This window comes from Anomalospiza imberbis, chromosome 9, assembly GCF_031753505.1.
Source record: "Anomalospiza imberbis isolate Cuckoo-Finch-1a 21T00152 chromosome 9, ASM3175350v1, whole genome shotgun sequence".
In the NCBI taxonomy this organism is placed as follows: domain Eukaryota; kingdom Metazoa; phylum Chordata; class Aves; order Passeriformes; family Viduidae; genus Anomalospiza; species Anomalospiza imberbis.
The window spans coordinates 17699187-17843365 of NC_089689.1; the positions used below are offsets into that span (position 1 = coordinate 17699187).

The 144179-nt window shown below is 36.5% G+C and overlaps 1 long non-coding RNA gene across 2 annotated transcripts; it reads left to right on the forward strand.

Annotated features, from left to right (window-relative positions):
* Positions 1 to 10633: 10633 nt before the first annotated feature.
* On the forward strand, positions 10634 to 84567 carry LOC137479478 (uncharacterized). Of its 2 annotated transcripts, none has more exons than XR_011002278.1 (4): positions 10634 to 10778; positions 34391 to 34484; positions 37869 to 37991; positions 83664 to 84567. It is a non-coding gene; the product is annotated as an uncharacterized lncRNA (long non-coding RNA). The 2 variants fall into 2 exon arrangements; XR_011002277.1 differs by lacking the exon at positions 10634 to 10778 and adding an exon at positions 31333 to 31474.
* The last annotated feature ends 59612 nt before the right edge of the window (positions 84568 to 144179 follow it).

Here is a 144179-nt window from a genome sequence, read left to right on the forward strand (position 1 = left end):
CAGTGAAAGCTACTCTTCCTCTCATGTCTGCATGGCGAGAAGGACTCATAGTCATCCTAGTGGACACTGTGTCCTGCCTGTGCCGGGCTGGTGCCTGGGCTGTGGGCAGAGGCCATACTGCTCCTCCTGGAGCCCAGCCCTGGCTGTTCCTGAGCTGCCTGAGGGACCTGGGCCAGGAGCACCAGGGGCTCTCCGGGGCCTGGCAGCCAGGATCAATCCCACCACCCCATCCAGGGAGCGGGGCAGGCCAGGGACAGCCCAAAGCCCACCCACAAGTTCATGGTGAGGTGGCAGGTCTGGAGGCAAGGTGGGAACCATTCTGCAGGCCAGGGTCAGGACTGAATCTCAGCTGGGCAACCAGGGTTGGGCACAGCCCCATGATTGTGAGGCAGGTCTGCGCAGATGAGACAGCTCCAAGGTCAAGGTGGGAGCCAGTGCACAGGTGAGGGGCCACGGACTCCGTGGACAGGCGGGGCAGCTCTGCAGCTGAGCCAAAACGGGGTCCCTGTCCATGGGCAGCAGTGGTGGGGAGGCCCAGGGCAGCTGGCCAGGGCCACTAAGGGCCCTGAGTGCCAAGGGCAGCTGGACAGAAGCTTGGCACCCACTGGTTCAGGAAGAGGGTCTCTCCTCAGCCTCTATGGGAAGCAGGAGAGTTTTGGTGGCATTGTTCAGGTGGGCTGGAGAAAGAACAGCACCAAATAGAGCAAACAGATTAATTAGTTCCCCTCTGCTTATTCTTAAGTAGATGGGAAACATGCTGGCAAATAAAAATAATGAATGTGATGAAAAGTTGGCACATATGGATGCACAGAGAGGAATGGTTTGGGGAATTTTTTTTTCTGTCTTTGAAAAAAATTAATCATGTCTTTGTTTAGAAAATCAGGCTCTGTGCCCCTCATTCCCACCTCTAATACTCTAGCCTTAATTATTTTCTGTAACAAGTACTATTTTCTGTCCTGCTATGAATTACATGAATTTCTTTTCTAAGCCCGCATATTTACTTAATGTTTGAGGAATGGGAAACTGAAATGGCTTTGATCACATATTGCTCAAATGACAAAAGGATTAAAGAAACCCCTCCAGCTTAAAACTTTTAATGAACATTTATTTTTGAAAGTTTTACTTGTAATTTGTCAGCTTTTGTTCGGAATATATTTAGCTATTTTGTAAATAAAGTGAAGTGGTGCTTTTCCTTAGTACTAGTCTATTGGGGTTTTTATTGTCTTGTTTTTCCTCTTACCTTTATGTTACTGAAGAGGATTTCAAGGCATATCATCTTCTCTCCCACCTTTTCTTTCAAATTATCAGCAGTGAACAGAAAACCCAGGTTATGGTGGTTGGACTTCTGAGAAGATGCATTATGTTATTTCTTTAAAAGTCAATGATGGGTTTCCTCTATTTATCAATTAAACTTCATATTTTGTAGGAAAATTTCCTTTCTTATTACTCTCAGGGCCTTTTTTTTTTCTATGCACATTGCTTTCTCTGAAAGAGAAGTTAATGTTTTGCTAAACTGCTGCTTTACAGGAGGACATTAAAAAAGTATTTTTAAAAAGAGTGGTGAAAATTGATAGCAGTTGAAAAGTTTCTATTGAAAACCTTTCATTTTCTTGGGGTTACCATGTTGATGTTGAATGTACTTTTCTGACTGTTTGGCCTTTGGAAGAGGAGCCTGTTTGCAAGCTGCAAATTGAACAGTCTAATGTTGTTGTGTTTCTCAGGTGCCTTCATGATGTTCTTAATAGTCTCAGAGAAGGTCTCTAAATAGATGGACGTGTAGGTGGATGTACTGCACAGATTGTATTCTAGACTTGGGATAAGTCACGGTATAATGACATCAAAATGAAAGCTGTATTCCCTGTATTTTTCTTCTCCTATTTTTGTCCTGTGTACAAGGTAGTATTTATCTGAAGCTCTTAAATCCAACTAGCCATGAATTTCTCTTGCAGGACAAGGGGAAGTGTTTCAAGAACAGAACTGAGTCAAGTTAGTTTCAGTACTGTACTATGTAAGAAATTCTGGCATTGTCCTTCTGGACAGCTACATGTCATATATCACCTTTTTATTGAGTTATCCTCTGGTTAATTGTAAGTTGTGCAATCAGCTGTACTGTAATGGCACAATGCTAAGGAATGGTGTGATTTTTAAAGGAAAGGATTACTGAGATTTCATGCCTTTTAGCATCTACAATGCTCTGATGACCAGAGCACTGGTGGGAACAGTAAAGGTATGAACAACCTAAATGGGCCAAGAAAACTAAAAATCTGTGTTCTAGGAATATAGGCTTTTTATTTGTTATTTTTATTAAATGTAAGAGATGAAAGACAGGGATCTGGATTACAGAGTTACAGAGGAATAATGTTAACTATGTTTAAAAGCAGTGCTGATCAGTTGGCAAATGAAGTCCTCATTTCTTGGTATGGATCTTATTACATGACTGTTATTACATTGACATGGTACTGAATCCTCAAGAAGAACAAAAGAACTACAGAAACCACCAAAAATCTGGTTTTATTTGTCTTCCTTAACCAGCCCCTCTGACTCTCCAAAAAGACAGCTGAACTGATTTTTCTCTAATTTTTCTCTAATTAAAATCTAAATCCCCTTTGGAAAGGGCTTGTTTGCTTGCTTTTTGCCAAGAAGATATTATTATAATGGAGTTCTAATTGTGTATCTCTGAAAACAGGGCTATATAATAAGGTTGCTGCCAGTATGCTCGCAACAGAGTAGCCAGTGGGATGCTGCGATAGCTGCAGTACCATCCAGTCTGCTTTCCCCTCTCCCAGTTCCCCTCCAAGTCTGGCAGGCAAAAAACAGAAATAGCCCTTCATTGCATTCTGCTTTAGGGCTGACTGTATTAAGGAAACTGCCTTATGCACAGCCCTGAGACTCTGCAGACCTATTGGACTATAGCATGGAATATTGTTTAAAAAAATGGTTATGCTGTGTCTGGATACTAAGTTAATCAATCCAGTGTGGCTGTTTCATGTGCTTAAGCATAACTTGGTTTGACCTCTTTCATCTTTGTTGAGGATATAGGATATATTAATGTTACCAGCTACATTGTTTTCTCCTAATATCAACAACAGAAGGAAAAAAGAGAAAGAAAAAAGTTCTCTTGTTTTCCACTTAGATATCTCTAGTATTGCCAAACAAATGTGAAACAGGCTTTTACAATAATAATATTTTCCCTAATGCCCTGTTAATTTTCGGTAAACCAAACCAGAATGTGCTATTGTTTATTAAGACATTGTAACCCATATGGATTCCAGATGATAAAAATGTCAATAAAATGCTGTAATTAGATACAACTTTTCTTTCAGTTCACGTGTTTATATGTAGCTCAGGACAAGAATGGCTATTTAAGTTGTGTCAGCATTTGAATTTTCTTTAAACTGATGGTAGTTCTTTTCACTTGCATCCTACTTTTAGCTTGAAACTACCCAAAGAATCTTGAGCCATTTGGAAAAAACATTAATGCAAGAGTGTTGTCGGCACATTGTTCTAATTGTATGTTGTAACCTACATATTCTGGCTTTGAATAAGGATTTACAGGCTTTATAGGCTACAACTTCTGGGAGAATTGTATGTATAAGGTGGCCCCTAATGCCCATTTTGTACTGGTCACACCACAATCTGTTGATGATTTTGACCTTAGTAACTGTGTTATTCTGGTAAAGTGTGTATGAAAAATCCATGCAGTATTCTGCTAATCAGCATCTCAATAAATGTCTCCTCTTACTATATTTGCTATGTTACGTCACACTGTTGTAGGTTTGAACTTTTTCCCGAGAATTGTATTTCCCAGAAATGGTGGAAGGGATTCAAGTGTTTATGTCTAGGATGAGGATGTCTCACATCTGTAACTGAACTTTGAATATGGATTTTCATCCAGCAGTATACTGTAATAATAACATAATCTGTATTCTATGATTTGTACTGTCTGAAACAATCAAAGATTCTTAGTATCATGAAAAAGTTGCATCTTAGGGGCAAAACAGGAGCTGAAGAAATATCTTCTTTTTCCCTCACAATATTAAGTTGCTAATATTTGTGATATTTTTGAATTCACATATATTACAGGATGTGTAATATATGTGTGTGTCTGCACAGTAATTGCAAATAAATAGGTAACTTTGAGTGTAACAAATATTTCAGTGTAATAAATAGGTAACTAATGGAAGAGTATGCATTTGAGCTGAACTATATGGTCTCTGGAGTGCAAATCTGCTAGGATGTACATAATCTAATGATCTTTCATTGTAACTGATAAACAACGATGCTCTTTTGGACAGTGCACATCTGAAGATGTTATGCTAAGAAAAATTATTTGTTTTTGCAGTGGCAGTTTGGGCAAATTTAACACCAGATCTTATTATGAGCCACACAAACTTTCAAATATCAGCTAATGTTGTTAAAGACCTCAGCTGCATGCTGGAAGTGCCACATTTCATTAACTGTGTGCTCTGTACAAACCTTTTCTAACAGTTTTGTAATATCTTAGCTTTCTCTTTTTTTTATTTTAGTGCAGTGATAATTTGAGTAATTTTGAAATTGATGACTCAATTGTAAGATCCACACTGCACTCATTCTTTGCTGTTTTCCTCTTTTATGTCACCAAGGCCAGTGACATGAAGGCATTCTAATATCTAATATTATGTTAATTGCAGTCTTACCTATATAGCCAAAGAAGAATTGTATGGTCAAAATCTAGCTTGAATTTATCATGAACTTTGCCATTTATATTGCAGTATTGAATCTTGGGTATTACTTCATGCTGTCTGATATTCATAAATGAGATCTTTCACATTCAATGAATTCCAGAAATTAACTATATTTTCCTCTGCACCTTTCTTTAGCAATGCTTTCCTGTAGTCCTTTAAAACATCTGAGTGAGCTATTTGATGTCACATAACTGAATTTGGTGAAAACATAACTGAACCTCTAAGAGGCAAATGTCTCTTCAAAATAGGTCACCCTTTGGGTAAAAGAAAATTTCCTAAGAAATGAAACCCCTGTAATGAAGAAAATAATTTTTTACTGAATTCTTTGTGTCAAAAAATGATCCAGCATGACTGAGGTGGTGTACATAAGTGACAAGTAACCAGCTGTGCTATGCCACTTATGATCAATGCTGATTTCTTGTAATGCCAATCCACTATTATTTATTAACTAGTAGTTAATAATTTTGCCTTCTAAATTTAAGTAGCTATTTTATCCTTCTCTACCATTGTACCACAGTTTGTTTTAGCTGTGACACAACCTGTGTTGTGATCCTTGTGCTTCTTACTCTATACAGGTAGACTCATAGTCTGCAACAAGGGTATTGTGTAGGCTGCTTACAAAAGAATTAATAAAATTAGCCATGTAAACTTGGGCAAGATATGGTTTGTTCATGTTGACAATGTGATAAAATTAGGCTTGACATGTTTTTTTTTGCATCAGAAACTATTTCATGCTGAATTTCCAAGCTAGACATTTTACAGCAAGATCTGAAATGCACAGGCCTGCCTTTCTTTACACCAGTTTATTCACCATTTGCTGAAGTAATTTTTGCTTCCAGCACAGGCATTAAAAAGGAAAGTAAATGAAGTTTTTCTCAAGGAAGCTAGAGCAGCTGGGGTTCAGAGGGCACCATGTTGGAATTTTTGTATTTTACTTAGGCGTTTGTAGACTCAGACCTGCTGTGATTCTATAGTTGCCCAACACACATGTACTAATTCTCTGCTTTGATCCTCTACTCTATTTCTTTATCCATTTCTGATGCTATTTGGCGAGTCAGTCTCCAGAAACAAGTAGAGTCTGGGGAAGACTGATTTCAAGTTTGATCTTTATGCAGTTCTTACATATTTTATAATTTTATGTCTAAATTTCAATACCTTTTGTGACAACCAGATGTTCTAGATCAGTGAGGGATAGTTTTACTGCAGAAAGGGCACACATCACCTTTGGACCGATGAATGTGTTTTGACTGGTATTTTCTTCAGGGGAGATGTGTTCTTTGAATACTTGCTTATGTCTCATGTTGGGTTTTTTTTTCTCACTTTTTTATTTGAAGAAATTAGTTAATTAGAGTGTGGTATATATTGATTTTCATTATGACCTTTTTTTTTTTTTTGTTTCTTCAACAATGTTGATGCAAAAGTAGCCATGGGCTATTTTGATGGAGGAGACTGGACACTAGTTATTAATTTGTGATACAGATCGGTGAGGGAGTCGACATTTTGGTTCCAGCAGTAGAGATTCTATCCATATATCCTGAGATTGTTTGGGGCAAGCTTTTTTTACTTTTCTTGTGAGACTCAGGGATATAATAGAGTTTTGATGCTTGAGCTTGTTCATAGGGTTTAGAGGAAACACAGGAAGCTGAAAGAGATGTTCTGGATGAAGGTAAAGCATATGGTTTTGATAATGCATTGGGGCTACAAGTCAGTATTGACTTTTTAGGCACTGTAGGTAACATGTGGGATGACACTGCAGAATGGTGACCATGGGGACAGGGACAGTGTTATGCGAAGGTGGATTATTCATATCTTACTTATACAGTTCATTGCTTGGAGGAAATTCTTTATGGTGAAATGTATTTGTTTTTATAAACTCATTCATTTGGAGTTCACAAGGGGGTCTAAATGAAATTAATCTTTCTTGAAATCACCTGCATTTTTGTTATTCAGGAGATACTTTTGCTGTTCTCTTTATAAAGAAGATAATTTTTTCCTTCTCCACAAATACAGTGTCCCAGTAAGCTTTAGGTTACCTATTGACGAGAGACCAGACTGCCAAGGGGTAATCACTCATTTTCTAAGCTAGATGCTCCTACTGCTCCCCTGAATTTGCTGTATTGGTCAAGTTACTGCTGAGTGGGCTACATCACTACCCACTGATCTGTCAGAGAAGTTACTGTGACAAAAAGAAGATAAAATAATTTTCAGATGATTGTACTGATGTCATGGCCATATGCACTGGAGCTTACGTAAGGCAAGGGGCAGGAGGAAAAGGTAGGCGTGGCAGATGGACCCATTGGGAACCCAAACATTGACTAACTTAAACATCTGGTGAAATTGCTCTGTTACTGTGCGGTATTTCTAGCCATTGAACAACATATTTTGGACTAATTTTTATGTTAGCAAACATATTTTGCATAAATAGAAATGGTGTAAACTTCTACATCTCTTTATTTGCTTTTTATTTAAATGAGACTAGAATTTTAAAATTACTCTGGCTTTGACATCCCCCAATATTTCTTTTAGTCTTAACCTAACTTCTTCAGGAAGGAATTTTAAAATTAAGTTATTGTTACAGGTTATTTAATTACATATCATATTTCAGATATTTTGTTTAAATAAACAACTAATCTGCATAAAACGGAAACCCAGGGCATGGACAGAAGTGTTGCTATTTTCTTATATGTGCCTAAAGAAATTTACTGACAAAAACTTCTCTTTCAGTCAAGCAAAACTGCTTTTTCTGCTTTATTTACAAAAGTAGGACACAGAGGAGGAAGTGATTATTATGTGCTCAAAAGAAAATGTGAAACAAATGCATTGTCAAAATGAGCAATGTATACCAGCTACTGAAAACAAGACCTAATGGACTCCCAAATGAAAGAATTTTATTAATGTGACTATGCCCAAGAATCACAAAACCAATAGGTGTTTCTGTTCCTCACCTGGTAATTAAAAATAAAAAAATGAGAGTTCATTGCCGCCTCTACTTTTTCCAGGCTTGATGACTAATTTCACATGGTTTTGCTTTGGTTTAACCAGTAAGACCATCTGACTGTGCTTATGGACAGGTTTTCCTATATTTAAGTTGGGCAGTCAGAATGGTGGAATAAGTTTACAGTGGAACAAATCACAAGCTGTGTTTGCATCTTAGTGCTTCAACTGCTGATGAAATACATGGTGGCTAAAAGACTGACAAACTGGGAAAGCAGCAGGATGAGGACAATCACCTGGAATCTTTTGTATAATTTGCTGTTGCGATACTCTATAACAAATGTGCATTACTCCCAGCTGATGCTGTTTCTGGTTAGGAACAAGGTGAGAGAATGGAGAATGTTGGCCTGAAAATTGGGGCTTCTGGTGGAGGAGGTTGTTACTGCAGGTGAGCACCTGATTGTGAGCCCCCAGATCAGAGTTGTGATAAGGAGGCTTGTGTCATCCATAAAAATACAAGCTGGAAATCCAGAAATTTTTTAATCTCTATAAAATGGCATTAAAAGAGTACTCTATACAGTTTTGAAATTGCTTACTTAAAAGATGCATAGAGGAAAAAGATGATCCAGAACTACCAAGATTATACCAATAGTAAAGAAAATGTCTATGACGAGAGCTGTAGAAAACCTAATGTGTATAATCTTTTCAAAAAAGGAATTTAGAAGGCACTCACTGTGCAGAAAAAGTAGAACATTGTAAAGGTGCAGTTAGAATGATGGACTGGCAGCTGAAATGAGACAAATGTTAAATGGCACTTACTTTACCATGAAACAACTTATTAAGTGGAATGGTATCTCTGTGTGCTTCATGTGTTCAAATCATGATCAGATGCTTTCTTGGGAAAACATTGAAAAAAACATAAATTATTCTGCTCAATATAAAAGTTGCTGGAGAAAATCAAAATGCTTTTTACAATAATACAATTCAAAGTGGTGTAATAGAAAACAGATACTCCTCCTGGATGTTTACACTGTGACTTTCCGATCCTGGATCACACTCCTTTGTTGTGCTCACACAGAGCTATTTTCACCACTGCAAAGTGAAATGAATTCAAATTTCTTATTTCCTCTCTGAGTAATCTGTAGAGTCTTCCTAAAAGTGGCCAGCTGATGCATTAACTGAGGGGCAGAGTTGACATCTTGCTGATGGATCCCAGTCCCAAAGACACATGGAAATTAAATTTAGTTAAATTTCACCTGTTGTCCTATAATGTAGGGTGAGAATGTTTAGAAATAGTAACCTGTAGTGGACAGGAAGAGGGTTTGTGGATGCCAGCCTGGTCAGGGAGAGAGAGATGGCAATTGTTTCTCACAGTGGCTTGTGAGAATTTTTAGGGAGTTGTTGGAATGTGATAACTTGTTAGTCTAAACAATCTGCAGGTGATGTTTTTCCACCTTGCTTTTCTGTTCCTCTCAAGGACGGTGTGTGAGAAAGATGCTTTTATTAGCTAACCAATCAATCAGAATGTACCATATCAGTCTATTTAAGCCAAAGTTTCCTTCCCATTAAAGCCTTCTTTTCTTCCTTTTTATGCTGTGTCTCTCGTCTGTTCTTGTGTCATTCTTGGCACAAGGGTGACAGAGGGTTATCTCCATAGGGAGCATGAAGAGGGATTTCACAGGACATTTGGATCTTTTTCTGTCTGGCAAGGGTAGATGGGTAGTGTTTCCAGAAGAGGACACAAAACTAAAGATTTCCTTTGTATCTGCGTTATTTGGTCAGTTGTGCATGGAACTGTTTCTCAAGATGGGATGACTTTTTATTTGCAGGTCACTTCTATTTGTCACAGTTTATTCTGTATTTCTGAAAGTCATAGATTCCCAAAAGGTGTGTTAATACACCTTAGAAAGGGATATTTATAAAAATATTAATAATAAATACTGATCATATATCATCTATACACAGAAGTGATATGTGGGGAGAAAGAATATTACAGAGAAAATACTTCATTTTGTAATTTCAGCAAATCAACATTGAAAAGTCAGTAGTATTTCCAGTAGAAGTTCCTTGAGTATTTTTAGGAATTTTACCAGTGGTTGAAAAAATCACTTAGAGATTTAGTAAAGGTAATATTTGCAAACAATGCATGAAATGAATAAATTATTTTCTTGTGAATATACACTTTGACTTGTTTACTACTTGTGAGTTTTGAGCATAAAAAACAAAAAATAAAGTTTCCTTTTATCTGCATACTTCCAATGATATGGGAGTTTTACTTTTAAAAATCTGCCATTTGTAAGCTCTTAAATTTGTGACTAATATTTTTATATGAATAATTTTTTTTTATTAGGAGACATCCACAATGTGAGATGGATATTTATTGCTTAAAAGACAATCGTTCTACTGTTGCAGGAGTGTAACTTAGTTTTACATTTTACACATAAGACCATGATCATTTACATAGAAGTAGAAAATTAACAACTAATGTTTCTGAATTTTTTTGCTACACAGATATTTTTAAATTCAGTGGATGTGTTTACAGTTAGCAACTTAATGCTCTATTTATAAAATCTTTAGCTAGATTTTGACAAAACAGATGGAGTCTGAAAAGCCAATTATGTGTTTTAAGATGAATGGGACATAGAAATGTCTGGTTAAGTAGCATGGCTATAAGTGAAGGAGCTATTACTTTTTATTGTATTATTGATTTTAGAGCCTAAGAACTTGTGTAGTAGAGTATGTCTTCGTGGGCTAAATATTTGTGCGAGTCTTCAACAACTACTTTAATTTTATTTCCTAACTGTGGGCCTGACTGCACCACTGTAGTGTTTGGAACTACTTCGGAAAGGATATGTACTTGGAACTCTTTCTAGTCTTTTGTTCAGTTTCAGATTTCAAGTGCCCACAAAATCCTCTGCAAACTCAAGTTCTTTCAACTGGTGGTTTTATTTTGTTTCTTATTGCTTTTCAGAGAATAAAAAAAATGCAGTCCTCAACTACTCATCACAGAGGAATTTTGTGTAAAAGGGGTGAACATATCTAGGAACAATGAATGAACCTCACTCAAGGCAAAATTACCCTTTGGATCAGGGTATCTCCCTGTTGCGTGCAGCTTTGGAGGTAAATTATTATTTGAAAATTTCAACTGAAATTTAGAGTTCTATCTATCCCTCCATTGATCATTACTGGCTACGATATGACATCCTCTTGGATAGTAATTCATGATGTGAAGCCCACATTCTGCTGCCCCTGAATTTTCTGTGTAGTCAAAACTTTAATATGTTAAACTTTCAGCAAGTTTACCATGAAAGAAAATATTTTGCAAGTTTAAAAGTATTCCCCAATTATGGAAATGGAGTGTGTGTAACTGCTTACACTACACATAGCAGTTGATTTGCTTGTTTTAGTTGTACTAATTCAATGTCAAAGGTTTGCTATTTTCTATTTAAACAATTTCAATAAGTTTTTGTTGTTATTCCATGTCATTAAGTTAGTGTAAAATAGTAGACAAGATGGCATCAGCAAGATACTTTGGATATTCAATGCCTACATTGTTGCACTTGCTATCAGTTTCCTTTCCCAAACTGTGATGCTAATTACTGAGAATGTGATTATAAATTTCGGCTTTATATTAGATTTCAATGTAGGGACTAAGAGCTTTGTGGAAGTATTTTTTATGATCTACACAATGTTTTCCATTGTATATTGAATGAAAATTTGTAATCTTTGTTCTTGTCAATATAATACTTTTTTGGCTTTTTGTTGAGTGAGCCACCTTAAAACAGTACAATTTTTTTGAATTTGATACAGCAATCGAGTCATCACTGAAAATTGTTTCTCGCACAAGCCTTTTTATTTATTCTTTTCCTCTTTGTTCATAGATTTAACATAGTCACTGTGTCCATCTTAAAGAGTATGAGGATGTGAAAGTGATTACATAACATTGTATTTTCAATTCAACTATAATTTTTTTGAGACTACATAACCCTAGTTGACTTTTTCTCAATGACGAGGCAATGAAAAATAGCATGCACTATGAGCAGTTAAACTATTCTCCCAATTCTTACATCTGGCTTATTGGTTTGCCTTGTTGGGCAGTGGAAGTTCCACTGGAGTGTGGTTGGAGAGTGCTCCAAGTTAGTCACATGGATTAGAGACTGCCATGACTTCAGGAGAATATGTTGTCTGACTGTAATGTACTTTTCTATATTGGTTTGTAGATATTTGTTTGCCATGAATTTTCAGGTTAAAAACGTACATGTGTGCCGAAGAAAAAGGGTGGCTAGGAGAACAGTATAGTGTTATGAAAGGATACATTCAGAGTTACTTTATTTTAAAGGGAGGCTTGTCAGGTTGCAAGCTTGGTTTGCTCCTTTGGTATCTCCTTATTCTGCAGTGCTTAGGCTCAGGTATGTGCTGAGCAACCACAGACATGCCTGTGAAATGCTTGTAGCTGCCAGACTTTGTTTTTTTTACAATTATCTATCTCCTTCATATTTTGAATTTCTTGGTTTCTTTCCTGTGGCATAACTTTACAAAGTAAATGACACCTGGACAGATTTGAAATCCAGTTATCTGGTGTTCATTCAAGTTAATTATGGCTGTCTGTGGAGGAGCCTTTAGTTGTTGTCATGAGCAATGATAGTCAGAAGTGACTTGTGTGCTTAGAACTTCACAGTTAACCATTTACCAAAGTTATTTGAAAGCTCTAATGGAAGATAGAGGTTTTGAGAATAAAGCTGCAGGTTCCTTGGGAAATAATTATCTGATCACTTCTGTACAGAAACAGAATTCCATAACAATTACTGAAGGGGTTAGTGATTGTTACACTGTGGTTCATGAATGTTGGTAGTCTCTCAGAAGCTTAATGTTGATGGGATTTTGCAATGTTCTAAGTGCTAATTCAAAGAAAAAGAAAATAATTTGTGGTTGTGATATTGCATTTGTTCACATGAATTTCATTTAAAAATATCATGGAAAAAGAGTAAAATTGAGGGGGAAGCAGGGGAGCACAAAAAAGTCCTTTGTAAAGGGTAAATAGTATGCCAAAATTTGAGAATACTTTTGAACTTAAGGATTGAAACAGTCAATAATTTAATGCACTGCTAATACTGGATGAGTTTTCTGTATTCATCTTGCAAATTGACAATGTCTGGGAAGCTTTTGTTCTCCACATTATCTGATTCTTCCAAGAGTCGTTGTGAAGTATTCCTTCAAGAAAAGTGGCCTCCCTTATTGGATTAATTAAGAGATCCTCTAAAATGGGCCATTTTGGACTTCTGACAAATGATTATGGAAAAAAGAGGAAGTATTAGAATTTGTTAGAGAAAAGCCTGTTTTCATAAATTCTGGATAGGGAAATTTTGGCCCAGCTCAGTTGTTTATTGTTGTCTTTGTTAATGATGCAGATAATTTATTTTCATTCAATTTTTTGTTCCAGTAGAACTCATTATAAAAGAATAACACAAATATCTATGGCTAATCGAAGACATCTGTTCTAGCGCAACAGACTGTGTGTCCTCATGCACATGCATGTGCACACATACTCATGCCCTGTGTAGGTAAAGGTGTGGTTGAGAGATATTTGGCCCTCAAGCAGGGGTTTCTACCTGTGGATGCAGACAAATATCTGGCAAAAAAACTTTGTGTAGAAGTACAACATGCAGTGGGTCTCCTGGCCTTTTGTTGTTTCTTTTCATCCTGTTCTAAAGCTGCAGATATATTGTTTCCTGACTTCCTGCCAGAACCCAGCAAAAAGTCTCTGGCTACAAAGTGTGAGAGATTAAAAAGAGAATGACTTTTGAAGGAGGAGGCTGCTTTAAATTATTCAGAGATCCTCCCTCTTCCTCTGTTCCTTTTCTTGATGTTTTGGATCAGCAGTGCATTTCTAGCTGTAAATGTCTTTAGAAAATATGTTTTCAAGGAACAAGTTCAGTGTGTAAGAATCTTTGAAACTAAAGCATAGAGAAGTAATTTTTGCTTCATTGAATGCAGTATAATAGAAAAGTGTCACTTTCATTTGGAAATATGAGGCTTCACTAAATATACAAGTTCTGCATAATCTTTTAAAATCCTTGTAAAGAAAAAAAGCCTTTCTGAAGAACAAACATGGGATTGGGATTTGCCACAGTAAATGGTTTAACTTCCAACTTTTGCATCAGGGTTCATTTGGTGATCCTTTTGGCAGTGAAAAAATATAGTTTTCCAAGAGCTCTCTAGGAAGAGAATACTCCCTGAGGGTGCTCAGGCATTTTGAAGAAAATAAAAACTGAGTTAAATCTTCACCAAAAACTTGAACTGGACCCAAACTTAACATTTCTTGAAGCTTGAAAAATTTGGAATGCTTCCTTCCCCCCCACCCCCACCTTATTACTTTTCATTTTTTTGCTCTTCTGTGTTTCTAGGATCTGCCCAAGATGTGAGCTATGTGTTGCTGGAGTTCTGTACCAAAGAGGGGCAATATTAGTGTGGTATATTTTGGCCTGCTTACAAGAGCAAAATTCTCAAAAATCTTAGGAGGGAACTTTTCCTTGTCAAAACAGCACAACTCTTTGCAAAAATCAAAATCTTCAAGTATTATTTCAGCAATAATAGCAATTGTTTATAATTTAAGAAAATTATTTACAACCATTTCCCTTCCTTTCCTGTGCCAATTCTAAAGTAGTTAACATAATTACCTTATAGTAAGATTATTTGTATATTTAGCATTTATGTATAGAACTGCAGTGGACTATAACAAGAAATGGAGATTTAAAGCAAAACAGGATGAGAAAAAAGCCCATACTTAAAAAGAAAAAAAATATTTTCTTAAGCTTTTTACATTTGTTCATTCCTAATATTTGCCTGAATTGAAAGTTAAGAATTCTGCATAGTTGACTGAGATGTCAAAGTGCTGTTCTTGTAGATTTAAATGAACTAAGAATCTGCCAGCACACTCTCCACTTGCCTCTTGCACATTTTTCTCAGTATGTACTCTGCCAGTTTCTGAATGCAATAAAATCTTCAACATGCCAGACCCTGAGTGTAAACCTAAATAGCTCTGGCTTGCAGATATCAAACCAGTGAACTAAGCTCTTGAGAAATTCACCCTGTAAAACTTTTCTTGCTACTGGAGGTTTTTTCCTTCTGAGATTCAGTAAAATGAATCACTAAGGACTTGTACAGTTGTGTTGCGATGATAAATTGCTGTTTTAATGAAAGATAATAATAAAAAAGGATTTCTTTCTCAAATATAAATAATTTTGGAATCATGGCTTCCTCAGGGACGAGCAATTTTCACAGCCAGAATGTACATTTACTTTCTGACAGCCTGTCTGAATCTTCTTGATGGCAGCTACCCTGAAATTGCTGTAGGCCTTTGGAAAAATTAACTGGTTTTGTTTATTTAAAAATATTATTTCAAAGATTTAGCTAATTTTCTTTCCATTATGATTGGAGATGTTTAATAACATCTCTGTTACTTATCTGTAATATGCCTCCTGAAATTGTTGTTCCTTTGGTATGGAGATATACTTCCCAAAGGCATGAATTTAACTTAAGAAAAAAAGAAGGAAATTAGGGGTGGGAAATAACCTTCTAGGTGACTTAGTTGGATTTGATGCCATTGCATAGTTGCAGAGAGCAGATGAGGATTTGGGAGAGGGGAGTAAGTGCATTGTGTTCCCTCGTTATACCTGACTAATTGATTTTACTTCTACAGATTTTTTCCTTCTCTCATGAAGCTCGCTTGGGTCATCCTGTACAGACAATTTGTATCTTTGCATTTTGATGTATAGTGCTTACGCCAGACCTGCAAAAATTAAGGCATGGATGTATCCCCATTTTGCTTATTTACACGCTCTGATGCTTTTCTTTGGGTGCTTTTCTTTGAGCCTATGAAAGTTTTTCTTTTGCAGCATTGCTTGCTTACGCGTAGATATAGAATGGTGGCCCATGAAATCCATCAGGCAAAAGCCATTCTTATGGATGAGCTTGCACTTTGAATGTGTCTAGAAAAGTGATGTGGAAGGACAGCCCCAAAACCACTGCCTGGTCCTCAGTGCTAAGAATGTTGAACTCATTTATCTTAAAGAGGAACAATTTAGAATTTACCTAAAGTGGATCTACCTTCTCTACAGGCACTTCTTCCAGATAACTATCTTCCCAGATTAGCTGTTAATCACAGTTTTTCCTGGCTGTGTATACAGCCAGAATCGGGGCTTTCACAAGTCTGCAAGGCTCTCTGAAAGAGTAAGTGCAATGTTGCTTTAGATGAGCTGACAATTTTGCCTGCAGCATCAAAATCACTTTTCCCAAGTCGTTGCCATTAACCATTTTTCTCGCCTTCTGCCTGATTAAAAAAAAAAAAAAAAATAGGCAGCTGCTCTTTAAATTAAAATCTATAAATTTTTATATGTAAAGGGAAAATTCACACAACCAGTGTGATCCACCTAATTCAGCAGGCTAACCTGTGTCCCAGGTTCCTTTTACTGCCAGCTGAGAGAAAAGGACAGTCTCCAAGGGAACTACCAGTGTCTTTATATTGCCTGCACAGAAACTAAGGAGTCTTCTTCTGCTAAAGCAGGTCCCTAATTATTAATGATGTGCAGTAACCCTGATTATCATCCTTCCAGATTATCACTTGATGCTTCTGTTGTTTGCATTTACCAAATGTCACTTGATTTGAGAGTTTACACTGAATCATCTCAGAGCCTTTGCACAAAGCCTCAAAGTTACTTGTCTATCAGTTTGACTAGAGAACCCTTGAAGAGGAGTCCTGATATACTTTTTACATGAAAAACAACTTGTACTTGCTGGATTATGTGTAGGGTTTTCTTATTTGTTATTTTTTCCATTGTAATGTAGGATACAGCTTTTTGTTTTAATACCCTTTTGTCACATGGATCTTTACCACACCAAGGTTCAATATTCTTGGCCAGGTTCTTTCCTGTGAAAGGTGATGAGCTCAGGAGAAGATAAGTGACACAGAGCAGAGCTGGTGGAGAATTGTAGTGCATATCATGCAATCTTTGCTTGAAATATTGAAGTATTGAAATATTTTAGAACTGGAAATCAAAATTATTATATTTCCTGGTTTAAAATTTAATAAGGAATTAAGATTGTAGGATACACTTTATTTTGAACAATTCACAGCTGTGGGTCACTCTAATGATTGTTATACCAGTGCCATTTGGCAAAGCAGAGCACACAGAATGCTTGATCGCTGTATATATGAACAAGGCTGGATATTTGTTCTATATCATTTAATAAACACTAAAAAAGTATTTATAAATAGAAGAACAATAAAAAATGCTACCATATGCTCAAAGTAATGATCAGGAGTTTACCCTCACTCATGAGAAAATGTTTTGGATCCAATCTTGTCATACCATATGGACAGGGATGAGGAAAGAAAAAAATTGTGTGCATTTCATGGGAATGTAGAATTTTCACTCCATTATGAAAAAGAGAAAAGGAAAAAATAATCAAGTAATCAAGTTTAAAAAACTATTTCTCAAACCAAAAAGCCCTGCTGCATTTATTGCAATATGCATTTTTTACCTCAATACCTTGCCAGTAATGTATCTCAGATGCAGTAACAGGCAAAAACATATAATTTATCACATTATTTTAAAATTGTTTGCATAGAAAGCTTTTTCTTTCTTTGGGATTTCGTTATTTAGGGAGAGAGAATTTGAAATTTATTTCTTTCTAATTTTCTGGTGTAACTTTCAAGTCCAAACTGTCAGCCAATGTAGAAATTGGCAGAACTCCATAGGGTTCAGAAGAGTTCTGTTGGTTCACACCATCTGAAATGTCACCACTTATTTTATTTTTGCTAATGATATTGTATAAAAAAATCACAATTGAATACAGATAAATTATTTGTAATATAATTCCAAAGTTTTGTGGAGAAAATGTTTCTTTTATGTCACAAAAGTCTGTCCTAAATTGTTTAAGTTAAGCTCAAAATGAAGAAACATGAAATGGAAAACCCTAGAAATAGAATTATTCAGTTTTATTATCTGAGTACTTAGCACTTTGCTTGAATGATAATGTTTTTCTTAATATGTAAGGCATAGTTTCTGCATGATTTCAGTTGTCTTTTCCTTCTTAAAAGAGAAATGAGTATTTGGATAAGGTAGTGAACCGATAAGGGGAACAAAAGAGGTATTTTTTTTCTCTTCAGAGATAATGAGAGAAAGCAAGTGCCCAGAACCAAGTGTCTCTGTCAAGAAGTCACACTTTTAGGGTCCTAGGAACTAATAAAGTGGAAGAACAAACAAAAAAACTCAATGAAACAGAACCAACCCCCAAACCTTACCTGCCTAAAATAATAAAATAATCTTAAATCCCAGACAGTACTATAGTGTTCCCAACTTTCCTATTAGAGCAAGATATCAAGTTTTACATTGCTATACTGATTTAAATGTATGATTTTAGAAAATGTACAGAAGCAGCATGGCCTAAGTAGAAAATTCTGTTTGCTATTACGCAATGTCATTCTTTTTCCATAGACTAATTAATGGAATTTTTAGGGAATTTCTCCATGCCTGTTATTTGTCTCCCTGATAAAGACTGATTTCACATCCTAAGCAAGAGCTGTAAACCAGAAGTACTTAGAGCATTAGCAGTGGTCCCACAGAACATAAATATAAGGTTATGATTCCTTCTTTACAATAAATGAGTTGGTAGGATTGGAAGGAGTATCTTTGCAGTAGAGTTTTAATTTGAAGTTAAAATTTAACCAAACCTTACAGCAACTGCAGATTTTTTTATGGATTTAATAGATACCACAATTGCCACTCTTTAGCTGAAATTGCTTAGTACTGTGAATACATGTATTTTTTATACATGCAGGCATACATTCTTCACACTTTGCCATGTGTTGACACATCATATATATTTCTCTGCACTAAACAGTGCAGCTACCACTCATTTCCCCTCACACCTGTCTGAAAATTCCATGTTTTTTCCATCTGTATTTTTATTCTGTCGAGAAAAAAAATAGCCTCACCTTTATACATTAAGGTTTTGCCTTTACTGGTAGGTGTGGTGTATCCTTAGTTTAGCTACACTGTGCTAATTAGCAAAAGAGAGAAATCCAGCCCAGAAGAAGCAGTTATCTGGTCAAATCACTGTTAGAGCAGTTAACCACTTCATGGATGTGCAGCAGAATAAATTGCATCCAGGAAAATGGTAGTTAACTGCATGGTCAGCTAGTGGCACCATAGCTATATTGCTTAGCAATTCCTGAGCTGGGTAGTTTAAATCAAATACAAATACACTTAGACCATGCTATGGAGTCATGATGCCAAGATGTGACTTATTTTCTTTAAGCATAACAGCAGAAAAGACAGTCCTGTTGTAAAGAAATTTCCCAGTCAATTTACATGTCTGTGCAGCCTGGGTTACCAGCACAGCTGGAAAGCCAAGGCTTCCAGGACTGGTGCACAAAATGTGAAAGCTCTGACAGCAATGAATTCAGCTGAGGCTCCTGGGGCCTCACTCTGCATCACTTCAGGTGCAGGAAGAGTGTTGGTGTTGGGGCTGCCATATCTTACTGTCCGCGCTCTGACTCCAAAATGTTCTGTCTGGAGTCTCTGATGCTTCAGCTTAGCTTCCATTCAGGCTTTTGGCACTTTCCTGTAGGGCTCTGAGGACTTTCAGGCCCCTGATTCTTAGGAAGCCTCACTTAGTATGGTTGGAGAGGGCTGCAGAAGCCTGGGTCCCAGCCAGGAACCACCTGGCCCTGGTGGGTACTCTGCCAGTGCACTGATGGAAGTGTGTTGAATTTCTGAATACACTTTAATTTTGACACAGTTTCCCTTTCAGTTTAGTTAGAAAATTCTTTAACATTTCTATTTATCAATGTCTTGTGAGTATGTTTAAGTTTTAGGTTTCTTTTGGTATACAATTTAAATGAACTTTTCTGAATAATTTTCCTCATTGAAAGATGATGCAAATGCCTTTGAATTTTGCTTCATTACCACAGTCCTGAATTTGCACATCAACTGAAGGAATGCCTAACATTGAATTGCCAATCCTTAATAACACCAGCTTGGATCAATTGGTGACTTAAGAGGTTTGCTTAATACACTGGAAAAAAATCTAACTTCTAATTCTGATTGAAATAATCTTATTTTTTTTTCTTTTATCCTTGGTTTAGAGACTCACTAAAAGAAAGAATATATACAAAAAAGAAACAGTAGGAAGAGTAGGAACACTAGGGATGTTTTTAACTCAGAGATATCAAGCTTATAACCTTTGATTGCTCAGAAATGCACAGAAAGAAATCCAGATAAGATTAGTGAAAACTCAGAGGAAGTGACAGAATATTGTCTGCTCTAGCATGTTGGCTGAGTAATGAATAGCTTAGCGTTGAATAACAATAAGCATATTTTAAAATTTATATCTAAAATCTTAGTTTCTATAAACTCTCTTTTAGTGTGTGCTCTGTAAACACATTATTAAGAGTAGCTCACTGTGAGTGTGTGTGATTTGTAAGCACTCCAAAGTACCCTCTGTGCAAGTGGGTTCTCTTTTATCTTAGTTTCTAAATGGAAGCACTTTACATTATTTGAACATTCATATCTGAGTACAGATTTTAAAGTCTCAGTTACTTTTACATTCTTTAGTCTGATGTCTCTAACATATGTCAAGATGATTAGATTTAATTGTATCTACATTTTACTCTTAACAGTAATTTCTCAGTGTTTGGTGCACCTAATTAGTACTTCCCAAAGTTTTTGAAGTTACCCAGATTCTGTTTAGTGGTCACTGTTTTAGCTTTCTAATGTGGTTTATTCTTAACAGCTCTCTTCAGGATAAAGTATCATTTGGCAGACAAAGTTCCTAAAATTCAGGTATTGTAAGTTCAGCTGAAAGCTGGTGTGGATGGTTTTTGTCTGATGATCAGTGACCCATGTTAATCTCTGTTTGATGAGGTGAATTTGTCCCTTTAGCTTTATAATGACCTTCTATTCCCTTCATATCCTGTTTTCAAATATGTTCAGGTATTGCAGTCATTGGGGATCCAAAAGCACAATGAGCTCAGGGTTACCTTGCTGTGTGTGTATGCTGCCTTCATCTTGTCCATATGTCTTGGGTTTATATCTGTTTCTGGAAAGCAGACATGACATAGATCAGCTTCTTTACAGAAAGATCCATTGGGGAAGAAAAAGGTACCTGCATCTGTCCTTCCTGCGGCTTCAGGGAGCTCTGTTGTTTCAGAGAAATACTATTTCATTGAAGTAGTCACTGCTGTCTTTTCCCATTGTAAATTACTGTGACAAAATTAATGTTCATATGGTTTTATCCCACTGATGTTTCTTCTGTTAGGTTAGAATTTGGTTTCATATCTTAATCTTTCTGGGCTGTATCTGTGCATTTCTTATTCTGTGTTCTTGTGTAAAGAGGCTTTTTTCTGCAGAAAGAATTTGTGGTGACTTATTCCCTCAGAATATTTTAATTTATAGAAAAGCCTAATGCTAGTTACTCTTGCAGTACCTCAATTGTAATTATTGTGAAAGGAAATGTAGTGCAATTTTGTTTCAGTTTGCTAATTTCCATGCTGTTTTTTTTGGCTCAAAATCTTCAGTGTACCCTCCCAAAACAGAGGAAGAATCCAGATTTCTATTTCATTTAAAGAATCTCTGAATAGATGAGATTTTAATTTTTGAAAAGTATTTTTAGTCTCTGTATACTTTTGTCATAAGCATTGCTTTTTAAGGCTAGCATAAGAGCATGCTGTGCAAATACAGGCAGAGATATGCATATGACATGGTAAAGGATTTGTGCTAGATACTGTGCCACAAAGGTTTGTTGCAGGTCCTTCACAGTGCATACTGCATACTTGTTTCCATGGAATTTATGAAAGCTATATTTTATTAAATTTTTCTTTCTATATTTAGTTGAAAAAGAATCCTCACAGCTTTTATTTTTGCCCACAGTTATGCTTCTTTCAATAGCAGCACTCTTTGCATGTACATGCTACGGTTCAAAGGTGTATGGCCTCATAACCTGTTACAGGAGTCATCAAAGGACTTGGAGTTCCCATGGGAAAACTTAGAACTTCCCTGAAAGAAAAAAAAATACCCTAACTTCCTCAGTTTCTCCACTTGTACCTGTTTGGTCAGTGTATACAGGCTTGAAAAACAGCACTGTTGTTAAAACTTTCCTAGTCTTTATAGATAAACTTTTTTTGTGTCTCTAAGCTTCTGTTTCTTCTCCTGTCTTTCCTGTGTCATCCTTTCCACTCACATGTATTTTAATGGAACGGTGGTAGATAACAAGCAATTAGATCTTCATCTGTTAAGATTTACTTGTACAAAACCAGCTTGGTGATCATCCCCACTATGTATGTCCTTGAAAACAGCATTCAAGATCCATGATTTGAAATCATTCTTTACTGGTTAAGAAATTGTGATAGATTGGCAAATCGTCTGCTGGAAAGAGTTCATGGTATGGTAGATCTTGCATAGCTTAGGGTTTTTGGAAGTCTTAATTTTGAAGGGGCCTGCATATTAATTTAATTTGAAATAGACTAATTTCATGTAAAGCAGTTTTAAGGTCTACATGATAATCACTTAAATGCCTCTTTTAGAGGCTTGTATTCATTTGTTTCTTGCTTTATGATATTAAATGTTCTTAGAAGTCTATTTCATATTTAGTCATTAGCAAAGTGCTGAGCTTTTCTGGGACCTTCTCAGTTCTTCTAAGGTCACAGAACATCCCTTCAAGGTCTTAATGTGCCTGAAAATATCTGCTTACTAGTTTCAGACTGTCTGTGGTCAAGAGCCTTTGTACTGGATATATTCCATTGGCATAAGATAATTTGTCTTTGTTCAGAAACTATATCTGGCTCAGAGAGAGGAATCACACGCTCTAGAAGTATTCAAGGCTGTATTGCTAATCACTTAGCTTCCCCCTCTTTCCTTGTGTCGTCGAGTCTTAGCAGAATAATTTGGCCTGCCTTGGCCAAAATGAGTGGCACCATGTGTCCACTGTGTTAGCATCTTGCTGGAAGGCTTTTCCAGCTTAATCTGCCAGAATAAAACTAATGTTATCTACTGAACTGATTAGTTCCCGAGGATACCTTATTTAGTTAAGCTTAGCTCTGGTTCCTGTGGAGACTTTATTTAGTTAAGCTTAGCTCTGATTCTTTCAGACAAGTCTTCACTAAAGTAGCCAAGGTTTGCTGGTTTTCTTCTTGTGGAGTCCTCAGACTCCTGAGCCCTTTGCATTGTGAAGGAACTGCTTCTTCCTATTGTATGTTCCAGTTTGAGAACACTAGGAATCACAAGACAAATGTCTTAAAAAGGAGTCTTACTGAAAATAAACTGGCTTTATGTGTGTCTGAAGGTACATCTGGATTTACAGTACAAGTTATAGTGAACACTGAAAAAATTTCAGACTTTAGATAATAACATCACTTTGGATTATTTTGCTGGTTTTTAGTTTTATTTTGGTTGGATGGGTTTCTTTTTAATGAATGATGTCTTAAAAACAGATAATGAACACTGAAGAGTGAATTTTGTCTTAGAAATGGACTAGTACCATTTTGAAGAAATTACATCTACTTTAAAAACAGAGGTGTAGTAAAATGTTATTAATTTTGTGGCTATCCTGTTTGAAAATATGTACTTACATTTCCATACTGATGAATGATTCTAGTGACTGCTTGCCTGAGAGAGGTAATATTTTGTTTGTGTGTGAGTAATGAGCTGTTGTAACCAAGTTCTGGGAGTGATAGACGTACTGTAAATATAACACAGGTTTTAGGATTTTGTTTGAAGTCTCAAAATATGCTTTAGGGCCATGATAACAACAGAATTGTTACGACAGTGCATGCATGGAAATACATGTAGGAAGGTGTAGTATATATTTTTCAGAGAAAGCCAAGCCATCATACCAGCAATAATTACTATAATGAAAGGTATGCAGAAGCCAAGAGTCAGTATTGGTACAGAGAATTAAACCATTTCCTGATTTAGACATCTCAAAATTTTTGGGTACAGAGTTCTTAGGAATTGACATGAAAACAGTGTTATGTTTGTGTTTTCCAGAAGATATATTGTGGATAAGATTTGTCAAATTACAGAACAGACAATTTTTACTTAGTTTTGAGTACTTCATAATGCTCTCACAATTTCTCTTAGCATCGTTTTAGCATGGAACCTATAATAACAAGAGATATTGCCATTTTACTTGTAAGGAAATCTTATTTCCTTTCTGTTTGTCTGTGTGGATGTCAAAGAGTGAATTCCGTGGGTGTTGATAGTTGTGAAAAGATTATTACTATGATTCTGAAAATCCTTCCTTATGCCAGATATGTTATACTGGCAACTGGAGCTGTCAGATCTGCTAGCAGATGTAGAAAGGGTCACTCCTAGCACAGAGACAATTTGGACTGTTTTGCAGAGATTTTGTCCTCTTTTTAAAATTGCAATTCGTTTGTATCCTTCTTGACATGTATTTATGGAATGCATTTCAGCATGTTTCTTTTCTGCTATAGATTGCTTGTCACCATTAGTTTTTTGTTATGACAGCAGAGGTTATACATGTTCTGACCAAGCTCTCTTGGTTTCCAGTTCTGATAGAAACATCTCTTTTTGTCTTACTTTATTTATTTTAAATTCAAAGTCTGTGAGCTTTATGCTGTTTTTGTCTTAAAAATAAATGGAACAATGAGATTAAGTTTAGTATCTCTTAATATCATTGTGGGTTTGTAATTTTCAGTCTCTATTTGGTAACACCATGCATCCACAGTAGTGCCATATGCACAGTGTATCAAAGTAGAAAGGAATTTATGATACTGAAAATCTTTCATGTTTCTCATATTTTAAATACAGCATTCAAACATCCTTCTTCATAATCCTTATTTTACTGTACTATAAATAGCAGTCCCATAGGTGTGTTTGCTGATCTTTTAAAGACATCAACACCACTGAGGTCACAATAAAGGTGTCTTGTATTTCCTATTCATTATATGAAACTTAGATTTCAGTTTCCTCTTTTATTACAGATAATAAGCACCCAGGAGGCAGGGCTGTCTGCTGGGCCAGAGCTGGTGCTGGGTGTCCTGCTTGGAGCATGGTCTGCAAAGGCAGGCATTAGTTATTTATTTACAGTCCCAGCCTGCAGAGCTGCAGCTTCTCAGTCAAGCTTAGAGTTGACTGTTTTAGCACTCTACAAGCCTCTTTCTAGGTCCTAGATGTCTCTCTAAAGTTGCAGTGTTTACTAACTTCCTGATTTGCCAGTTCATGAGACCTTTACCATAGAAAACAGAGAGCACACAGAGCTCAGAGACTTAACATAGTTGTTAGAAGTAATTTTCATATTAGCGCAATGTCATCAGCATGGACACTTCCTTTTGTAACAGATTTCTTGAAACTGCTGCTGTCAAAACCTGCTATGTTATTTAAGTGACGGTAGAGCCATTCTCTTGAGAACTATTAGAATCCAAAAGACTGAAGATGCCATTTCGCATACGTCATTCTCAAAGCTCAAAGAGAAAGTATTTTTCTGACATTCATGGTTGTTAACACATTTAAGAAAAACAGTTTTATTGAGGTTTAGAAAACTTTTATTAAGTAACAAAGACTGATCAACATGGAAATGTTAAAGGTTTCATATGTTGTAGGTGATCATTCTTCTAATGTACATTAGAAGAGATATCTGTCAGTGTTATTATCCAAATGGATTTATAAACATTAAATACATCTCCCCATAAAGCATAAATAATGTAGCTCCATTTTGACTTTTCTGAAAGCCCCTATAAAAGTGAAGAATGTTGATTTATAGTATTTTTGGCTGGCTTCCACATGTAGGTTGAAGGATTTTAAACAAGATTAGTCTCTCTTTGCAAGATCATGGTTTCTCACCAAACACTGATGCTTTGCCATTGCTTGAATTTCTAAATTTATAAAATCTGATAAGGCCTGTCTGTCAAATGAGAGCTACTCACAAGTTGGGATGTGGTGCTCAGTGTGCAGCATGAAAGCCCAGGAGGATGGTGATCTGGAGAGACTCCCTGAGTAGCTGTGTAAATCTGGCGGGACATAGGGTGAAAGTTTACTTCCCAAACAATTTAAAAAGATAATTTGGTGGACAGATTGTAGAACTATCCTATGAAAAAGGTGATCTGTTCAAAGCCATTTCTAGTTTCTCAGAAAATGCTTTGAGCTTTGTGTATGCTAATGGCACAGAGGAAAAAAATGAGATGGAAAAAACCCTGTCATTTTTGAAAGATTGTTCCACTTATGAAAATGAGTATAAAAGGAATATTCTACATGCACTCTTCTTTGTAGAGCAGAAAATATAAAGGCAATATAAAATGTTCAGCAAAGAATGAAATAGTGGGGTGGTATTGTGATGGTTGCGTTAGGGACGGGAAGAAACCTGGGGGCAGCTGCTAAATGTAACAACCCCCTCTTATTCAAGCTGTATAAGGGAACAGTTAAATGCATCTGTTTTTAGAGATAGTTGAAAATATTGAAACAATTCCTAAAAATTCAGTTTGTGTATAGTGCTGTTCATTATTCTGCTGGAGCAGAATAGTGGGCTGAAAGATAGAGTTAAATACAGTTAAATACAGAATTTGAGAAAGGATTTTGGTTTTAACTGTGTGTCAGGACATGTGAGGAGAAGGGCAGACATGCTCTAGGAGTGCATGGGAAAGGAGCAAGAAAGCTCCAGGTGCAAACACAGAAGCAGTTATACTGAAAGCAAAGAGTTTTGCGTAAACTACTTGCTAAAAAGCAAAGCTGTGAGCAAGGAAGCTATCTCCTGCTGCTTGATCCCTGTTGTGTTCAAGAAAATTGGGCTTTAACATGCAATTTACTGCAGATTGTACTGAAGAAATTCTGGACTCCATCATCATTTCCTCCTCTTGAGAGAATCAAGGAGTCAGTGCCTGAATTTTGCATAGACGCTTAGGTCAAAAAGGTGATGGCATTTTGTTTCAATACTGATGTTTGCTTATTGGCTCTTGATAAAGGAATAGGCAGGCCACAAACTTTTATTAGGTACTCTGTCAAGAGATGGGCCCTATTCCAAAACAGTGTTTTATGTGGGCAAGACAAACAGAAGGCATAAGGAGGTATATGGTGTACAAAAAGTGTGAGCACTGAAGCTTTTACAGCATTTCTGACCCTCCAGGATCTCTGACACCATTCTTTTTCTTTGCAACCTCTCCTTCTTCCACTCTCTTTTAGTTTCCTCAAAGACCATTTGTTGACTGAGGTTCCACTAACTGGCTCCTGATGTCCACAAAGCAATCATCAACTGTTTGCTGTGTTTCAAGTTTGAATTTATCAAAATACTGGAGCTGATGGCAGTATTATAATGTTGTCTCTTTCCAGTGATACCGTACTTTTACTTATGTAACATATTGCAAACTAATTTATTAGCTACTCTCAATATAATTAAAAATGAAACATACCCCCTTTTTAATAGCAATATGATTTAGATGCTGGGAAACTTGTAAGCCTCAAGGTGGAAGTGGCTTAGTCTATCCTTATAGATAATTTAAAATGCATAAAAACTAAATTCCCAATTTTACCAGTGTGGGAAGTGAACATAATTATGACTTTCCAGCTGCTTCTCCTAAAGAAAACAAACAGTAAGACTCACACTTTTTATTGCAACTAAAAAGGAATATGCTCAAAGGGAGCATATTTATGCCAGAAAGAAGAAGCCATAACCAGGGTAATGCTGTCCTACCAGACATTCAAGCACATTCAAACTAGGGTATAAAACTGTGAGGAAAAAAACCTCAGCATCTATTGCCAATATTAAAAACAAACAAACAAACAAAACAAACAAACAAACAAACAAACCCCAAAAAACCCCAAAAAACCCAAAACAACATTGGAAAGAGTTTTGGCTATGACAAGTCTGTGTAGGTATTATGGATCTGGGTACATGTAATAGTGACTTTTTTAGTACCCTAGGCCAGAAGTAGAACACTTGCCTCAAAACAGTCCAACACCAAAACAACTAACCCCCAAATTCCCAAATAATTCCCACTCATTCAAAAGAGTTCAGCCTTTTTGGTTTTGTTTCAGCTTTTAGTTAGTTTTGTTTTTCTAAATGCTCAACACTTTATCATTTGTCCTCTCTTGTTCTTTACCATTGTTTGTTTTTATTGTGTAATCTCTAGAGCATTAAGAACATGTGTTCTTTTATAATTTCTGAAATAAAATCTTGGAGTGGAGATTAATACCTTGCTGAAGCAAAACTGTCAGCATATCATTTTTTTATGTACCTATGTGATGCACAGCAGAATAATATTAATAAAATAGGTCAAATTGGTTGGGACAAATAGTAAGCCATGACATGGTTTTTGCTAAATTTTATGGAGAAGGCTTATCTAGTGAATAAATTCTTGCCCCATTGATTTCAAATTACCCGGGCTGATCTGCAGACCAGAATAACCCACTATTTTGAATTGAAAAATGCAATGTAGATGAAATCCTTATTCTTACTTCTTTATATGCTGTTTGTTCAGCATAAATGCAGTCAAAATATCTGGCCAGCCTGTATATAATTTGATGCTCAAAGGGATATAGGAGCCAGGAAAAGTAATGAAGAATTTTAATTTGCATGAATCATTCATAAAATATATATTTTGTTACACTTTTAATGAAGCACTTACCAGAGAAGTAGTAGGATCAAATATTTATGTCTCCTGATGAAGATCTTTTTTCCACTTATTATAGTCACCTGTAGTTCATGCACTGTTATCATTAAGTGCCCAGAAACAAAACATGCACTGTACAACAACAATGCATTCTTTATTTGTAAAATGAGTCATATTGCTTCTATCCTGCTTCCCACAGATCAGAGCTTTAATAGGGATATAAATAAGAAACTTAACATATGTGACCTTCTGACCGCAGAGTGTTAAATTCCAGGGACTATATTGCTGCACCACTTTTTTATTTTATTTGAATGTGTATTCATCATAGTTCTGTTGGAAACTGCATGATTTACAATTTATATTAGGTTATGATATGAATTACATTCAGATACAGGGAGAGGAAAATTTTTGAGGAGCAATTCTTGCTAAAGATGCTGAAAACAGTCTGCACTTAACCTTCAAATATCATGGAAATGACACAATTGTATTTAGGTGTAGTTTTATCCTTGGAAAACATCTGCTTCTGTACAAAAACTTCATTTTTTCTGTCTAATGCAATAGTTAGTGTTAACATTTGGATCTTGAAATATACAATTCCACAAAGGAATGTACATTGTCACTTGACTAACGAAGTCTGCCAATACAAATATTGTTTAGTCTGTGCAAAAAGACTTGAAATGAATCCACAGAATGCTACTGTGCAGATCCAAATAAGATTTTGCAGCTTTAAAATGTTCTGACATTTGTTAGAAAATTTTGTTATTATCTTGATAATAACAAAATTTGATAATTTGAAACAAAGGCAAGCCCTACCATGAGTATAATTTGTTCTTCATTACTTGTAAAATAGTGATTTTATCTAATTTTTATTTAAAAAATTAATATAAAATGAAAATATAGTATAAATTTCTATTTCAAACTATATTCAAACAAAAAAAAAACAAAAAGAAAAAAACCAGTCAAGATATACTAAGTATTCTTTAGGAGAAATAATCATTGGAGACCTCCAGTTCAATTCGAATGTGCTGTGAGTGCCAGCTGCTCTGAGAGAAGTTTATTTTGTTTTATGAGCTACTTCTTCAGTGTATAGATTATTGGTATTTCATCCAGAGTTTCTCCGTACACAAAAACACTTTCAAATTTTACAGGTTTTTTTCTGTTTTTATGCAATTGCTCTGATCCTCACAAAACATGTCAGCTATAAAACCTTTCAGAATATAGTTCAATATCCCTATTCAATAATTACTACTAAAGAAGCCTAGGACTAGCAGAAACACTGATTTGGTGCAGGAAATATCTTTCAGTAAATTCACTTTCTACTCTTATATAGTAAGGAAATCATATTTGTCATGTACTTTTTTGCACAGTTTAGAATGCATTTTCTTTTGAGAACAGCCCTGGTGTTTTCTGAGGTCCATTCAGGACAGTGTGTTAGGCAGTGCTTCAAAAACCACCAAAGATGTGAATCAGATGCAGGAAGCTTATGACTGTGTGCTCTGTGTGTGGGAAAGAAGACTTAAGGAAAGTTAAAACTTTGAATTGGCTGAAAAGGCAGCATAAGGTCTAGCTCTCAGCTAGGACAGATTTTGAGTGCAGAGGATGAAGGATTTGCTATATTATGTTTGCCTGCAAGATGAAAGTGTGCAATAGGGCCTGTGTTTTGGAATCAAAATCATGACACTCAAAGTGTGCTCTCTGGATGACTTTGAGTTCTTCTAAAAGTTGTGCCTGAGGTATATAAAACGTATGCAGAAAGACTGAACTACAAGAACAGTTAGCATTAAGAAAATGGCTTACATTACTTTTTAGTGTTTGCAGAAAGGGGTGTTGTGGTATTTTGTTGTTTGTTTGTTTGGTTTTTTTTTTTTTTTTTTTTACTTTCTGGAAAACCTTCTGGATAAACTCTGTGTATGCTCTGTGAAAAAATATAGCAAGAGAGCAATTTTTATAACATTGAATGTGGTGTTGGGAAGAAATCCCTGCTGGGAGTAAGTCAACCTAGAGAAGCTGGAAATGAATCTTTGTAAATTCATATTTACTAGTTAAATTTTGTGTATCTCTATTATTGTGTCAGAAAGTATCCTTTTATTCTGTATGAAAAAAGGATAAAATTTTTGGTTATTAAGGGTTTTTTTTAACATCTAATTGTTGGTATGACTGAATTTTGTAGTGAAAATACAGCATTCTATATATTATGCCTGGAGAAATCTATAGCCTTTTTAAACATACTGAAATACTGAAAGGGGCTGAAACACTCAGAGGATTATTCTTTGTGCTAAAGTTTACTTTTGGGTGAAACTAAACTGAGTGTTCTGCTGCTGCATAGTAAAGTGCATAGGAACAAAGAAGTGGAATCAAGTTGTGCTGGTCTCCAGTCTCCCATAAAGCAGAATGATGGGGAGAGTCTCTGTGAAATACCATGGTCATTAGAAAGCAGTATCTGTGGAGAGAGGAAAAAATATGTATTTGTCAATGCACTCTGGGCTTCAAAGTTGAAGTCACAGGGACTAGCTAAGTCTTATTCAGTCTCTTTTCTTCACATATCCATAATTTTTCCATCCTGTAAGAATCCCAAAGGTTTATTGGCTATTCTGTGGTTCAATCCATAATCTTAAAGCTGCCTTTTGCTCCTCACCTATCCTGACATCAATTGGAAGAGCCAAGAAGTAGGTGCAATGATACTGCTTAAAGCAATCTAATAACGCTTTTTAAACAGAGGCATTTTAGGAGTAGCTTTCTCTGGAATATTTTGCAGGCATATCTTTCCATGCAGTAGCAATGTTTTTTTAATGGCCATTGTCTAAATATCTAGATTAATAGCTGAAATGGGTCACAGTGAATTTGTGTTTCTCAAAGACCAAGAACTTGTCCTTCAAGGTTGCCATATTTGTAATATTTGCATATACTCTTTCTATTCCTTGCAGGTTGGTTGTGTATTAGTTTTGCATGAGTTGCCATTGCTAATCTGGCATTCCTGCCTTTTTTTTTTGGTGGGGGGGAAGGGTGAGGGGGAGAAATGCATTCTGTCCAGTTAAGGGTCAATTCCCTCTCCACTTCCCACCTTAAGACAGCAAACTCAGTTCTCCTCATGTGGGCCAAACCCTCATGTTGCAGCAGTGTATTCTTCAGTCTTTTTTAGGATATCTCACTAACCCAGCACCAAGATGATGTCCTGGTACAAGCTCTTCTTTAGGTATTGGCTTTGCTCTGGCACTTAAATCATGACTTTTCAGCATTTATATCTAGCTGAGATTGACTGTTCCTAATGAAATTTCACTGCTATTTGTCCTTCTGAGTTTGTCCTGTCATGTAAATGGTCTGTGGGCATAGGAGTTGCTTTCCCTTGCTCAATGATTATTTTCTCAGAGGGGGAGAAAATGGGAGGAGTGACTAAAATTCACATTGAATTTTACCTTAGTTAGAAGGAAAAAGAAATAGGTGGAAAATGTGGTATTTAAAAATTGGTAAAATGCTGAATTTTTAATAAGAAACTTTCACATTACCTAGTATTGCTAAAGTCAACAGATGAAAAAATTAGATGTTTGATTTTGTTACTTTCTCTGAAATATCTTTTTCTTGAGATTCCCTTGCCTGTCACCAGTTTTTGTCTTTAGTTAATACTGCCCACACCATACTTGAAAATACATAGTTTATCTAAACTCTAAAGTAATGTATTTCCAGACTTGCTGTGGAACTCAACATGGAAGACAGGAAAAAGCTGAGTATTCAGAAATGATGGAGGCTTTGCCAGGTTAGAGTGAGGGAAAATCCTAATTAGGTATTAAATATTGTTCAAAAATTGCAGTAAAAAACTGAAAACTGGCAGAACTGTAAAAAAAGTCAGTGATTTAAATGATAGTGGACCAATACCCTTAGAAATTTAAAACCAGCAAACTTGTTTTTGAAAAAGAGGCACGATAAATATAAATGGCATCTAGCTCAGAACTGAGGAGGAGCAAAGTCATGCATCAAAGATAATTGAAGGCACCCTTTGAAATGGGCTGAGGAAAGACGACTCTTGACATTGGATTGTTTGGAACTTGCAGCAATGCACAGGGACTCCTCCATCATGACAAATGATTTGAGTTTCCATTAAGTGAGTATCTGAGCATCGTTTATGCTGACTCCCTGATATTTCACTGCCAAGAGGTCAACTGCTGTATTTGAGCAAAGATGAGAGTCACTTGAAGATGAATCCAGGTCTGGACACCTTGCAGAGAGCAGCACTTAAGGACTGTGTTAGTAGCAGAACTGGGTTTTTTTCTGTTGGATATTAGATGGATAGCTGTGATTGAAACTGCCACAGAATTGGACATCGTTGATGTCTGAGTAGAACCAATCCTGCCTGAAAATCAGAGCATGAATCAGTGATTTCTTGCCTCTTGACAAAGGATGTGATAATGACCAGACTGGAAAGCAAGATCAGCTTCTTACTTGTTAGGATTCCAATCCACAAATGTTACCCAGGGACTGATGACTGAATAAAGTAGATACTTTTAAGTCTGAGAGAGACTGAAATTCAGCAGTGCCTATTGCTGTGAAGTCACAGTGTCCTGAAAACCCAGAAACTATTTGATTTGCAGAGAATAAAATCATATACTTTTGGAATGCAGAGGGTATTCTAATTGAGTATAAAGAACATAGATATCTAACACTGGGGATTGCTGCAACAAATTAATGGCCCACAAAGATTGTTTGTGAGAGCACAGGAAACCCGGCCCTTTTCTCAGCTGCTGCTTAACCCAGTAACACAGGATTCTGTAAAGTATATGAATGTCACGGGTTCCCAGAATCTGTGAACATCTCGTTTTAAACAGTTGACACTTGATTGTTCATTGACACTAGAGATTAAACCAAACCCCTGTGTTTCATTGGAAACTCAGATCTTTTCCCCTGTAATTCAGGCCATGTATACAAGAGTGGGCCAAACTGAAATGTGAGAGGTGGGATTTAGGGTTCAGCTCTTTTTCTGCACATTTGCATTGCTACTGATATCCCCCAAACTTTCTGCCCCAGTTTCCCAACTGTAAAATGGATGCAATAATGATTCTTTCTTCTCACAATCTTTTGTTTTTGCCTTTTTTTAGTTTGTTTTGATTTTTTGAAGGGTATATTTATTTTGCTCAAAACACATTTAAGTAACCTAAGGCAGTAAATAGTAAAATGCTTGCTGTCAAGAACTTAAAAGCTTTCACGATCTGTGAATGGAAAATTTTCTTTTGACTTTTCCTTTTTGTTTCTATCACAAGGGATTTCTTAGGGAGGTATCAGTTTCCTACACATGATAATTAAGATTCATATGACTAACTTGACTTAAAATTCAGTAGAAGGCTCATATAACCCTCTAGCGGTCCCCAAATCCTAGCTTATTAGTCTGAAATTGGCAAGTGGAAAATAGTAGAGAGAAAACTGGGACAGTTATGTTTAATATTAATGCAAAAAGATACAGAAGAACTATAGTGATAAAATAAAAATAAACTTTCTTTTCCTATGCAGTGGAAGAACCTCAGGCAAAAAAAGTTATCATAATACACATTGAACTTAACTGAAATACAGACATAAACATTTAAAAATATTCCCCTGTTTTTAATGCTATAAAATATTTACTATAGTAATTAAATTAGGCATTGATTGAAGAAATAGTTGGTTGTGAAATCTGTTTTTTAGTATTTCTAGATAACTACAGAAAAAGAGTTCTCTCTCTTTTTATCTCTTTGACTAGATTAAAATATTTAATAAATGTCCACCAGGAATAATTTTACTTAAAATTGAAAGATAAGACAGACACCTTCAACAAATTAACTTTTGATATAAATAAGACTAGTATTTTAATTATCTCTTTCTTTTGTGTGTGTTTTCTGAATAGAAAAATATAAGAAAAAATCAGTTAAAACTTTGAGCATATATCTATCTTAATTCATTGCTTACAAATATTGTATAGCAATGATAATAAATAAAAACAATATGAAATAATATATTTTTCTGCATTTAAATGCAATTGTTGACATAACAAAAATTGATGTCCTTTTCACCTGTTATTTTGCTTCCAACTTGAAGACCTTTGTGAGCATTTTTGTTGTTAATAATCATTCCATTCATTTATGGACAGTGGTAAAGTCACTTCCTGAATCTTTCAGAACAGAAAAATCCTTGTCAGAAAAAGAATTTCAGTGCTTTTACCAGTGAATTTAGGTGGTTGGTTGGTTGGTTTTACTAGTTTCTTTTTTAGATGTCCTGTTTTTTGATTATTTTTCCAGTTAGTTTATGGTCCTTGTAATAACCACAGAATTTATGGTTTTAAAATTTATGCTACATTATTATCATAAAAAATCACTCAAAATCCAAAATATTTCTAAAGAAGAAGCAGAAATGTTTAGTGAACGCCATATAGTATTTCCATGTTTAGTTGGAATTAGTCTTTCAATTCAGTTTCGGATTTTCAAGTTTATGAATTGCAATATGAACTACTTTGAGGAATTCTGAAAAAAAATGACCCTTGCTTTAGCTTTTAATGCTGGCACAGGAATCAGCGTGCTTTAATATTACCTCCAGAAATTTTCCTCATTGCATTTCTAAATTCTGCCTTGGTAATATTCTGTGTTTTCTGTTCTGTCCCCTCATCCATGTTCTGAGCTGCACACAGATCAAAGATGGTTGGAAAATTATGTTAAGCATTTCATGTGTATTTTGATGACCAAGACTCTGAATCTTTTGGAAAAAGCTGGGTACAGTGTGTTTGGTGCTGAATAGATGCATATGGCAAATGCTTTGAATCAAGTCAGAACTAAGAGGAAATGATCTGCAGCCCTCTGCTTGAGCACATGTTTAGGTGAGATTAAAAAAAAATGGGAAAGCAAATTGAAAGGCTTTATTAGGCCTGAAAGTGGGAAGCAGATGTAGTTTAAGGTAGTAAGGCTTAAATTCTCATGTAACTCTTCAGAAACAGACATGTAATAAGACAAACAGGCATCTTTGAAATTAAAAGCCATTGTGATTTCAGTGTTGCCAAAAAAATCAATATCCTAGCCTAATTCACCAAAGCCACAGTAAGGAAAATGAAAAAAAATAGCTAAATTCTCTTCATGAGGTCAACCTGTCAAAGAAACTTATACTACAATACAATTTTACTTTGTTCAGTGGCTTGCTGAACAATAGGTTATTTTTATCTTTTGAAGCCTACAGTAGGTCCCAAGAGAAATGAAACACTGCAAGCATCAAGCCCCTGTCACCAAAGAGAAGCACATATCACCAAAGAAAAGTAAAATGAACTCCTAACAATGGATTAAATTTTTTCTTGACTAAATTCTCTCTTAATTTAAGGAGATGAAGCTATGGTAGCCTCTTAAACTCTGTTCTGTCCCTTTTTGAAGGTGGAAAAAGTTTGATTTCCAGTGCATCAATGTCTTGTCTCCTTTTAGAAGAAAGACATTTTGATAAGGAGCCATCTTTGTCATCTCCTACACATCATGGGGAGAAAAATAGTATTCTTTAGGAAAGATGGAATTATGAGCATAAGCCCATCCTGTCTGAGGCATTTGTGAGAGAGTCATTGTGGTATGGCTACGAAAGACGGTCCTTCATTCCATTAGAAAGATGAAGATTTTATTTAGAGGGATGATGGTCAGCCTGGGTCAATGCACATGTGCTGGATTGCAGAAAATCCTTAATGGTCTCTATAGGGCTTTAAATAGTCTCCTCAGTAAAAATAGTTTTATAGTAGTTATTTCAGGAGATATCTGTATTGTAATTTTAGGACTAATTTAGCTATCACTTAATTACTTAGTGGCTCAACATGGGCTCCCAGAGATGTAGGTACAGTATTGGTATTGTATGAGATTTGATCACTAAATTCTCCTGTTGGTTGCACTGGAGAAATATTATGAGTAAAAATTCTGAAACTAAAAAAACCAACTTATTAGCTCAGCACTTCATTTTTCACTCTCAGCACATCAGAAATGATCCCTCACAATATGTCTACACTGAGCAATGCGATGTTACAATTGCAACTATTGCCTCTTTTTGCTTGCTTAAATCAGCTTCAGTGGAACACCACACTGATCTAGCTGTACTACTGGGGAAAAAGCTTGTCTGAGCATCTTACATGGAAATGCATTGTGCTTACAGTCACGTGTTGTCAGGGTTTCAGTTTGTCAAACATGTAATGCTGCTTTTACTTCTTGTTAATTCTGCTGGATATGGAGCTTGATAATGAAAGCTGATAAATACATCTCTAGTAATCTTGTGAAAATGCTGTCAGCAATTGCCTAGAAGTGCAACAGCGACAGTCCTGGCTATGGTTGATTAGAAGGTGTAGGACATTTTCTTCTATTGCACATTCATAAATAAAAAGGAAATTTACAGCCCTTTTTATTTAAAGACCTCACCTAGTTCCTGCTAAGATCAGCAAAAAATTCTTCTGTTGATTTCAGTGGTAGGTGAGTAATTGGTTTGTAACTGGCCAGGTAGATTTGGCTGAAGAAAAGCATTTGCAAGGTTTAGCAAGTATTGGAAAAATGTAATCTGATTAGAAGCCAGACCTTCCTAACCAGTAGTACAGGATATAAAAATGAAAATTTAGCTTTCAGATAATTATGAAGAAAACTTTCCCAAATCCAGATAGGGAACACTGTGATTTGTGCCATCCAGTGAAGTAGAACAATAAATGGTTGAATAGAAAAGAAATCTACTTCAGTAAAAGAATAGGAATTCTTATGTGCTACCAGTTCTTGGAAACACCTATTTTCTGAATAAATCTAAGGTAAGGAGGAGGAGTATATTTTGTATTATTTATTTCTGATTGTGAGGATGTCTCAGGGTGAAGGAGTAGTTTGTATTGGCTGGCATACATGATAAACTGACTAAGACACAGATACTCCATTGTTTTCTCCTCGTGTAGCAAATGAACAGCAGATGTTTGCAGGCACCTGGATGTTACAGGAGCAGTTTCACATAATCCCTGACAAAAGTGAACACCATACCTAACCACTCTTTAAGATCTAAGAGGGAATAGAAAGAACTTTAAAAATGCAATGGTACTGGAGAGGTGATTTGACAAGTCACAGTCAGAACCACAAAGATCATTCCTCTAACATTTGAGAAAACCTACTTGGTACTCCTTCATCACCATGCATGTACCCTCAATTAAAGCAGTGCCCCTGATAGCAGGCAGTATAATCTGAATTTTATTTCACTCATGAGCAAAATAACAAGTTACTCAGGCCTGCGGCACTCGTGAGTGATATGGGCCGTGTAATATCCTCTCCATTGAGTTTCCTATTATTAAGTTTGAAATAAAGAGTTCAAAATTAACTGTGACAATGATTTTATCTAGTGTTGGCATCACCATTAGCTTCTGCAGTTTACTGCTAATAAAACTTTAAATTTGCTATTACTTGTAATAACCTTTTTGCCACCTTAGCTGTAGAAATTAGACAAAGAACCCGGCCAAAACATGGCTAATGACATTTTCTGTTTGCACGGAGGAACTGACTAGAAATAATGGCTGTTATTTATAAAGTGTTAATACTATAAAGTACAATATTTCAGATTTCAGCTGATTAATTTGAAGCACTTGCTTCTTTTAACAGGCATCAGTGTTTCATGGTTCACATATTTAGCTGACCAACTTAATATGCCGTGTGTCAAATGGATCAGCATTCTCTCTGCAGCTGTCAGGCTGTTTTGAAAAACAGACACACAAACCAGTACAGGTAATTTCCTCTTTATGACGTACTGCCAAGATCTTCTGTTTAGAATGGAGGTTAAGGAGGTAAAATCCTGAAATGCTTTCAGGTCCTAAAAGTATTGCCCCAAAAGATCTTTATAAGATGATATCTTGTCTTTCCTACACTGTTATAAACCAAGAAAAACTTCACTCAAGTCATAGTATTAAATTGTGGAACTAAAATCTGCATCTCAAATTTAAGTTTATTTTCCTTATGATCTCTGTTTATCTTTTTGACATATTTTCTCAGCTATTGTTTCAAGCTTCCTAAGTGGAATTTGCAATCATTTCATTGAGGCGAGGACTTCAGCATCTTTCATCTGACATAGTGACATCCAGAAATGCAGATTGTAAAATACCAATAGAACCACAAAATAATTAAGTATAGGCAGGCCAATGATGAGACAGCAGCAAAACACTCAAGCTGAAAAGCAATAAACCATTTAGATCCCCTTAGCTAGAGTCTTCTAAGTATGCAAATTCTGTATTACTGCAGAGTCAGACACGTCCTAAAAGGGTTGCAGAGGGAACAAGAACTCATGCAAAGTAACCAAAAAGGGAATTTATTAATGCTGGATATGTATCAAGCACTTCTTTTTCCATAGTTTTCACAGCTTGGAATACTGGCTTTAAGATATATGACTATGCTTTTCTTTCAAGACGTATTTTCCTTTTTAGGATGGTCACTTTTTCCCTTTTAAATAATGTATCACTGGTTAATGTACATATGCAGAGTGTGAATCTGACTCTTTACATACCTGTAACTTGACGCTTTTAGACTGCACACTATTCCAGAGACAGCTATCTAGTAAGGCTGTTGCAGTAAGTAAAAAACCCCAAACCCTGAAACAACCCAACAAAAACACAATAAAAGGGTTAAAAGACTGAATAAAATGGAGCCTACGAGATTATAGCACTGTTACCTAGGGATTTGGATGTTGCCAGGAAGAGAGTAATGTCTTGGTTTCAGTCCCTGCTCCACAGCCCTCACAGCACTATGTGACACTTGTTAAATATGTGCAATTTCCAGAGCATGGACTGCTAGGTAGTGTCCCAGCTCCTAGAATAGAGAGTGTTAAATGAATACTATAAATGGAGGGAGGTCATGCTCCTTCTTGTTGCCTTGCTCTGGCATAAGTAATCTTTAATTCTTCATTATGTTGTGGAACAACTTTAGAAGAGAGAGAGGTTGTTTTTTCTCTTTTCTGCCTTCATCACAATGGGATGGTTGGGAAAATGTGCAGGGAAATGGGTGAAATAAATATGAATCCTGTGAAGGACTGAAATGAATGGAATCAGGGATCTTCAGGACTACAGTGGCCTGAGTGCTAACTAAATATATGTTGTCTTGATCATTCAGTGAAATTAGAACATGAGAAAATAACAGAGTTGTCAGGAGAGTGAAAGGAAGAAGTGAGCTCTTAATGATGCTCATCATGTGCCTGCAGTTCTAATTTTGATTGCTTATTTCCTCTTTCCCTACTGACTCATCATTACTTCACAGGAACAAGGCAGAATGTAATGGAGCATGGGAATAGCAAAAAGAAGTTAGTTTAATGAAAACTGACTAACACATGATCATATGAGTCAGGAAAAAGGATTCAGGTGACTGTGAAAGCTGGTAGAGAGGGGAATGAAAGAACTGAGGGAGGAAGAGACAGTACAGGGCTGAGTTATTCTTTTTCTGCTAGTTTGTGTTATTGTCCTTTAATTTATAGTTTTATTACCAGGACAGTTCAAAAGACAAAAATTACACTTATATGATCAAATCAGGTTTATTTTGAAGAAAAAAAATTGTAGTGTTCTCTTTGTCTCTGTTTGCTTCTTCTTTCCATTTCAGGATCCCATCTTGGATTTTGTGTATCATATAAAGCTTCTTTCATTAATAACAGCTTGAATTATGCCATTTATAGCACCATCTATTCAGAGTGCTCGGGCAGCAAGGAAATTATTTAAATAATGAAGCACTACACTCCATGCAAATATGCACATTCAGTGCTATGAGCAGTACTTGTCCTTCTTGGTCTCTTTCTTTCTCCTAAATTTAAAATTCATTTGTTATTTTGAATAATTTAACTAACTTGCTTGAAAACATGGATGTTTGGGGACACCAACTCATTATTTTGATGCCTCATCTGAGAGAAATCCCAGGAGTGAGGATGATGATGAAGGGTGTAATACATTATCTTACAAAAGATCGTTTGGGTGCTGCTCTTCTCAGCATTGCTGTCAAGAATTCAGTGCTCCCAGTAATATTCTCAGAGTATGTTGGGTGTAGATGTTGATAGCTATGCTTGGATACTTCTTGAGGCTTCTAGAGCAGTAAACAAATATTTTTTAGAGCAGTAAAGAAATATTTTTAAATGGAGCGGCACCAAGTCTAGCCTTAAACTCTGTTAATGCTAAATCTCATAGTGACAATAAATTGACTATATTGTGAATAATTTCTAACTGGTCTTAGGCAATGCACTTCCCAGACTTAAAAGCTGAAAAAACTGTTCCTAATTTCCATTTTAAAATGCTGTAGGTATACTTGCGTGTGATGTCTGAGAAAGCAGTGAACAGAGGATAAAATGCTCTGTCCCTAAGTAGCTTTAACATGCAAAATGTTTTGTTCTGTGGCCTCTGCTTCCTCCCTAGAGGAGAAGAATGCTGAGAAAGAGAGACATTAATAATCTTTTATCACCAAAAGGTTGGATTTCCAATAGCATGCTTTTTTGCATATCTTGCTGCCTTAGTATTCTTTTTTTTTGTAGGTGTATCATAATTAAAAAAAAAAAACAACAACCTTTTAGGCCCAGTTCTTGAAAAGCTTGTTCTTATCTCTGTTGATGTGCTGAACTCATAAGTCAGTGGTACCTCTCTCATGAATAAAATGCTAAAAATTAATGCTTGTGTAATTATTCATAGAAGTGGAGATAGGCAACAAGAACTTGTTTCCTTAGTTGTTCTGCAGTCACAGTGATACAAGTATATATATCAGTCAGATATTTTCTTTTAATGAAGAGATTTTTTTTTGACCTGGTAAGAAAAGCAATTACAATTAAATTCATGCCACTTGTGCTATGTGTTTAAAAAAAGAATGAATGTGGCACTCAGTGCCATAGTTTAGTTGAGGTCGTGTTACAACTTGGGTTGGACTCAATGATCTTAGAGGTCTCATGCAACCTAGTGATTTTGTGTGTGATGCTGTGTATGGTCTTTAAGGGTTTATTAGAAGTTTTCTAGCATGTTTTTTGCAAAATACATCTTGACCTTTGACAGATTTATCTGAATGTTAAGGTAGTGATAACCACCTATGTGATTAGACACAGATTTTGCCAATATATTATGATTTGATATGCTTTGGACATGATTTCATCACCTTTAGGGCTATGCCTTCAGAAATTATACTTTCATCCAATCCCCTTTTAATTAGAAAAAACTAATTCAAATTTTGTTTTTCCTTGCACAACTGAAATTCTTCTCTTAAAATTACACTCCCCTCCCTTGTTCCTTCTGCCCCCTTTTAAATTTTTTTTGTATGTTTCAACCATGTATGTGCTACCTTACACACTTTACACAATCCTTTCACAATATATCTGTTAAAAAAAGGGTTCTGGGTTTTACCTGGAAGGACCATGGCCAGCTTAGCTTGGTGGCAAACATATTGGAGAATTAATGTCATAATCAGGACAATTCTTTGATTGAGAGTCACTTAGAGAAATAATTGGATATAGAACAGCTTGAAATTCAAATTGAGGAGATATGAAAAATAAACTTTCATTGAAATTGATGAAAGTGTGTCATTTAGAGAGAAGGAATTACTTCAAATATTCAGGTCTGTGAAACAATCCTTCTCAGTGGGAACTTGTGTCATTTGTTTCTGAGCCAGGGCAGTGGAGAAAGCCTTTGAGGAGGGAGGTGTGGGTTGTGATGTCCTCAGCATTCCAAGTGCAGTGGGAGGCCTGCAGTGCTGCTGTGGTCGCTGCTTTGCCTGCTTTGTTTCCTTTCCCTTCCCTGGCTCAGGGTGCTCTCTAACTGGTCTGACCAGCTGTCTGGTTTCTATATCTTTCCCTGGCCAGACAGGGCTATTGTGAACTGTCTCAACTTCTCCTGGAGCTTTCATCCAGAGCAGCTGAATTCTGTGGTATAAGTAGAAAAAGAAATTATGGAGGAAGAGAAAAAATATGAAAAATCTCCTTTCAGTACACCATTTCTTTTGACTAAATTAAAGTAGCTGTAGAAGTATGACTGTAGAAGCAGTAAACTCCCAGCTAATGACAGAAACAATTGTTTTAGTGTAACTTAATTATGTTAATTGATTTGACAACTTGAAAGAAAAGGGTTTTTCTATGGATGAGTGTTAGCTAGAGAGAATTCCTGTGGAGTGGAGACAGAAACTGCAATTTAGCACCAGCGCGTGGAGAGAGATCAGTAGGATGTACAGTAAGAGGACTGTAATGGGCCATAAAACTAATGTCTTTATTGAGTCCATGATTTTTAGTATCCATTAGTTATTGAATTCCTGAATTAGCTCTGGAAGGTTTTCAGTAAATCTGGTGTGTGGGTAAAGGATGAAGGATCATTGGGGAGGGGCCATTTTGTAAAAATGTTTTTCTGCTAATAGCTGTATTCTTTCTTTTTAGTGATCATATGAATTTAGTTTGGTACAAAATATGTGAATTGTTTTTTCAAATGGTTGCTATGAGGACACTGTCCTCATCAGTATATAGTTCACTAGATGGTAAAATGACATCCTATACCATCACAGCTTGCCATAAAAGTCTATAAATCCAAAAACTATTCCAGGAGGCTCTTAGGCTCTTGGCATGGGCTCATTCTCCCTCATCCTGCTCTCAGATGCTCAATTTGTTGTAAATGGCCAAATCTCCAAATATCCAACAATTGTGTGCTATTAGGAAAGTGTTCTGAAGTACTCCAGAGAAGTAAAAGTTCTAAGGAGAATTAATAGGTTTTATTTGAAGTTTTTATCAAATCTGAAAAAGAGCAAACAAATTCCCCAGTGAAGTATTATTAGACACAACTGTTGGCAGAGGCAGCGTAACAGCACTAGCATGGACAGGTCCTGCTCTCTTCCACTGGCATGTGGCCTTGTCTCTTTCCTCAGCTCCTCTGAATCCCTTGGTGAGCCGAGACAGCTCACTCTGATGCCAGAAGAGTACTTAGATAGTTGACTGTCTGATAGTTTTTCTGTCTTGTTGGGCTGCTTTGACTCCCTGCATGGTCGGTGAACCCTGATGGCAGGAGGGGCAGTGAGGCAGGAGCAGGGCACCAGCACAACAGGGCAGCTTCAGCAGTGACCAGGTGTCAGGCCAGCTCAAGCATTTCATCAGGCTCTGTGGCTGTGGGGGTTAGTCCATGGCATCAACTCCTTGATTCATGGGCTGGACAGCCAGAGAGAAGGGAAGTAGAAGCTGAGGAGCAGAGAAGTGAGAGGCTGTAAACAGGAGGGTGTATGAGAAGAGTGTGGTGGGCCATAACCAGTGTTTCACCTGGATCTGTGATAAGGTTATGAGTTTCAGTTTCTATGAACATCTTCTAAAGGTACTTTGTAGATCTCAGTGGTGTGCAGAAGTGGGAGTAACGGGTTTGAGTGTTTCTGAGTGCTAAAGGCTAAACCATCAGAAAGAGAAGAGCTGTAAAAATGTTAGCTTGCAAAGACTACAAGGACCTTAACATACCATCCTCTGCCATTGCAAGCAGGAACTCAGGGAAAATCCCACACTTTTTAACCTTAGAAGACATTTCATTTATGCTGTCCCTTAGCAGCTTCAAGAGAAATTGCTCTTCTGAAGATTTTAGTTCGTTCTATAAGGTTCACGTGGCAAAAACTGCTGACAGATCAACACACTGAACGGTCTTTTGAGAACTGGTAGGCAAAATTTTCCTCAAATGCTGTCCTTTGAAAAGTCATCTTTCTGCTCAGAGATGGCAGCTAGTCTATTGGCTATAAAATATAACTGGCTCTGCTATTGCAACAAATCAGGCATCTGGTGGTAGGCAGAGGAAACACAAGCTTGTATATACAGTCTCAGCTCTTGGAGAAATTGTAAGCATTTAAGGGAGACTGGATTGCTGTCATGACATGAGACATTATTCTTCCAGCTGGTGATATCCAAAGATTGTCTTAACTTTTTATTAAAAAAAAAAAAAGAAAAAAAAAAAAGAAAAAAAAAAGAAAAAACCCAAAGCAATTGCAAGTACAATTAAATGCAAACAAAGTAAGTGTCATGAGAATAAAGGAATGTTTGAAACTGTTAGGCAACTATAAGAAATTAGGTTGTATTTGACTGACTCTTGAGATAGCCTGGCATAACAGTCCTGAAAAGAAGTGTGTTTACCAGGGAGCTCAGATTTAATTCCCAAGTCCCATTACTTGATTACCTTTGTCCAACACAAAGCTCCAGTGACTTCCCAGTGGAGAGGCAGAGACAGACAGGACCTTATGACACCTGTAGGCATTTCACAGAGAATAACTGCTGTTCCCCTTCTGTTAAAATTTCTATTTTTAAAGAGAGAAGGAAAACTATGTGCTCAAACTGGAAGTATGGTCCTGGAAGCATAGATCTGAATGAGAGGGGTGTTAGCATTTATATCACTTAGATAAGTCTTTTGGTCATAACCCTGAATAATCTTAAAAGCATTATTTTATTATAACATAGGAAAACTATTTTAGGTAGACTTCAGGAACATAGGTCATATGGAGCCAATGTTATCGTGTTGTAATAAGAGTATCTTCACAACTCATTTTCCTTTTCATATTGCTGCTAGATTTATAGCATTATAAGCTACCAGAACAAGGAGTGTGTCTGTGTTTAAAATACAAACTTTGCTGTGTAATGACTTACCACTAAATCCTAATGCATTTTTGTTTTGTTTCATTTCATTTTGTGGCTCATTTCTTGCTCTGTACTCCCAAAGATCTTCAACTCTGTGCTTTCTTTCTGAGTCAGGAATGAATTTTTAAAATAAGCACTTGTACTGTGAACCATAAAGAAAATACAGAGATGGAATCAAAAGAAGAACATAAATTACTTTTAGTATTCTGCAAAGAAACTTTCATTTTGCTTTTCCTGTTGTTCTGAAACTGTGGAAATCAATACTGAGACATCTATTCTGAAGGCAGGTCATCTGTGGACGGGGTGTTTGCAGCAGTGAGCTCTGAAGGGGTTACTTCTGCCCTGCCTGACACAAATCTACAATTCTTTGCACTAAGTGTCCCCATGAAACTACATTTTTAGCTGCAGCTATCCATCTCAATGGCTTTTACTTTTTTACTGTCTCAGACTGCTATCTTTTAGTATGGATTCACTGATAGATCAATATGACACAAGCAAGATAAAGGTCAGCTAAATGTACATGTCTATTATAAGCTTGGGATGTTAGGAAACATTTTTGGGGGGATAGAAAGCATATGGCATTCAGCAGAAGCTTCATAAATGCTACTTTCCTGTTAAGTAAACCAAGTTTCTTTTAGTTTCTCTCCAACTTTACTGCCTGAACATTTTTATTTTGAGATCCTCCTGGCCCTTCAACATCATTGAATTGAGGGAATTAGATTTGAAAGGGGAGAGTAGAGGCTGCTGTGAGAAAGAGGCAGTAGATGGGAGTGATGACATGTCCATGCTGCAACAAGAGAAAATTGCAGTATGCGTGCTCTATTTTAAACTTTATTATAAGCCAAGGTAAAACTTGACAGTTTTAAACTGGCAACATAAAAATAAAGAAAACTATGGGTTCTGTGAGGAGACTTCAAAACTTCTGAGAACAGGTGGAAATTGCCATAATAAAATCTCTCCTATGAAGCTGTCCAACAGAATAAAGAAATACCCTGGGGCCACTTTTTGATCTGGATAGGAGGGAAAGCTTTGTGGGTCTGTAAGACCTGGTGCTGGCAGGAACAGATTGCTGGGTGCACCACAGGCCACATCTGCCCAGGGCTGCAGGCACTGCCTATGAAGCCTGCTCTCCTAGAGCTCTTTGGTTACCTTTAGGGTAAGAAAAATATAGAATTAACTTTGGAGCTTTTCCTGAAATTAGGATGTATATGGAGGTTTCCTTTAATATTGGTTCCTTCACAGAAATACATGCTTAGCAACCTGGCTTCATGAAATATTCAAAAAATCTCTATGACATTCCTTGTCAGTTTCTTGAAATTGGCAACAGTTAGAAAAATGATTGTCAGGGAACACACACACACACACCTACTATGATAAAATTCCGTTGCTAATATGTGTAATATTGTCCCTCGTCTAACCAAGTTTCCATTTTAACACAAGTTGGGCACCAATTTTTACCTTGGACTTTACCCTCTATATTTTACCTTTCACTTTGAGATGAAACCCATTAAACTGTGAACTCACAGCTGAAGAAAGGCTGAGGAACTGGATGTTTATATGTTTTCACTTATAGCTCTGCTTTCCTGGCATTGCAGCCATAAAATGAGGCATCGGTAATAGAGCAATAAATGTATGATGAATCACCTTGCTAAAAATAATTTGCTTTGCAGAAAATTTATCCTTAGTCATAGTTGGATAATACAGCACTGTGTTGATTTTGAGTAAGTTCAAAGAAGCATGATGCATGGAGACAGTTTAAAATATTTTCTATTTTCTTCTGAAAGGTGTCTTCCTTTCATCAGATTTTTTCTTAAATACTCAGCATTGAATGCATTTTTATGTTCCTAAAGCAAACCAACAGTATTTTTAAAGGTCAATGTGTAACTTCTCTGGTTTGAGGAGCATCTCAGAAGTGACCAAACCATTATCAGCAAGGATATCTGATTTCTTAAAAAGGGATGTCCAGCAGAGCATCTTTGCCTCCAAAGGCAGCTATGCAGAACTGTGCCAACTTTCTGGCTTCATCAACACTCCCAGTGTGCTTAACTGGAAGTGGTAGTGAATTAGCAAGGAGGAGGTATAAAAGGAAGGGCCTGTTTTGTTTCTATTTGTAGCAGAACCTGTACAAGTACCCTGACATAAGATGGAAGAGACTTTGTCTCTATTAAACCTTTTTTTTTTGATTGCTAGTGCTGTCACTGCAACAACAGTGGCAACAGCAATGCAGACGTCTTACCTCAGGAAGACTTTCAGAAGTGTTTGAACTGTCAGTTCTTACAGATATAGTTAATTGCTCTGACTCAGATGATTATCTGCAGCTAAAATTTAAGGTATTTTTTTTTACATGCTGTGTAGTTTGGAGTGGTTCTTCCAAGGAGGAGAGATCACAGAAACTGCTTTCACAGAATACAATGTATTTCAGTTGATGTCAGCTGATCTGATTGTTTTATAAAATGACGGCTGGTTTTAGTGGGGGTTTTGCATGTTGTTGGGCCTTGTTTGTTTGTTTAGTTTTCTTGTTCCTTTATTTCAAGTCAATTGGAGTACCTTTCAATTTGTCTTTGAGCAAAGTCATATTTCTCCCCTAATGCTGAATTTTGTTGAGCAGCAAACTCCTCTACTGGAACTGTGTGTGCATTGGGTGGTGTTAATTTCAAACTGTGAGCTCAGCCTTAACTTGATATTTCTGAATTGCATGCCAGAAAATATATGGAAGTCAAACAGGCAGATAAGTTCAAACAAGTTATAATTACTTGAATAAGAAGGGTGAGAAATTGAAGTGATAAAGCCCTAGATTCTTCTTCAGTGGCTCATAGTACCAATGCTGTACGTGGTCTCAAGGGTTAGCACCACTCTGCAAGGAGCTATCAACCCATTTTTATATCCAGTCCCTCATAGTAATGGTAATTGCTGCTTTTTTTTTTTTTTTTTTTTTTTTTTTTTTTTTTTAAGAAAAATAGAATATCTTTGTCTGAATATTTTTTAAATGGCACAAGAAAAGTGGCAATGTTTGAAAATCCCAGTGGTGTCATAACAAGACTTCACATAAACATTAGATCAAGCAACCACAAGCAGCTTGTGAATTATTCTGGGAAGTTTTTAAACGTGGGATACATGGCATTATTTAAGTATTTATAAATGTCATCTCATCTGCTATAAGGAAAGCTAATAGACTGTTTTGCAGACATTTCAGCTCCAAAAAGCAATTGCTTCTGTAATCTATTTCTATAAAATCGGCAAAAGTGGAAGGAGGCGTACTATGGGTCAATACCAGTGAAAGGCCTCTCTGCAGACAAAAGATTCACAGTCCATTAAGTTTCAGGTCTGTCCTGATATGGATTCCTCTGATGTATTACTATTATATCCTATTTTTGTTGACTCAGTTGCTGTGTCAGCAAAACCAAACATTTTGGCTTGTGTCCCAGCATCAAGCTGTCTGTGGAGGATATGTGCTTGCCTCCACCACGACAGTAATGAGAAACTGGCATTAGTTTGATTTGCATAATTGTACACTTCTAACTTAGACTCTGTGTCAGTAGGAGACAACTTATTGTGATGATACTCACTGCACATTATTCGTTTTGTGCAATCAGCATTTATTTATGCAAATTTCATCATTACAGGAGGTCATTTTCCAACCTTCTACCATGAAATCACTTTTTCAGCCAATGAACAGTAAGAAAACACCATAGGAGAACAGTCAGGTATATTTGTCATTCACACTCCTTAGCCAAGACACTGCAAAGAGTTTATTGTGTGTATGCATATGTGTTTAAAAATATGTTTTATGAAAGACTGACAGCTCTAATGACAAAACTAAAATTTGATAGACCACATGTGATTATTTTAGACAAATGCTGTCAAAAAAGGCACATACAAAACTCAAAACAAAACCAACTGTCTTGCTAGTTATCAGAGTTTCTATAAGAATAATTTATAGACTGAAAAAAATATTTTGTGTTCCCCAGATGATCAGTGGAATGTTTTCTGTGATAAGAAGCAGAGGACTGTAATTTATTCATGTGAGAGATAAAAAGACAGAATAACAAACTAGGATGTCCCACTTGTAACAGAGACCTGAAATAGCAATAAATGTTGAAAAAGCTTATCAGAATAACATGGATCTTAAGGATTCATGAACTAACCATCAAGATTCTCTTGATAAAAATGCTTCCAAAGTCACATTGTTTATCTTATCACTAGTGGTAGAGGGACCTCTTAAGGTTTAATTTGCAAGTAGCTGAAATGACACCAGAAATCACTCTTTTCCCTAGACAATTGCTCCTAAGTTTAAAAAGACTTGGAATAGGTCAGTGCTTAAAAGGTAGGACAAAATTACACAGAACAAGTAATTTGGGTGCTGGTTGACTGAGAGAGTCATGAGTACTTAACTGATTGTATCTTCACAAGAGGCACAGAGAGTTCACTGGACTTCCTAGCCTGCAAACTATTGCTGAAAAGAAAATAATGAGAGCACAAATATGGCTTTACCTTTTATCCTCCCCAGAATAATAGAATCTGTAATTCTGAGCAGAAAAATTACATGTACTACACCAGCAGTTAGACTAAAACATAAGTACTATAACTTAATACAAAACAAAACCCTCAGGTGGGCCACTTTTACAAAGAACAGTTGTTTGTAATGGTCCTTTGTATGTCAAAAAATCTGTAAATCAGATGTTGTACCACACGGAAAAAAAAAAAAAAAACAACCACTTTTCAAAAGAATGAGTGTAGCTGAAATCTGTTTATGTGCTCACTCGGAAAGAAGCATTCCAATAGCCCAGTACATGCATCTGGGAGAGAAATTTCTATCCGCAGGTGTGCATGAGATGATTAGTTCCTAAATATTTTTGCAGTCCTTGCTTCATGTGGGAATAAAATCCTCTATCCTGACATATGCTGTTTCATAATTCTTGAGTGAAAAGGTTCTTAAAGAAAACTCAGTTGGGCAGCCAATGCTGTATGAGCCCCATGTGGTAAATGAAGCTATGTGAGCTCAGAGTTTAATAAGATGATACTGCTCTTTGTATCATTAACCCACAGTCAGTCGACATGCTGGATTGAGATTAGAAATTGTATAGTTAGGAATTCCTGATTATTTTTTAAAATTATTTTTATTTTTAGTTATGAGCTAGTTGAGAAAGAAGGAAGGCTAATTTAAAAGAACTGTATTAAGACTAAATTCAAGAGCAGAATGAGAAAATTGAGTCCTAAAAGAGAAAAGTCTATAGGAGAAAAGTGAAGAAAAAGGATAGAAAAAAGTGCTATAAAATACAAAATCTCAGAGAGGGGAAAAAAAATTGTTTTATGGTAAGAGCCAGTGCCTTTTGAAGGACAGAACAAAATCCCAAATTACCCAGAGTAAAGGAGGGTCAAATAAGATGAACCTATTGGACAAAGACAAAAGGCAGAAATAATAAAAGTGTGAGTAAAGGAGATACTCATCTGCAAAGCTTACAGAATCTTTGTGTTAGCCAAAACACAGGAGATGTATCTGTGAACCGCCACCAAGGTGAACTCCAAGTACCATGAATGGGTGATTAAGAATGGGCAACATAGATGTATGATAAGGGAAAGACAACCATCTGGTGACTGAAAAACATAGAGTATATCAAATATTTTTGAGAAAGTATTAGGAAAACTTAACACATTGAATTAAATACTCTCAGGGACATATTTGAAGGAATTAAGAGACACCAACTGGGTAGCTGAAAGGAAGGGGCAGGAAAAACTGACAATAGCAGTCTGACGAGCAAATGGTTGTATCTGGGGAAATGAAGGGTAGATTTTTCTCAAAAACTTGACTTCGAAAATTGCTTTCAAACAGAACAAACTCCCTAACAACAATATTCTTTATAATTTCACTTTTATGTTACTGAGCTGGTTTAAATAACAAACAAGAATTTTCCCTCCTTCTTAATTAGATAAGTATATCATATGCAAAAACATTATGTGGGGACACTTTGATTTCATGAGGTCTTCACTCATGAGCTGCCCCAGGCACAACCACTATTGCTAATGAATGCTTTAGTAGTATATGACAAAGACAGTACTTCCCATTTTCTCTGAAATAAATAGATACTCCTTACCTCTCAGATTTTAATCTCATGTCATGCTAGAGCTAATACAGGTAGAAGGTGAATTGCATAACCCACCTTCTGATTGTCACATCCCTAGCCCAATTATAACAGTCAGGCTCAGGTTTCAACATAGCTCTTCTCTGGCACCAGACTTGCTTGTCAGAATTCAAGACAAATTTATCTATAAAAGATGTGACATATATGAGTTAAAAATTCTAAAGGTTAGTCTGTTTTATTTTGACTAAATATTTATGATTCCTTTGATCCTGAATTTGTAAGTCTTACTGACTCATAGACCAACCTCTTGCGCAAGTCTTCTGATATGGTCTGGCTATGGTTCATCCAAAATAAAGCAAAAATTGTTTGTCTAGAAATTAGAGAATGAGAACTGGGTAAATGACAAAGAAGATATTTGTTCAGATGTGCTGTTCACTTAGATGCATGAGACTATGTATCAAATCTTAAAGCTGTATTGTCATCGTAAGTTCTTGCAGTCACTGCTTAGATTCTCTGATAACTCAGTATGGATTGTCAGGACAAATATATGGAGAACTGGGGAAGACTGTGGGGTCTCAGAAGTAGGGGGCTGATGTCTGGAGCTGTGTTCTAGTGTTTCAGCCCCAGTCTGTCTCTAATTTTTTACCTGCTCCTGTGTCTATGTACTATAGAGTGCTCTTTCTGTTAAAGGACATCACATGAGGTACATATTGCTTAGCAGTCATCCACACCGTGCCAGTGGGTTTCTTTTATCTAAATCAAGAGCATGTGTGGATGCTTGTTGCAGATTTCAAGTACACTATGCCAATGATTCACACAAGGCAAAGCCCTGTTTGTTGAAAAAAATCTATGGCCATGGCAATTATGATATAGCTGAACTTTTCTAATGGTGAAATGTCTTTGATTCTATATAATAAAAACCATACAGCCTTGGAAATATTTATTAAACTGTTTTAAAATATAACTATTGATTTATGGATGGGCAGAATGAAAAAAACAGAAACATAATGAAAGGTTCAGGAGAATGCCAGCTGCTTTGAAGTTGTGTTTTAACTTCTGCAGTTACCTTTCCAAGCTGCACTGGGTTTGATTCAGATGCTCAGGGTTAGGTTCATCTTACCACTCATTAGCCATCAAAAAGCAGCACTTACAGTTTGTCACTGAGGCACCTTTTGTGGTCAATGGAGAGACCAGGGTCCTTCTGCTGATCTTTTCTTATCACCTACCTGCTCCTCCAGGGGCACTTGCTCTTTCCATGTCTTCACAGAGGAAATAGTGACTTAAGAGTGGGTGCTTCCCTTCCACTGAGGCTGGAGGAGCCTCGTAAGTCTGTGCCGAAGTGGATGGCACTGCACGCCTGCTGTGTGTCACACATCTTCCTTTGGCAGAAAAGGCTTAGAAACATGCTGAGAGGTTTCAAAATGGGAAGGCTGCACCTCCAGTTTAGTCAGATGGACGAGGTAATATAAAAGCCATGTACTATGTGCTTGAAGTATTTGTAGAACTCCTGGAAAAACCTGCTAGCAGCTATTCTGAACAATTTTGTTGATCTTTGTATGGGAGAGTGAGCTGGGGTTAAAATCTGGAAAGTGCCTAACATAGGCTGGAATTACAATCTGAAAAATAAATTTTGATCTTTTGTCTTCTTTCAATTTGATTGACTCTGATAGAACATGATGAGACTGAAAATACAATTTGGAAAAGCTTCTGTGCTGAATTTCACAACCATTAGGAAATTAAAAAAAAGTTTAAATCAGTAACTAAGCCTCCCAATTTGAATAACACAAGTAGTTAAATTTTAATTTTGTAGCTTAATTAAAAACTTTAAAATAAGTTTGCTTGTGGTCACCTTAAAAGTAATTAGAATTTTTCATCTATATAGAAACTGCAGACTTTCATTTTCATTCAAATGACTGAGTTTTTTCTTTTCATTCTTCAGCCTTCTTATATATACTAAGATTTAGTTCAAATGAATTAGGTGTTTACAGTCCTTATTTTGAAACTAAAACATTTTGTCTTAAAAATAGCAAAAATAAGGGTATTTTATTTCTGGGATTCAGTCAAAAAAATTTGCCAAATTCAACACTGGCCACAAGCAATTTCAATCCCAGATTTAATTCTGTGGGAATTCCTTCTTAGAAAATACAGTTTTGATGTAGTGAAACATTCAAATGACTGTAAATAATTATCCTTTAAAATAAAAACAGAAGTTAAAAAATAGTTCAAATAACTTTAATAATTTACATGAAATTCATAGTGTAGTCCTGACTTTGCAATGATTATATCCTTGCTGAAATTAATGTGAACTTCTAGCTCAAAAAAAAACCAAGGTATGTTTATATTTCACCTGAAGAATGTTTGGAAAAAAAAATTAGTGTCTCTACAGATTTAATTTTATGTATATCAGAATTAAAGATTATATTTTAAAATGGGACTTACTTTTTCTGTATGCCAAAATAGATTCTCCAGTAATCACAGTTTTAATCTCAGACTATGGCATAAAAGATCTGTCTGTAATGCTTATTTTCACTTCAATTTTATAGTAATCCTAATTATTCAAAAGAATTTTATACAATTCTTAGGATGTTTTTATAGTATTAGTAGAAAGGAATACTCTGTATTGATTAATACAGGATCCCATAGTCCATAGCAACTGTACAGTATTTGGGGTTTGGATAGATGATCTCCAGGGGTCCCTTCCAACCCTAACTATTCTGTGATTCTGTGAATTACGATTTCATTGCACAGAACACACAGATTTAAAGATCTAGGTTTCCAAAAATCAATACTTCAATATAATTTAATACTTCTTACATCTCCCTGAATTCTGATTTCCTCTTATACTTGGTAGACAGTCTTTTTTGCCTTATACCAATATAATTTGAACAGAAATTGTTTTTCTGCTTCATATTTCAGTGTGCATATAATTTATAATGCTTATAAACCCAAATTCTGTTAGTTATTTTATCTTTCAACGGAGTTCTTGATAAAAAACAGCTCTACAGGTTTCAGGGTAGAAAGTTGTTTCTTCAGAGTACAGATTAAAAGTATAACAGTAATAAAAATAGTATCAGTGGATACACTGTAATCTAACATAATTTTCTATATATATGACACAGTAAGATTATTATAGTGAGCAGATGTATTTTATGTTTATTCTGGAATTTAGGTTTTTTTTTTAACTGAAATGAGTGGGCTTGACAAAGCTAAATGGGGTATCAGGAGATGAGAATCAAGGAGCGTTTAATGATGCTTCTCTAATTCATCCCTCTAGTGGTCCCATCTAAATGGGAGCTTTATCTGAAAGGCTGCTTTGACAGGTTTCCTTCCCCTCTTTATCAGGACTTGAGAGGCAGGAGTATGACATGGTTAAAAAAGAAGATTGCTGCTGGCAGAGTTTTCTTTATTTCAAATGAATTGTCTAATGCCTTCATACCACCAAAGTTATGAAAAAAATCTGATTTGTCAGTTGTAAACCTTCATATAATGTTACAAAAATAAATCCAGATATTAGCATTTTTAAAGAATCTGTTTTGCTTACAGTGATAAAACAATTAGTCTAATCTGAACATGTGAAATGACGGACATACAATTTTAAAAGAAAGATTAAATAGGCTTCATGGTGAAGAAGGAAAGTAAGCTTGAGAACAACCCTCTGTTTTTTCAGAATAATGCCTGTAATGGTCCCATAGATTCACATGATGAAAGAAATAATTCAGGTTGCCATTTAACTTCTGTCACTGAATACTTATGGGCGGGCTGCTAAACATGGGGATCCTCACTCTTGAATGCATCACCACAAGCTCTGACAGATTAAGTGCCCGCATTATAACTGGTATCTTCAGTGGATCATGACAGATCACTGTGCTTTGGAAGCACTTGTTTAATGACATGATTTACAGCTTGCTGAGGGGAAGAGGCAAAGGGCTGTTCCAGAGTGAGTGATGCCCTGTGCATGTGGGCTCTTATGAAACGACATCTTCATGGCCATTTGTGGAGTTGTCAATATCCATCACTTAACAAACGATGTTTCTGGTTCACTGAACATTGGTAAATGAGACACCTTACGAATCAATTCTGGTATGTTTGTGTTGTTCAGTGTCACTGGACAGAGTATCCTGTATGTTTGCTGACCTTTTAACTAATAAAAAAAATAAGTCATGTTAGTGCAGAAAAAAAGGGGGTTTTGTACAGAGCAAGCTCAGGTGAAGCACTCAAGCTTTATTTCTGGGTGATGGCATGTTTTAGTTACTCCAAACATTAACAGACTCCATGATATGGAACTTACAAGAATGAATCTAGTAAATATTTGCAAAAATCAAAGTTTAAGTAAACATAGTAAATCTTTAAATTCCTAATTTTCAGAGAATTAAAGGCCATTACTTAGAAAACATTTGTGATTTCTGTTACCTTGACTGTAAATTTAGTTTTAGGAAGTCCTTTCAGAAATTTTATCCTGCTGCAAAACAGGTCCAGTGTAGCTGTTTCCACACCAACTCTGTAATTATTTCATCCATGAATTGTCAGAGGTAGTATGGGTTTCTGCCTTTTTATCCTTTGGGGTCCTGCAGTTGTTGTGCAATATGCATGGCTTATGTTGGGGAAGCTGCTGTAGCAGTTACAAAGGATGTTCCTGGTGATCTTCAGCTCTCATTTTGCCTTCAAGCTGTGGTCCAAAGGGCAAAGCCTGTATTTAGAGGGGAGCAGCTGAAGGAAAAAGTGCATTACTGTGCTCCATTTCACTCTAGGTTTCAGTGTGTCTTTGTTCCCTGTGTTTTTACTGCCTTGAATTTCCTTCAAGACCCAGGAGCATTGGCAGGAGCTTTTTTATTCACTGGCCCTTGGCTCTATTACATGCTGATATCTGTTCCTCTAATTTCCACCTGCTGTGAAAGACCAGACAAGATATTTCCAATGTTATCAGTATAGATTCTGCCTGAATAAAACCATTGCAGTAGCAGGGCTTGATGTTCTTGATTTACCTTCTAAGACCAAGACTACTACTGGATATCCCAAGATAAGGTGATCATCTTGCATCCAAAGGCAGCTTTCCATCCTCTCATATTCCAGATGGGTATCAGAAGAGATCATATTCTTCAAATGCTCAGACGTTAGTGCTGATAAAAGCCTACATTGCTAGGTGGAAAAGATTGTAACTTCATAAGAGCAACATCAATTGCAACCCGGTACTGCATAAGTAATTGGTTTTGTTGGTCTACTCTCTCTTTTAAGTAGTTGGTGCTTTCATTAGATCTGTAACAGTGCTCTACATTCCTCTCAAAGGCTAATTGATACCTACCTCTCTTGCCTTCAAAAGGTTTTACAAGAATTTTTCCACCACTAGTACAGCTGCCTCCCCATTCTCCTTTTCTCCTTGCCATGCTGAACTGTTGCAACTGCTCATATTGCGTTCGCTGCTGTATATTGTTATGGCACCTTGTTAAGTAGCAGTTCTAAAGCCTACAGGAATTGAGGAGATGCTCTTCACAGAACCTCCTTCTAAAGTAATTTGAGAGGAGTGTCTTAGCCCATAATTCAAGTCCTTAAATCTGTATAACTTCATGTTCTAATCAAGTAGCCCATTTCCAGAATTTTTTGCTAAGCTACTTTCTAATCACAATTTTCTGGAAATGGGGTTTATTGTTTCCTTGAAGGCTTAAAAGTCATCAGTGTGAAGGCTATGTAGTCAGATAGCAGGTTGTGTTAAAGTTTGTAATAATGTAGTAATTTAGGATTCCCATGTATTACAGTCATTGTAATTAAAGTCGAGTCTTCTCTAGCACATCCTGCTGTTTCAATTTTCTTTCTACTGATGTTAGTGCATACAAGGAATTTACTTGGTATGATCAGATCGTACTTTATTGTTATGCTCTTTAAACATAGATGCCCAAGGTTTCATTCAGCAGAGGTGCAAAATACGTTTTCTTGGATTAGACTGCCAACCCACTGCAGGAACCAGTATATCACCTGGGAATCTCAGAGTATCCCCAGTTATTTTTTTACCTGCTCCATTTCCTGGCATTGTGGAGTTCTAATACATGGGATTTTGTGAAGTAAAGAAAATAAGTAATAGGTGTCCTTTACCTTTTTGGCTGTACAATAGGACCAGAGTGAGATGCAGCTAAATCTCTAAAACACACAGATAATCTGTGTGGAGCACAGGTATGGGACCTGTCTGGGGCATTTATCTGCCTCTTTTTTAGGCTTGTGTAATTTTTCCTCAAAGACAAAGCTTTTCTTTTGGCCTTTCTTTGTACCTACTCCTTAGGTCTATTTAGAGTTTAGTTATTCTAAGGTGGAAGCATGAAAAATAAAACTTGCTTCTACCTCCATGTAGAAGAAAATAAATTCCATAATCTGTCTGCTTAGTAGTCAGCAGGGTTATGGTTATTTTTTAATTTATTTTTTTAACAAAAATATGGTGATTTTATGTTAAAATAAATATCACTGAAAAGAGTCTTGTCAAGCTGAAATTTTGTGATTTTTCTTACTTTTCCCAATTACATCTCCATTCTCTCTTGAGCTGTTGCTGGTAATGAACCATATTCTGAAAAACTGCTGTATTGGATTCCATTAAGTATGAGAGCTAGTGTCCAGATTTTTCCTCATGCAAGGAATAAAATGAGGAAATATCTTACCTCAGTAATAGGTCAATCTGTGAATAAAAGAGGTGCTCCCCTTCCTCTAGAAAAGAAGCCTTTCTCTGTGATAAAGTATACAATGCACAAACATCAATAATAGAGAATTTCTTACTTCAAAGTATTGTGAAGGCATCTAGAATTTTGCTGGAAGCTTTATGCATCTCACAAAGTTTTGCCATAAGAGGGCATGTGGGATTCTTCTAAAGGACATGAGGAATTGGTTGAGGAATCTGGGCTCTTGAACAAGTAGTGGGGAAGGTGATGAACAGATATGCTGTAAAAATGAACAAGGTAATGGAAATTTGAGCCCCAGAATTTGCAGGATGTTTAACCTAACAGAAATGGAAGGTCTGAAGGGAAGCATGGACTGAGAACAAAATCACAGGGCAACCCCCAAAAAGGATTGTTGCATCTACAGGAACATTAAATAATACTAATATCACAGCTGGCCAAATACACAGTGAATAATTTTTACCCTGTCTTTATCTTTTGAGCCCTGGTTTTGACCAGGACAGAAAAATGATGCTTTCTGAAAGGTAGAAGGTTTGTATTTAATTTTCACCTATAACAAAGCTGAAGATCAAAAGTAGTAGCATTCTGGCTTCACTAAGAAATGGTAGTTCTACACCTGCACACTGCACATCCTGGGGAAATGCTCCTCTCCCTGCTAATGCTTGAGGCTGAATACTTCTGTGCCCTCCTAATGCCTGTGAAGTGTTTAGAGCACATTCTATTGAAATTAATAGAATACACAAAATCAAAAAGACCTGAAAAAATATTAAAAAATTTACGAATACTGGTGAATGATCAGAGCACACAAAATATTAGATGCCTTCCATCTTATTTTACATATGAGCCTCCTTTGATCATCTTCTCAGTCCTTTACATGGCTTTCTTGTGCTATTATAATTGTTCTGCTGATATCATAGCAGAATGAAAGAGTCAGTCGAAGACCAGCCAAGATGTGGGAACTTGCAAAAATTTGGAAATCTGTTTAATATTATACATAAGTGCAATGTTTTTAATTCTGTGTAAAAATTCACGCAAATTAAACAGTTTATATACTTTAAGAGAACTGAACTTTACACTGTATTTTGGCAAATAGCAGTTTGCATCACCATCTCTTTATGTATTAATTTTTATGACTAAATGAAAAATTGGAGTTTAAAAATATATCCATTTTAGGAAGGAGATTGCTGTCCAGTTTAGTATTGTAACTTGTAAATGTAATGTAATTTACAATTTCATTAGTTAAAAGAATAGACTGAAAACTACCACTTACTGAAATGTTGTAAATGAACGTGGTAATTTTATGCCTGCTGCATAAAATAATGTAGGACTGAAACTTTTTTGTATAAAGCAAAACAGTGCATGTAAGAATTAAAAGAACTAGCATCTCTTGCCCCATACTTTCTTCTATTTCAACTTCAGCTGTTTCATTTTCTTTTAGGATTTTTTAAGATACGATGGACTGTGGGTATTAATTCTAGAAAACCTTACCTTAATATGAAAATGAAATAAAGAGGAAAGATCATGGACCTATCTGAGAAGCCCATTGCTGAACCTGGTAACCCACTTGGCACAATCAGGAAGCATGGCTTTTTTAGCATCAGGCCTAATTCCTTATGGAACATTTAGAGTGACACTAAGGGAATATGAGATGATAGTTTTCAAAATCAATAGTGTTTCCTCTTCTACCAAGAGCACTAGGAACTGTTTAGAATAAGATTGTATGGCAGTTTCCACTCTAAGTCCCTCTTCATTTCTGTAGAAATTGTTAATTAGTTTTACTTTTAAATTTTGATTAATTCATTAACCCAATAGCTATACGTTAGAGTACAATCAATACAGAGAAAAGAAATCATATAGAAAGCATTGCTAGAACAAATGTTAAAGGCTACAATTTGAAATAAACTACATTCTTTACTGTTGGCAAACCATGTCTGCCTTTATCCTACAGTTAATCTCAGCTGGTCTCTGTTCCTCTTATTAATATTTTAATACTGGTATTATCTTACTTGGGGAAAAAAATACACTAAGTGTTACGTAGGGAGAGGATCTCAAACTGGCTCCAGACTTTAGCTTCTGAATGGGTGTGCCTATTTTAGTATTTTAGTTTGGATACTATTTCAGTTTTGGTGTGTTTTTGAATGGAATTTCTGGATTATCCCCATTTACTGTGCTTTGGTTCCCATCACAGAGTAGATTTCAGTCACCTGAGGACAGTGGAAAACTCTAGCTGAGTTCCCAATGATGTATGCAGTTTGATCATACTCCTCTGGTCAGCCATGGAGACAGTGTGTCACAGAAACAGTTTTCTGAATGCCTTGGATATGTGCCCTAGGGGGAGGTTGCAAGGGAACAGATGCACAGGTTGTTGAAGTAGGATGCCCATTCCTTAGTGCTTGACTGATATTGAACTGTTGTTTGGCACCCAAAGTCTTCATAGAAAGAGGTGAGAAAAGTTCCGAGGGTTTGAGGGTCCAGCAGACAGGCTGGGGAAAGCCTTCCTGTATACTTTGGAAACTCAGCAGCTAGGAAACATGCTGAAGATGTTTTATTTTGATGAGAGGATTTTAATTAATTGTATAATTACAGTATTGTGATGAAACACTTAAGAGTCCTCTTGAGCCTTTCCAGGCTTCCAAAGAACAAGTCTCAGAAGTAGTTTCTGTTAAATACCATAGGAAATGCTTCGATCATAGAAAATTCAGCTTTCACATTAAAATACATAGGAGATGTCCTGATATGGAAGTTTAGCTCTCGAAACTTTTATGTATAAGTGCACAATGCAGCATGTTTAGCTCCATAGTCCTTTGCTATTTTAATGTGTGGAGAGGGGGCCTGCACACTCCTCCAAATAAAGGAACCACCCATTTCTGTCTACAACCTTAGACATACATTCAGAATCTTGCAAGGGGCCAGTGTGTAATGTAATTATACAGTCACCTAAATTGCTACACAATTATAGTTCATTTTGAATGTGCCATAGTGCTTCAGAATCTGAGCTTTCATTGAAGAAGTAATTAAGCTTCTTCTCCTTATGGTTACAAAGATAACCTTCAAAATGTCAAATGAGCCTAAGCAGTTGCCGTGATTTCTGTCTGCATCTGCAGACAGCTTGAAACAGTAGCTTCAAGAAAATGATACCGTGTGCTGCCCCCTTCATTGTGGGTGCTGCTGCTGAGGGAGCCTAGGGAAAGCATTCTTGTTAACTATTTCACAGCTGATAGATCTAGCAGAAATAGCTAATCCAAGAGCTGCTCTGATCTTTTTGGACATAATTACAAGGATATAAAATATAGATTCTATTGATACCATTGATTTTGTTAAGCTTATCCATGGTAGGGAAGAATTGATGAATTAATTTGTTTGCTATAATTTAATATCCTTCTCCTTGTGCTCAAGATATTAATGAAGGTGTTGATGCAGCGTTTATCACACCCATGACAAAAATATCAAGTAATGAAGTAACAGCTCTGTTGTTTTCCATTCATCAGCAGAAACTCCTTCCTTCTTATCAATGTCCTGTGTCACACAACTGATGTAATGATTCTAGGTATTTTTAGATAAATTCTATTCTCTCTCCTTTTCCATGAAATTGAGTTATTAATCTAATAATAAAACACATAAAATAGGTGGATTTAAAAATGACAAAAATCCATATGTTACAGAAGAGGGCATATATCCAGGAAGATAGTGTAAATCCAAAAAAAGCTTTTCTGGGAACTATATCAATGTAGCTAGAGCAAGCTTACTGTAATACAAGACATCTGGGTACTGGCTGTTCCAAATTTGTATTTTTTAAGTGTACTATACCTTCAAATGAAAAATGCTGTACTGTTTCTTGTCACAAAGAGTCCAGAAAAGGTCGAGGGTATGATTCTGCTTGCAGCCTGCCTGGTGGTTTTTGCAGGATGCTGGCTGGTACCAGTGCAAGTAGGATGTGCTGCTGGGTCCTGTTTTCTGGGAAATTGAGCAGAAGCACTGAAGATACGAAAGCTTCTGCTTGACACTGCTGCTTTGGAAGCCTAGTGAGGACTCATGAGAACTATTCATCTGTTTCATGACAACACTTTAATCTTGCAATTAATTAAAATCTTTTCCCAGTATACAAGCCTTCCTTCGTCAGCCTGACATGCCATGCATGGAAAAGAACAAGATTTGGCAAAGAATCATACAGATTTGTGACAGAACTCTGAATAATGCCACATTGATTATTTAGATCAGCATAGGGCTAAGCTTTCATCTCATGCAGTGCTTAAATGACAAGGGGGATTCACCCTTGAGAAAATCCCAGGTCAGGATTCTAAGTCTGCATTTTTATCCTGATTGGTTCACGACAGACGCTTAGCTGCATGAGAAAAGTCTCATGTATTGTAGGAGCGATGCAAAGACCACTGTAGTAACAAAGATTCCACTGATTTTTGCATGCTACTGTATTCATTTTGATCTATGCACCGTATAATTTTAGTGCAATGTACACAGTTCAGTTGAGCTAAATTTGAAATTTTCCTTCAATCAATAGAAAAACTAGTATTAGATAGCTTAGTATTAGACTGACATAGGCTGCTTTAGGATAATTTAAACTTAAGGGAATATATCATCCTAATCCCTTCCTCTGTTTACATATATGTTCTCAATGAAAATAGGGCTGCTCAAACATTTAAAAGCTTACTTTTCCCACCTATCAGGAATACAGTTGTCCTTAATTTCAGTTTTAGCATCACTGCTACTGGTACTCCTAATGTCAGGAAGAGATACATTCCCTAACACTGTGCTTTATGCAAATCAACTTCACTGTGGAAGAAAATACCTAGAGATTAATAGAGAAAAAATCCTGAAGCACTAACATATCATATAATATCATCATATCATATTACAATATATTATATTATAATATTATATTATATTATATTATATTATATTATATTATATTATATTATATTATATCATATCATATCATATTATATTATATTATATTATATTATATTATATTATATTATATTAATTATATTATTATTTTCAGGAATTTATTCTAGTGCTGGCCAAAATTGGTTTAGAAATAGATATCTAATGAAGGGGAGGGATGTCTTGTAATATATTACATTTCCATGACATGATATAATTTCAATTCTCAATTGAAGCCTCAAGTGAGCAAATAATTTTCCGTCAGTGTTTGTTGGGGAATAGTTATGTTTCCCACAGGCACTCTGTGAATATGGAAACATTTGAGAAATATTATCAGTATTTATCAGACACTAAGAATGTTTAATGCTGTTTTGGGCATTTTCTTTTCGAAGCTTAAGACAAAGCCCAGTAGCGTTTGAGCGATGCTGTGGATAGAAAAATTATACTAAATTTTCACTGAAGGTGAAAGTACAAGCTTAGCACTAATTGATGTTTAACCTTTTCCTTCCTGGATTGGGGTATTTTATAAACTCTATATTCAGCCTTCGTACACCAGAGTTCTTAGACGAAGGTGAAGCAGAGAAGATTCATTCTTGTAGACAGGCAGAACCATGGGATGGAGCTGGAGATGGTTCAGAAATAGCTCTTGAAGCCATGGGTAGATTTGGGCTAAGGCTGCCAGTCCAAATTAGAGGCTGCTCTTCTCACTGTCAAACCTCTAATCACTTTAGCTTGGTTCTGTGGAGAAATCGCAAGGAAAAGTTATGTAGTTCTACCTGTGGTGTAGAAGGTTAATTAATCTGAACTTGGTGTTCCACCATAATTGTGTATCTTCTTGGAAAGCAAGGATATCTATGAATAGCAAGCAGATGAGGAAGGGGGATTAATGTGAAAGACTTAACGTCATTGCCCATTCATAAATACAGTTAAGAGAATTTTCTTCCTCAGCAGGTATTAAATTGTAAAAAGTAAAATGAAAATGGAGTTTCAGGTAGATAAACCTAATATTAAATATTACTGAAATTCATCTATAGTTTCAGGAAATTGCATTTGGGGGGAAATGATAAAAGCTTTGTATTAATATTTTTTGAATAAATTTATAGATTTTTCTTTCCAAAAGTAACACCTTTACAAGACTGACATGCATTTAAGAGGAAAAGTACCTGACATCTGACCTATCTGCTAAGGAACATCAATTTAGTCTCCAGTTTTTTCAACTTAAATGGACAGCCTGATTCTAAACCTTTTGTTTGGCAAAAGTTACAATTTGACATTGACCTGAATGAGTGATTCTGTAATCTCTACCTCTTCTATTTGCACAGTATCCAAAATACAAAAAATTATATTACTCTCATAGATTTTTCATACCAATAAAGAGAGCTAAGATCCCCACTTTTGTAGAAATTTTTGTGTCAAAATAGGTTTTTATCTACTAAATATCTCTCATGTATTTTTTTTTTTTTTAGTCTGTTTCCTCTTCCCATGTCCATGTCTTGATTTGATAAGAAGAACTTGTTTTAAATCATTAAGGCTTGCCTGGGTGAAATTTTGTGCAGAATTTCTGGAGTGAATTTTTTATACCTGCCCTTTTATTATGACAAGATTTTAATTTTGTGGATTAATGACAAAACCCCCAAACCACAGTTTAACCCTGTCTTCTGTGGAATCACATTGGAAGGGAACCTCAGGTTCAACACATCCTCCCAGCCCATGGGCCTTAATCAACATTATCCTTGTGCACATTACATCACTGCCCAAAGGTCCCAGCTGCAGACAGGTCCTTGTGAGACTGTGCAAGTTTCCTGGAGACCTGAGTTTTTACCTCAAGGTCTCACAGCCTGGGCTTTACAGCCTGCAACTGGCAGTGAAGGAACAGTTAAGCTCAGTTGTAGAGCCAAAGCTAACTCAATACAAATATAATAAATAAAGGTAACAAAAAAGTAACAGGAAATTAGGAAAGTAAGAATGAGGATGTAATTTATAAGGCTATGGGCCTGTACAGACAACTTACTGTACAGTTTGAGGGTTATGAGAGCAAGGTACCAAAAGGCAGCTTTTTTTTTACTTCCGTAGTAAATTTCTTTCTACTACTCATGAGTAAAAAGCTCATTTTTAATTCATGTTTTTTTCCCTCATTTCTTGCCCCATCTGCATAGTAACTTTCTTCGTCTCACTTTACTTTGACCTCATACATTATTTACTTCTTCATGGTGATGCATGTGAGAGATTATGACATTGCTACAGTATTTACCTTTGCTTTACCTTTTTATCATCATATTGCTTTGTATGACTTGGACCTGCAACACTTCATAGAATCATAGACTAGTTTGGGTTGGAAGGGATCTTAAAGATCCAGTTCCAACCCCCAGGGTAGGCAAGGACACCTCCCACTAGAATTGACTTCCAACCCCCAGGGTAGGCAAGGACACCTCCCACTAGAATTGACTTCCACTTTCTTAGTTAAGTTTGATTATTTGCATTTATTGAGACTGTACACTGAGGTCTAAATGAACAAAGTATAGCCTATAAGTATTGGCTTTCAGGTGCACTATTTGTGTAGAATTTTTTTCACTTCTTTTAAGATAAGCAGAGAAGGGGTAAGAGCAGAAACCTGTGTTCGCTTGCTTTTTTTCTCCTCCCTCAAAGGAACCCCAAGCCAACACTGAGATTCCCCAACTACAATTAAATTTGTGATCCAGAAAGCTACATTAAATTATTCTCCATAGTAGCAGCACACTGGCTTCTTTCATTTATCAGAAGATCCTTAAAGTAAAGGATGGTAGCTTTTTCTGTCAGAAAGCTTTCTCCCTTTTCATGAGATTCTACAGCAAATGTGTATTCTAGTAATCCATAAACTCTAAGTATCCACTTGTGGGCCATTATATTGTTTGCTCTTCTTCACAAATGTCATAAATGGGTGTACACTTTGATAGGTTTTAAGTGATAAAAAAATATTTTTGTAGTGTACAGTACAGCAACACAATTGTAATTAAACTTATCTAAGTTTAGGCCAAAGGCATCAGAGTATTTATGTCTTGTGTTTTGCTTTTCTTCCCAAGTTATTTTATTAAGATAGGGTGTCTTTAATTATGCAGAACTGCAAACTGCATTATTGATATTCTACAAACATTAACTACAAGTGTCTCTAATGAAGCAGGAAGAAAACATGCTTTCTTGTTATTTGTCAGGACTTGCAAAGCACTAAGTATTTCAAATGCTCTCTTTATATTGCATAAAGTAGAGGGGATCTGAGACATGTGACACATCAGCTCAGTATTTATACTTGGCAATACGTGTATACCTACATCTCTCTCTCCACACATTTACACATACATACACACATATATATGTGTTTGTATATATGTGATTTCTAAAGCAGATTTCATTCCCCTCAGTGGATGCTACATGTTTTAACCTTCAAAATCCTTAACTTTGTTTGTTTTCATTTATATTGCTGGAATATATGGAGAGCAGAAGGATAAGAAACCAGATTATAGAGGCTACTGTGAAATAATTATTAATGGAAATAGAGATGTATGTCAGCAAAAAAATAGTGATTTACCCAAATGAATTCACAATTCTAAACCATTTTCTCTGAGATGAATTCAAATTTATTTGGACTCCCTGCATTCACATGTTCTGATCTAACCTGCTTGAGAGTGTAGTCAAAGTCTCTATAGCAAAGAGGTGGAGAAGCCAAATAGGAGACTCCCAAATAAAGAAAACTGGATGTTGTATCTCAGCGGAATGAAGTGGATGGTTTGCTTAGTTAAATTGATATATTGAGCCCCAAAATTCTGGCAGAAAAAATGAGTTTTGTCAAGACAATATTTTCAGAATTTTTTCTACTTGTAATTTCCCTCCCTGTTTATTAATTTAATATCTATTAAGAAGTTTAGAATTGCTTAACAACAAAAGAGACTTCTAAATAATTTCTGGAGATAACATACAGTTGCGCTTCCAGCCTCATTCAGTACTTTAACTTTGGTTGAGTACAGAGTAGTCCAAGGCACAGCATTGGGAATCAGTTGTGATATGCTGACCTGCCCTTAAAATTAAAATTAAAAAAAAAAAAAAAAAAAAAAGAAAAAGGGATTCCTGCAGTAAAAATGTACTCTGGCAGAATATTATGGTCTATGTCTCTCTTAAACATTATGTCTTAAGAACTGAAATTGTCATCTAGAAGAAGAGGAAAACTAAAATTTTTTGAGATTCAACATCAATTTTGGCAAAATTATTTTTAACAGGCACAAACAATATCCAAGCCATAGCTGACAGAAAAAAACATCATATTGTCTAAGTGTAAATGCTAACATAAGTGTGATAACATTGCTTAGCTAAAGTGACACATATTAAGGCCATATAGCAGGGACTCAACTGTGGTATTTATGCTTTTATGTCTTTAGATTCTGAGTAAATCTTGAACATGGGAGGAAACCTGAAAGTGCCTTTCAAGAAAATATCCCTAGGACCTATTATTAATCAATAGAGGAAGTTGTATGAGGATCCCACACTCATTTAATGACCTTAAAATCTAAGGGGAGACTAGAGATGTTTGATTTCTTTGTTCCTGCATATTATAATAGAAAAATCTTTGGGAGATATACAACATCTTTTCCTATGGAATGGTCTTAAAAATAACTTTGATGTAGTACCATCAGCTGTATTCCCCAGTAAAACATAAACATAGGGAAGGTATCAGTCCCTAATTTCTATTGAATAGCCTCTGAGACATTACCTTGAAGTAAATTGTGTCTTAAAATTTTAGTTTGTGATTGGGACATGGGTAAAATGGTCTCACCCATGCCAGGACCATGCAACATTTTGACTCTATGCTGTGACTGTGCTAAAAATAATTTTAAAATCTAGGTATGTTGCTTTTATATCCTATAACTCAAATGGGACAAGGTAAGAGACTGTGTGAGATCACAATTCGAGTGATCTCTCTTAGACAGAGATCAGTGTGGATGTTTAGATGATCCCCACTGGCTTCATATGCAGGCATTGGAAACTTAATTGCCCATAAACTGACTGCAACTTCAAAAGTATTTAGAATAGCCTGCACAGGCATATTGGAGGGTTGATTTCTGTAGACAGCAATTAAAGTCACAATGAAAATCCTTAGCTAAAGTGGCTTCTTATACTACTGGTTTAACTGAGATGTGGGGGTTCACCCTCAACATTTAATGTCTGACTTTTTTATATTGAGTATTGATTTAAACAAAAGAAACAAATACCGACAGAACTGAAAAATGTAACTATTGTGTGGTGCTGTTGGGCTGGCTCGTCCTGTCCTGTGTCTTCCACAAAACAGGGTAAGAATCAAGTAAAGCGAAGGGTGGTCACAGGAAAATAAATGATGTCAGGATCCACAGTTCTTTGGCCCCAGGAGTTTTCAAAGAGAAACTTAGAAACAAGCACAAGAAGTGGATCAAGAGCCTGCAGTGTGTCAATGAACTGCTGAAGGATGCAACACGACAACATAATCAAATCGCATGTGTCTTTGCAATGACATACCAAGCCTACAGAATTCAAAATGGCTTAGCTTGCTGAAAGCTATGACCAAAGCATGTTTTCTCTTAGCTCTAACTATTTGGAAGAGTTTAAAACTAATTTTTTAAAGGAAATTCTCTGCGGTCCAGAAAAAAGAGGCTTCTGTGACGCAAATATTGTCAGTGATATAGAGATTGTACTGAAAAAAGTCCAACTCAGCCAGATGTCATCTTAAATTTCCTATCAATGCTTGAATCTGTAGGAAAGATATGACACCTATGCTATATTAATTAAAGCCCAAGTTCCCTGTTTTTGATTTTATAAGAATCTTTCAAGAAGTCCATTGAAAGGATTTTCAATATTGCATACTTCCAGTGTAGTGTCACATACTGAATGTGTTAGAGAAAAGACAGTGTGGCTAGCAAATTAGAGATAATAACAGCAAATCTTGAATACACTAGTCATTATGTTTATTGTATAGTCAGATTACACATACTAGTTCCTGGTTTTTTTCTTTCTTGGTGTGTTCAGCACATTGTCTCAAGGAAACAGTGCTTGATTACATACTTCTGGTTTATATTTTACTCTCTGTAGGTGTACACATTAAGATGTTTTTTTCATACTTTCTAGTGCTGCATTTTCAGTTAGTTTTTTCCCTATTGCATGCCTTGCACACCAGAAGTACTTCTGTAATTGCCATATCACAGTGTACGCTTTTATGTAGACTGACTAATTGGTAAAAGCTGCGTTTTATGCTCCTGTTTGTTCTCTGTAGTGTCATTTGTGCCGTTCAGTATTCAGTTGTATTCGGTATTAACGGTACTTTTTGGGATTTAAAAGTAATGACTTGCTGATTGTCCTTCAGAAAACAATTTCCAAAGCAGTATTTTTTCTTCCACAGGCTTATGTTGCTATAATTAGTACAATATTTTTTGTCTATATCAAAAATATGGATGTTTACTAAGCTTGCATAAATATTTTGTTACATATATTTAATAAAGAGGAAAAAAATACATCTACAGGAAAATAATAACACTTTTTATTTTTTAGTTAAGAAAGATGTTCTGTCTATGTGTAATCTTACGCAGATGTGCCCATGGTAAATACCCATTCTGACATTATTTGAAAATGGCCAGAACTGTATATTTAGACACACACCAGACAGATTTAAATTACAAAATGGTATTTTTCATAACTTTTTCTACTTGTGTCTCCTTCTGAATATAGTAAGTAAAGTTTTTTATTTCAGAGACAGGAATGTCTGATTTCAGCTAATCCCACAACTTTACCATATTCCAAGCCTGCAGCAGAACCACAAACAGGGATTCATTTGCTCATAGCTTGAAGGAGAGGCCCCAAGTGAATTTATTTCCTTTCTCAGTTTTTTCTTTACATTCCCAGGGAAATGTCATACAAGCTGTCTGGAATTGGTTACTGAGGGACATGGTCTTTCAAGCAATTTCTCATCAGTCTTTATGTTCTATAGGGAAATAAAATGGAATCTTGCTAAATAGTAAGTCAGAATTCAAGGCAGATATTTATATGATTCTTAATAACAAACAAATATCAAATGATAATGGAAATTATTACTGGCTCTATGTGCTTGCAAATTTAGTATGAAGGATTTTCTACCTTCAAAATTTTATATGTAAAATATAAATAGATCTGTAAGCCTTTACAGGATCAAAACTGTATATGGTTGCGCTATTTTAGCATATTGGCTATTTCCACACTATGGGATACCAGAGGGTGTTTGGGTGCCTGATTTTAGATGAGTGTATGTGTTGGTTTCTTCTGTCACTCATCAGCTAGGTGGTGGTTTCTTTGGGTTTTTTTTTGTTTGTGATATTTTAAAAAATGTCAATAAAGTGTTTTTTTATTGAGATTTCATAGATACTCAAAATTAAGATATTTAGGTCTTGACTGCATGCAGAAATTGTCCTGCTAAAACAGCCTAGTTCCCTGTATCCTGCTATGCTGAGCCCTCATCCACCTGTGACCCTGAAGAGGGCAGTCCAGAGACCCTTGCAAACTCAAATATATCCTCATATTTGGCAGCTCAGCTAGAAAACTGCTCTCTGGAGGCAAAGAGAACAGTGCCTATGCCTGTGACCACAGTAACCCAGAATTTCATCAGTATCAAGATCAGTAGTCTGCCAATTCACATTTAAACTCTTCATGAGAGTCTATGATTAAAAAAAAAAAAAAAAGAAAATGAAGGTCAATTTGGCAAGTTTTGAAACACTGAATCTGCATTTACCTGAGCAATGAAGCCTCAGCACGTGCATCCCATATTTAACTTATTTATTTTGTTGAATCCCCTGTGAAAAAAGAGCCTTAATCTTTGACAAAACAGACTGCACTATGTTTATATCCTTCAGCATTCTCTCCGTGTAGCAGTCAGGCATTTTGTCGTGGGCAGCCAGTGCCTGTGGAAGGCAGCTGAGTTCTCTGTCTTAACATGAATGCAAATGTCCTTTTGCAGAGCTCCCTCTGGGAATGTGCACAGTAATATCACAACACCAACCTGAAGTCACAGACATTTGCAGTCACTGCCTGTGGGGATAGAAGAGACAGCGAGGCTATCCTGACAAATACTGTACTTGCCTTTTGTCATTATGCTTTCACAGGACAAGTGTGGCACAAAGGATTACGGAGTCAATGGCTAGTTCCTATTTAAATATCGAATATATTTAGAGAGAGTCCCATGATGATGGCAATCAATCACCTGCTAATGTTTTAAGCATATAGAAAAATGTACAGCCATAGAAATAGTGCTTAAAAGAAAAAGAATGTTTAAAATTAAATGAAAATGACACATTAAGGAAACATTGCATAGCTATGGGAGGCAATGCAAACTAATACTGAAAGATTTTAGTAGTTACTGAGTAAGGTGTAGGCTTTTTTTTCTTTTTAAATAATCAAAGGATTTAAAAAGTGAGACAATATCCTTTTTTTAGGGACTATGTATTTTCCCTTGTGAATTGGAAGGCATTATTCACAGCAAGTTAGTGTAGTATTGTTGTGATTTGCCAGTATGACAGCTAAGGTTCATAAAGCTACTTCAGGCTGTTGTCTTCATGTCAATGATTTGCCAGAGAGAACCTGGCAGCTGATATTGATTCGCTTTTACGGATTTGATCAGATATTCATACATTCATTAATTTTTTTTTTTGTGATTATGTTTTAATTGTATCTTTAGTCTCATCCAAAATGCTCGCTCATACAAACAGCAATGTCATAAAGCAAATGTTCATGGTTATAATCTGGGATCTGTGTTTATATTCAGAAAAAGTTTGTAAGTAATTCATATTTTCTTTGAAACAAGAATCTACTTTTTCATGTTTTGCAAAATAAACCACAAAATAAAACCATGCTATGTGTTTACAGTAAATAGTACTTATAAAAACCTAGGGTGGCCCTTTCCAGAAGTAAGTTCAAGTATTCCCTACATCTCTCAGGAACTGGTATACAGGCAAAAAACTTAAACAATTGTGTTTGGAGAAAGGCATCTAAATTTATAAAAAGTAGCAGCTTGCAAATTTACTATGCAAAAAATTATATGTACTGAATTTTATTTTTCCTCGGACATATTTAGAAATTTTCATAGTTTGGAAGCTTAAGAAAATAGTTGACATATATTTCAAAATGGGCTGGTTTTGTGCCTGTATATAATTCTGTTTATTTGTCTCGTGGCAAGAAAAATCTTTTACTCAACAGTGTTAGAATTAGGCCATATTGTATTTTAGATCCAGTACATCTCTTTTTTAGGAGTCTGTTCTTAAATCTCTATTTTACGCTTTGCTGTGCTCCAGTCACTGCAGCTGTAATGAGTAAATGCTGCAGCTTTCAGTTCTTACCTCTGGGACAAATAATAAGAAAACTCCTGAACAGATGGAGTGGGCTTTCTCATACATGCTATCCATTAATGTCAAACAACAAGCTATAGAAAATGTTTCTATTACATAGGTGAAAAGAAGATAATAATATCACCTGTTTTCAATAGTGCCTACATTCACACAGTTTAAATTTCACTTTGTCCCTGTGCCTTACATTACCTATTGGCTCTTATCTAGACCACAAAAGGTGCTGAGCCCATGGGAAACGCTCGATACAATGACTTAAAAGAAATTTAGGCCATGTGACTACAGGCCTTTCTATATTACATATGTACTGTAGACCCAATATTCTCCTTTCCAGCAATTATAAGGAGGCAGTATTTCTTTGTGAGAAGGAATTACCATTTTACAGCATTAAGGGCTTGATCCTACATAACTACTGGTATAACTCCAGTGATGCCACACAGTTTAGGCCACTCTAAGGTTTTCAGTTCAGCTTGGCTGTTGTTGAACAGAGCAATAGTATGTTGGGTTAGTCAAGGCCAATTCTTGGACTTTTGACACCTGTGCACAAAATTTGCAGCTGGCTCAATTTTAGTGTTCAATCAGTAGCTAGACAATTGTATTTTCACACTTATGGGTATGGATTCAAAGTTTTTTTGTTTCAGTACCTCTGTAGAAATCTATAACAGATTCTTTTACTGAGTTGTTCACCCTGCATATCTGAGGGTTCTCTCTGTTTATTTTTGTACATGCAAATTGGGAAAATATTTTAACTTCCCTATAGTTAAATTAATGGTCAAATATACTGCCCTTTGGCAAGATTTCTTACTTAGATGAAACATTACCCCGGTTCATTACCACAAGGCTTCGTTTTATCAAATGTGTTGAGATTCAGTAATTCTGGTGAAGATAAGATAAAGCAGGAATAGTCATTAAAAGCACTTGAGAACAAATCCACTTGCAGAGGTACTTCTCATTTTGGATTTTGGAACACTTTGCAATATAAAGGAACCTCTTAATCTAAAGAAATTATGATCCAGTATTCAACATATCATCATTTTGATGGATAGTCTCTAACTGCAGTCTGTATTACTGCACCGGGAAATTCACAAGAGCCAGGGTTAATGAAACTGCATGGGTTTCAAATCTGTCAAAACAGGCTGCATGAGAGACTGGCTCTTGCCTTTGTTCTTAATGAATGCCACAACAAAAAGCATTCCTGTGGGCTTTTTCTTTTTTTCTTTTTTTTTTTTTTTTTGACTGAACATGCTTAACAGTTAGTTAACATGAAAAGACCTTCTTGCTTTCTTGTGGTATTTCCTGGTAGGGGTCTTTTTCATAGTGTATACTTGTTCATGAAACTTTGCACCAAAAATACTGAAGAAAAAGATACCAGGAAAAAAAAAAGCGCACCATTTTTTAAATGGTAGCTACAGATGTAAATGATATATGCCTTTCTTTTGGAAATTCCATTAGACAGAACTTTCTTATGTTACAATATGGAATGTGAGACTCAGAGGCAGAGTACTTTGGAGTATAAAGACCAAGAAACTGAGAAGGTCAGAGCATGAGAACCAAACCCCCCTGCTTTTCCTAAAGTTCAGAATAGCGTCTCTGTGTATGATTAACATTGTAATTATTATTATTAAATATCAATAGAGTAGCAAGAAAATGTAGGAAAAAGTATGCTGGAAAAAGTGACTTTTTTTTTTTTCCTTCTTCTTTTATTTGTCAGTCTGTTTCTTCCTTATGCTGATATTATAGGTAATGATCAGGTAGATTTTTAATCATAACCAAGTAATTCTCTCCTGGTTGTTTTTTGTTATTTTTTACCTTTAGATAACTTTTGATCGTAATTGAATTGTTGGGAAACTCCTGTGTGTGGCACTGCCTACCTCAGCTCCCCCAAAAGTATTCTATTCTTGTAGGGAAGGATACTGAAGCTGGTGAGGAAATGATTTCTGAAGATGCAAAACTCATAAATTACGGAGCAGTTCTGTCCCGTAGAAGATAAACTGTGTTCTCTGGAGGACTGTTGCCAACCTTTTTACTTTTCAACTCTTGTTGGTTTCCAACAGGGTTTTGTTTGTTTGCTTGGTTTTGTAAGATGCAATAAAAAGATAAACTGTGGAAAAGTGCAGGTAAAGACATTTCACTGGGGAAATTTTTACTTTCTGAGATTATTTTACCATTGCTAAGTTCCAAAACATGTCAATAAAGAAAGGGGCTGGAAATAGTTATTTGAAGAATGAAATAACGACCTTTTAGTCAAAGTACTGAATATAAGTTGATCCAAGTTGTTGGAATGATTGCAGAAATGTTGCAGTTCTTTTAACTGAAATTTATTTGTAATATCATCTTGAACTAAGACAAATCCTTAAGGAGAAGCTAAAAGAGGATATATTGGACTTCAAGAAAGCATATGTTAATTCAATTTTACTCTAAGAATAATATTGAAAAGACCTCTGAACGACAAAATTTATCCCTACATTTCATAGATCTAAAGAAAATATTTCACAGTTGCCATAACTGAACTTTTAAAATGTTGTTATGTAATAGAGAAATAAAATGATCAGTTCATATGGACATGAAGGAACCCACGTTGCAGGGTCATGCTAGTGTCAATCAGGAATGCATTGTGTCACTCCTGCTGTATGGCATGGCCCTCTATTTAATACAAGAGAAAGTGCAAATAAATAAATGGAAACCAGGCACAGAAAAATCTCAGCAAAAGTACAATGAAATATCTAATTCTCAGTAGCTGGCAGTTGTGAGAGTCCATGGCACACATGCCACTGGGCAGCTGCAGGAACTTTGGAAAATGGGTGGGTAGAGGAGTTCCTTCATCTAGAAGTTCCTAGTGTGAAACTTAGTATGGGACTTTAATGTAGTTGACATTTGAGGAGGGACAAGATAAAAAACATGTCAAGCCCTTTTTATATCCTACCTGACCTTTCATTGAAGTAGGCACATTCAATTTGTTTTTACACCAGGAATTAGTAATTTAGTTGATCTGATGCAAGTCACTAGTAGATAAAAACTCTCAAAGCAAAATTCTACAGACACAGCAAAAGCTAGAAGCTATTTAAAAGCAATGAAGGAAAGCTGTGGCTGTACCACATTTCTAACGCAGAACAGGAGAATGGAACAACAGGTCGTATCCTATTGTTTTGTTAAGTCTTGTTGATTGCCAATGCCAAAAATGTGGTTTTATCTCTCTTTTTTTCCTCCCATGAATTTATTGTTTTTGACTCACAGCTCAACTTGTTTAAGTGTTACTTTCATAATCTGAATAAATTTCTTAAGACTGTGCACTTAAGACTGCTATCATTACCTTCATGACAAAACTGTTTTTTACACCAGTTATCTAAGCCATCATCCAGTCATGTTTCTCTGCATGTTCAGTATCTGAGCAGATGCAGGAAATACTTGCTACATGCTGCTGGCAACACCAGGAGCTGAAGTTCCCCAATCTCTTTGAAACAGCAGCAGTATGCAGAAATTCAATTTACAGTGTCAGGCTTCAAAATGGTTCCTTTGTAAGGAAAAACTTGCCCTGCTGCACTGACAATGCAAATAAGTAATCTGAGTAACTGAGAGAGGTGATCGGAGTTTTCACTTTAAAAAAACCTAAAGTCTTTTCCCCACTCTTGTTTGTGTTCTACACAAAAGTTACCTTCCTGGTCAGCTGGTGAAATTCTTCAAGGATAAAAGCTTAATTTTTTCTCTCAGCTTCAGAAAATCCACAGATATTTTTATTCTTCTTGTGATTAGAAGTAATCCATGTAATAGGTTAGTAGGAGAGAGTACTTTTTAAGGCCTTTTTTGCCTAAAGCCCATGTGGAGAGCTCAAACCTAGGATCAGCTGAGGCAACTGCTGAGACTGGATCACTGACAGCTCGCCCATAAAGTCTCATTTTAGAAACTAATATGTTCTAATTTCTCTGACTATTGTGAGTGCAGCTGAGAATGTATGCAGATTTTTCACACTATACGTGCTTTTTGTAAATATCTAAAAGAGAAGCATTCCATTGGGTTCACATTTCTTCTTTTAATTTATTCATGTGTATGTACATTGCTTTTCTCCTGCAGCTCTATGGCCCATTACTGCGTGAGTAAACTGTGTGCAGATTTTGCAAGTCTCTGCCAGAAGATGTTTATTACTCTCATCATTCTTATGAAAATCATGTTCCAGCAGATTCAGGCAATGTGTAAAACATGGTATGTGTGAATTGGCCATTTCACACTACACTTACAATATTACCAGCAATAATAATACCAGGGAAGGGGCCTTAGGGAAGGGGATAGACCGTACGTTAATTTGGTCATGAAGCTCTGATATATGATCTTTGTAAAGCCCAGAGGTGTAATGAACAGTTAGCTTCTTCTCAAAAGTCAGTATCAACTGCTGACAGACCTGACATGCCAAAATACTGATGCAGAAAAGAGTTTGCCAGTTTTTCCACATTTTGCCCATTTTGGGAGTATGGTTGTAGTGTGTCTTGAGGGTTGTCTTACTGAGTAAGAGACAGTGCTCTAAAGAAAAGTTTGATGTTGCATAAATAAAGAAGAAAAATATACTCTTGACTGTTTAAAACTTCTCTTATAAAGAAGTGCACATTCTGGGTAATTGCAGCATGGTCACATGGCTGGTATGAAAGTTTCAGGCATGCTGATTAAATAGTTCTTGTAGTAAAAGATACAACATAGATCTTCTTTTGCTGCATTAATAGTAACAGCACTGGAGCACCCCTATTGTTTATCTCCTTCCTTCAGATGCCACTTCTGCTGCTTGATCTTGTTTACTCTTCATTTACCTTTGCAGTTTCTGTGCAGTTCTTGGATTCCTCTGCTCTTTTTGTCCAGTGAATATCTTTTCTGTGTGCTCTGCTTGAGATAAAGAAGGCTCCATTGCTTAGGATTTATTATGTTTTGGCAAAAGTTTCTTGAATTTTTAAAAACTCTCTAAAGACTTTTAAGTTATTTTTTATGCAAATGAATTAATAAATGGTAAACCTCAAGGGACCAAAATGATCAATTATCATAAAAGGCCTAGTACATAATCAGAGACTATACTACTGGCACACGGCTTTTTGTCACTGCATTCTCATGGTTTATGTTTAAAAGTGGGCATGATTAGAGCAGCAGGGGGAAAGTCTGCTCTTTCCTCAAAAAAGCATCCATAACTTTCTTCCTCACAAAGTCCATTTTCCAATATATGTTTAAACAGACACCTAAGGCAACCTTAAAAACTAAAAACCATCAGATTAGCAAAATAGTCTAAAACAATTCAGTCAAACTGTGATGTCTCTAGATTGCTTTTACCTAGGTGTTTATCTCCCCACTAATATTCAGGGCTTAGAATAAACCTGGAAATTTGTTTTTCAGTGTTCATTGGGTTTTTAACTGACAGTACTTCTTCCTTTCTGTTTTCCCTAACCCCTTACTTGTAAGAGGTATCATCTCTGTACTTCCAAAAGGAGGAAGCTGACTTTCATAGTTAGAGGAGATCTCTCCTTGTCAGCACAAAAATTCATGATCTGTAGAATCTTAGGTTGAAGGTAGTTATTTAAATTTCACTCATGTGAGCATATCAAGAAGGCGATCTTTTTAGTCAGGTGCTTTCGAATAGTATTCCTAATTAGAAGACTTTACAAGATAATTAAGAAAACCACTAACACAATAACTAGTAGGTTTCAATTTAATCTAGTTGTCATACTAAAAACTGTTCCTTTGTTTATAGTTTCTTGTCTTCAAGTCAGTATCTAAACTATGACATTGTTTGATTTCAAGATCTTGTTTATTTTGTCAAAAGCTTTAGAAGTCCATATAAATATTTGCTGTTTCTCCCTCATTCACTTTTGTTTACAATCCCCAAAGTGCTAAATAGATGACAGTGACACATCTTCTATTGTAGAAGCTGCGCTTGCCTGTCCCTACATGTGTAATTTATTCTTGTTACAGTTGTTTCAGCACTATTTTTTTAAACCTTACTAGAGCCTGGCTTCCATAATCACCCCAGTACCTTTCTGAAGGATAGGCACAAATTAAAATGCCCCCAAGTCCCCTGCAGTAGTAGATAATTTTAGGCAGATAACCTTTTTTGCATGCTACTCAGCCATTTCATTCTGCAATTCCCTTAGGATATCTGCATGAAGATTAGTTTGTCTCCATGTGTTAGAGCAGTTAATATGTATTTTCTTTTGTAACCAGACCAAATCTGGGGATATGGCTACTACTGAGAGGATGCAGAACGTTTGCTGACTAAGTCCTTGATGCATAATGAGAGTAGACATGCACCATTCTGTAGGTGAGGAATCTCTGAGGAACATGAGGACCAGAACTGTGGGACTCAGTACAGAATGCATTTGTTCTGCACTTTTATACTTTTTTATCTTTTAGTAGAATAAGTTAGTGGAATAAGTCATGGAACAAAGAGAATGTATCATAAATCTCATGATACGTAACAGGAATGAATCAATAACCTGTACTTAATGAATAGATCAGACTGAGGATAAATAGTTGACAGGTGTGTGGAGAAAATAACTCCTTTACACTCAAAATGGTCAGGAAGAAGCCACTCACCAGTTTCTGAGAGTCCATAAATCTTCTGACTGATAGGTGTGACAGAATGGAGGTGATACTCAAGGCTATCAGTCAGCGGAGCCTGCAAGAACTTTTACATTTGAATCTCAGACATAAATTCAAAGTGATCATACTCTTGGGTCAGGGTAAAATTGCTGATCAGTAGCAGTGACATTCAGGAGAGAGGTTATGTTTGTTAACCTTAACCTTTGCCTCCAGTGTGTCAAATACATCTTGAGATCCCATGTATTGAGAGTAAGCCATTAAAGAAATATTCCATCAGTAAATATTAAACTTTGGTTGAAGCAAATTAGTCTAAAATTAGCTTTTATTTGTGACCTTTTCGTATCCAGTGCAATAGCTAACAGGGAGGTTACAGTGCTATTATCTCCAGGGAGGAAGAAAATCTAAAATGGTACATGGAACCACTGGGAATCTTTTCTGTCAAGGAAGGATTGTATAGCCAAATGCCTGCTCTTGCAGGAGAAGAAATGGAGAGAGACATTTCAGAGCCACAGCCACACCTCTTATGTTCCCTCATTGGGTGCACCCTGCTTCAGGTACTCTATGGAGAAGTACTTGGGCCAGCTACTGCCTCAGTGCAGTACTCCTGCCAAAAGTAATTCAGTTGTTTAGGACTTACCTTCTGTCCATTTCTGATGCATTTTATTTTTTAGTATTCTAATGTATCAGTCTCCTTCTCTTGCTGAGTCTTAGAACTAAATATTTTAATTTGAATTTGTTTTATTTTGCATCTTTTACTTTCAATATTGAAATATGATCTTAATTTCCTTGGGTTCATCTTTCTGTATGAACTATTTTCTTTTTTGCTCTTTTTGCTGATCCTGAATAAAGGCAGTCAACTCAAAAATGCCTCTTCTAAACTTTCCTAGGCTGTCAGAATATTCAGTTGGATTTATCCAAAACTGCTAACCACAGAGGCTCCATCTCTGTTTTTAGATCTCCCCATTAAGCTGCGCTGAAGTCGCAGTGGGAGCTCCCAGCTGGCCCTCGCTGCTGCAGGAAGGCAGCAAGGGATGGCTCAGGCATTAACACCTGGTCACACACACTCAGAAAGCCATGCACAGATGGAGCTCAGCTCCTCTTCAGGCTGTAACAATATTAAGAAATCTAATTTATATAAAGAGGGCTGAAGTTGCCTGTTACTGCTGTTTTATTAGACTTTGTTTTCTCAGTGGGGTCCTGCCCCATGGCTGGGAATTGTGAATGTTAGAACACTGCTCTGAGTAAATAATGTGTAGGGAAAATATTCAGACTAGTAATGCACAGCAGCCTTATTTGCAGACCATGCTGTCATTGTGCTAGTCACTGTTTAAATACACATTCCCTGATCAAGAGACAATTAACATGATGATGCTTCTAACATTTTTGTTTTCTGTTATTTGAGCTTATATCTGTACAGGTGTAATTGATTTAAATATATTTTATAGTGTAGTCTTCTCTCTGTGTTATATTCTGTATGCTTAAAATAATGACCTCTCCCCAGCTCCCCTTATATGTGATGTGTTCCTTGCTGCATGGTAAAGGCAGGCAGCTGTGATGTGGGGCTGCTTTGCTGTTTCTGTAGAGACATCTGTATTTCCCTGCTCCTTCAGTTCGTCAACTTTGGCCTCAAGGTGCTGTACCAGTGCTCTGAGGGCCATTAACTGTTTGCACCACATTTGGATCAGACACATCTATCTAACCTTATCTTTGAAAGGTCTGGAGAAAATAACATTGGAAAGGAGATCTTCTGTTCAAGCTTGTGCCCTCTTGACTAGTTTGAATTAACACCCACTTAGAAGGGGTAAGAAGTCAAAAATGTGCCTGGAAGGTTAAAAATTAAGTATGTAAAGCTAGACTTCCAAACTTCCTTAATGCATGAAAATGTGTATGTAAAAATTGTCTGAACAAACCCAAAGTTCAACAGTTGATACATTTTAAAGTAAGAGAATTTTAAAGCCTTTTTTGAGGTTCCATTTTGCTGGTTGCCTTCAGGGGAGGTGAGACAAGTTTCTAACCTTTGCAACCATCTCAATGGCAGAAAAAAACCTCAAAATTCATCTTGTTGTGTGATCTTTGGAAGGCTTCAAGAATAAAAATGTTTAAAGAGAACCCCATAGGTGTTACATGATCTGCATTTTGTCAGTCAGAAATACAGTTGCCACAGGAGACACATATTTACTGCCAGCACAGTCACCCCTCTTCTCAGCTGCCTTATCTTTCTCTTCCCCTTCCCAACTCTTAGGTTTGTAATTGACAGCTCTTCCAAACAGTTTGTGGTATTTTTAGGGTATCCACCCTGGATTTTTCTAATGACAAAATGAGCCCCAGCCTTGCCTCAAGTTAATCTTGTGTAGGGTCTCGCATTTCATCTTGTCCTTTCCTATGTTTAGGGAGAACTTGTCTGGCTTACCAAAAATACTCCTTTCCTTTGCTTTTTTTAAACATAGTTTGTTAAAGTCAAGACAGATTCCTGATTCAGTTCATAACATGTCTATGTTTTAGTTGCCTGGGTAAAATAGGGGTAACTGTGAGCTGTGGAATGACAGCAAATGGGGGCTGTGGGGTTAGCAGGAGCTCCGCAATCTGAAGAAGTCTGTATATTGTTAAATTATAGCCTCAGTCCATACAGTTAATAGAAATATCTCTCATGTACCAGCAGTCCTGTGCAGGAATGCAAATAGGTTTATTGTACTGAAATGCAGACGTATTTCTGTATTTCTATGCCAAAGTACAGAGAGAGTCTTTGCCTTAGACTTTGGTCAAAGGTGCTCAGTTGACCCTCCTGATTAAGGTGCAACCCATAATATTCATGGCAGTCATCCAGTATATTTTAAATAGTGTCTATAAATATTTCTGGAGTGGTGAAACCCTTTGTTGTTTAGTAATTTTTCAGTCTAGCTGCTCTTTGTGTCACTTTATGAATTTCTGAAGTTCAGAGCATTGGTGAGAGAAAGGCAGTTGAACATCAGTCATTTAAGTAAAAAAAAAATAGCCCAACAACTGAAGTTGGTTTAGGATCTTCGTAAATTTTTTTTCTAAATTTTTCATACCATCTATCACTTAGTCATTTGGTCCTGAATAAGATTGAAAAATGATATATGCAGCTTGCTGCCCAGTGTCAGTACTGACAAGCTTATGTGACTGCATTGGAGCTGAATATTTCAGCACATACCATAGCCCAGCAGCAATAGCTGAGCCCTGACTATATCCTCTCCTTGCAGTGAGCAGGGACTTTTCATTTCACACATCGTTTACAGCTTGCCACAGTGATTCCAGTTAGCCATGATATATTTTCAACACAAAAAGAAGAAAGAGAAATATGTATCATTTGTTGCAGAAGTTGAGTGTATTGGGTTCAAATTTAATTACACTACAACATCAAAAAGCCACACTAATGGACAAAGAGTCAACTATGCTTAACTCAGAGTTAAATAAGATCAGTTTTCTTGCTGCTCAAGAATTCTGCCAAGAAATTTTGCTTCTTTGATACTTTGCATCCATAATAGCCAGTGCACATACTTAAACAGGTACAGTGCATATATCATCCATCGAAGTGTTTTACAAAATAACAGATGCCTTCAACCCTCTTGGCAGAATTTGCCTTGTTAATGGCACTTAGTACTGCTGGAAAGTGCAGTTCCCATTTCTTTAGCTCCTGGAGAGTCTTTAGCTTCCTCCTGGGCAAGACAATCAATTAGGAAGGGGGGTCTCAGCAGGGATCCGCTGACCTCAGGATCTGTGTGACCCTAGAGGGAAGGCTCACTTCCAATTTGTCTTTTTTGCCCCCCAGAGCCCTATCAACATGTCTGTGTTCTGATCTGTGGTAGACAGGGTAGGTTTTATTAGTCATCTGAGCTGATTTAAAAATAAATACAGAAACAAGAAGCCTTTTTCTGCAAAATACTGTAAAACTTCACAGTTTCTGTGACACTCAGGTGATCCTGAGCATTTCCCTTTGAGATCAAGCCCAAAGATAATGCATCTGTAGAAACACATGTAAGAAACACAGATCATAGACCTTGATACCTTCTTTTCTTTTCTCATTAGGGCTTCAGAAGAATTTCTCTTTAGAAACTAGAATGATTCTTACTACTTTTAAAGGACCCAGAATCACAGAGAAGGCTCAGCAAGATCTCTTAATTTTTGAGACATTTGCAAAAGCTTCATTTATTGAACTGCCATGACTGCTGAAGCCTAGGAATTTGTCTTCAGTTGAAATGAAATAACAGTTGAATTTGTGAAAAGTAGAATATTTCAAAGATACACAAAATCTAGAAAAACATTGGTATTAAATTATATTGTGAACCAGGATGCAAGATAGTAATTAACAGTGTCTGGAGTAGTAAACAGAGTGCTAATGTATCACAATTGTCAGGGTCTGGTTGTGCTGGGGTGCCTGCTAGCAATTTTGGGATCGAAGAGTTTACTTCAAATGGAAGAAGTCTTTGAGATTTTCTCCTGCCCACATTTCCTGTGCTTTCCCTCATAATGTGCTCCTTAGCTTTGCAGGGATAGATCAGTTTGCCATTATGTCCTCATCACTACTGAGATAGGTTTGAAGTACCTTCTGTGTCCACAGGTAGGAGAATGACAGCAGTAGGAGCTGACCTCAAATAAGGCTCATTATTTAAGGAAAAAATCCAGTGTAAAAAGATGGTGGTATTAGAGTATGGAAGTATTTCGCCTGTTTCCAAGACACTGCAGATAGAGAGCTCAGGGGCAGTTGTGCAGGGAGCAATGCACTTTCCATTAGCAAATAGTCAATGGAGTCCTGACGAGGCAATCCATGGCACAACAGAATTTTATTTCAATTCTTCAAATGACAATAAGAAGGAAGAAAACCTGCCAAAGTCTTTCCTGGAATCATCTGTGGTTGTCAGACTTTGTCAATGTGCTTTTGACACTTTAAAGTTAGAAAAGCAGGGAAAGCTAAATGCATGTAGCCTTGTTGACACTGTTTCCTTGTAGGGGAAACTGAACTGATAAGCTGTGTTTGTTCTTTCAAGTTTCATTTGTCAAAATATATAAGGTCATCACAGTTGTATGTATTTCACTTTAGGAGATGAACTGCTATAATTAGTAACAATACGCTTATTTTATTACTTGTTTTGATAGAAGCCTGGGGTGTTTGTAAAAATCTTAATTTCAGAGTGAATTATATTAGCTTTTTGTTGTTGCCTGTTTGTGTTAAACTTTTTTTTTTTTTTGGTGTAATTAGCACTCAGTAAATCACTTTATTTCTGTTTTGTTTAATTGAGGTAATGATGTCTGCAGAGGAACATGATACTACGGGGTTGGGGTTTTTTTCCTACTCTCAAGGGGCTCTGAAGAGTTTCAAACCAGAGACTCAAAGCTATAAGGAGCTGTCCCAACATCTTTTATAGAGCCTTTCCCTTCATTGCTGCATAAAGGTGAACCTAAGTAGTACAGAAGACAGCTTGAACAGAAGCAGACAGAGCTGAGCTGCCAGAGGGAGCATGGCTTGCAGGCTGACCCCTCTGTGTAAGTGAGTGTGTGTTTTTTCCTTGCTGAGAGGGCAAGACTGGTAGATTAATGAGCCATCTGCCTTGCTGGGACGCAGTTTTGAGAACAACATGCCTTCCTGTCCTTTTCATGCTCTGCCCTCTTGAAAATGTAGCTCTACCTTTCCTTATGACACGACACTCCGTCATATCAAAGGATAAAGAAATCAGCGATGAAGAGAGAATTAGGGAAATGAGGGGAGTTACAGGACAGAGAGCTTAATTAGAAGGATAAAAAAATCAGGGAAGAAGAAGGTTTAATGAGGCTCCTGTTTATTACTTCTGCTAATTTAGGAAGTCTTGCTGCTGGCTGTGGCACTGGAAGGTTAAATTGTACAGATACTTTCAAAATTAATATTGCAGAAAGTCAGAATACAGGACTTTAGTATTCACTTGCATTTAATGGCTGTATCTCAGCCTCAGACTATGGTCATGTTAAGTTTCAAAAGCCATGGCTCTTTCAGGGGTAAACTGCTTGTTGGTTTCTACCACAGATTAGTCCAGATTAAGGCTGCTCTGCTCTGAGTACCCTCATTTGCATGTTGTTACAGACTTTTGTCCTTTTTTCCCCCTCCCCAGTTTCCCATGAGTCCTGTTTCTGCTTGGACACTAGTTCTGAGCTTCACAATAGTTTGTGGGGCAGAAAGGGCTAACACCAGTCACCTTCTAAAAGAACTACCTTAGCTACACTTACTGGATCCTTTGGAATTCTTACCAGCAGCTGTGCAGTGTTGTCTGTACCTGCTCTGAACACAGACAGCACTGCACCTGGGTGTCCCATGCTGGCAAGTCAGAGTTTGCAGAGAGCATCGTGGGCTGTAGGTGCAGAGTGCATGCATTATCTGGTGACTGATGTCTGAGGTGCTGTGAGAGTTGTTCTGTCTTGGCATGACAGAAATTGTATTGAGCTTCTTTCTTCACCTAATATAGCTTCATTTTTTTCCCTCTGACTTTTCATTTACGAATTGGTCCATCCACAAACTAACATTTTAGTGCCATGTTTCCCAGCTAAGATTATAATGTTTCATTTTTACCATGTGGTATTTCCTTTTATTGTTGCAGGCAGTTTTATGAATAGCATTCCATGGCATATTGGTTGGTGCATTTTCCTTCATTATTGTCTTATTTTTAACATCACCATTTTTACAGCTGGAAAATGGCAATTACATAACTTTCCCTCTATGTGACATGTAAAGACCAGCAAATTAACGTTTATCAAAACTTTGAGAATAGAAAGGATTATATATGCACTGGACATTCAGGAGCCCGGATTAGATACATGTTTTTTGACAGATGTGGATTTTTCTTTCATTCTCTAAGTTCCTTGTGAGTACCTCAATAGATTCCAGGAATTATTAGCAGTGATGTTTATTTCTGGGATTTAACTTCTAGGGTAAGCCAAGATTTAGGTCTTAAGGCTGTCCAATGTTTACAGTTACTATACTCATGATTATGTTTTTCAGATGACTTTTTGTGGCACTACTTCTAATGTAGATGCTGCTTTAGTGTCATTAATATCCCAAAATATGAAATTTATTTGATTTTCCATAATAAATTTATGACAATGACACCAGACCAGTCAAATCCTATTCACTGTGCCTGAGATACTCTGTGGCCCAGGGCCACAGCTGCCTTCTTGTGATCACTTGATCAGTTCTGCATGCTAAAGGGAATTTCAGTTTGGGTGAGATCCTGAGCTGTTGTGCAGCACCTGGCAAATGTGTCCTTCCCATCTGCAGCCTGGTGCCAAAGACATCCTGCATTACTGTGGGATCCAGACTGCAGGCAAGCCTGTCCTGCCTGACATGGTCCAAGTGGAGGTGGAATCCTTTCCAGACTGGCTAGCTCATGAAAAGATGAAGGGTTGATAAAATGGAGATGAATGTGCTATACTGGCTGCATTGCTAGAGTTCAAGCAAGGCAATTTCAGCTATTAGACACTACCTGAAAGCTAAGGTTTTCTTTTTCAATACAGATTGTCCTTGCTCCTGTTTGTTTTTATTGATGCACTAGATAGTGTTTTGTGATAACAATATCATCAGGGAGAACCATGCCATGTCAAGAAAAATTTTTTAATACGATCTATCATAAGAGCAGTAAAAGAAGCACTAAAATATGGAAGCAGCTGTGTCATTTGAACAAAGCTAACTTTTGCAGGGTTACAGTTCTAGCAGAAAAGCTGCCCTTTGAAATTCTTATGTCCAATGAAAGCTCTTTCCTGGTATTTCCACACAAGTAGCTGGGAGTGTGACATCATGTTTCTCAGCCGATATTATTAACTCAATTAAGTTAGCGATATAAAGTAAATTACTGCATCCTAATTATACATAAAATGGATAAACAAGCAACAAAAAACAATTATATAATTCACTCAGAAATTAAGATGTTTGAACCACTAACAATTTAAATCAAAGAAACAGTAATAAAATCAGTGTAATGTTACTAATTACATAATTTCATCTTCTGAAGTCAAATCCATAAATTTTTGTTGACTTTGTGTATTTTGGCATTTATAATTGTAGAAAAGGAATAAGAATGTGTTTGTCTTACACAACAGTGCCAAGATCTGCAACATCTTCTGCAGAGTCAGAAACTGAGCTTGTAGTGATGGGGAAAAAAAAGGTTTACAAGGAAACTTCATGCAGGCTGGTAGGGTGTGCCCAGGTAGGAAACTGGCACTTGGCATCTTGCATTGTTCATACAATTGTATGAACATAACAGTTATAATTGTTATGTACAATTTCTAATGTACTGATTATAATGTCCTTTCCTGCATAAATGAACCTCTATATAGACCTTAGAAATAAAATTACTTGTGTACTTTTAAGGGTAAGAAGCTGAACTTGCAGTCATGGAAGAAATGCAAGGGTGTGTAATAATCAGTGCCCACAATGACCCCAGGTTTTCTAACAAAATCAACTGTCAAAAGATCTGACCCATCCAAATACAGGCTGTGAAAATGCACCCTTCTACATCATTGCCTCATACCAATCAATAACAATTCAGTCTTGGCAGAATTCAGGCAGCACCTATTATAAGCCATCTAAAACTGAATTGCTGTCAAAGAATTAGACATGAAGAGGATTGCTGAACTAGTACCTGATGGGAAAAAATACTGCCATAGTTTAGTACAGTGAGAGGGTTTCAGGTGACAACACCTTAAAAATACAGAATTATACTGGAAATATTTTAAATATCTAAACATAAATTAAGGTTGACAGCCTCAGCTTTGATCCTAGGAGGAACCGAGGCAAGCAAAAATATGGTTGTACTTATCATTTCCCACTGGTCAAAAATCTGCTTGACCCATGTCTTGATTCAGAATAAAAGATAGATTTCACTCCCAAGCATTTCATTTGTTTAAAGCTCCAGTTACTCCTGAATGAAAAAGAACTGAATTTTCTTTTTACGGGAACAGAGGACAGAAAGGTATTACAGCATCAGAGGCAATCAGAGGAACGCTTTTCCCTCTTTTTTCTTTTTATTTTTTCCATTGCAGAACCCAGAATGCTCTTACTTAGGATGTCTATATTAAAATGCTTTTCACCAAATTGCTATTTCATCTTTTTGTTATAATCTGAGGGCAAGCATAGGGATCATCAAGTGTTTTGCCACTAATTGGGTATGTCCTGTGACATAATATGGAAGAGGAAAGGTTCCCTTTCATAACGGTGGTATTCCAAGTAGACATGTTATTATTAGCTCTCTGCCAATGCAAAAAAGAGTGAAATACTTTTTATTGCCCAAACAGTAAAGCAAAAAACCACCTCATTTTATACACTGTACAAGAAGCACCCTAACAATAAGAGTAATCTTCTGCTACTTAGAAATTTGGTTAGAGGGAGGTACCTGGAGAATATTACTTCTGGAGCTTACCAGTGCTTTTAGGATAGGGTTGGGAGGACGGTACAGATGGGCTCATTATTCAGTACCCCTGCTGCCTGGCTAAGTGCACTGTTACAGATTGCTGCTGTGGATGTGCTGTGAAGCAGCTCTCACTACCCAGGGAGATGAAATAGGGCCCATTAGGGAAACAAGAAAATGTGAGGTAATGACTGGTTAATACCCTTGGGTGTGAGGGTAGAAGGTATGTGCTCTTGAACCATGCCTGTCAGTGAGTGAAGAGGTAATTTCCATGTTCTCTTGGACTGGTGTTCAAGGAAACCATTTTGGATTGATAGGGGTAATCAAATGTTACTTTAATTTGTGGGCTGCGTGCACATTTGTAAGTCATTGGCCATTTTACCCCCACGGTGTTTCTCCCAAGGCACTCCTGTCCGCAGAGTGTCTCACTAGTTTCTCCTCCTGCCTGCATTTTTCTTTACCTCCTGCGGTTGACATCTTTCCTGCCAGCTGTGTCTTTTCCGCAAGGTAATTCTCTTCACTGCTGACTGTGGTCCTGGGGGATCCCGGGGCTGTCAGCCACACTTCTCCCTTCTGCAGTTCTGTCTCCTTTCCTTGCATGTTTTCCTTCCTTTGCTTCTCTCTTGCCACCACTGCCTTCTGTTTCTTTCCTGATCAGGACATTACTGCACCCTGAAAAAAAGGGAAAGGCTCAGCCCCAGTTAAGAATCATAGAAAGGGACTGTAACAGTTAAAAATCACTCTGTGAAGAATATCTTCTGAATGAGAAAGCCAGAGATTAAGGTTTTAACTACTCAAAGAGGACAAAATTGCATTTGTTGTTATAAATAGACTTCAAAAGGAAATACAATTGTTTTTCTTTTAATGGAGAATAAAATACTTGGCTCTGTATGTGACACTGAAAATCTATGTATTTCTTGGCTCTTGAGCTTGCAAATTTGCTTATTGGTGGCAGTATCTAGCAGTTGACAGCTGCCTTTGACAGAGTGTACTATGAACTAGTATTCACCCGATATGTTTTCTCTGCTGAACATATAGAAATATCACAAAAAATATCAAAAACGGTCAGACATTGGTACAGACTTGGTGAGACATAATAGACTCTTCTGTACTGTCAGTTCTCTTCTGTTGAGGGTCCCTTCTTGCGGCTACCTTGGCATATAACTCAGGTACATCTCCTGACTGCATCCCCACTTATTGTAGTTTTTCATATGATAAAACCTGTGAAAAAAGATATTAAAGTGCCCCATTAAGAGCACATGAATGCTGTGTTTATATTGTTACCCAAGAGTACAGTGAATTAAGAAACTTTCCAGCTTTTCTTTGATTATACCAATGCAGTCTGTAAATATCAGTTCAGGATCATGCGGCAGTCCCCTGAAGATAACAAGCAGCTGCGCCGTGTATGGTGGTAGTTCAGTGCACGCTGCTGTGATCAGCGCATCAAGCGGCTTCATTCCAAACACATCGGGTATGTCACGGATGCAGTGTGGCTCTTACAGTTTGCTTTTAATTTACCCTTTTACTAACTGTATTATCTTCCCAGTAGAGCTATTTATCAGGGTGGCGATTAAGTAGCATCTACTTTACATTATGTCTTTTGAAAAATATCTAAATTAGGATGATCTAAAACTCCAACAAATTATGGGTACTTCAGTTGCTTCTGTTTGTGCTCCATGGGCAGCAATTTACCCAGTGTTTTTCCAATTCAGCTAAATGGGAGACAGCTGGGGGTTAGCAAGACTCATCTTACCAAATCATAGATATTTTAAACAGCTGGCAATAAACTGTAATTTATATCTATAACGTAAAATATTTATCCAGAAGAAGTACCTTTAGAATATACTTGAAAGCTGCATCTGAGCTGACATGAAGGAGAGCTTTGTATCTTACTGCCATGGGCTAGGGCTTCAATTTATAATTAATTTATATGCTGTTCCTCTGAAACGCTGTAACTTTTATTATTAATCAATTTAAATTGAAAAAAGTAGTAGTTCTAAGAATTAAAACCAGACTTCCTTCAGTAATTGAATTCATCAGACTAGTTTCCTACACAGTAAATGCGACTGAACTCTGCGATGAGAACATCATTGAATCTAAATTCATGTACAATGGGAGCTTCACAAAGTCTATATTTCACTCATAGTCTGTTCCAAACTGTTATCGGTGGTGCTCTGAAGGGGCTGAACAAATGAGTTTTCCAGTGCCCTAACAGTTATGATGGTTCTCAAAAATCTTGACTTCACTTTTCCCCATTTCTGAATCTTGAAGGTTTAAAATGTTCTTTAGAAATCTCTTTCCACTCTGCAAAACCTGGAGATACTCTCTCAAAACAGATGCACTGTTACAAGACTTGAAAATCATTCTGCTTCCTCTCATCACTAATTCTTGTAACATGTTGTTACATCTTCATTAAATTTAGTAGGGCAACATAGTTTTATCGCCTAATTTGATGATTTGGTGGTAGGATCCATGACAGGTACATAATTCATAAAGCTGTCTTAAGTGATCAGAACATCTGAGGGACCACTTTAACTTCATGACATTGAATAAAATCAAGATGATTTTGGATCTTTTTGTAATACAGGCAGTGCATGTGAGGAGCTGAAGGGGTGCACTGAAAAGCTGGAACATTTGAGCAGCCTGCAGGTAAAAAGAGATGAACATGTCGTAACTCAGAGTAACCCAAATCAGCAACTGTAGTTCCAAGAAGTAATATTATTTATCTTCACACATATAGGTAAAAACCTATTTTCCTAATGTTCCAAGTAGTGTTACAGCTAACTTTTTAATATTGCAATGTTTGTTCTGATGTGATAATAATTTTTCAGGTGGGCTGGAATACTGTTGGAGGAGTTTTCCACTCTCTGTAAAGCCTGAAGAAATAAAGCAATCGAAGCAGACTTCCAGTGGAATTTGCACTTTCCTTCTTTGATCTCTGAGGGGAAGGTTAGTAACTGCTGTTGCCTGTTAATCTCTAACACTTGCCTCGTAAAGTTTAGCTGTACTTTGGCTCCATCAATGATGACTGAATATCTGCACTATGGCAATACTGTGGCAGAGACTAGAAATTAGTAAATAAATGCATTTGGTGTTTTGTTTGGGGTGCTTGGCATTCAATCTAATGTTCTGGAGCTCTAATGCAGTCTTAGCCATCTGCTAAGCAATAGTAAGACACTACTGAATAGTAGTGCTTTTTGAGCTAGCCCAGTCTTCAAATTAGCTGGATTGCTCTTTTTCACTTTGGAGTTACTTTAAGTAATGATTTTGCCCTGTGACATTTTTCTCTACTAAATTTCACTTAAAATTTTAGCTTTTTTTTTGTTCAGTAATTTGTACTGTAAATTTAGAATATGGTGTTATGTGGTTAAATATGCACATATGCTGCCTAGGCTGAATTTTAAGGTCTTATGACCAGTGTTTTTATTCTTAATACCGTAATAAATTTCTGATATGTTTAAATATTTTTCTTAATGACACAAAAAGGCATTGTTATTACTATTAATTATTGTTTTATTGATCAAAACCATGACTTATAATTTTAGCATACCCTTGTTTAGCTGAATTTTTCATTGGGAGATTTTCTGTGGTCCAGAAATAACAAAGATAAAACAGCAGCATAGGGATTAGCTACGTGATTGGATCCTGTAAAACACTGAGTGACCCAGCTTAATAAGATATTTGGCTGTCTTCTGTTATCTTTTTCTGCCTCTGGTTTCTGGTTCTTGTGGTCTGTTTTGTTTTCTTCCAAATGTTACAAAGTATTTTTTGTTATTTGTTTTTGTTTGGTTGGTTAGGTTTTGGGGTTTTGTTTGTTTGTTTGTTTTGTTTTACCAGAAGTAACAGAAGCAATAGGACTAATAGAAGTAGAGATCTTGGGGTTTGGCAAGCTCTAGTTGTATTAAGTCTCCCTTGCACTTATTTGACTATGAAGTCTAGAAACTCTTCATTGAAATTGTGCAAGTTCTACAGTGTGTAGCACTAAGTGAGAAACAAAGATATGGTAACACAAATACTGGTTTTCTTAGAAGGTGATACATGACTCAGTGATTTTTGGAGCTTCTGTATTCATCTGTGCTGTGCATTAGCTAAAGCACCTTTGCATTCTGTTGGTTATATTGCTTCTCACCCCAAAGCCCCTCTCCTGCACTCCTGCTTTTCCATACCTAGTAAATATTACTTAGTTTTGTGGTTCCTTTCTCAATTCTCCCAATATTCTTTAGCATTTCTATCTAAAAAAGGGCACATTGAAAGCATAAAATAACTGACTGAAAATTATATTATGGTGAAGCTCTCTTCTATGAAGAGACTACAAAGATTTTAGCATTGCAACAGCAATGGCAGCTGTAGTCCAAGTTTTACTAATGTGATTTCTTTGTAAATATATTTAGTAATCTGGTTTATTTGCAAAATTCTCTTGCTTTAGGTGAAAATACATATGTAAATATACAATCCTATTTTCTCCATACATTTCCATTGTGGAAATGGAGACAAGCTGGAGACAACAGGTGAACATACCCAAATGGATTAATCTGTAAATGTTGCCCAGTAAAATTCTTATAAAACTGCATATTCCCAGTGCATTCCAGTGCCTGCATCCCTGTCACCATGACAGAACATAATCTCTTAGTTTAAAACTCACTCTGATACTTTGAGATTTTTTTGTTTTATTCTATGCATACTGAATTAAAATGTAATATGCCTTGCAATCAATACTGGAGTTGAATTTAGGACTCTGATACTATAAAATATTTACTTGAAGAAGCAGAGATGCATCAGCTTTTTCACAGGAAGCTATGAATAAGCTAATGAAAGAAGGGAGTATGCTATAGCCACTATTTATGTGGTAACAACTGCAGACTTGAAAAGCAAATGCTAATAGCAGGTTCTGCATTAGTTATGCAACAAACAGTACTTTAAAATGCACATTTAAAATTTAATTTACTAATATGCTAAATTTTGCAAGTTTCTAATATTTGTTTTATTTATAAATCTCAAAAAAATCAGCAACTGTGGCATTGTGAATTCTAGATAACGATGAAAAGGTCAAATGTGATAAAATAAATTAGTGTCCATACTAGAAACACATAAAAGTAGAGCTATGCAAAACATCCCCAAGCTATTTCTGCTTCCCATAGGTGGCTTCTGTAAATACTGAATTTTGTATTTATCTTAATTTTTCTATTCTTGTTGAGTCATTTGCACATTTTCCTTTGCACTTCTATCCATAACTGTTGATGCTTCTTTGAGTGACTTAAGCCCATGAAAAGATGGAGTTGAAAGATTCCATCTACATCATAATGCCAAGAAAAAGGGAAAAGTGGATAAAATCTTCAAATGACAAACAAGAAAGAGAAATCGTCTGAAAATTCCCTAAATGGACTTTCTTTGCCAAAGTATGGTAACATTGAGGCATGCTGTCCCATCAGCCAGGAAGAAGGTGAGTGGAGTTTATTCAGTATTTTTTTATTTTTCTTGGATTGGAAATTTTACAACTTCAGTATAAAGGATCTCCATTAGACATGGTTAAAACTATAGTCAAAGGCTACTACCACAAGAAATTTAGGAGTGAATCAATTTTATATAGCAATGCCATCAGTGAAACTGCAATCTGTCGGCTGTCTCTTAGCTATTTGACTGTTTTGTCCCCAAACAGCAACATTTAAGTATGTTAATTTGTTCCAGAAAAAGAGAAATTAAATATATTTTTTTTCTTTTTCTATTATTTTGCTTTTAGGTATAACTTTTTTCTCATTTCACAATCTGTAAATGCTATTCCCCAAGCATACTCAAAAGGCAATATTTCTAGAACTATAGATTTAATCCAACTACTGGAATATCTATTACAAAGTGTTGCTGATCCAGCTATGAAGTGCTAGGTTATGGAGGGTTGCTCTCTTATCCTGCTTCTGATTGTTGGGTCTGATCATTGGGAATACTGTACAGCCCTGAAGGCTGAGAAAAGAGGTTTCATTTTTACAAAAAAAAAAAGAAAAAAAAAAAAAAAGAAGGTTTTCTCATTTCTTTTTGAAGGATTTCTTCCATTCCATTGATTTCCTAAATAATAATTAAAACCCCTGGCTGGTCAAAGGATCTTGTAAAGTTTTTCCAAAATAAATTGTTTTGGTTTTGATAATATTTTCCTATTTCAACAACATATTGTTAAACTTCTGATTTCTGTTTGGCTGTTATTATGAAACACATTGTCTTTTTATCATCTAATGCTCATGCTTGCTAGCTAATACCAAAGTATGGGAGTGGAGGATTTAAAAAAATTTAAGCTGTTATTAAATAATTCCCTCCAACTATGGTTTCTAGAGAAAGCTACCTTAGATTACACCAGCTTTTCTGTCTTTGTTGTGAATTAGAGTGTGAAAAGAAACATCTCTTCTGCTGAAAAATATATATGGCTTTAGGAATGAAGGCGTCAATTGGGCAATTAATTTAATTAATTTAATTGTGTAACATATTTAAATCTCTTAATTATAATTGGAAAGATTATCTTAGTTATTATTTGTCTCTTTTCTGATTTCAGAATTTAGTTCTGAGGGCTGTCTGAGGGTATTTGTTCTCAACTCCTTTCTCATAATGTTACTTTGTCCTGTGTTGCTGGATTTAGTAAGAAAATTGGCTTTGGTTTATTGAAGCTCCTGTGTTTGCACAAATAATGGCTGTTTTTTTCTTTCAGATTATGTCTCTGAAAATGAATGACAAGATGGTATATACTTAATTTCTGGAGTAATAGCAATCTTTTTCTTACTAGCTAGATGCAAACGAAACATTAATTATAATACTTACAGTATATGGATGCAAAAAATTTCCCCAGTTTTGGTGCTTATAAATAAGAATTTTTAATTTGGTCACTTTAAATGGTCTCTAATCTTGTGATATGAGTAAATGAGCTCAAATTTTATTACTATAATAGTGGTTTTGGTTGTTCTGAGTTGTTTCAGAGGGCTGCCTTCATAAACATTGCCATCCCTTCCAGCCAGTCCCAGCATATTGCCATGTGTGCCCTGCAAATGCCTACTATCCAATTTGCAAACAAGTGATAGCCCAATATGGCACCCCAGAAAAAGATACTCAAACCATGGAACAAGTATCAAACTGCTGTTCATGAAAAGCTGTCCTCATATGAACCACAAGATTTCATTCTCTGTCAAAACAAACAGCAGAACAATTCAGCTGGGTAACAGATTTGGATATCAGCTTGTATTGCTGTTTCTCAAATTGTTTAACATAAGAAGCCATTTCTGCATTTCTCGTCTGCAGCTGTTTCACATCAGCCCTTTGCTTTCTCTCCGTGCCTGCCCGTTCAGTGCGGCCAGAGCACGGTGGGAGGCAGGAGCTGAAGGGCTGACAGTGGTGCTGCGGAGGGAGAGGCGAGGCACAGTGCCCCAGCTCTCCTTCTGCCTGAGCTGCTGACAAGGCAATGCTGCCAGGGTGGTGTGTAGCCCTTCATCGCTCATCTCTACCGGTAACTTTGCCCTGCCACAGCTGAAGCAGATGTTATACACTACTGGACTTTTCTAGTCCTTTCCCAGGGAAGTAATAAGGCAGAAACAATTCTTGTGCCTGTTCCCCCACTTATGTCAGGCAAGGGCCTTGGCTGTGTGTGAGTGGCACTGTGTGAAAGAGGGTGTTCTTGGCTTTGGAGGGTCTTCCTCTTGCACACTGAAAGGAGAATTGTACAGTTCTCTGTAGGCGAGTTTTTTAAATTTTTGTTGGCTTAATGTAAACACATGTTGGAGATACTGGGATGTTAATGAGAAATTTCTCCACCCACATACAGCTTTATAACTGGCTATGTAGCCTAGAGGCCTAATGTGTCTTAAACTGCAGAAGTTCTGTAACAATCATTATTCTGTGTCAGGACAAAATTACCTTGTAGGAGCATTGCATAATGTCTAGTATATTAATCATTAGAGATATTTTTGCAGCACTCAATTATATTAGGAAGGCTGGGTTATGTTCTGATCTTTCTAATAGTCACATGTAAAGTACTGAGGCCTCCATTATTTTATTATAAGTAATGCATATCCGACAGAATAATGCATTATGCACATCCTCTCCTATATGACTCTAAAGGTCAGCTAGTAACTTGAATATTTTTGTCCTCCAGAACATTTTACTTTAAGGGTTCATTAGAAAGAATGTCTTTCCCCTTTCAAAATGTTCTAACAGCAAGCTATCGCAGTACCAAATTTGACTATTTTATTTTCTACAAAGTGAAATTGTGTGAGCCATGGCCATTGCACACATTCACTTACAGTTATTAATTTAAAAGCATTGCAGGATCAAACTAAGCCAGCTTTTACTGGAAGGTATGACAAAAGTAACAGCCCAAATGCTGCAATTTACTTTGGGTAGATGTTTCAAATTCAGATGTAATAACAGACACTAACAGGCACTGCCCTAATTTATGGATTCTGGCATTGCCAACAGGTGCTTAGTTCTTAGTCTGATTGCTGTTTCTTCAAAAAAACGTACAAGTAGACCTTTATTTTTGAAGTGTGGAACCCTGCAGTAAGCCTTAGTGATTGTCAAAAGCTGTATCTCATTTCAAACACACCAATCTCTTGTATTTAGCAGTGGAAGATATTTTTTTCTGAAGCTATTGACTTAAAGTTTAAATATCTCATCCTGTTTGAATTCCCAGGAATGCTCATTTTCACAAGCAGTTTGATGTCTGTGGTATTTTAATTACTATCCTATTCAGAAAACACGTGCAGAAGTGAGAAGAGGCATGTTTTGCCTGTGCAGTGATTGCATGTGCATTGCATCTGTAAGCCACAGAAGATTTGCCCGAAACAGCTGATGGGAACCATGCACATGAGGTCCAATTATGTTTAAAGAATCAGCTTAACTTTGAACATGAAAGTGCTACCCATATACTCAAAATGATAATCTCATTGTTACAATTTTGCTCTAGAAGTGTGCTACTGGAAAATTGAAGTGGAAAGTAAAGCCTGTACCTTAACAGGCCAGCCTAGTAAGACGAATAAAAATGTAGGATAGGACGCAATATAGTTTTCTGTCTGTAGGAGGAGTGCCTCTGACCTTTGCTTTCTCAAATATTTAGTGTCTAGATCTGAAGTGGCTGTTTCAAATGCTATACACTTTCTCTCCTGTTGTTGAGAAGCTCCTATTTGATAGAGCTGAATTATTGTGATGGGTTAGTCTGGCAGAAAACTGGCTGGAGGGTTTTGTGATAGCTTTGGGGCCAGACCCTAATCAACAGGCCATATGTTTAAATCCTTCTCTAACAGATGACTGTGCGTGCATGCTCCCAGGTGCAATGTCATTGGGATTGTATTTGCAAACATAAACTAGTGACATTCAATTATGTTCATAGGCAATGTTGTAAAAGCCACAGAGGAAGTAATTTACAACCCTAGCACAGTATGCAATTCTTTGCTTATAATCAATTTTTCATTATATAGGAATATGGTATACTGTGTTCATATTTGTTTTTCTAATTTGTTGAAAGAGCTGATAATGTGTAAAGTTTGTCCCTTTCAAGCAACTGACATTTGAGAAAGTAGTGGGCCAGAAGAAATTGCTAATAAAGCAATATCAATATATTTTTATGAAATTTTAATTAGAAATGAAACCCTGAACCACCAGTGTTTAGGCCACTTCCTAAGATGCATCTTACTCCTTTTTTCTCTTGGAGCATGTACTGTGCTGCCAATGTCAAGTGGAGTCTGCATGCACCACACAGCCCATTGCAGGTTTCTTCTGGCTAGAGTTTGCTGTTTCTTTCTATCTGGTTCATTTTCTTTCCTGAGATAAAAAAAAAAGATAATGCTAGTTTTTGGTGATGATTATTCTATTGAAACTAGCAAACAATTTTTTGTGGGCTTAAAAATATTTACCAGGTTGGATTATTTCTGTAAGTGTTCAGATTAGGACCAGTTTCTAGAGACTAATGGCTCAGTGGACTCTCCAGTCTTATTGCAGCTTACCCTGGTACTAAAGTTCCTTTTTTCTTTTAAACATGCAAGGTAATTTTAGGTACTCTTCTGTCATGGGGGTATCTGATGATGGTACTTTTAAGTTGGTCAAATCGAAAATATTGTCAGCAACATATTCAGTCATTATGCAGTTTCTTATAACAGAAATAAATAAAAAAAATCACATTACTAATACAATTATTAGTTTAGGAGGTAATAAATCCTACTACTCTGACTTTATTTCACAAGTGTGTTTTCTTTCTATGCTCTCTTAAATTGGAGGACTCATGAGGCCCCTTAAAGATAATGCTGTCCAAGCATGCCTTTGGTGTCTTTAAATAACTAGTTGCTAGGAGAGTCCATTTACCAGCACTGAGGTTGCATTAGGGACCATACTCTGAAAATGACTTCAGCTGTAAGTTTGGAAGTGATATTAGACAGGCCATGAGATGTTCTAAGGGAGAAGCATTGCATATTGCAATCCAGCTTGAGGGGAACAAATGGCTAGCACGAGCTTGGAAATGGTAGCATGGTCTCGAAAAGCTGATTTGCTCACGCAGGCAGTATCTCCATTTCCAAGCAAATCTAAATCAAAGGAAGAAAAGTGAATCAAGTAATTACTTACAACTAATAAGAATTTTCACATTTTCTTAACAAAATTGTATTAAATGTTCTCTCTCTTTGCATGCCTACATTTTCCAGAAGATTTGTATATTAAAATTGGTGCATTTTTACCTGGTTTTACATCCAATCATATTAGATAAATTATCTATTTTTTTTCCAAATTTTATCTTTTCCTTTGATTTAAGGTTGTTTGATTTAACAACCTTTACCTTACTTTTCAATAGCACCAAAATATATTGTTATCCTTTTCTTTTTTTTCTGATGGAGTGGCAGACTGAAGGATTTGAAAACTAGGTAGAAAAATAGGCTCAGGCCTACATAAATACTATATGAAAATTGGGAAAGTGCAGTATAAGGCCATGCTGTAATGGAAAAAAAAGAGAATAAATACATTAACATAAAATAATAGGAAATTATACTTGGACCTCTATTTATGGACTCTGCATATTGTAGTTAGCTATATCATGGCTTTTATTCTCTATAAATTATCTTTTAGACTATTTCAGAGTGAATTTTCTTTTGTAATGAAGAGCATATGATTTATATAACAATTCATAGATGCAACAGCAAAACATTGAGAGAATAATGATTTCTAAACATACATATTAGAAAGCTTTATTGAACTTTCTGTTTTCATTGGGATAATTTTATAACAAATTAAATTACAAGTACAATTTAAGAAAGTTTTTTCTCATTTTGTGAGAATGTATTCACATACATGTCTGAATTAATACTCCAATTGAAAGCAATGGACATAAGTAAATTTTTGCCCTCAGACGACCAAGTTTAATGTACCAGCATGGAGTGTGTTGTGGTGTCTTGGTCCTTTGAGATACATTCATCCTGGTGATTGAAATTCCTTTCAAAAGGGACTCAAATGTTTTCTGCCAAACAGACAATAGTGATTGAATCAAGTATTAAACATTAACTGCACAAAAGGTATATACTTTTTTATTTCTCTTATTTATAACCACAAACAGAAAAATGGTTAAAACTAAAACAGAAGTATTTTCTGGGATTCACAAAGATATAAATTAACTGTACACTCCTACATTTATAAATTAGAATAAATTCCCTGTCACTGTTTAAACAATGATCATACAGCTCAGAGTTAGTAGAATAAAGCATCATGTCTTGCTAAAACATTTGTCTACCCTGCAACTTCCCAGTGAACAGATGACAACTATATTTAGCAGAGCTGAGTCTTTATTTTTCAGTTTTAGTCAAGAAATTAGACAAGGCCAGGGAAACCAAAGTTGAAAGCTGAGGGTAATCCAATCCTTACCTTTGCTTCTGAAATCTTGCTAGTTTTTGATTGCCATCTTACTGCATTTGAACTGCTCACTTAGGAAATTGGATGTAGTAGAGCAAATTGAAGGCAGGTGTAGCTACTTATCATGTACAGGCATAGTCACCTCTTTGCTGAAAACATGCAAATCAAATTTGGAAGTAATAGCACTGGCTCTGCAAACCATGGGATCAGTTAAATGTTTGACAGGGAAGAATGTATGTTTGTGACATGACTTGCCCTGTGTTCCAAGGGCACTGTTGACACCATAATTCTACTCGGTGGAGCCATAGATCAATGAGAAGATGGTCTCATAAAGAAATTGTGTCAGGCAAGGTCATCTTCCTCTTGTCTGACTTCCTGGCCATATAAAAAGCAACTCATAAAATGTTCACTGTACATGCTCTTTGAATGACTCTTCAAGCAAAAGAGATTGATGACTGAAAAAATAATCACAACAGTTTACTCAATGAATAAATGCTGACTAAATCTTTCTGCTTAAAGAGTGTCCATGAACAAATAGCAAAGTATTTAAAGTTAGTCTGTATTTGATATTTTCTGAATAATTTTAAGAATAGCAAATCCATTCCTTTCTTAATGCTTCCTACTCTTTATTGATGTTGTACTGAAGATTAGTTGCAAGTGAAATGTGTGTTATTGATTCCCCTTCAGACAAAGTATAACATTTCAAGTCAGGTGGGATTAGTGTACCTTAGTGTTGTGATAGATTTGCTGTTTACAGTATCCCTCATGCTCCTATGGCAGCTAAACCAGGTGCTCAGGAGGGCTTCACCAGCAGGAAAAACGCAGCTTGGGTGTCAGGGAATGCCCCTGCCTCCTCGCCCGGCATCAGCTGCACTGCCAGAGCTGGACAGGGCTGCCTGCTCTGGGCTGTGTGTGCAACACATCTGCTGGGGCAGCTCTTGGGACCTGCCAGGAACACCCAGCCTGTGGGAGGAAATCTGCGGGCAAACAGCAGAGAAGGAACACCGTTTGTTTAAGATGTGTCTTTTGGCCCATGTACCTTGAGACTCCTTCACAAATAATGTGTGCAGGTCATGCCTTTGTAATGCCACGCAGAAAAGTTTAAACTTATTTGGTTTTCGCTGCGCTCATGAGAACGTGTGCCCCTGTACCATTTGAATTTTCATTATGTCAGCTCTTGCCAGAGGATTTGGAAATTCTGCTGAAATATAGTACTATTTAATTGGAGAATTTTATATGTGGGTTTAAAATCAATTTTAATTCAACATATTTTGGGTTTTTAATACCTGTTGCAGTATAACTGGGCTTCTGTTTCAGTCAGAGAGCAGGACCATACCAGGTCACTGAGGAGGGACAACTTAGTTTCTTCCTTCTTCTCCTTAGGCTTCGGTTCTGAATTACCTAACTCTGACTGGTGTGACTGAAAATAATTAAATCTAACTGAATAAAAAACATGATAAGGCTATAAAATATTTTCTTTGCTAACATAATCCACCCCTTACTTTTTATCAGTGTATCATAAACTCAAACCCCTCTGTTGGGTTCTCTCACAAAATTAGAAGGGCTACTTCAGCACCCATCTTTACATTTTTGTTATAGAACAGGTTCCAAAGTCTCCAATAGGTAAATAATACATGATAAAATCTACTGAAGTTATAGAACCCTTGACTAGTACTTTTCTTTAAATATTAAACATTATTTTTGAAGTTGTTTGAACTATGTACAGTTTCACACAACAATTTTCCTGTTAGAAGGGAAATATGCCATCCTCAGCCAGTTTTTTGTTTGATGTCCACGAATACTAATGCTAGTAGAATCTCTTATTAAGTGTAGTAGTTCAGAATAAACTATATGCAAGCTCCATAATTATTAAGTTCTGAATGAAGGGAAAAGAAAAACTTATGAGCTAGAGTTGCAAACTTTGTACTTGTTACTTGCTAATGTAACTCTCAAAACCATCTGCTTTTTTTATTTATTGCAAGATAACTTAGACACCTACAAAATTAGGTGTTTTAAACATAAATAGACAAATCTCCCTTCTAAATTAAATTTTGAAAAAATATTCCCTAATACAAAGCTTCATTTGATACTGCTTAAGGGACTTGTAGGGCTTTCCCTGTTTTCCTACCTCGCAGTCTGCCTCAGCCTCTGAAATTTGAGGATAAGTTCTTCTGGAAAACAGAGTTAGGACAAAGAAAAAATAAGTGCTATAAAGAAACTTTCTGTAAGATATGTGTTTTAATAAAAGCTTCATTTCAGCAGCGTACTACAGCAAACACATGCTGGGCTTCCAACCATCCCCTGTCTCTGAATGCTTCAGTGACACAGTCGTTTAACTCAGGGGTTTTATGTGCATCCAGCAGAGGCTGTCTATTATATTGATTTTAGAAATTTCCTATTACAATATTAAATTTCTTTGTCACATCTAAATGGTTGGGTCTTCAGCTGTTTCTCAGACAAAATTCTTATTCTTTGAAACTGGAAAAACTCCAGAGCATAGTTTATTCATACTTTTGGAGCTGGATTCATTATTAGTTATATTTATAATGAAATTACAGATTAGTAATCTGAAAACAGATTCGTGTATCAATAGGGATGGGGAAAGGTTGCCATTCTAAATATAGCCCAAAGTCTTGGTTGAATGCAGAAAATAATGAAAATTAACTTATTTTTTCAGATTTTCAAAAAATTAGGCTAAGTACTAAGTACAGGGCTATGGAATACTTTGTTTCAGAAAAAGGAAAGAAGTATTGATTTAACTGAGAAGAAGAAAGAGAGCTATTTAATATGAATGTAGATCCACCATAATGGGATATTTGTATATTTGCTTGCATACCCATAGAGGTAACAACTCTTACTGTGTCTCTTAGTGTGTCTCTGTGTCTCTTAGTGTGTCTTTACACTTATGCTTCAGAATGAGTTTGTTCTGTTGTGCCGATTGCTGATCTCACATTTTACAAAAGATTTCTTCCTTATTCCAGTTGTGGAGTGCTCAGATGTTGCTCTGTTAGTGCATTGTAAATACGTACCATGCGTAGGAAAAGCAATGTACACTGCTGCACATTTTCCTTATTTAAAATAAGTTTTTAAAATTAGTTTTTCAACAAACAAAGTATGAACAGAAAGGTTTGCATCATTCCTGTTCCTTCCCTTTCCTGATCAAATATAGAGAGTCAATGTGTTATATGGCAGCAATAGGAAGTACAACTTTTTTGACTAGAAGGAATGGGCACAGGTAAAAAGCTGTAATATGAGTCTCTTCCTTAAGATAAATTTATTAAAAAGACACTGACAAACTTTATAAGAGAGCATTAAGTCTCAAATTAAAGTATGATTAATTTGTGTTATTTTAAGAATAAATTGACTGAAGTATTTGTGTAACTTTATTATAGACATTTGAAATTAATCTTTTGGTAAAGCTCTTTAAATTCTCCTTTGTTCTCATTATTTTGGCTGCTATCCCCCTCTGTGCCTCGTTGGCCTAGAAATGACTTGCAGTGTCTATTCCTCTTGCTGCTGCTGTTCTGTTGAGTAGCACATTTGCTGCCTCACTTGTACAGTCTCTTCACAGCTCTTTTCATAACCATTTCAATTATAGTATGCCCAGATATTTTTTTTTTCTTGAGTAGATTTCTAATTTTGGAGCTTTCAATCCCCAGCCAGTAGAGTAATGAAGACTCCTTGGTCTTGTAACTGATATTCAAAGTAAGAGAGTTAGCTAGATATTTTATGTATTCACTGTGGGCAAAAACTCATCCCATGCCAAAAGGCCTGCAGAAGGCCCCATCATTGCTAAAGCCCTCAGGGCCTTATTCGTCACTTCATTTTATGTCAGCTAAATCACACTAGAGAAATACAACTGTGGATCAGTGAATTTAATTCAAGTACTAAATCTTTACTGAGAGGACTTTATGTGGGTCAAGCACAAGGAAAATGGGGAAACAATTTCTACCCTGTGAAGCTAGGCCCAAAGAGTGGCATTTCTGCATTACTTGCTACTCTGGACTAGCAGGGACTGATAAACTGTGCTGCTTGCATAGAAATTTGGGTCACTACATATTTAATGGAGAATCTCTGACCTATTTCCAGCCTTTAACACTGGGCTATGTTGGTCCTTGAAGACCCGAGAATGAGAAACCTCCTTTGTGCTGCATGAGGGTGGAGAAACCCCTTTCATGCTTAGCCTTCAATTTAATTCATCAAATATCAATGTGAATAGTAAAGTATATCCTGTATATACCCTTAACTGATATCAGCATGCAAGTCAGCTTTTGGAGTGAGAGGTGACTTTTTAGGTGCACCTCTGGACCACTTTAACTATTAATAGTAAAATTTTAAAATTATTTTGCACAGACTGCAGTAGACAAGAATTTGGTCATATGAAAAGTTGCAGAATTGCCATAGCAACACTGTTTACTGAATGTTCTGATTAAGGCAAATGAATAGCAAAATAAGTAACAGAGCTATGGATGAGCACTTTAAATAAACCCAAATAAAATAATAAACAGCAATAGCAAATGGACACATATGATGAATGTTTTTAGTACTTCTAAGGTAATTCAGAGTGGACTAGCTTTGCAAAGATCAAAATCCCTGCATTTAAGATTGTGACATGTGAACTGGAATGAATGATGAAAATTTGTTGGTGTCACGACTTTACAAGAGTAGACCTTGCAATGTTTTATAAGCTGGATGGAAAGCTGTTACTTTCTTTTTTCCTAAATATTTTTTAGAAATGTTGCAGAATATCTTGATAATTTGCATTAAATAATTTTCTGCAGTGGAGAGTGAGCTTTCTAATACAGTTCTGGTTTATGAAACTGTTTCTGAAAGATCAGGACTGAACAATCTGCAGAATGCAGATCTCCATGAATAACCAAAGAATGTGTCCTCACAGGGTGATTTTTACAGCAGCTTGGAGCTGTAATTCAACATGAACTTTCAGGTAGGTGCCAGGTAATGCTCTAGAGGGAGTATAGAGAGAATTACTAAACTCCATTTTAAAAAATACCAACGGAAGTAGAAAATCTAGAAATAGCAAAAGACATATCTGTATAATCAGACAAGCATAGGATGTAAATCTTCAAAATAATGGATGGAGGAGATCACTGACAAGTCTATTTAATGTGTTGGTCCTGACATGGAGGACTGTCACAGAAACCATTGAAAATGTGGAAACAAGAATGTCCACATGTGAACAAGGGAGTTCAGGGAAGTCAATGAACTAGAATTTAGAAGCCATATGGGATGTTAGCATTCCTCTTCTCTCTGTATGGGAGACATGGAGGAAGGCATTGTCTGCTGAAACAAAAAAGGAAACTCAGAAAACAGGAGCTGCCAATATTACATCAGGATTTTGGGATTTCTCGAGTCAGGAAGACTCAGACTCTGTGGGGTAGTTTCAAAAATGTATCCCAACAGAGCCTTCAAATTACACTCACTCCCTCTAATTAAAAAAGCCAAGTGTAACACAACAATAGATAAATCTAGGGCCGATGTTAAAATCTAGGCAAAAAACCTGCCATTACTTTGGCATGGAAATGAATGACCATCTGTATATTAGCAAGAACACATATCATTCATTTCAAGACCAGCAAAGAAAACACAGCATGCAGAATGTAGTTGCCACTTCCTTACGTGAAAATATGCCACACATATTCATATTTAATATGAAAATCATGAACTATTATGCCAATTAACACCCTCCTACTTAATCTAAGGCAAACATCTGAACATTCTTTATCCAAAGATGTCCTGCCTAACACTGTGCTGAGAATGCATCAGATAGATAAAAGACTAATTGCAAAATCCTGTTTGGGTGAGACTTAACAATTAAAATCGCCAAATAATGCAAAATGTGTGTACACCATCTGCAATATCCACTAATTGCTGTTAATCGTCCTTCATATTTGAGGTAATGAAAAATGACTTCCTGTAAGGATGGTCACCACTTTCAGGATTAATATTTCTTTTTATCTGTTGGTGATGCTTCTTGTTCAGAGTTAAGGTAGACCAAACATTTTTGCTCTCTAAGAAAAAATATTGGAACAAAGAACCTGTTAAATCACATGTACATCTGGGTATGATACAGCTCTGAGAGGTATAGAAAATCAGGAATTCTTGGTACTGATTTTCTCAGAAAATGTTTGCTTAAGCTCATATCACATCTTCGAGATCAGTACTGATCCTCTGAACTTAAAATAGAAGGGGATCTCTTGTGCTGGATAGGCTGGGGCTAGTCACTGTGACAAGGCAAGGGGACTTCAAAGAGCACAGAACTCTAGTGCCAGGTCCCAAATGTAGACACCTACAGGGTGTTTAGTTGGGCAGAGGCTCTGCAAGCCCAGGCATGATAGCTCCTTCTGAACCTAGGAAGGCCCTGCTTTTGTGTTCTCATTAAGCAGCAGTATCAGAGAAAATGTGCATTACTTTTGCAAATCCATAGTTTTGGAGCCACATGATTATTATTTCACCTCTGGAAGCAATAACCGACTGGGCTCTATTAATTATCTTTATTAACAAGGTGGTGTTCTGCCCTTATTGCTCTCTCTCTCTCACTGCATCTTTTTCATCAGGGAGGGTACATTCAGCTCTTTTTAAAGTAGGGTCTTGCACAGCTGTGTATTCATATGGTCTTACATACTGGGAGATGAAATCATTGAAATTCCTTTTAAACCCCATTGCTCCATAAAGTTAATGCTTATTCAGGTAGCTGGAGGTGTGACATAAATCTGATTTTGCAGCACTTAAGGGCTTTTGATAATGGGGGAGGGAGGAGGAGAAACTTCCATGTCCTCTCTTCTGTGGGCAGGGACAAAATAATCAAGACTGATTAACAGTGCAAAGCAACTGGGGCACGGCCATGGACACAGTCTCCAGTGTGGCTCTGGTGGGAGAGGGTTATGTGTAGAAGTCAGCTCCATAATGCAAATGTGAGCTTTGTTTTTGTTGCAGAGGGTTCCTTTGCTTTGAGGGTCTTTTAGCATGCAACCACTCTGTTTGTTGGGATGATAGAGGACTCCCCAACTTCTCCCTTGCCTTTCTTGGTTATCCTGTGTCAGAAAAGCTTTCACATCAGAAAGAGATCAGTTTCTAATGTGGTAAGAATTATTCTAAATCCCAGACTTTAGCAGTTCTCTGTTCTTGGTGTTATAACAGGTTTTTCAGTGTCCACATAAAGGATGAAGTGAAATTGCTATTTAAAACTGAGAAAAATCTTATTTCTTACAACAGTTAAAGGCTTAGTCTCAATGAACCAGAAAGAGCAGAAATCTTATTTTTCATTCTCTTGTCTCACTTGCTTTTCCTGCTGCTCCTCATTACTCAGATTGCTGAACTCTTATTTGATGATAGAAAGATCCGTGACCTCACTAAAACAATTTTTGTTAACTCAAATCATTATCTTGTGACACAAAGTCTGAGACACATCTGACATTGCTCATATTCTGGGTCACCCTGCAAACATCTGATTATGATTTGATGAACAAAACCATTCCTCCAGTGAATTTTTGACAAAGAGGCTATGAAGAAAGCTTGAAAACACTGTGGAATTTAGCTGCTTTGTAACCACATTTTTTGGGGAAGACTGTGGTACTGAAGAAGAGCCAATCACTTAAAAAACAAATAAGAAACAATTTAAAGAGTGAGTCTCTATTTTATTAGTAAAAGTAATCTTAGAATGTTAGAATGTAATGTTAGAATGTCCCTAAAAATACTCTGTGATTAGTTTTCACTTTGCAAAGCAGCAATTTAATATAGCAACTGCTTTCTTCTTGTGAGTGAATAGGATGATGGGGGTATTTTCTGATCCTCTTTAAAATAAAAGTGGTTCTTTAAACGTAATTCCTATCAGGTTTAATTATAAAACAACAACAACAACATCATTATAACCTGCATATATATTTATAGATATGTACTGTATTCTAAAGTAGAATTTATTCCAAAGAGCCAGTCTCTTCCTCCTATATTGTTAGTGTATTTGGTTTCTTATGCTCCTCTGTTCGCTTCCTAAAAACACCCTCTACACCCTCGTGATGATTTATCTCTTCACTATTTGTTGTTAGTATTTTTGTTTCCAAGGATGTGAATAATGATAGATAGCAGGGTTTACGTCTCATATTTCTTCTCAAGAAATCCTCATTTTGTGAACAGAGTATCTGAGTCGTGTTTTCCATGGAATGTTTGTACATTGTAAACTATAAATAAAGATTTACATGTTATGTGTTCTTTATTCTGAAAGCTTTCAATCCTCTCTTTACTGTGGCTTTCAGTATTTTTGTACAAGAAATCCACCTCAGGTGTATGTGGCAGATATATTGTATGGCTGATATATTGTGTACATGGAAAACACATAGAAAATTATCTGTTCATGGAGAAGAGTTGCATGTTTAATCCCTATGAATTAGTTGTTTGCTTAGAGAAGTACTTTGTGGCTCAAGTGACTGTCCCTTTGCATAGTAATGGGTATAATAGATGCAGGTACACAGATGAAAGCATAGCTGAATTATCTGTGCTTCAGAGTGGGAACTGCAGAAGTGTTTGTTTGTTTGTGCAGTTCTCATTCTCTCCTGTTGTGACAGGGAGATATCTGCAAGCATTTAGTACTTGCAAAATGCCTCCAATGTCAGTTTTTCCATCTGACACACTACCTCTTTGCAGGTCTGTTGAATACTCTACACCAGCCAGCACACTGGTACTCTACTTGAGTGTAAGCAGTTTTACAGGTTTTCTGCAGACTTTTATTACAGCTGTGACACTAGATTGATGGACTGTTTCCATCTTGTTCTCTGTCAATTGTACACTGAGAAGAGAACTGACAGTGTGATGGATGCATGATAGTGCCACATTAGAGAGAGAGCTACTACAATAACAGTGGTTTAAACCCTAAAGTGCCTTTAACCTCATGCAGTTGCCTTTAATTTATTTTAATCTGAAACCTAACAAAATCTAACAGCACAGAGTAGAGAGGTGGGGAGCATAGTGGGTTTGTAAAGTGATGTGAAAAAAAGATGACAGTCGTTCTTGGAGGTCCAATTACGGCAATTCTGCGCTTTAAAGGAAGAAGTCCTCCAGGAAGCTTTCAAAAGAGAGAATATTGTTATGCTGTAGACAAAGTCAAAGGTTAGCCTGGCTAGAAAGAAGATGTACTTTCCACTGAGGGAGAAGGGGAAGAAGGGCTTGCTCTGTCACAGCAGGGAATACCCAGGTCTTGCCTGAGAAACAGGATGAACTTGCCAGGGAGCAGGCTTTTGGAGACTGTGTCAAAAGGAATGCTCTCTGAGACAAGCCAGCATTTCCTTTGAACACGTAAAGGTTTAAGGTTTATTTACTATTTCAAAGAACTAGTGGTGTCTTCTCTAGAGAGATGAGAGAAAGTAAGAGGGAATACTTGCACTGCTGTTTTAACCTTTGAAATGCCATCAATGATTTTGTTAAGTTGGTGGTTTATTCCTCAGCACAAAGGGAGATCTGAGGGTCCAGGACAGCTGCCAAGACTGTGTGTACAGTCCTGAATGTGCTTCATCTGCGAGGTGAAATGATCTCCAGTGGGAGTGAGCAGGGAAGGGGTGGCTGCAAAGAGTCTCTAATGTGGATGTAATCAGACAACTAAAACCTACTGTGAATGGTATATTTAGTCAAAATCCTCTTGACTGATTTTTATTTTGTATAGGAAACAAATTTCATATGCGTACAGTCAGCACCAATAAGGATTTGAAATTGCTGATTAATACAGGCTGGTAGATATTTTTGATTTATTTGCGATAAGCTAGTAAATACAGAAGACCATGAATTAATTGGATTTACCAATCATTAAAGATTATTAACTGAAATTTTTAGAGTGGTTTAGGATCGCATCTTATAATTATTCATAGCACAGAGTTTTCTAATAAAAATATTGATGGCATATTATTTGAAGATGGGAATAGAATAAACATGGATTTTACCCACACATGTGGACTTTTATTCAAATGCTAGCTGATCATGTTCAGTTCTAGTTTCAGCAGGTTCAGTTCAGTTGAAGTTAGAACTGTACCTGCTTTTATCAGACCTGTATTTATCATGGCATGACTAAATACATAGATGCCTTAAATAAAAGATGAGATGCACATCCAGAGTCTTTGAATAATATTGACAAAAAGTGGAATCGATCTTGAACGAAGTTGATGTCAAAGTGAGATCTTGAAGTCATGCAGGGATCATAAGCCTTTGATAGCACAGTTAATAAAGGAACAGAGGGTAATGAATCTTAGTCTCTTGAAGCTGAGGACATGGAAAACAAAGCTAAAAGTACAGCTACTAAAGTAGTGTGAATCCTCAAATCCTCAAAGTCCTTTTTTCTTTCTGGATCATACTCCTGTGACATAAATTGGCCAGAGGACTACCAGAAATCTTTTCAGTTGTGTATTACTAAAGTAAGCCTTGTCAGAGCATGTAGTATTTTATTTGATAATGAAGATTTTCATATATATATATATATATATATATATAAAATATACAATTTTGAATTCGAATAAAGCTAATCCCCTGAGCAAGTATTTTCATTTGTCTGAATGATTTCCCTTATTTCTGCTTCTTTAATTTAAGCATAATGCCTTTGATATTGTAACAGGATACAATAGGATGCTGTGATCCATTTTAAATGAGATTCCATAAAGGACTCATAGTCTTTTTCTTTCCCAGAAGTTACTTGTTCTGTTTTTTTCTGTATGGCATGGTATTTGAACAATTAGAAATATGTTCTGTGTCAACATTCACAACAATAAAATGTTAATTTGCAGGGAATGAAAGAGGTGCTGAGTCTGCTTTTAGAGAGAAAAACAAATAATAAGAATTATCTCAATTAGCAGATGAAAAGGGAATACAGGGAAACCTCTAGACTTTTAATGAATTAAAATCTGCAGAATTTTAATACTTTCATAACCAGCCTAAGCTAAAGTGAGGTGGTATAGTACCACTGAAGTCAGTAGCAATATTACAGTGTACACTAACAAAAAAACTGAACCCGTGTTCATAAAATAAGAAAGGATTTAATAGAATTCTAGTTCACCATAATCTGAGTTTTGAAGTCATGAGTTTTAATGGATAAGAGCAACCCTACAGGAAATGCTGTCTCACTGAGAAACCACATATTCTTGCAATCCACTCTTATCCTCTCAAGGACTGCTGTGCAGCCTGTAACTGTGCCTGAAGTAATGAATGTTACTCACCTGTTGATTTAATTCTTCTCACTCCTTTTGGATTTATCTTCTGGAAAATGCTGTGCATTCTAAGATTTGTCTTTAGCATTTTAATTTCAAGTGCATGACAATGATAAACAATGCTCAGATGATAGGAATACTGATACATGTTAAGTTTAACTCTGCATTTTTTGGCCTGCAAGAATTTTTTTTCTCTAGATTCAACTGTTTATGAGCACTTCTATCTTTAAATTACTGATAATCTGCCTTGACTTAGCTCAGCAATTGTTTTTACTTTGTAGGGGAAGGTCTACTTGGATCAAGTCTGCCTCATATTGACTTCTCTCTTTTATAGAGTACTTCATGTCCTTGGATATCTGGCATTCATGAGAAAGAGTGCAAATCACTGTATAATTAGGTGGAAAACATCTAAAACTCATCTAGTCAACCTGGAAGTGCTGTACCTGACAAATCTAATAGCTTCTAGACACCAAAATTTAAAAAGCAGCTAACAGGGAAAAGGACTGATTACTGGGTTAACTGTTTACAAGAAAGGGTCAAAGAATTGCCTTCACCCTTGCCACAGAGATTTAAGCAAAGTTAACAGGACTCTACAGGTGCTGAGAGAGAAGAATTAATCACTAAATAGTAGTTATTTTGAATGTCTGTTTGAGAGTTCTGACACAGAACTCTGGTAAGCAGTGTGTTATTAATATGAGTTTTGAACAGAAATTGGGTTGTTTTTTCTTTTGTAAGAATTCAAATATTAAATATTGAAAATGACACTGAGACTATGTAAGAGATTGAAATACTTAAGTTCTTAAAAGAACAGAGGGTGTTTTTTGTAGTAAAAAGATGAACTTTAGAGGATAACCTTCTTTTGAAGAGAAAATTGAGTCTTGTGTATACTAAGGAGTCTAGTGCAGTCTAGGACAGACTGAGTCAAATCTGTTTGCTAAGGGAAGAGATGTTTACTATATATGTAAATGGGGGACTTTAGCTTTGTTCAAATAGTAAACAGATCATTAATGATAGATAAGGTACAGTTATCAAGGACAGATCTAGAGTAATCTACAGTGTAAATTCAGGTGGCATTATTTTCCTTGTTACTAAGCCAAATGAGGTAATGCACAAGCCTAGTGATCTGCTGCCCAACCTACAGTCAATACTTTTTTTTTCAGTTTTCAATAATCAAAGTTGCAAGGTGAAAAATGAGTCATACTTTGTTTCCTTTGTAAAGGCAGAATTTTACTGTGTTTAAAAAGTTTCTGTCCAAGTACAACAAAAATGTTTTGTAATGAAGTGTATTCCACTTTAGCCCTGAGGAATCCGACATGGTTGGCCAAACATGGGGCAGCCTCAAAGTAAAAGTGAAGCAAAAATATTCTCTGTCACTCTGGGATCCCCCCTTACCTGTTAATTACCTTTTGTGTTCAAGAGCCCTCTGTCTGATCCACAAACCAACAGTATAAGAAACTTTTTCTCAATATTGTGCTGTATTTGCCTAAAACTGGTTCCAGAAATATCCCAAAAATTATTAGCTCCATCACTTAGTTACTTCAAAGTTTGGTGGGTTTTTTCACTTCACAGATCATAGTGCAAAAGATTTCATCTGCCTGCTCAAGAATAGATAGACTCTATTTTTAAAAAATATTTTTAAAGCATAGAGAATATGCTATTCTTTATGTTATATAATTAAGAAATTAATAGAATGCACATTCCTTGAACACTGGCATCTCAATTGATATAATTGTTACAAATTGCAGAACAGGGAAAACCCATAGGAATTTAAGCAATGGGAGCCTCTTGCCTCTTTGGAATAAGGATCAATTTGCAGATCTAACAATCAGAGAGAGAGTAATCTTTTTGACATTGAACTGAAACATATTTGGCAGCAAAATCACTAAGAAACAACAAACATCAAACAATCCTATCTTTTGAAGTCACTTTTCAGAGTAGTGGCATTTTAAGAGAACACTGTAGAAGCTCTAACATTCAAATATACTTTAGAGTAAGCAAATACACAGGAAATGTCACCCAAATACTAAAGGTATAGAGGATCCCCAGACCATACAGACACTTAGTGTTCACATTATTTATTTTTGAATTGGAAGGATTTTTTGAAAGTGAACTATATTTTTTCTGGTAAATACAAGTTCTCACAGTGATAAAAAACTTGCTTTATAGGTAAGAATTTGAAAAATGAACTTCCTCAACAAATGTTTGTTATATATCCTGCAAGGCTAAGAATCCTGTTTGGTGTTCATAGGTGAAATCCTTTCTGAAATGTGAGAAGTCAAATGCTGTGATTCTAATTTTAGACCTCATCATTCAAATATGCTTTTACTTCACTCCGTTTTAGACAAAGTTTCTCACTTAAGCTGCAATGTGCTCAATTTCTTATGTGTTGATTTTGTTTTGCAGGAAAATGTGAAAATTTGAATCAGCATAAGAATTATTCAAAAGTTAACAATGGAGAGACACAACTAAAGTGCTGATCACCAGCTCCTGCTGGCTTTAAAGTGAAAATATTGATTTTTCTGTCACAAGATCACTGTGCAGAAAGTTAATTACTGTATTATAGTCACCTTATTACACTGCAGTGATCAAAAATATTTGTGTAGCATTTGTGAGTCTTGCACTTTTGTTGTGAGAGATTGTACAATTTGATTTACATCTAAAACCACTGCAGTTGTGATATCATTTTTCTCTAGCAGAAACATATCACACTGCTATGATATTCCTTAAATTCCACTGGTGTACAAAATAGTCAAATATGGTAAGGGGATTGTTATCACTGACATAAATGTTTATATCTCATGGTGACAAATGTCCAAGGAGTGCAGAGTGTGTAATTTTAGCTGCTCTCCCCAGGCGTGTCAGCACTTTCCTTATCTCTTGAAGGCCCCTAATGAATGACTCTGCTGGCTGGTTAGGACTCACACTTTGCTCTAACTGGCCATTGCTCAGACATCCCTCACCAAAGGGTCTGACCCAAATCCCACAGCTCTGTTTCTGGTTTAGACTCTATTCATTGGATATGAAACGTACTCAATTGTCTTTTAATGCACATGATATTAAGGGATGCATTTAAGAGAATGGCACTTCCCCTGCATCAAGGCAAGTGTTAACATGTGTTTCCTGCATTCTGTTTGATGCTGTGAGCAGAATTCAGTGAATTCCTGCTGCTAGTAAGCATCAATTGAATATTTGGTGGAAGGCCCTTTAAAGAAAAGGGCAACTGTTTGTTCAGCCAGTCAATTAGCCATATGCTATTTTTTTCTTTTAAGACTTCTGTCACTGTAGTTGATGTTCTAGGCAAAATGGAAAGATCTCTGATCATAATTAAATAATAATCTCAACTCTGATTACTATCAGCAAATAAAGCATGCTGCTTCACATCAAATGTGCAACAGTATGATAAGGATCATTAATCGAAATAGGTCAGTTCTCAAAACCCATCAGTTACAACACATTGTGTTACAAAAATGTGGTACTACGAATATGGTCAATTCTGGGGAATAGACCACCTTTGTACATGCATCACAAAATTTGTATTATCTGTACATTAACCACTTTTCCCTCTATATAGACATAGAGTAGGACAACATTTTACAACTCTAGCATTTCCAATAAGTTACAATGAGCTATCTAAATAAAATCATGTTTGTTTTCATACAATGGCCCATTTCAAATGTATAAAAACTTATTTTTATTTATTTTTTTTTACTTATATTTGAAATAATTCTTCAACATTTAATTTTGTTCAATAAAGATTAACTATCCCATTCTGAGCATTTAAATAAACCACTATTCACACTGAAACAATTTTTTATTTTTCAGAATTTTCAGTGGTCCCTACATAGTTTAATTTTTTGTCAGTATTCTACTATGATAACGAGACTGTCGCTTCTGGCAGAACTGAGGAACATGGGCATGGCCTGATAATGACATTGAGAGAATTGAGTCTGGGAGGTCTAATTTTTCTGATAAACTCTTTTCCTCTATTTTTAATGCATGTACTTCAGAAGGGAAATTTTAAGAAGAGCTACAGGCCCCTACAATTGTATGTAATTTCTAATATTTGAGTGTTCAGATGCTAGTAGGAAATGATAATAATTAAATTATTGCATTTAGAAACTAAAGTTTCTGATGAAAATAAATGAACTACTGTTTTTATATGTGTCTTCTAATATTATCCTAAATCTATGGATATCAGTCAAGTTTCCAACAGGCAGGGAAAGCCAGTGTGCTGTACAGTTCCTGTCAGCAATTTCACTGTGTTTTTGAAAGCAAACAAACCTGCCATGTTTTAGAAGGAATTAATTTTAGAAGGAATTAATAGCTGTGCTAGGTAAGTGTTTGCAAACAGCAGCTCTTCACAGGAGTCTTTTATAAAGCTTGTTCATACTTTTTTTGTCCTAATAGTGTATAAATCCCTGCCTCTTCCACTAAGTTACTCTTCAGTTTATGGATTCAAGAAAATGGTTAAATGTATTCTCCAGTACAAAAACATCCTATCAAGTCAGTAGGATTCCTCCAAAAACTCTGCCAGAAAAAAAAAATTCTCATTTTAATATCTCCTTTTTTTGCCTGAAACAGTTCATTATTCATGGTGTTGTATGGACTGCATGTAGAACTTGGCTTAGGCGTGCTCCTTCCACACTTGGGTCTCTAGTGAGCTCTTAAAATGGCCTTAACACATTCATGAAGCTTTTCATTACAGTCTAGTCTAGTAACAGGAATGATCAATCTCTAACATGATCAAATGACAAGGCATGTGGAGCCTGCCTTTGTTTAACCAGTTGGTGTCATGTGTAGGGTTTTATCTGCTACTTACATCTTGAATAAGTTTGTGTTGGGGCATACTACATTCTTCTTGGACATTTTTCAGGAGCTCTTTTTCAAGGCTATGGAAATAGGAACAGATTTTCCCCCCTCCCTTATGAAATTACTTTGAATTTTTTCCTCTTGGCTCTTTAGCATGTGGAGATTAAATGTGTATCCATAGCTGGGGATATTCACAAAGTTATCATTTCCCATAAGTTTATTGTTTAGATCAGTCATGTCCATACCCTGCTTGTTGACATACACTTGACTATTTGTATTGACATTTATGGTCTGCATTATATTAATGGCTATGATTACCTTCTAAGATTGTTACATGTTAGTGAATTTGTCCTCTCAGAGGTACTTCTTCTATGTCTGTGTTGGTTTTGCAGATTCCTGTGCTTGCTGAGAAAGACATGACTAATGATTCAGAATGATATATAACCTGATAAGCTGTCAGTGACAGATATACATTACATGTGCTAGCAGGAATCCAGATGTCAGTGTTATAGGATACTATTCTCCCTTCAGCAGTCCTTAATTGAGATTCAGCTTTGTTTTCTAGAATTTATGAAAGTTTTAAAAATTACTGAACAGAGTTATTTGAGACTGGAGGATGGATGTTTGATGTTTCACATTCTCTTCCAAATCCATTTTATTTATGTAGGACTTCTGCAAGATAATGTGACTTTTAATTCTTCATCCTACAAATAGGTGTATTTTGTTGAAGTGGGCCTAGCTCCCAAAGACAATCACAGTCATGATTTCCCCTTTATTTCTAGATTTTCAAATATACTCTGGAAAATTAGGAGAGAGAGAATTTAATCAACACTCATTCAAAACTGGCTTTAGTGTTTTGACTAATGTATGACCTCTCTTTTTAACTCTGTGTTTTCTTTTTCCTCCTGCCCTTTTCATCTAAAAAAATTAACAAGGGTGCTTAAAGTTAGGAAAGGTGTTCTGGTAGTGAAGACACAGGAGCTGGGATGCAGGAAGACTGACTTTCCTATCCTGTTCTTTCACAGGCCTTGAGGATATTATATCAGTTCATTTGTTGCTTCCATCTTTCTATCCAAAAAACCAGACAATCAGTCAAGAATCATACTGTACATAAGCAGCCAATAACCACTAGCTGACTTTCATATCCAGTGATGAAATTTATTATACAAATGGAAAATATTATATGATTTTAGAAATCATAGCCAAATACAAAGTATCATTTGCTAATAAGAGGGCTTTGTCTGAGTTAAAAGAACTCAATAGTAATCTTATAATGTGATTTCTGTATTCCAGTGCTGATCATGTGTAGCTGGTTCTACCATTTCCTATGAAGTGATTCTCTTTTCTGACAGTAAAAGTAACAAGAGGCTTTGCAGTCATGAATGAGGTGAATTGGTTCTGATTTATACAAGATTTCATTGTTTTTCACTGTAAAAATCTATCATATTGATGAGATTCCAAGATACTACATCTACATACCCACTCTTCAGTACTGTAGTAATTTGTACTCAGAAAAAAAATTTATATAATTTATTTGCATTTATTTGCTTTTTCTGTATTTTTCTTTCTTGCTTCTAGTCAGGTTTAGTTGTACTTACCTTTTAAAACTGGAATGGCTTTAGGTACCTAAATGGGGTTTTAGTTGTAATGCAAAAGTTTGAAAATTATTTAGTTATCATAATAGTGTGTTGTAACACTTAATGTGGAGAAGCCAGCTTTGAATTTCATAAAGGTATAACTTCTTATGGCAGTAAAACATCAAAGTATTCTATATCTGCTATAACATTTGTTAATGTAGAATTTAAGTTGACACCTGCTTTCTGTTGGCAAAGGAATTCACTCAGACTTGGGTGGAAAGGTGACTGTTGATCCTCGGCACACAAAACCAACTGATTATTTGAGACTTGTTCCTTCTGCTTTTCATAGAAATGAAACTTACAAAGGAGTTTAGAGCTGCCCCGGAGAGACCGCAGTGACAGGCATCATACAGGCAAACACCAGCTTTTCTTCCTCAGCTGACATTCCTCTGGAAAGACAAAGCTCATTTGATGGTTTGGATCACTAAACTAATACTAAGAAACTTCCAGAAAAGTATTTTCTCATCTGATTATTTTCCTTCCAGGACACATCCAACAGTTGATCGGGTTTTTCTATAAAAATTAAAATTCTGTCATTATTCAATTACAAAAGAGATTCTGAAAGGTTCAAATCAAGTAACTTCTTACAACACCCTATAGTGATTCATTTGAGACTGAGACTGAGGAGTTGGCACTGGAGGAGCAGTAACTTCTTTAGAGCAGGAGAAACAGCAAAGACACTAGGCTCAAGCAGGCTGGCAACAGAAGTCACATGTTCTGCACCTTGGTAGGGCCCTTTTGTACTGTTAAGTGAAGGCACTGAAATAAGTAGCTTAAATTTAGTGATCTTTTATTTCTAATGTGCATGTTTATCTTTTACTAGGAATTCTTATACACTGCTGTGTGTGAGGTAGGCATGCTAGGAGATAAAATTCTACAATTTTTCTCTTATTTAAAGCTCACCTGGAAAAAATAAACAACACATTTGGATGTCTTAGTCCAAGCTAATGCCAACAGAAATTTAAACTCACTCTGTGTTCACTGATTCATCTTGAAAACTTTTCATGAGTTTATCCCTGATAATCTTCCTTGGTGTACCTGATAGAATTGTGCCGGAAGGGAATGAATACTGACAAGTTTGGGGTAAAAGAAGGAACCCAATTCACCTTTCCTACACTCTGCCTGTCATCATGATGTGTGATTGTCTTTGCTGCAAAAAAAGAATCAGTTTCCTTTGCCACCTTTGCCACAAGGTGCATCAGAGAAGAAGCACTTTGAAAAGCAATCCTAGCTCCTGAGATGTAGTGCTGATGGTCTTTAATTTGGATAGGACAGTATAGAAATGGAGGTAAGATGCAATTTTATATCATACTCTCCACAGATCTTGGAAATTTCATGTTGAATAAAGAGGAGCACTGGGACTAGACATAAAAAAAAAAAAAAAAGCTTAGGGGGATAGACCTACCTCAGTGTGATTCATTGATTTAAACACAGCTATATATGTCAGCTAGTGATGAAATGTTGAGACAGCTGAGATTGTTCACTTAGTGAAGACAATCCCTTAGTAAGTGTAAGTGGTATTGAAATGAAGTGTTAAAGAATTAGTTAGCTGACTGTGAAAAAAAAATGAATAGGTCTTTCAAATTACCTAATGGAAAGCTAAAGGCATTAGCTCCCAACCAGGGAGTATTAAAGGCCTTGTGCTGCATTCATTGACACAAATGGAATGACTATGAATCAAGCTCTACTACAGAAGATAAACAGTCTTCTGATAAATACATTTGGAAGGAATCCACTGTCATGCATTTCAGAGTTCCCTAAAGCAGAAACAGTTCACGTGTGCTCAGACTCCTGAGCGCATTGCTATTTTTATTAATCATTGCACTATAATAATTAAAGATCATCAGTAGTGTGCGTAGAATTTTAAGGGTAAAATGAGTTTGTACCCTTAAAAGCTTAGAGCTTAATGGGATATTACATTTCTCCAACAAAGAGAAGCAATTAGACTTCTGTTATGATCATACTTCTGAAGGATTTTCTCATTAGAAAGTGGGGGAGCTCTACCTAGAGTCCTAAACTTGCAGAGATTTACATCACACAGAAAAACTTTCTTCTTCTCCTTCTCTTCCTGTGAAAGAAGTTGTCAGCTCTGGGCTAAAAGGCAAGCGTTGCTCTTGAATCACAGAATGGGTAATTTAGAGTATTTTATTAATGAATGGTTTCAGTGCTTTCAATTGATAAAATTAGGAACATGGGTCTGCCAGCTGACAAGAGAGGAAGAATACAATACTGTCTGGAGTCATGGAAACGAATAAATCCTCCCAAGACAATATTTAACAGGTTGGTAGAGGGAATAAAATTACCTTTCATAAAAATGCTGTGCAGATGGTAAAGCTATGGGAATCAAGACTGCATCAAAATTCTCTAAAAACATAAAATCATGGAAATTGTAGTGGGGATTGATTAAGTTGGCGTGGAAATTGCTTCTGCCTTATAATCCTCCAAGGACTTGTTCAGATATTTTGGTTTGTTGATAAATCATCCAGTGATTTTCAACATGTGCTATGTTTTGATACTTGACTTAAACCCACAAATTTTACAAGTTTGTGCTTTATAACTGATTCATGAAAAGTGTAAAATCTATGAAATCATCCAGTTGTTGAGTTCCCTTTACAATACCTACAAGAGTAGTCTAGGTATTATGTATGTAGTTTGTAAAGGGAACTCAACAACTGGATGATTTCTTAGATTTTTACCCCTTTTCAGGAATTAGACACTTATTCTGACCCCTGTGTGAGTATTGGGTCCACTTGAGAGAGAGGCCTTGGTCTTTAGCAGCAGCCCTATCTTAAGTTGTGCAGGAGATGGCATGTACCTTTCTAGTTTCTGTACCAGGAGGGACATGGTCAAAGGCTTTGGCTTCTCCAAAGATCTTTGCCACCCAACAATACATCCTCAACAAACCTCAATACTAAACTATATTATTTTCATATATAGACAGCCTAACTGTATTTACATGTGTCAATTATGTTAAATAAGATTCCCAGATTATTAGCACTCTGAGAGACTGTGACACTCCATATGACAGTGGTGTAAAAAAATACTTTAAGGAAATAAGAGGCATTGTGTCAGAATTGTACCAGACTTTGCTGATACTTTGATGAGTGATGTAAAATTTTATCTGCTGCTTCCTCAGTGGCACCTTCACACCTTTTACTCATTCAGTTTTGTGTTGGGTTGCAAAATACTGGAATAGCTGAGAGAACTTGATGTCTGACTTTACAAGACAAATTAGGTGTAACTGTAGACCAAATCTATGTTCTTTTGATTCTGTACTCTTATTCTTTTCTTTCTTCAATACTTCTCTGAACATACTTCAAAAAGAATGTTGTGCCTTTTTAAGAGACCAAATGGATATTAACATTTGATTTGAGATGGACTCAGTTTGAAATATAAACAATTTGTAGCTGTTAAGATGCTTGAAGGCTTTTTCATTACATTCCTCTAAAATTTGGGCCACATAAAGGTCAGCAAAGAAAAATAATAGTTGGAAAACAAAAAAGAATTTTTTTTCAAGCAAAGTGGATGAAAATGAATAATTTTCTCTTAGATATAGATTTGCAGAGGGGCTGATAAAAAAAAAGTTTTTTTTAAAAAAACATTGCCTTGTCTTCCAAAATGTTGTATATTTCTAGCATGAAATACTTGTACAAAGCAAAGTTTTCATGATTTATGGTGTTTACTTTTTGCATAGCTCAGCTCAACAATGAAAGGAGTCTATTCAGTTGCTCTTGGGCTTAAAGTCAGCTGTTATTTAGTATCAACAGTCTATCAACTAATAAAACTACAGTGTTTGATTTACAAACATCTCCCTCCAGGAGAAAGATTTTGTTTGTTAAAAAGGACCTTTTCCAGTACTGTAAAAAGAATCACAGAGATATTTGGTGTTTGGTTTAGGTTTATACATCTGGCCTCAGTTTCCTATCAAATATTTGCACTTCTGAGCTAAAAAATGCTGGTTTCTGTCAGTAGTGCACATATCAACAAAGGAAAACAAGAACAGTAGTGGGAGTGGAAGACTTTGATCTTTCGCATTTTTCTCTCCTACTGCTGATGGTGATTTTTGACCCCCATGTGTTAAAAAGGTCAGAGAATCCACTGCTATGTTCATGCCAGGTGTCCTCAGATTGACAACAGATTTGTTTTATGGAGCTCTGAAAATGGAGAGACAAAAGATGTTTGATCTGAGGTAGCACAAGAGGGGGAGAGTGAGGAAAAAATGCTTGTGTGGTCATTGTGCTTAAACCATCAGAAAAACACTAGAGGGATAAAGTAATAACAGCAGTGGTGGCAAGTGATAGAGTCCCTGTCAATTAGGAAATCAGTTTTGTGAATGTATATTATTTAATAAATATTGTTCATTATGATATTGCAGTTTTTTGCAAGCTAAGATAATTATAAGAAAAAAAGGGAAAAAATAGAGTAATGAACATTCTGGGTCAGGAATTAGCCAGAGGCTTGAGACATGGCACATATTCATTTTTTGTTGGTCTGGAAAAAAATGTACTTCATGTAAACACTTTTTTTTTTTCTGCTGCAGGAGTTAAATGATTCTTACAATGCATTGTTTTCACACATTAAATGAGTCATGTCAATAAAGTGAGGAAACAGTATTTCAGTAAGTACCTAAATATTACATTATGGAATTAGAGTGCTTTCTCTAGAAAATGGTAAATTAAGACAAAGTTGACAGTACATTAAATTATAGATTTTGCTTTGCAAGGTATAGTTGTTTTTGCAAAGCATTTTAGACCTCCTCAGTTTGGTCACTCTCTAAGAGATTTTATACTTTCCTATTAAAACCTTGCTCCTGCATACTTTGAGCTCATGTAACATTGCTACAATAAGCAAAACCATTAAAACTAAGCTTAAGAGTACTTTTAAACTATCACAGCTCTCTGTTGTTGTTCTAGACTGCTTTTTATAATATACAAACATTACTGGCATAAATATTTAATAAAGTTTTTCATAAGAATATGTAATAAACATGAATGGCTTTGATAAGCAGATATTATTTATTTATATACATCACGGAGTTTTTGAAGATTTGTTGTAGTAACTGCGTTTCCCAGTGCAGCAGGTTGCCTTCAATGTGTGCAACACTAAGTACATGTTGAAGTGTGTGCACTTCAGCAGAACTGAAGTCAAAGTGAAAAAACACCTTGATGGAGAATACCCAAAGGCAAGGCAGACAAAAAAAAATAAAGGGAAAAAATGTTATTATACTCATTTTAGTCATAGCAAGTAGATACACAGAGGTTAAACCACTTGCCTTGGGCCATAATGAAAGACTGTGAAATAGTAAGGAACGTAACCTAGTTTCTTTTATCAATCCAGTCTTAAGCATTAGGTATCCTTCCTTTTGGAGAAAAATTGTCTTATGTAATTTTTGACAATGTCAGAATAGGATTTTTCCCTTCTGTAAAGACTTGTGAATTACATTCTCTTCTAGTGGAAATTTATAGCAACTCAACGATACTTGGAAATTGTTGAAATTTGATGGTACTGTGTAACTAAAATAATAGTGCTAGCATAATTACTGAGAAGTAATGACTCAGTTATTAAGAAACTAGGTGTGTAGAAGGATGTATATATGTCTGCATAGAACAGGGAGGCATCTTTCCAGTTTTACTTGTATGTCTTTTCACATTTCTTGAGATTTATTTATTTGAAGATGTTAAATGTGAATCTGGCTTGTGTAATGCAATTGTGTAAGAATGCAAATCATATTCCTCACTGTCTTATTTACATATTTGTGTACATAATGCTTGTTGATAAGACCTAAATTTACATAACACTTACTAAAGAGAAGGAAAGGCAAAAATACCCCAAGCTCAGAAATCCCTTCAAATGTAAAATAAATAGGAAAGTAGGAAAAGAAAGAGGAATTTTTCTGCTTGTTGTTAAAAGCCCTATACTGACTCTTATCTATTCGGGGGCTTGGTGTTCATGTGCCAACTCTTTTCCTGCTTGTTTCCTGTGAAATGCAGTTGCTCTTCGACAGGTTCCACCTGTGTCATTACTGTGGTGGGTTTTTTTTCACTCCATGGTGGTGATTTCAAGGCTAAAGTGGTTTTGTCATGCTCATTATTTTCTATTTATATAATTAGTTGTGCACTCCTTTTCTTTCTGGAGGAATCAGGGAAACAGTATTTTCTGGTGTGCCAGGCAGGTAATTACATCCTTCAAATTCTGTCTGTGTACTTAAGTTCTGAACTTTTTATTAGTAAAGTACAGAGAAAGAAAATGGAAGACAGTGTTGTGTCCTGAAAAGTGATGTCAAATTGTCACAAAACTCTTTAAAATTTTGAATTCCTTAATATGGTTAAAAATTATTTTAATATCTGAGCTCAGCTTCGTACAAAAGCTCACTGTGTTTGTGACACAATATGTATATACTTTCTGCCTTCTTAATTTGAAAATTGAAGTTCAAATCAGCTTCACTGAAAGTTACTCATCAATCTAGTTTTTTTAAAACAAAGGACATGATTTGACACTAACTACTGTATTCTAATTACACTTAGAATTAAGCTTATCGTTGAAGAATCTGGCTTAAAATATAAAGAAAAAAGATCTTCATTTGTACTTAACTTGCTGTTTGGTCAATAGACACATTCCTTGGATTTTCCTTTAAAGAAAACAAATTCAGTGTGTTAGAAAAAGCTTCTCCTTCCATATGAGGTGAGAGGTCTTTGAAGTCAATGACACGGTGGGTAGTTTCTGCTCAGCTGTTAAAAACTTCTGCTAAGTATTCTCAGTCATGTGAGCAGAGGCATTTTGCCACTTGTCAAACCTCCAAAATTAAGTTTGTTGCCTGGCTGGCTCAAGATGGAATATTTAACTGCGCCTTTTGTCCTGAAATAAACATAGCCTAGTTATATTTGTGAGACTTAACGATTCCCATTGAATGTATTAATGAAGTGATCTTTGGCAGTCTCCCCAGGCTTTTGACAGTCAAAGGTTGTTTAGATAAAGGGAGTATTGGTGAGGAAAAAATCAATATGAATTTAATATGGAATTATGAATTAAGCCTCTTAGATTTGCATGTCATGTTAACTTTTCACTTTTAAGTGCTTCAGATATTTTCTCTTTTCTCCATTAAAACCAAATAGTCTATCTTAATAGCTTTATCAAATCTCATTCAGTTTTTTTCTTCTTTTAAAATCTTTCCATTGTCTCCCTGATACTATCACTGATAGAGATTTTTGGATACAGGAAACCCTAAAATATTTCACTATGTCTCTCAGGAAAAAAAAAATTACTTGAGAAAAATATTAAAATTGGTTTCATCTGTTTTTAAATAGTTGAACAATGATCTTTTTTTTTTCCTTATTTTTTTGCCCAAATAATATTTGTTTAGAGTACAGTTTCCTGCATTGTACTCTACACTAAATAGGATCTTTTTTGACTCTTGCTGAGCAAATAAAGCCAAATAACTTTCTGCCTCAGCTGAGCATTTTATTCTGGTCATGCTTTAGATAATTTCTAGAAATATCCTTACTTGGTTAAATTTGAAGCTTTGACTGTAGGAACTGGGGTCTTCTTGTTCTTAGTTTGTCTTTTCCTTAACCTGGAGTGAAAATACTTCAGTTGACTTTAGTGGAAGTGACTTTAATTAGATCAGACCATGCTAAATGTGCAGATGCATTCAGGATGGAGAATGTTTTCCCATAATTGCTCTATACTCAGCAGTTTATAAATATGTTCATAAAGTAGCTTAGACTGATGGGAGCTGATGAGATTCTGAGCAATGTAATTATATACTTTTGCCATCTAGTACAACCAAAAAATGTTTATCTTTTTTTTTTCTTGTCTATATTAATAAGCTGTAGAAGTAAATAAAAATCCCTGCAGCAGTGGAAAGCATAATCATCCTGATTGTTTATTCCAAAAATCCCATTCACTTAAAGGGCTGGCAGTCTTGTCTTGAGTAGCATCACCGAGCAGATGCTTTTGTTGTAACAACCAGAGAGGAACTTGGACTCTAAAGATTGCATTTTTAATAGTAATGCAGCAGTTTTGGAATAACAAACTTTGTGGTGCTCTCCATGCATGTGTATTCTTGGACAGCTCATGGTGCAATCCTTACAGGTACCATTTCACAATGATCTAGGTGATATGTGGATATAATAGCTCTTCTGAACCCTATGTGCAACCATATGCCCCTGCCCCCCTTTTTGAATCCCTGGTGTAATTGCTGTGACTGGTCCTATCAAGCATAACACATACTGATATTAATCATCATTCTTTTGTCTGTCTCCCTCTGGGGTTACTCCTCTGCCTCTTAGCCTTCTCACTCCTTCATTGTATCTGGGGGCCTCAGATTTTCCTTGCATTTCTCAGTTTTGTCATTAGATCATTACTACTCTGCAGACAGACTCAGCCTGCATTACCTTTGTTGGCTTTTTGCCAGACACCTACTATTGTTTAGATAATGTTCAGGTAACCCATACGAAACTCTGCATTGCCAGAGCTTGCTCTAAAGCAATTTTTAAAACTTGCTCAAGATTTCTGGGAAGCTCAATGGGAAAAAAAAAATAGTAAACCACCATCTTCTATAACTCACTTACAAATATGGCAACAGGTAGAAGCAATATAAACCCAGAGGAAACTCCCTAAATGATGTCCAGGTGTACTATAGCATTCTGAATAGACTTCTGCCTAAAAATTTCTAATATAACTCCATGAACAAGACTGCTCACTAAGATATGATGGGCATGATGGTTAGAAAAGGGAAAAAGGACAACTTCAGAAAACATTTTCTCCCTAAACTTTATGTATAAGCCAAAAATTTTTCACATTCTGGCTGCTAAGATTGTCTTTCCTTTCCTACAGTCCTCAGGGAAAAAGAGCTGTTTTCCTCATGACAGGCTATAAACAGTCTTTGAAAAAAGATTTTGCCCAGACAGCCCTGTTGATGTGCCCACAGGGATAGGGAGGAGTCCCCTGCTTGATAGAGAGGGTGGCTGGAAGCACTCACCACAATTTTCTATGATGACAGCCTACTGCTTTCCTAAAGAATGATGAACATAGACTTCCCTGCATTCCAGCATCTATGGATCATGTCAGATGGTAGAAATGGTTTATGCATGGATTACTTATTGACCAGCTGCCAAATTTTACTGAAGCACTCGATTTCCTCATGTTAACTTAATTTCTAGTGGACAACTGTAACATAAGGAAGCTTTCATGAAGTCAAACTGTCAAGTGACTGGTTTGCAAGAACATAAATTGTACCTCAGGTAAACACCACAGAGCCAGCCACCAGGAGGCCACTGAGTGCAAGCAGCTTACAAGGCAGCAGAGGTTTTTAGCGGATAGGGAGAAAATTCCCCTCGGGTAATCCATGCCTGCACACAACCTGCCTTCAATAGAATGGGCTGGGATTTGGCACAGGACAGTGTCCTTGGGCCAGTGATTTCTGCTTGAGCTTTGAGTTGCCACCTTCCACAACATCTCTCCTGCTCTGTGTCTTCCAGAGCACTGCTTGCCTGCCACTGCCAGGCAGGCCTTCTCTGCAGATTATTAAGCCCCCAAGGAGCATTGTCTGAAAAGAAAAAATAATAGAGATGATTTTAAAACGATACGACTTCCTATTTTTAAGAAGATAAATGGGAAGAGTTTTTATTGTAATCTGTTCAAGCCAGAACTTATTCCTTGGTGTTTAAAGAGCCAATCCCCATATATTCAGATACAGTTCCCTGAAGTACAGCCCCTCAGTTCATGTGTGATTCAAAGTGACTTTCAGGATTGAGCACCTGTAGCTCCCACTAGCTTCACTGGGAGCCATTTTTACTCATCATTTGGGATAATTGGGCCCTTGGAGATTCTGGCAATAGTACTTACAGGGATGGCTGGGAGGTATTGCTGCCTGTGGCACAGTCGTGGCAGTCTGTGATTTCAAGTGTTCTTGCTGAGTCCAAAAAACTGTAATAATGAATCAAGGGAGGAAAATTGCAATCCTAAAGTAGTTTTGTTTTTTTTTTTGTTTTGTTTTTTTTTTAATTTATTAAAAATTTTGGTTTTGTTTCCATTTAATTTTCCAGGTAAACATACATTTTAATGTAGCTCTTTTCTCAAAGCCTCTTCCTGCCCTGCAGAAACTGGTCCTGTAGATGAACTTCCAAAATTTCCCTGCTGAAGGAAGGAAAACTTGCAATTCTGCAGATTTAAAGCATTTTCAGACTGCTTCTTTCTATCACAAACAAATCATATTGCCTGGTAATCTCACTCTCCTCTCACTTAATGAGAATTTTCAGCCATATTACAAGCCCTCAGCTGATCTATGTATTCCATTTTTCCTTCTCTGTGCTTCACCTGTAATTTGCACATACTATTCTTTTAATTTTGTGGATGCTTCTCACTAAATTTGGAAAATTAAGCAGGTTTTTGAATGTCTTTTGATTGGTTGGCAGTAAACCTTGATATGCAATTTTAGAAAAAATATTAAATCATCAATAACTAATTGTAATTGTCACACCTGAAAGAGATTCTGTGTCTTTTAGAGGGACTCTTTAGTAGCTTGGTGTTGTCTGTTCTCAGGTCTCAAAGTATTTAGTAGAATATTTTCAATATAACTTAAAATTATTGTAATATTAGTGAAACAAGACTACCAGAGATGGAGGGAGTAGTAGAGAAGTCTATTTCACCTGCAGACGTCTATGAAAAATCTACTGCTATATTAAAGAGATAGTCTAAAGACTGAAAGCAGAGAGAAAATAGGATATTTAATGTCACAGCTAAACAGCCCTCAAAAGACAAAACCTACATGGACCCTCCTGTGTGCCAACAAATCAGAAAAATATATCTGATTTCAAAATTACCCTCCTGAGCCCTTGGAATTACACTTCGCTTCAAATACCTATTAAATGTGATTGTGTGCATCAAGCTTAACTTTTGTCAGGAGATGGTTAAGAATGAGAATTCTCACAGTCTGTGTATTTTCCTATTTTGTGTTACCATGACAGAGTATTTTGAGGACTGAGCTACATGGATTTTTTTTTTTTTTGTTTATTTTATGGAGATCTCAGACTTAAAATCAGGAAACTGCCTGTCAATTTTTTATGTGGTTTTAGGGGAGAACAAGTGGCAATTTTTTTTTTGAATAAGAGGAGAAAACTAGGTGTGTTACAAGAGCTGCTCAATGGGATCCTCTCATGGAATAGGATTGCAGTCAGAGGTTGTAGCTGTGTGACCTCCTTCAGCCCTGTGAACTGTTGTAGCTTCATCATTCTCCTGTGGTCCATGGAGAAACCAACATGGTCAGCCTCTTTGGACAAAATTGCATGAGGAGGTGGAAGCGTCTTACCCCTTGTCTTTCCTTACAGGGAGGTGGATTTTTATTCCTGTGCATTTTGGAAGAGGTATATTTTCAGACAGGCAGGTGTGGTAGTTTGCTACTGCACAGGATCAATTGCTAGAAGGGGAGTGTTGCCTTTTTGCAGCATGCAGAGCACTGGCTGACATGGAAGGATCAATATCAGATGGTTGGATGATGAAGTTTTGACAATTGTTTTTATATCAACACTTTCCTGAAGCAATGGAGGGAAATTATTTCTTGCTTGCCAAAGTCTGCATAAACCAGCAGTCACTTGTGGCAGATTGCATATTGATCCACGCTTTAACATTAGCGGTTCTTGATTCTCAGGGGTGAGGGAAGGGCTGTCTACATATTTCCATCCCTTCCTCTTCTGCTCCAGTCAGCATGTCAGCTCAGCACCACAGTTTCTTTTCTACTTTTCAACAAAGTCTATGGGCTGTAAGAGGCAGGCTGGAAGTGGCAAGGCAGGGAATCTGGCACAGGGGTCTGGAATATTGCAGCTGCTTCCTGGAAAGAGCCACAGGCCAGATTCTGCCTCTCATGGCAGCTACTGTGGGAAGGGCACAAGGGCCTTAGACCCACAGCAGGCACCTGCACCCCAGTCCTGGTGCCAGCTAGTACTTCCAGGACAATTCACAGTGGCAGGAGCCTCATGGAATCACAGGGTCACTCTCCCAGACCATTACATACAGAACAGATGTACAGTGCTAAGCAGTGACTTACAGTCACTGCAAGACTTTGCATTCAGGTTCTGGTTGATTAATTAGGGCTTTTAATAGGGAAAAGAATGGCAGCTCCATCTAAGCTATAGGTGAAGGCAGCAGGCTGACAGTTGACTTAAGGCAGGGTGGGAACAGTGGAAATGGAAGTGGTGCTGGGCTGGTGATAGGCCTTACTTTCATAAAAGGAGCAGAAAGCAATCTAACAGCCAGCAGGATTTAGTGAGGCTGTGCAGGATCCTTCCTTCACAGTGCTAAGCTGAGGCAGGAAGCTTAGAGTCTGAATAGCAAACAGTTTGAATAAAAATGAGCTACAGCTGCTGACTAGGGAGATGGTGCCTGCTTCCCATGATATTCCAAGTAAGAAGTAAAACTATGAAAATTAACTTTGGGAAATGCAAGACACATAAAAATAACTGGAAAATGTGACTATAAAATTTCTGTTATCTTGGAATCCGGAAGATGAAGTAGACTAATTATTTGAAAGCTAATTATGTTTAAAATAGTTTGGGAGGGATTTTGGTTTAAAATTATACTGACCCTATAATTTCAACATTTATTTATATTTGAGAAGCAACTAAATGAAAGAGAAAAGAAAGTGAAACACTGTGATAGGTGATGTTCAAGTCTAGAACTTCAGTTAAGCTGGAGTACAGTTATATTAAACAATATTAATGTTTTGAAGGGACTAGGGCCAGAAGAGTAATTTCTAGTCTCTAAGAGAAAGTGTAAATCATTAAAGAAAAAATCATCAGCCATATAAAAAGATATCTTTACTGTTTTTTAATAAAAGACCTAAGTTAGAAACATTCTGAAACGGGATAAAAAAATGCAGAAATCCTTCAGATCCAAGCAGCTGAAACAACTGGTGGAGATCAGCATATCTGCCATGTTATGCACGTAAATATTTTCTAGTAACTTCTGTCACTAAAGCTGTGGAACAGCTGAAAACAAGATTTCCATGCATGAAAAAACAGAGAACAAACATCATGACATTGAAACCAGAATTGGACTTGAAAAATTATAAAGTATTTCTGTCTAATAGCATGATAGGATCGAAAAAGTGTTTCCATATGATTTTTTTTCCTTAAAATAAGAGTCCTAAAGGCTGAGGGGAAATGAAAGTATTTGGAATAGCTATTGGTGTTTATCCAGTTGTTACTTTCCTGACTAAATATTGCGTAAATATAGATATAAAATATAAAGTCTAGAAACTTTTCTATTAAAATTTTACATCAGTAGGCCCTTGATGAAATAAAGATTAGAAGTGTGACGTGATTCTAAGAAATTTGTGTGGCTTCTCTGATGCACAAAGTATACATGTAAGCTGTTGGATGGTATCAGGACTTTGCATTGAAATGCTTTTATCTGACTCAAGATAAGTATGCAAAAGAAATTCTAAGTTTTTAGGAAAAAATCCCTATCTGGGTATTACTTTAAATAGAACTCTGATTGAAATGATGATGATGGTTAGAAAAATAAATCTGACTGATTTTCAGTTTTTTTCCAAGATGCAATGCCCTTTTAAGGGGACAATTTGACAGGGAGAAAAAAAGATTTTTTAATACAGAATTTCTTTCATCTGAAGTTATGAAAGAATTACCTACATCCCATTATTAACTACTATAAATAAGATAACTTCTGAAAAAATCCAGCTACTTTAAGTAGGAGCTAAGCCATGTCCTGCAGTTTACAGATCAGGGTGCATGGTGAATTTTTTCAGTTTAGCAGAAAAAGAAAAAAATGGTAAAAGCCCAAACAAAACAGAAATAGATTATTGAGGTGATGAACTTTTCCACTGCTTTTTCATTAACACCTCAGCATGACATAAGAGTCATAGACTTATTCTCTCTTTGCCATCCCCTGGGAGCAGAAGAGGGAATTGAAATTACATTGTCATAGAGAATGAGGCTAAGCCTGGGTAGGGGATGAGAAGAATGATGCAGAACACTGGATTTCCCAGAGAAAATCAGGTCAAAGCCATTGTCTTCAACTGAAATCTCAGTTTTAGTTAAATATTTTTTTCATTTTTAGTTAACTAGCTTGGGGGGGGTGTGTGGGGGGGATACACATTTACCATCTCCACACAATCAGGACCCATGTCTGCCCATCCTTTCTTGGAAAAGACAACTACAAAGATGAAACCCGTCACAGTTTAGAAGTGCTTTTCTACAACTCCAGGCTGGTTTTAGGCATATGGTGGCCAGCTGTCGTCAGGCTTATGCTGACATGCCAGGATTTGTAAAGTTGTGCGCAGTGCAAGTTTGTCATATATTACTTTTAGAACAAATTTAGGGAGAATAGAATAGAAAGCAGAAAGAGCAAGAATTTTAAAACTGCTATTTATCATATTTTTTCCTGTCTGAACATTCTCAGAGTTGGCATAATCCTGAGCATTTGATTTCAAGGTATTAATTTTTCATTCTCTCCAATATAATTGTGGAAATACAGTGATCATCCTACAGATATACCTGCACCAGTCAGCAAGAGACAACTTCTGGATCAATATCTCTGCTCTCTCAGTGACATGGCTCATGCAAGCATGTATATTTGCAAGGAGGAGATTGTATATCACAAACATTATTCCTAGAAAACTATTGTCCCACCTTCCTCAGAGGTGGGACACAAGGGTTTATGGGTGTTGAGGCTAATGTACTCCATTCTTTGTAGAACATATATGTTAGGGAACTATTTCACTTCACTTTTCATGTATACAGAATCAGCAAAGAATGGCCAGTGACAGAGGTAAAAGACTCAAAAGGAAATGCAGGCATCATCTATTCGATCTCATCCTCCTGCTCTACAGCAAGAGTCTCTTGGGAAATGGTTGTCATACTGCTTCTTAAAAACCTGCCAGCTGCAAGGATGTCAGAGCTTTCATACATACGCTGTTCCACTGCTTAATTATCCAGGGCTTGACCACTGACAACTGCTTCCTAATATATTAAGCCCCCACTGCTGTCACTGAGTATTTGTAATTCCTTGAGGAACCATGGAGAAAATCAGTCTTTATATTCCTCATTGCAATATTTCATGTAATTGAAGAATTTACAGTCTTCAGATTTTTGGTTTCTAAATGGAAGAATTCAGCTTTTTCCCCTAACTTTCTGCAAAGCTTAACATTTTTCAAACCCCTCAACATTTTTGTTGTTCAACTTAAGATTCTCATTAATTCCTCTAGCTCCTTCCTAATGAAGCATTTCAGCCATGACATCGTCCAAGGAAAACAATCATAGCTTGTGCTTATGGGTGCTCCTTTTCTTGCAGCACCTGTATATTATTAATTTGACTTATTTTATTGCTCTGTTGTTGCTCAGACCTTTCTTCAGTGCTGCTGCCAGCACAGTAATTCCCCAGTTTATGTTTGTATATTTGCTGTTTTTCCTTTCTAAATGACATACTTTATACTTCTTCAGTGCTGTTAATATAGAAACTCCAAGACTTACTAGAATTATGTGTTCCCATGCAACGTTCCCATAAAGCATCACCTGATTCTTAGGTTTAAAGATCATTAATATTTATTTACCAATACCTTGCTATTTTATTTATTGTATTTGTCACTGTACTCTGCTTTGTATATGCTTATGCTTGCTCATGCATACTTTATGAATATAGAAATTAGATCTCATTAGCTTGGTAATTAGACCAATGATAAACAGCTGTTTGTTTACTATGCAGGGCAAGATTTTTACAGAATTTCCTTACCTTTCATGCACAGTTGTTTGGAATCTCTGTTGCAAGAAAAAAAAAAGTATATGGACCTGTAATATCTGCTCTTGTTATTGCCAGCTCAGTACAATATCAGACAGAGAGAAATGAAAGAGAATTAGAGCATCCTTTAGACATACAAGAAGCCATGATATGATGTGTACTAGTAAAATACTTAGATCCCCCTGCCTTACACTGAAGTTCTGTAGGCTGTACAAACATGCAGAAAGAACTTTCAAAAGACAGCAATGGAGTACAGACAGAGGGTTGCACAGCAGTATTATATGTCATTTCTGAAAATTGAGTTAGATTGAACGTTAATAGCATGCAGAAGCCTTTTGCAATTGAGGTTTCCAGAGCTTCTGCTTGCCCTTAGATTTCAGTCTGCTTTTGTCTTGGCCCCCTGCTCCCCCCGTATACAGCATTCCCAGGAAAAGGAATTCCCTGTGGACTAGTGATGAGTCAATCCCTATGAGAGAGGAACTAGTCAGAAGAATTAATACTAATCTTTTGAAGGGTACATGATAACACGTGTTTTTTAAGATCAGAAAAATACAGTGCTGCAACAACTGGGGAAATGAAGGCAACAAATCAGTGTGGGCATCCACAGTGTTCTGAAAAAGCTCCCAACTGGTGGAACTATTTCTACATTCCTGAGTTCATCAGTTAGAGCAGAGGAACCTGCAAAAAACCCAAACCAAATCAAAAACCTCTAAACAAATAAACAAAAAGCCAACCCAAACAAACAAAAAGACCCCTACCAAAAAAACCCCAGAAACTTACCCTTATTTTCATCTCTCTGAAACAGCATGTGTTGGTTGAATTAACCACTTCTTCATCCTGTAGTATTTGCTGGTTATCAAAGTGGGAAGTAACCATTGGACATGCAGGAAAATTCTTGTGGGGGAAAAAAAAAAAAAAAAAGGGGGGTTGCACAGAGATCCTTCCCTTTTCGGACTCCCTGGAGAGTTCCAGAAAGTAGAGCAGGGAAATGTAAGAAATCCTTACAGAGAAGGTTTCATAAAATAAACTACCTTCTCATTTAAGACAATAGAGAGAAAAGATCAACCTGTTCCTAGACAAACCCTTTTTTCAGTTTCTTTATCTAGCAATAATCTGCTTAGCTAGTGAGTCTTCAGGTGGTTAAACGCATAAACCAAATGCTCACTTAGGTAGGGAGGCCTTTAATCATGTGTTGTCTGCATGATTTTTCATGATAAAAAATGTCAGTGTTAGAAAGTAAATAAGCATTACCCATAAGATTATTTGCTAAAAAGTTTATCAGAATCAGGCAATTAGCTGACTCATTAGTCAGATTGCCAAGACGTAATGGGTATTCTACGTTTTGTGCTGTGATTTTTTTTTTCATGGATTTCTCTGGCCTTTCAGTTTATTTTTAGAAATAGAAAATGTGTCATTCTGGCTGCTTTTTTCATTTCTGAGAAAACAGAATGTCCCACAGTGGGAGAGTTTTCAGGTATTCATCAGCTATTCTTGAAAAAACATATGATCACACCATGGCTGCTCTGAATCTCAGTAGATGAAAGTGGGGAAATAAATTGCAGAATGCTTTAGGATGTGAGAAGTTGAGAAGAATACGTGTATTTGAGTCTATTTTCTATAAATGGTAGCTGTCTTTTCTGAAAACCTTTGTCCATAGGGCAGGAGAAATCTTTGCTGATTGATATAGGATATTTTTATTCAAAATTAAAGTTGTCTGAAAACTAGTTTTTTCAAATCTCAAAATGCTCCTGATTATTCTCAAATATAAACAGAAAAGAAAAATATCAGTATTGTTATTTTTATTTAAATCTTGGAACAAGTCAAGTACTTAGTAAGGGGGACTGTGATTTCAGGACTTTGCATTTCTAAAGTGTTTGTACTCTGGCACAATTAGTTGGCATGAATTTGATTTTTTTCTTTAAAATCAGTGGAAGTCTTATTAATTTTATTATCTTTCTCTCCTTTTTTACCCCTCTGCAAGTTTAATGGATACTCCTCTGGGAAGTGTAGTCATCTCCCCATACCTCAGGCTCCGAAGTCCAAGTACAGGGAAAGGAGCGGCTTTTAGAGGAGAAGGCAGAGAGGCCAGAGCTCTGCTCATCCTCTGCTGAGTGAGGTCTGCCAGGAGATGTATGCAACATAAGGCTTTAATGCTTGTCCAAGTCCTGCCTGAAAGTACTTCTCTGGTTTGAGCACGATTTAACAGCTATATCCAATTCAGTTACAAAATCTGTTGTGTGAATGGCTTGGGAATGTGTTGTCAAATAAAAAATGAGAGTGACCAGGAGCTGGCCTAGAGATAAGGGGCTTCTCTGCAGCTGTCTCTGGCTTCCTGATGATCTCTAGGATTCTCTGTCAGGATTTCAGAGGCTGTGGAAGACCTAATAAGCAGTAAAACAATTGAGAAACATTATTTTGCAGGTATTTTCTTTCCTTGACATTTAATTTTTGTTTATCAGAATGTGATTGAAATTTGTACTATTAAATGCAACAAAATTTCCCCAAAATGTTCCACAGATTTTGCTTTTAGTCATATCATTCTGTTCTCTGTGCATTTCCCCCAATTACTCAAAATATGTGTGTGCACAGGTTCACAAAGTGTTCTTTTCCATCTTGAAAACTCCTGTTCTCTTAATAAACTAATTTAAAACTTGCGTTCAGTGAGAGTTGTTTATAACATACAAAACAAAATTAAAAGAAATTATTTCTTAGATGATATCTGTGACAAACCAAAATTAATTAAAAATTTCAAAATTAGTTAGCTAGCAAGAAAGTATGTAATCTTTGAGACAACGAAAATTTATAAATCTAGGAGACCAGTGACATTTGCAAAATGTGTGGAACTCAAAAAATGAATTATTTGTTGTGAGCTGTTTTCTCAAGTCTAATTAGTATTGATATTGGCTGCTATGTTGTAAGTAGAGAGGTGCTGCATATCTAACAGTTGATTACATGCAGCAGGGGACAGAGTGCTGGTTTCCTGAAAGCATGATTGTGTGGTAACTGTCATTGATTTTTCCGTATTAGAATAACTCCTATGTTATTTTCTAGGTTATGCTCCTATTTCCAAAGCAATATTTAATTCCAAACTTACAGATTTCAATTCATAAGTATCTCGTGAGTAAGTCTATCTAGCCTTTATGACTGCATGTAAATCAGGTAAGTTCCTTAGCTTTCATGCTCTGTGATAACGTCATTGCAAACGATGTAGTGCAGGAGAATGAGATTGGACAGGCTCCCTCCCTTTGTGATACTGATAATGTATGGTGGGCATGTTGGCCCTGCAGTAAGTAGATGATGCACTGGCAAACCCCCATCTCAGTGGAGTAGCAGTACATAGCATGGAAGCAGAAGTCCATCTTCATTGGAGGAGGAATTGAGGGAAATTCTAAGCTAGAGGTGGCACAGCTAGCATAGTCCTGGTTACAGGCTCGGGGAAAGACCTCCAAACTGAAGGTAGGAGAACATGAGTGGAGTTGCTGTCTGCCCACTGTTTCATCTAATAAACCAATGATGGAGACAACTCAGTGGAAATCAGTTGTGCCACAATCCCCGATTCAAAAAGTAATTAGCCGTCAGCAGGAGTAGGGCATATTTACAGGACTCCACTGCATCTTAGAAGCAATGTCAAATTAAGTAACATTTTACTATGAAAAGGTAATTGCTGCAACTGACTGTAGAAAGACTTCAGTCCTTATGGTCTTTGCACCATGAGCTGCTGCATGTGGCCACAACTTCAAAAGAATATATTTAAATTTCTGGTTTCTTGTATCTTGTAGGAGGCAGGGCTGTGAAGTCAGAATTCCTGCTATTACTGTTGATGATAGATCCTGGATACTACAGTCTGACTGCTTGCCATTAATTCAGGATAATTAATGAAAAGGAGATCTCATTGTAGGAAGCAGAGATTGGATCAAATGAAAATCTAGGAAAGACACATTGTGAAGTCACCACATTAGGAGGTGAAAGATGGTCCAAAGAAGAGCACAGCAGGTGAAAGAAAAGAAGATGCATGACTTGTTAATATGGTCTTTTGGACAGCTTTACATTGAAGGGAGTATGTAATTTATGTGCAATTATGTAGAAAACTGTGAAAAGCCACTGCTGGGAAAAAAAGGGAAATTGGGACATTTTAATTGCCATACTCCCTTCTACTTTAAGGAGTGGCAGGTCACATTCCAGTGGGAGAATTGTGGTTTCTGCTACAAGAGCTATAAACACCCCAAAAAGTTTATGACAATTGAAAGAACTGCGAAATTTCCCTCTGCTCTCTCCTTTCAAATTTATAACCTGAAAAATGATCCTGTACAGTGCTGTGGGAGAGATGAGCATTAAAAGCATTTTGTAAGGCAGAAAGATTTCTCTGGATTGGGATTCCTTTATGTAATGAATCTCCATCCAAGCATGACCCTAAGAAAATTACGGAAGATTTATCTTTTGATCCTTACTAGTTTAGCTCATGATTCTGTATATTTTATGTCTCACACTACTCTCTGCTGATGAAAGTTGATAAAGGTCCAAAATTTTGTAGCAGGGATGACAGAACAGGAGATGAAGGATCATATATGTTACTCTTTCTTCATATCTGCATTTGGCTGGTAATGCAGTACTTGCATGTTGACTTCATGGGCTGTGCATGGTTAAAGTACTAGGAAAGGAGAAGTGTCCTTGGATGTAAGTTTGAAAAAATGCAAATGATGAATTTCTAGTTGTGAAGTGAATTGAATTTCAGAAAGGGTTGGGTGGCTTTAGAGAAAATCCAGGTTGGTGTCTTCGGCAGACTCTGTGTCTACAAAGACACCCTGAAAAAAAAGGGAAAAAGTCCCTAAAAAGCTAATTACCTGATACATATTCCTAGCAGGGATTGTCTCTTTATTTTCTGAGAGGGCATAATGGGAACCTGATTCTTGGCTGAGGTTTGAAGGCAGTACAAGAATATGAATAAAATATTAATAGTTCTGCACAAAAGGAATGTCAGTATTATTGTAGACCTTTTACAAAGTAATTCATTCCATAAATTAACTCTTTTTCTTTTTGACAAAGGAATGATAGGACTGTCTTTTCCATAAATAAATATCTTGATTTGCTTTAATATTAAATCAAAATAAATTTTAGCTACGTGTTAATTTAATATTAATCCATTTTTTATTATATTTGTTATATTTTCATCACATCTGAAACTAGAATGAGCTGGTTCAAATGCCCAAATGGGAAATCAGTCCTGCCCTGAAAAGCTGGCAAACTAGACCTTACCAGTAAAAACATCTGTAGTCCCCAGAGCATATGTGGGCCTCCAAGAAAGACACCACACTCCAAATCATGGGGGGATTCTGCTGTTGCCAGTGGCCTCTGTGGAGAGCAACAGGAGGTTTCAGGTGAAAGGTGGTGTGGCTAAACTTTGGAAGTTATCAGCACTGTGGTGTTGGCACATACAAGGGAAAGGAAAAGAGACTCCTTTTTTTCTCTTAACTGTCTAGAATCGTCAAATATTTGCAAAGAATATGGAAAGGACTGGAAAGCAGATTTAGAGAATAGGATAGCAGCCTTGAAATATGCTTTGTGAAGGGTGTTTGGATGGGGTAAGTGTCATGGAGGGTGAAAGGAAGGTTACAAGTGGAAATGGAAGAAAACACCAAGTCCATCTCTTGCAGGTAGCTGTGTTCCTTTCCAGGTGCCACTCCTGTTCAGCACCAGGCAAAGCTACTGCTGCATACATTGTTTTCATAGAACTTTAGAAAGTTTCAAGGTGAAAGGTGTTAAAAATGAGAGGAGATTATTACTACTGTTTTTGCTTTCCCTATATTCTTTGTTCAGAATTATTGTCTAGAGTTTTTTCTTTCTTTCCGCAGTAATTTTTTTCTTTCTTTCCACAGTCCCAAAAAAACCCCTACTTTTTCTGCTCAGACTGAGATAGGACTGAGGACGGTTCTGGCTTGGAAAATACGACAAGCTGACTATGAGAATTACTATAGCATCAATATATATATATATATTATATGTAGTCAGTGGGGAAAGTAAAAAAAAAAAAAATAAGGACTACTTGATTTCCCTTGTGAATTCTAGTATCATTTATATGAGAGGTAATTAATTCATCATTGAAAATCTATGCAGTGGAACAAGGAAAACTTGTCTTACACTGTGCTTTCCAAAGCATAAGGGAATCAGCTTCATGCAGGCTTTTGTTTTGTTTTTATGACAATCAAAGTGTACTCCTGAGTTTATTAAGTATTCTTCATACAGAGAAACTAACCTTCATGGCAGCAGCAGTAATCAATAGTTTATTTTGCAGATTAATTTTTTATCACCATTCAAGATGATGGGTACATTTGTATCTTGTGTTCTAATGCAGAGCTGCTCTTGACCTGAGACTCGTCCCTAAATTTTGATCTATAGATGGGCAAACACCTAAGCTGCCTGACAGAGGGGTGAGAATGGACACTTAGCATTGACTGGCTGAACTTGTGACTCTGCTTGTCACTTAGCAGCCCTGTGGTCCTAGTCCTACTGCAGATACAGACAAGCCCTGCTGTGCCATGGCAGTGGGCAAGAACCCTGCCTCTCTTGCCTGCAGAGCCATAACCATTTTAAGCCTTCCCTATACTGGGAGCTTCCTCTTGCTTACTGGGAGGCTGAGCAGGTAACAGCACTCACCTGTGATGGGGAAAGTGGGTTTTCTCTCTGTGAGACAATGAGACACAGAAGAATATTTTTAATACGGGGGGAAGAATGAGTAAAGGGGATATCTGTGTCCTTATACACGCAAGCAAGTCCATATAGCAGTTAAGTGGTACTATGAATCCTAGTTATTCCAAAATTTTTCTTCACCTGATAATATTATAGAATTCTGGTTCTGGATCTTAAAACTTGCCTTTCTTCAAGCTGTTTCTGTAATCACAAAAGCTAAGAAGTTATACATGTGAACTACTACTACTGCTACTACTACTACTACTACTTCTACTATTTTAAAGTTTGGGGGTTATTTTTGAGAAGATAGCTGGCAGTACTCAAGCCTGATGAATTTGTTTGGATATTACCTAGCTGACCAATAAGTACTTGCATATTGAAACTGGCCTCAACCTTACTGTCTCTTCCCCAGTCATATTTTCAGGTTTAAAGAAGCACTTGGGATTATTATAGGGTTTTGCAGGTAGGAATTAGACAAGGGTACAAAACTGTATGAAATCCATTTTATTTATAGTATGTGGAAACTGAGCTAATCCTGTGGTGAATCAGTTCCAGATGCTGGGGCTTATTTAAAATAAATAATGGTATTCACAAATAATAGCAATGAAGCAAAAAAAGAAGATGCAAAGTAAAAATATAGAGAAAATAATATAGTCAAAGGAAGAAAAGAAATGAGTAAAGGAAAGGAGAAGGAATGTAATACCATAAAGAAGAATCTGTTATATAAAATCCAGTTTTTAGAGATATAACAGAAACCTTTCAAATAAAAACTTGTTTCAGTAATATCATAATCACACAGTGTAGGTGGAGTAAAAAAGGAATTTTTTTTGGCATCTGTTTCAATTTATCCTCTATGCTGGATACCATAGAGAAATCCCTTCAAAGGATCACTTTAGTTTGTAGACAACACATATGATTTTTTTTTTTTGCTGTATGCTCTAAGACTGTATCAATAACTGTGTACTTCAATAAATATATGTCTTCAGAGAATTGTTCAGTCCTCTCCATATCCTTCCTCAGAGGGCTTTATTTCCTTCTTAACTCTTCCCCTTTTTACTTGGTATTTTATGGACTGCTAGAAAGATGATGCCTAAGCTGTTTCCTTCTTGTAGTTCAGCCTTTCTGATTGAAAGTGCATGGAATATGTAAGAGTACAGAACAGTCATCTGCTCATATATTAGTGGACATGCCAGAACAGACTTAATACTGCAACAGTCAAGAGCAATGGTAGTTTTTATATTGAAATTCACAGGGGAAAATCTAATCCTTTCCTAGATTTTAGACATCCTGTCAGAGAGCTGATGTTTCCAGTCACATGCTGCACCAAACTCGGATCTGGTGCACAATTTTCTTCAAGAAATTTTTAAAGTGAGTCATCAGCTAAACTTCTGTATTTCTGTAGCTGTTGGTATTTTTCTGTAGAAGTCTTTGTGTTAAATTTCATGGGCCAAATGAGCCTCAACAGTCAAAGCCAAAAATTATATACGTGGCTATTAAAACAATATGGAAGAATTCTATCTCAGAAATCTTTATCTGTTTAATTCAATGGTAATCTCTAAATATTTTTCCCTCTTTAAAAAGTAAAGAAGAAAGATTTTTTAAAAAGTATTAAACATGTTTAAAAACCTCTTTCAAGCACAGGTGCTAGTCAGTGTTGAATCATGCACTTAATTAAGACAAGTAAGTCTAATTCAGAGCAGCTGTTCCTAATAGTAGTAGTAGCTTGAAGCTTTAAGTCTAGAGTTTTGAACACACTTAGACTGACTTTTCTGTCAAGAAGGGCTATTCTTTAGAAAACATTGGACTTTCTACTAAAAGATATGGTAAAGCTGGCAAAGTTTTCCTCTACCTACAAAACACATGGCTAAAATATATCTTAGGAGTTTATAATTTTGTGAAAATTGTTGCAATAGTAAAGCTTTTCTGTCTCATACATTCTGTGTCATACCAATATGATAAATATCCAAAAAGGTCTGGTTAGGTAGAAGGCCCAGAGTTTCTAGTCTCTGTTTTGGAGATCACTCTGGAACAGATCAAATGAGGAATGCAGCTTTTCTTCTTGGTGGTGCTGGTATGAGGCATAGGAATTTCCTGCTAATGTGACAAGAAAGCTAAGTGGTATAATAAAATCGAATGGGGAAGAATAATGTCAGGGTTGATTTAAGAAATTCAATGCAGAAAAAACTCAATGTACTGCTTACAAAGCTTCTCCTTAGCTCCCTGAGGTCTTGCTGCATCTTTGGATTTATCTTTTTTGTCCCTTTGCCTGAAAAAACCTGAAGTCCAAAGTTTGAGTTGAGTTTCATAAACTATGCAGACTTTAAAACAAAATAATACAAAAGAGGGATGAAAATTCATTAAATAAAAAAAAAAGAAAGAAATAAAGAGGAAGTAATTTTCAGAAGGGGCAGGGGGGTAGAAGATGTGCAGTCTTGCAGAGTTCTCCAGGCAGTGTGGTGCGCTCAGCTCTTTGAGGAGTGGGCAGAAGTGTTGGATGCTTTGAGGGCCATCTGACAGGACCTGACTCTTCTCAGATGGCAGGGCTGTGTATGTGCAACCATGGTGACACCCTTCTTTCTGTAAGGTTTGGGCCTCTCACCCATTATCCCCAGAGCCTTTCTCTGTGGCTGCACTCTGGGAAGACTCAGATGCCACTAGACATCAGGGGTCTCTCATGATGCTACACAACTACAAGAACAATTATCATTTATGGAATAGTGCAGACTTATGAAAATAACCAATTTTAGAGTAGGAAGAACTTTTGCTTGCCATTTAGTACCACACCTATAGAAAAAAAAAAAAAAGAAAACCAGTGAAATACTATGGAAAAGACAGACCTTGACAAATGACAAAACTTTGTTCAATTACAAACAGTAAAAAAGCAGCTAGTCTTTTGAAACCAAGCTCCCAAAAATACCCCTGGCAGTGGAGATGAGAGTAGCATAAGCAAGATTTAGGAAAGAAGACAAACTGGTTAGTGAAAGAGTTTTTTTCCTTTTTATGTTAAAAAAAAAATAAAAAAAGAAAGAGTGGACTGGTGGGACACACCAGACCTTTCCCCATGTGCTCATTAAGCACCTCTGTGTGCTGTGTCCCAGGGTAAGCAACCGGGGACCTGCAGCTTCAACAGCCTTTAAGGCTCTGGGAATTACCTGGAATGTGTCTTATGGGAAAGAAAGTCATGTAGAGCTGCAGGAACACTTTATCTTGCTAGATTTAACAGTTGCAATTAATGAATTTCCAGCTTAGATCCAAGTAAGCCAGTCATGGGCTGATTATACCCCATCCGTCTGTTCCTTTGTCCAAGATGAGCAGGCACCACATCTGCTGGCTGGGGTTTGGTGCTGGGGGTCTCAGGAGATCTCCCCAGCACATTGGTACAGCTTTGTGCCATGGCTGTGCTGGGCAGGGCCAGGGCTGTTGCTTCAGTCGTGCCAATAGCACGTGATGCAGCACATTTCTCCCTGATCTCTGGGCCTGTTCCTTTCTGAAGGAGGTCTGTCTTGTTCCCATTCCAGGCTGAGCAGCTCTTTGTAGCAGCTGCTCTGGGATTGTTTGATCTCCCCCAAATAATCTGTCTTCTGTTGAAGTGTGACCCCTTGATAGAAGCAGCAGTTTCATTCCTTGCACTGTCCCCTGTGACCTGTGGCTGCTCTGCTGATTCATCACTATATATTATATGAGACAATTGTTTCCATGTTTAAGCCAGTAATTAGCCTTTTTTTGCCATAAATCTGAGTTTGATTTAATTTTCAACTTCACTATGCCACAAAGACATTTCTCATGTGCTCTCCTCTTCCTCAAAAGAACTTGTATTTATTTTTTTTTAAGAGAGGATGGTGAGAGAAATGGATGGGACAAGGTGTTTATGAGACATGCCAGTCTAAAAAATGCAGTGTTTTACATTGTTTGAATATTGTTTGATTTGCTACTTTATTTACTACATAGCAGTTGAAAAACAACCTGACCCATCAACCCTGGGAGTATTTTTTATATAGCTGTGAAAAGGTGGGTGCCTTTTGCTCTCTCTGGAAGACTATCTGGCTGTTCTCAGAGTTGCATAGTGTGAAGATTATAAGCAGAAGATCTCTGCGCAGGGAAAGCCGTCTGCTGTCACACTTGGCAGAAAGCAGAATCTTGCAAAAAGGGGGAAAGAAGTGAAGGAACAAAGGAGATATTTACATAGTACATATTTAAATGCTCCTTAGAAGTCTTAGCTAGGTGGCTATCCCATTAGAGCAGCGCCCAGTTTTACCCACTTACCACTTTACTAGGACTAAAACTTTTACTGATGTTTTATATATATATTAACGGCCAAATACAAAAGTTTGAAGTTTTTCATTGTTTTATGTAGCAAATCATCTCATTAAAAAGGTCTCATCTAACCAGTTAAGCCAACTCTGATAAGCCTCCAAAGTCTTAGATGACATTTCAGATAACATAGTGTAATTTGACAT